The sequence below is a fragment of the Acinonyx jubatus genome, chromosome B2, assembly GCF_027475565.1.
Source record: "Acinonyx jubatus isolate Ajub_Pintada_27869175 chromosome B2, VMU_Ajub_asm_v1.0, whole genome shotgun sequence".
Lineage (NCBI taxonomy): Eukaryota > Metazoa > Chordata > Mammalia > Carnivora > Felidae > Acinonyx > Acinonyx jubatus.
In genome coordinates this window covers 16,696,460-16,803,073 of record NC_069385.1, presented here as the reverse complement: position 1 = coordinate 16,803,073, position 106,614 = coordinate 16,696,460, and the positions used below count along the sequence as shown (strand labels likewise).

Below are 106,614 nucleotides of genomic sequence, written 5' to 3'. Positions count from 1 at the left end.
GGGAAAAGGAAAGCTGCTTTCATCAATAAAAACAAAACTTGGCTGCTCTAGATTTAGAAGTAGACCAGCAATCTTGTGAAGGGTGGGTTCATGTTCTTCTGAGCCTCCAGGCTACACCAAGCCCTGCCCTAAACACAGCCCTGCCCTAACACCCCTGCACAGAACTGAGGGAAGACTGGAATATTCAAGCCAGATTTTATTAATAGCTAGGCCAACAGATACAACGTAAGATCTCAGCGCCACTACCCATAAAGCCTTAGGCTGGAGGTAGGGGTTACTTAGCTTCTTGTAGTTTCATTTCCTTATCTTTCAAATAAGCATAGTCATTAACCTTGCAGGTAGATTATCGTGCATGGTTGTGGGAAATTTAATGAGATAGGCTTTATAATAAAAAGCCTGACCCATAATAGATGTTAGTGAGGGGTAGCTTTTGGTATTATTAGATCCAAACTATTATCAGCCTGGGTCATCTACTCCAGATAAGACTAGCTCAGGACCTGCTGACCGTGTTGTGGGTTCATTCTTCCCCCGTGGAGGCTCCCAAAAGCAGAATTAGGTCTAGACATCTCCATTGTGATCACGAGGTGAAGGAAAAACCTTTTCTCCCATCTTCCTCTGCAGGACGTAAAGAATTCAAAGACCTTCCAGATCTTTCTTTCTTTCTTTCCTTTTTTTTTTTTTTTTAAAGAGAAAGGGAGCATGCGTGTGCAAGCTGGGGAGAGAGGCAGATGGGCAGAAAGGAGAGAGAGAGAGAGAGAGAGAGAGAGAGAAAGAGAGAGAGAGAAAATCTCAAGCAGGCTCCATGCCGAGAGCCAAGCCCTATGCGGGGCTCAATGAGGGGCTTGACACGGGGCTCGATCCCACAACATTGGGATCATGACCCGAGCTGAAATCAAGAGTCAGATGCTCAAACGACTGAGCCTCCCAGGCACCCCAAGGACCTTCCAGATCTTGACACAATTGACACTGGGAATGTCAAGCCCTTCATAAATGACCAGCCCCCTGCCCTCTGGGGTGGAGCTCACTGCAGCCTGATGCGACACATAATACAACATAACACAACAACCCCCACAGTCATGAGACACACACGGGAGCAGGGATGTTAATTGCTAAAGCAAGAACTCCCGCACCATCCGCTATAGCAATGATGTGCAAACAGTGTGAAGGCCACATGGCCTCATCAGGAGATGAACATCTTTCTGAGTCACTGGGATCCCTCTATTATTTTAATGCTCTATTTTAATCAACTGTTAAACAGATTCTTCCAGTGCATTTTTATCTCCCAGATTTCTTCTAAAAGTTCCATGGCCCATTAAGGAAGTTAGGTGTTGCCTAAATTCCCTAACAACATAGGACACGGTCACAAATTACTGGCCAATAGTAAATTGTTTTCTGGTAATACTCACTAATGCACTTCATTCATTCATTCATCCTTTTTACTTTTTGACCACTTTCATTCATTTCTTTCACCCCCACCCCCACCCCATGCCTACCTCTCTCTGGCAATCACAGAGCTGTTCTCTGTGTCTATGAAATTGTTTTGTTTTTTAGATTCCATATATGAGGGAGATATACAGTTTGTTTCTGTCTGTATGACTTACTTTATTTAGCATAATGCCCTGAAGTTCCACCCATGTTGTTGGAAACAGCAAGATTTCATTCTTATTTATGGCTAAATAATATTCTAGCCTATCTATCTATCTATCTATCACCTATCTCACATCACATTTTCTTTACCATTTATCCATCATCAGACACTTAGGTTGTTTTGGTATCTTGGCTATTGTAAATAATGCTGCAGTAACATGAGGGTGCAGATATTTTTGAGTTAGTTTTTTTGTTTTCGTTAAATACTCAGAAGTGAAATTTATGGATCATATGGTAGTTCTATTTTTATTTTTTGAGGAACCTCCATACCGTTTTCCATAGTGGCTACACCAATTTACATTCCCATCAACAGTGCTTGAGGGTTCCTTTTTCTCCACATCCTTGCCAATAACACTTATTATTTCTTGTCTTTTTTTTTAAATAGGCTTCACACCCAGCACAGAGCCCAACATGGGGCTCGAACTCACGACCCCGAGACCAAGACCTGCCGGAGCCAAGACTGAGCGTTGGACACTTAACTGAATAAGCCACCCAGGCACCCCTCATTTTTCTTAATTTTTATTTTTTATCTTGTCTTTCTGATACACTAATTTTGACAGGTGGGAGGTGATATCTTGCGGTTTATATTTCCCTGGATTAACAATGTTGAGCATCTTTTTAAAAAAAATTTTAATGTTTATTTATTTTTAAGAGACAGAGAGACAGAGTGTGAGTGGGGGAGGGGCAGAGAGAGAGGGAGATACAGAATCCGAAACAGGCTCCAGGCTCCGAGCTGTCAGCACAGAGCCTGATGTGGGGCTGGAACTCACAAACTGTGAGATCATGAGCTGAGCTGAAGTCGGATGCTCAACCGACTGAGCCCCCCCCAGGCACCTCTGAGCATCTTTTTATATACCTGTTGACTATCTGTACGTCTTCTTTGAAAAAAATGTCTTTTGACATCTTCTGCCCATTTAAAACAATTGGATTGTTTACTTGCTTTTGAGCTGTATGAGCTCTTTATACATTTTGGATATTAGTCCCTTATCGGTTACATGAGTCGCAAATATTTTTTCCTGTTCAGTAGGTTGCCTTTTTATTTTGTTGGTGATTTCCCTTGCTGTGCAGAAGTGCTTTAGTTTGAGTTTGAGGTGGTCCAACTTATTTATTTTTGCTTTTGCTGTCTGATAAAAAAAATAAGAAAAACATCACCAAGACCAATATCAAGAAGTTTACTGCCTATGTTTTCTTCTACGAGTTTTATGGTGCCAGGTCTTACGTTCAAGTCTTTAATCCATTTCGAGTTAATTTTCATGTATGTGAGAGAGTGGTCTAGTTTCATTCTTTTGCATGTGGCTGTCCAGTTTTCCCAATACCATTTATTGAACAGAGTATACTTTCCTTATCGTGTATTCTTGGCTATTTTGTCATAAATTAATTGGCCATATATATGTGGGTTTATTTCTGGGCTCTCTATTCTGTTCCATTGATCTATGTGTCTGCTTTGATGTCAGTACCATACTGTTTTAATTAGTTATAGCTTTGGACTCAGCTCTATTTTTATCAAAAGGTTTCCAGAAGAGGAAATAAAACCAGTGTCTCATTCTCTCAAGCTTAGAGAACAATGGCTAATTATGATTGCTATTATTATAGCTATTAAAGTTTATAAGCCGTTCATAATGACAAAATGGCACAGCGCTTTTCAGAGTGTGGCTCCTGAACCGGTGCCAGCCGGTGGACTGTTTGTTTCTGGTCCACGCTGTGGCAAGTACAGAACTCAAGAATGGGTGTTTAGAAAGTTTTTGAGACATTTGACATTGTCATAGGGCCAATGAGTGGCATAGACTGGTGTCAGCAGGGTTTAGACCGATCCTTGTGTTTTCACACTCACGTGGTGTGTTGAAGGCGGTGCAAGGTGCAGATTAGCTGTGTTGGTCAGGACCTCGCCTCCGTCCCCAGTGACCTGGGGGAAAACGAAATTGGTGCTTCCCCACAGGTGGCCTGAGGCGGTGGCCTTCACACCCATTTCTACTTTTGCGGCTGCGAAAACAACAACCGAGGGAGATTGTGACCAGCTGATGGCAGAGTCTGATAAGAGTACAGTCGGAATGACAATTGGATCTTACATTTGACTCCTCAGCCACTGGCTCATTTTAGCCTCAAACCAGCAAGACGTTTGAAAGCCGAAACCAAATGCTGGAGGAAAAGGCGAACAGAGACCCAGCTCACATGTAGGACCTTGGGAGAGCCGAGTGGCACCCGTTTCCTTTGTTTACTACGGAAACATAGTAAAAACCCGTAAAAACCCAGGCGTGTCTCCGTAGAGGGGAGAAGTGTGACTTCCTCTGAGTTAAAAGAACAGCCAGCGCCAGATTGAGCCTCTATTGAGGAGCAATGAGAGAGATCTGCGTTTGGAGAACCAAGAAAAAAATGTGTAGAGCCAGAAGCGGAGAGAGCTTCGCTCATCTACTGTCTTGGGGCACCTGCTTGCTGTAAGCGTTGCTCTTGGTCCTGAGAATACAAATTCCACTTGGTCACATACTTGTGTTCAGGGGTTTATAATCTAGTGGGGGAGGTGGGCAGATGACGCAACAGACTCCTTCTGCCATATATATGTAATACATATGTAACGTATATGTAATATATAAAATATAATATACCATTATATATAGTTTCCAAGTAGTCATAAGAGTGAGGGAGAGAAATAAAGAGAGCAAGGGGATAGAGGTACAGAGAGAAAGCCTATCTGAGAAGGTGAAACTTGAGCAAAGACTTGATCACAGAAAGGCTTGATGGGCGATGTGATGGAGAGATAGTCGGTGGCCAAGGGGTAAACAGGAGAATGACACCTTGCCAGAAACTGGGAAGAGCTTAGTCAGGGATGTGGCCAACCCCAGATGGGGGTGTGAAGAGTTAGGCTGGCTCCATGAGCAGCTAACAGATGAGGCTGTAGGCACAGGAAAGAGCAGAAAGGGAGTGCTCCGTATTTGGGGACCCCAGGCTCTGCAAGGTATTGGGAAGACTGAGGTGTGTGTCTAGGGGGGTGGGGAGGGTTTGCACAGACGCCAGAAAAGAAAGTAAGAAAAGCCCCATGTGCAGTGTGAAGTCATTCGGGCAGTAGCCCGACCCTTCCCTTGACCCGGGGAATATGGAGGGAATTTTAAGCCCGTGATATGATCACATTTGCTTCTAGAAATATCTCTGTGGGAGCTATAGAAAGAATGGGTGGAAGGCAGGGTGTGGAGACAAGCGAGGGGGCCACCGGAGAAACCCAGATAAGGGTGTGCGGGTAGAGAAGAGGGAGCAGATCTGAGACCCAGACAGGCGTGCAATCATTAGGGTTTGCTTATGGATTGGCTGGACACGGTGGATAAAAGAAAGAGTTTCTAGGCTTAACAGGGACGTGAATGGTGTTCAACAGTCCCAGCAAAAGGTAGATTGGAAGTGGAGCATGTTTGGCTTGGGCAGGTGATATTTTGGGTGGAATTTGCGGATTTGGAGTGATTGCAAGACATCCAGGTGGAGGTTCCGACTGAGTAAGTGGTTGGGTGTGTGCGTTTACCTCCATTTATTGGGATTTGCCGATGGGGACGATCACTGGATTGTGCTATATGGTGAGTTGCAGCGGGATGCCTATGGAGGTGATATCCCACCGCTCGCTTCACATCTCTGAAGTCAGGATGTGCCTGTGGCCATAATTGCTTTGGGATATTGTTGGAACAACGGTAAGTCAGTCCTCTCTGCTCTGTGTATGGCGTGTTATATTCACACATAACAGCAGGCAACGTTTAAAGTGCTTTATTTCCAGTAACCCATTTTCCCTCAGAACAGCCTGTCAGATGAGTACTACTGATCATTTTCCAGATGGAGAAAGGGTGGCACAGAGAGGTTAAGTAACCTGTCAAGATCACACAGTGCCTAAGCGGCAGAGTCCAGATTCAGTCCAGGCAGTTGGGACACCGGGCTTATGCTGGTAATCACCACAACACACTTGCCCTCAAACTGGAGGCTCTACCAATGTCTGGTGTCCTGCTGGTCTTTACCTTCTAGTCCTTCCACTATCTCCTGAGGAGGAGCATGGAGGTCCAGGAAGAGGTCTATCGTTATGTCCAGAATATTTTTCCTCTTTAGTTCTTTTGTGGCGCTTTCTAAAGGCTCACCCACATGCCTTATGTCAGCCATTCTGGGTCAAAGTTGTTTACCAGAACACTTGATAACCTAATAATGACAGAAAGAGAGTGCCAGAGAAATAAATAACCAGCCTGGAGTGTGCCATCAAGACTAAAGAGAGCCAGCATTTCTTCTCACAGGCACAGCTCTGGCTGACAGCAGCACTTTTCAAATTCTGGATTGCAACCCTTCAGTGGGTTGGGAAATCAATTGAGTAGATTGGAAACAGCATTCCTTCAAAATAATGAAACAGAGCAGGATAGAATAGGATGTGTAGCGGGTATATTATGTGTAATATGGGTACGTTATATGTGTGGATATATACTTGGGTCATGACATAAATATATTTCTTATTGTGGTTTGTGTTTAAAAAGACATTTGAAAATGCTGAGCTCGAGCACCCTTTACTGTGTGGTTCCCTGCCAACCCCCCCCCAAATATTCGCTGTACTACTCTAGCCCCCCTTATCTGTGGTTTCAGTTACCTGCGGTCAACTGTCATCCAGAAATGGATGATCCTCTTTCTGACACATCGTCAGAAGGTCAAGAGCAGCCTAGCGCTAGGTCACAATGCCTCAGTCCCTCCCCTCACTTCACCTCATCACGTGGGCATTTTATCATCTCACATCATCGCAAGGAGGGTGAGTGCCGTACGATAAGATATTTTGAGAGAGAGAGAGAGAGACAGAGAGAGACACACATGCCACATTCATATAACTTTTATTCTAGCATATTGTTATCATTGTTCTATTTCATTATTCATTATTGTTGTTAATCTCTCATTATGTCTAATTTATAAATTAAACTTTATCATAAGAATGTGCGTATCAAAACCCCCACAGTACGTATAAGGTTTGGTACTATATGCAGTTTCAGGTATCCGTGGGGGTCTTAGAATATATCCCCTGTGGATAAGGGGGGGGCTATTGTATTTTCTTCTCTAATGAACTGATATAGGTGTACATTTGTGTACTTTAAACATATTTGCATAGTATATCGGTGCTAAATACGGTACACCTGTAGATCTGAAGCTTGGACCAGAAATCTGCTCTAGCTCATGATTTGGGGGGTTGTGGCAGGTAGATGGTAGGTTGTCAAAGTGGAAGCATTAGCAGGAGACAGAATCACCTGGAAAGGATGTGTGAATGAGCAAAGAAAGAGAAGAGGGTAGAATCTGGGAAGCCGTTTACCTTTAAGGCGGGGATATTGGAAAAGGAGCTCCCAAGAGCCACTGCAATGGGACAAAGAGGTGGGAGGGAAACCTGGAGTGTGTTGGCATGGGAGCCAAGAGAGGAGAGAGTTTGAAGAGCAAGGAGAGGCTCAAGATTGTCCAACAAGGCAGGAGGTCAAGCTAGGTAAGAGCTGGAAAGCACGCACTGAATTGAGCAATGTGGTGACGTTGGTGACGTTGGTTGGTGCCTTTAGTCCAGTGGTAGCAGTTGGACTGTGGGGGACTGAATGGTGAGCATGGAAGGCAGACACACTGGGGAATGGGCAGCTCTTTTGAAATGTTTGGCCAATGAAATGGGGAGTTGGCTAGACAGGGGATAATGGGTTTGCACCAGAAACAAATTTGCCCCTAGTGTTACAGAAAGACAAAATATTCACAAGCTAGGCTTACGGGAAGGTGTAGGGACATTTCACCTCTGTTAGAGACGAGGTGAAACTATGGATTCCCACCCCCTACTCTCAACAGTTTTCATCCTCTGAACACTCGGGTAAGAATTTCTGGTAATTGCTGAGACCAAATTTTAGAATTATGATGAAATCTATTGTTGCTCTGGTTATTTATACAAGTAATGGTTAAGGTTATTTTGGAATTGTGATTCCAAAATAATTGTATGTGCACGATACAATTAAAAACCCCTAGTTAGGAGGAGGGAAAAAAAAAGTATGAAACAGTAGCCAAAAGAAAAATTACATTGATAGACCATTAACAACATTACTGCTGTCGCTGCACAAAGAATAATGAAATAATGGACTATATTTGGAAAACAGAAGATACCGTGGGTAACTGATAGAATCCAAAAGGACAGATTAAATTTCCTCTACTTTTATGATGAAAACCAGACTTGAAATTACTTTTGACTTGTCATTTTGCTTTACCAAATGTTTGAGAGAATTAGGATGTAGGCACCTTATCACTGACATTTCTTAGTCAAGATAAGAATTCTATGCTCAGATTTGTGGGCCTTGGGGCTGTAATTATCACAACCTCAAAGTAGATTACCAGGTGTTGTATAATTATTGTGATATCTAGTCTTTAAGGAGTAAGGAAATTTGCATCTGAGTATAAATATTTGTATTTGATCCTTGTTTCCCTGGGGGAGGGAAGAAAGCTGGGACCCCTGATTAAGTCACCTTATTTAACAGATTTGGGCATAAAGATCATTTTCAGAGATGAAGGAACAATCTATAATTCCTGAAAGAAACTTTCCCCAAATCAGAAAGCAAGTAAAAAAGGTCCAACTTAAGAAAATGCAAAGCTAGGAAGAAAGGATATTGACGAATCTTCCTTAGGCTGCTTTCATAGCAGTGAGTAATTGCCTTAAGGTAGAAGCTTGTGTTCTAGAAAATTCTCTTGTGTTCTAGAAAATTCTCAGACCACTCAATTCACGAAAAACCACTCATTGTTTTTGATTAACCAGCATTTGGAAAAACTTGTCTAAATGGGTTAGAAGTGAAAGTGTTTGCCTTGAACAAAAATGTATAGTGTTGAGGATGAGAAGTATTGTTAGTTTTGCTGAATTTAAACAGTCATCTATGCGAAGGGTCTCAGGACTGAGAATAATCCCCTTATTCCCAAATATTTTGAAACATGGAATGAAGTGTGTGTGTGTGTGCGTGTGCGTGTGTGCGTGTGCGCGTGTGGTGGTGGTGAGCTCACTTCAAGTGTAAATCATGTCCTGGGTGGAGCAAGTGGATTTATAGGAAGAGGAACTGTCGTGTTAGTTCAACTAATTGCAAGTCAAGGTGACTCATTTGGGCATCCGAAGGTCAATGTATGCATGGAAAAAGACTGACCCCTCCGTGGCTATTTTTCTATAAGTTAAGATGCCTAAAACCCTGAATTTCTTCTTAAATGTCTCTTAGTACCTGTCATTTTTGAAGTTGTAAGTGAATACTGAGTTTTAAGCACAAAGGAAAAAGTATCTTACACAGTGAAAAAAAATGGCACAAGAACTTCTCAGAAAGAACTTAGTGCATTTTAATAACTTCTTTGAAGTTGCTCTTGAATGACTGAATTCATTGTCCAAAGACTCAAAGGAGTTGGAATTACTTGGAATTTCCCAGTCTTCGCCATACTTCTGGATCACAGGCACAATTTTCAAAATACTGGTAGAGCCAGGTCCTAGTGCCAGAGCGAGGGAGAGATTTTGTATAGTTTCTCCTTCTATGATTAGTATAATTTTAGCTGTTTTTGTTTTGATTGAAATTTTCCTGGTTGGTTCGGTCGGTTAAAGCCAGTGCTAGCTAACCTGGACAAGCGCCAGATGTCTGGAACAAGACAAGCTTACTCTGTGCGGGGAGACTGTCCTTAACCACGTCGCCACTGCCTTCCATCATCTACCTTTTGGCCAACTAGGTGCCCACCCTCTTGGCTACGTGTTCAGGGTGTAGAACAACCTCCACGCCCCAAGCAGGCGGGGGTGGGGGTGACATGGAGAGTAGTCACCAATCTCTAGGAGCCAATCATAGTAGTTCTAGCTCCTCTGTCTGTGAAAAGTTGGGTGGGGAACTCACCTTGAGGACAGCTGGCATCTTCCATGGGGCAGACGTGTTTCAGCCTTGCCCCCTCTAACTGTGAAAGGACTCCAGCCCCATCCCATTTCACATAATCTCCCACTAGATCCTTTCCTTTCACTCCTCAGGGCCTGCCCTCTCCTGATGATGACTTTCAGGAATGGAACTCTTTGGGAAAATCCCACCTCAGGCTCTTGGCGAAAACCTTAAACGGAAGGAACAAAGCAGATGATAAATCTGGGTAGAGCAGACCCGAATGTGGGTTGACTGCAGAGCCAGAAGTCCAGGAGAAAGTTGCTGGTTACTTCTTTTACTTCCTGTGCCTTTATAGCTGTGGGTCTAGAATCCCACACAGAATCTTCTCCATCATAGAAAGTATTCAGAAGAAATTAACCTGATGACCTATTTTACTTCTGAGAAACTTTTTTTTTTTTTTAAATAATAGCTACGAGTAAACTTCACCAGCTTTTTAAAAAAGTTCAGAAAGGCTACTTACTGTGTTTGAGCATCTTTGTGATTTCTTTCAGTTGCCTCAACAGAAATGGAATGTTGTGTACAACAGACATATATTAGTGTCTCCCTATAATTTTACACACATACACACGCAGCTTTCTGTTTATAACTTCCCTCCCCATCTCTTTGCCCGAAACCTTATAATAAGCTCATTCATTTGTAACTCTACTTGGCTGCATGATGTTTTTAGAGTAGTAAAATTAGTTCAATTGCTTTCCCCGGTAAAAAGAGGTAGCTTGGAAATGGTATTGAGAGAGAGGAAAGCTGGCTAGTCAGGGAATGCAACACTAGAAATGTAGGACCAGTAAACAGCACCGAGTCCTTTAGAGAAATGTTTGCTCTATGTCCCCAGCCCCTTAGCTAAGCGATGATCAAGCCTTCTGCCCTTTAGATATAAAGACATCGCAATGCTCTGCCTATGAACGAACAGACGCTTTGTAAGGAGAGAAAAACTGGTCTGAAGAGAATTTCTCAGGCGCTCTGATTGTCTGATTGCACAAACATCGCCTCGTCAATTTTTCTCACAATCCCAGAGAGGAAGTGGCATGAATAGGAATGTGTTTGGAGCTGGAGGGTGGGGACAGGAGGGAGAGAGACGCTTCCCCGCCATCCGAAGAGGCGGGAGGGCCAAGAAACCCTTCACCAGGAACCTGCGGCGCGGTCCCTCCCCGCGTCCCTCTCCCGGCGGTCCCTTGCCCCCGGCAGCGCCCGGCCGAGGCCGCTGGAGACGGCGGGGTTCCTGCGCCCTGAGACTGCTGGAGGCGGAAAGAGCAATTCCCCGTCCCCCGGAGGAGAGAACACGGCACCCGCGCAGTAGGACAGTCTCTGGCACCGGCCCCGAGCCGGTCCTTCGGGCGTCTGCACACGGGCGCCCGCGCGTGCCGCCGCGCACACATTCCCGCCTCCGCGCGCAACTCCCACGCCCCAGCCCCTCGGCCCGCCGGGCGCCAGATCCGCCTCCCGGGGCTGGAGCGAGAGGGTCCTCCGCGGCGTCTTTAAGGCTGCGGTCCCCGCCCCTCCCTCTTCCCCGCCCTCCCCCGCCCGTCCTCCTCCCGGAGGCCGCAGCTCCTCCCGACCTCCCCGCGAGCCGGGCTGCCGGGCGTGCGCGGCGCGCGGAGCAGGTGCCGGCGAGCGCCTCGCATGCCGCTGCCCGGCCGGAGGTGGTAGCGGCGCCGGGCGCGCTCCGCCCGCCCCTCCTGCGGGCCGCACTCGGGCTCCGGCGCGCGCGGGGAAATGTCGGTGGCGACGGGCAGCAGCGAGGCGGCCGGTGGGGCCGGCGGCGGCGGCGGCGGCGGCGGCGGCGCGCGGGTTTTCTTCCAGAGTCCCCGGGGCGGCGCCGGCGGCAGCCCCGGCTCGAGCGGTGGCTCGGGCTCCTCCCGGGAGGACTCGGCGCCCGTGGCCACGGCGGCCGCTGCGGGGCAGGTTCAGCAGCAGCAGCAGCAGCAGCAGCAGCAGCAACGTCGCCACCAGCAGGGAAAAGTGACAGTGAAATACGATCGCAAGGAGCTTCGGAAACGGCTGGTGTTGGAGGAGTGGATCGTGGAGCAGCTGGGTCAGCTGTACGGCTGCGAGGTACTTGGGCGCGGGGCCGGGAGGGTTGGGGGCCTCGCTCGCCCCACTGTGCCCACACGGGGATTCTCCAGCTCCGGCTCTCGGTTGCGCACCGCCCCGACTCCTGGGGACCCGACGCTGGGAGCGAGGCGCAGGGCGTTCTCTCTCCAGGGTGCCCTCTGGCGCCGGGGCGCGACGGTTGGGAGCCCCTGTCTGGTGCCGGGTGCCGGAGAGCTGCGGGCCCTCTTCATGGCAGTGGGGAGGGTTAGGTCTGGTTAAGCGCATTGCTTTTCTCAGAGCCTTTCCAGGCTCTAGCTGCAGCCACACGAAGCGGGGGCTCAGCAGGGCTCACCCCAGATGCGCCTAACCCAGCAAGAACAGTACTCACTGCTGAGATCCTGGCAATCCCGCATTTTTTTGCGGAGAGGGAGCAGGGAAGGGACCTGAAAGCTGCTTAACGGAGAGGAGAGGTTCTGGGGATCTCAGAGACCCCCTCGGTTCCTGAAATTCCACATCAAAATCATGAGGTGAACGCTTTCTCTTTTGCAGCCAGCCCCGACGCGTGTCCCCATAATTCATCCTTGCATTTACCGAAGCTGCACACGCTGGGCTTTGTTGAAGCAGCTTGCTTCCTTCCTGGCCAAGCTTAGTTACTCCCGTTGATGGGCGCAGAATGGAGAGCCTTTGGCAACCTGGAAGGGTGCCTGGGAGAAAGGCAGGCAGCTTTGCGGACGGTGTGCGAGATGCCGGAACCCACCGGGTTCCCCTCCGCCACGACGCTGTGACTTCCCACAGTTCAGGGGCCAAGGCTTACACACAAGTCTGCCGGACGTGCATATGCTTGATGTTAGGAGAAATGGTGAGAATAAGCTGTAACAAACGTCTGCTAGAAAAACGACTGAAGCCAAAATGATTCCCGGGGAGATTCTTTAATAACAGCAATTGTGGTCGAAGTGTTGTACTTCTCTTAAGGGCGTGGGGTGTGGGAAGGGTGGGAGAATGAAGGGGGTTAGTAATTAAGGATATGGCTTCTAAGTCAAAACTAGGTTTGTGTCCATACTGTGCTTAACCCTGTTCAGCAAAAATGAAAGGCAGATGAACTCATTGGCTTGTCTCCTGGTTTGGGGTATTCTGTTTTTCACACATGTTATGGCCTATTGTGAACGCATCCTTTCCTTAAACGTTGTCATTGCACAAGGCAACAGCATTCTTATTACGGACTACTGATGAAGGATTGTGATATAATGAAGCTTGACTATATGACTAATGGGCTTGTAAAAATATATTGTTTCCAGCCTGGCTCTTATGAAAAGCCATGCTAATTGCGTAAATAAAAACTGGCCAAAATAGGAAGTGTTCCTGGGATTTTTTTTTTTTTTTTAATAGGAAGTTGGCAAAACTCTTTCAAGAAACACTATGTTTGATTTCGATGGGATTACTGTTGGGTGGATGGATGTGCTCAGTCTTGCCTCTATAGAATCCAATTAATTTTCATTTATTTCACACTCATCTTTATACTCCATTTTGGATTTGGAGAAGAGTTGAGTTAATAGAAAAACTACTGTTGAAATTAACAGTGCTTTAGCAGTGCTGCTTTTACGGAAGACTAATTAGGTGCAGTTGGAGAAACTAGAGAGTTCCAGCCCCTTGGGCAGGTTGGCGAATCAAATATTTTGAAAATTCTTCAGAATAAATGGGGGGAAATGGTGGATCGAATGTTCACTGTATTGAACATGTAAGTTAGGTACGTATTTTAAAGGGTAAACATGACCTTGAATCTTTCCCTTGTACCTCTCTTCTCCTATTTTAGACCTTCTGATGTGCAGCAAACAACTGGAGTTTTGAGAGAGAGAGAGAGAGAGAGAGAGAGCACGCTATTTGCTGCCTGTGTGTCATAATGTGACAAGTATTTCTCTTCAAGTTGTTTGCTCTGTCATTTTAGGTTGAAGGAATATTGGTCATTGAGAGGTTGTTGGCAGTTTGTAATTACTAAGCCAATGATACACCTTTTATATAATAATAAAAAGTGTGTGGACTAATCAGTAGCCATATAACGAATTGTTTTCTCCCATCTATTTCTCCACTGGTAGGACTCTATTTTTAGCTAAGGTTCTCTAGTCTGGTAGCCTTTCCTCGCTGATAGCCTCAGGTATTTCAGCCTCTGGCTTTTTAATCTAGGAGGACCTTACCCTGGCCAATAGCTCTGAATCTCATGAACATAAGGGGACGGGAATGTCCCTTTTACACTTAAAATTGGTAAGGTTTTAAATTTGGATTGCATGCAACTGACACAGGAAGCAAATTTGCCAGGCTTCAAACTGGCCAGAGGCCTGAGCTTTCTGCCAGGTCGGGGGACAGGATGAGCGTATATTTAATTTCAGAAGAACTTCTATCAGGCAGGTGGGCAGTGAGGTGACTCGTCCCTTGCGGAGTAGAAAATAGTGATCTTTTGGAGATAACGTGCGCTTTCTAAATTAGGAGTGGGAGAGAAGGAAGACACAGAATAACTTCCTGGCCGTGGCCTTCTCTAGAAGTTTGCAGTGGCCAATCAATTTTGTATGGAGAATAATATAAGGGCAGCATCTCTGGAGTCCTTATTACGTGCTAGGTGCTGTTCTCTGCACTTTGTATGGACTGATTCATTTAGTCTTTACAACAACCCTATGAAGAGGGTGCTCTTGTCCCTGTTTTACAGGTAAGGAAACTGAGACACAGAGGAAGAGGCTTCACAGCTCACAGAACTGGTGAATGGCAGGGGGTGGGGGTAGGAACACGAACCACGGCGGTGTGGCTCCTGCGGTGTGCCGGTAACTCTGCAGGGTCCGGTGTAAGAGAACCGATAGAGGCCCTCGTAGTGTATGTGTAGATATTTAAAAATAATGAGGGGCGCCTGGGTGGCTCAGTAGGTTAAGCATCCGACTTCAGCTCAGGTCACGATCTCGCGGTCCGTGAGTTCGAGCCCCGCGTCGGGCTCTGGGCTGATGGCTCAGAGCCTGGAGCCTGCTTCTGATTCTGTGTCTCCCTCTCTCTCTGCCCCCCCCCCCCCCGTTCATGCTCTGTCTCTCTCTGTCTCAAAAATAAATAAACGTTTAAAAAAATTAAAAATAAATAAAAATAATGAATTTGTAACCAGCATCTTGTAAAATGTATTCTATCCACCTACCTTGATATCTCCACAGTGGCTTGGAAGGCTAGGTTTGAATTTTGAATTCTCAGACTTCCCAAGACTCCAAGCTGGAATGTAGTTGGAGAATCCACCCGCCCAGGGCCTCCTTCCTTTTTCTTCCCACCCGTGGTATGGTCCCACCTGGTGAAGAGCATTGTGTCCACTTGCACACCCCATCTCGGTCTACACCCTCTGCCACCCCTTAATCATACCTTTAGCTCAGACCAGTGGCAGAGACCCCCTTGGGAGGACAGATCTGGGAGGAGCCTGTTTACGCCCTGAAAGTGGCTTCGTATTTGATCATGAGATTGTGCGGGGCTGCAGTGGAGCCTAAAAAGAGACGGAGGTCACCGCATGGGTGTGTGGGTCCAGTTGGTCCCAGGGATGCCACAGGAAGTTGGGTGTAGAAGGACTAGGGCCCAGGGCTGTGGCCCTTCTTATCCAGGCTATGGGTAGTATCAGCAAACACCATATCAAACAGCCTTTTGGATATAAAGATACATGGGTTTATAAATTCTAAGCTTAGTTATGTCGATAGTTATCTCCCATTTCATCATCTCGTATGGATAGTTAAATCTCAGCTAGGGATTTGGTCATAATGGACCTGTTAGGATGAATCTACATCCACATTTAAGAATTTCTGTTTTGGGGCACCTGGGTGGCTCAGTCGGTTGAGCGTCCGACTTCGGCTCAGGTCATGATCTCGCAGTTCGTGAGTTCGAGCCCCGGGTTGGGCTCTGTGCTGACAGCTCAGAGCCTGGAGCCTGCTTCAGATTCTGTGTCTCCCTCTCTCTCGGCCCCTTCCTCGCTCATGCTCTCTCTCTGTCTCTCAAAAATGAATAAACGTTAAAAAAAAAAATTTAAAAAAAATTTCTGTTTTGAGAGATTTTCCTATCTCTTCCAAACCCAGACAGTTTTTAAGAGCATTTGAAATCTGGCATAGCGTCTACTTTGACAAGTATTGCAAGATGGCTTACTGGATAAGTCATATCAATTTTTCTTATCTTGCCCAGCATCAAGATAACATCTGTACTTCCAGGTTTGCAATTTGATTTGCTCTGGAAATAAAAGCCTGTTGTTAACCTCAGATTACTGAAATGCCTGTAGCAGCCTAGCCGTAAACAGACTTGTGCGCTGAGGGCATTTTCCTGGGTTATCCTGAATGTCCATCTGGGAGGGCTTTCCCTTAGCTGCATTTTAGAAAGTGTTTTCTGGCATATTATACCTTCTCATCTTCCCTGACTCCCTGTCATGCTCATTCTGCAAATCAAGTGTTTTTCCAAATTTTTTGATGGCGACCCTGGAAAGAAATACCCTTTAGATTGCTGCCTGTCACACGGACACATGGATGTGTGAAAGACACATGGACTTACAAAGCATCATTTAACATTACTGCGTGCGCTAAAGAAAAAAATTACAAAGGTAATGTAAAATAAGACTATTCATGTTTAAATACCATATTCCGTTCTATTTCGTTTTCCAGAATTGCTGGTTTGTGACCCTCCCAATTGATTTCATAACACATTTCGGGACAGTGGCATGCAGTTTGAAAAGCCAGAATTAGCTGGCGTTTATTGAGTGCTCTTTATGCATCAGGGATGATTCATGTAATCCGAGTAACAATTTCTGATATTCTCACTTTATGGGTATAGAAACTGAGCCATGGAGATGTCGAAAAGTCGCCCCAGAGCCCATAGCTGTAACGTGGTGGGGCAGGGCTGTGTCCAGGAAATCAGTGCAATGTCACCACGGTGCCGCACTGCTTCTCAAGGCGGGATGGGGCCAGGCACCTTCTGGAAGAAAGTACTTCAACCGGTTCCCTTCGGAACAGTGGCTGGGGAAATTTGGTGTGGAGGCAGCGTTTAAGAAAGTAAATGCTCTGACGCTAGAATAGCTGGAAGTCACATTGTGGCCCCAGCCCCAGCTTTCAGTAGTAGTAGTGAGTAGGCAATTTCCTTGACATCTCTGAGCCTCACCTTCCCCTCATGTTTAAGGGAGTCACCCGGCCCTCTTTGCAGGGTCGTTAGGAGGACTGGATGGGAAAGACCTGGAACGTAGGAGCTGGGATGCTGTCGCTGTTCAGTCACTCGTGTACTTTGAACCGTAGCCACTGTCTATTGCTTATTCTCTACGATGTGGGCGGAGGACAGGAAGGAAGAGAAAACAAGGCATTCACATCTATCTGGCGGTAGAATTTGGAGAAGGATGCGTAGGTACTTGGGGTCGGGATGTTGGCATGTGTTGGAACTTGAACGTGGGCAAATACTCTCTGTATCATTCCCCTTTCTTCTAGTATCTTCCTTACTCTGGAAGTTCCTGTGGGTTTTCATGTGTATGGAGAAATTAGACGTCAGTTGAAAGGCAGGCTCTGTCTTCATTTTCTTTGTAGACGTCCTAATATGGTAGAGGACAGTTCTTCAACCGTGAAGCGTTTGTTTGATTGAATGAAAAGAGTCAATCTTCAGACAACCTTTTACAAGTCATTGGCGTTGTAGTTGAATTCGTTGGTGGCATTTCTTTATTGGAATCACAGCTAGAAAAAAATAGATTTATGGTTTGCAGCAATAATCTATATCCTACTCTTGCATTATTACTGTTTTATTTCAGCATTGTTGAAAAGCACACCCCGCCCCCCCCCCCCCCTTCATTGACTTACTTGCTCCAAATAGGAGTTTACAGATCGTGGTGACAGCGAATTGATTTTTCAGCTTCGATTGTGAGAATTCTTTTGTGAACCCGCTCTTCCTTGCATCTCCTGCCCACCCTCTTTTCCTCTGCTTCTGCTGCGCCCCCTGACACGCTAGCTCTGCCTCTGCTTCTCGCCTCTGACCCGCCTTCGCTTCTAGGGTCTTCTGCTTTTCTCCCAGCTCTAGAACTACCTGGCTGCACACGGCAAACCTGGCCTAATTGACGGCTCTCCTCAAAGGAGTCTCTCTTTCTAGATGACGGAAGAGCAAAGCCTGCATTGTTTTTTTTTTTTTTTCCCCACGCAGTGCATGCGCTGTGTGCACGATCACATTTTGTAGTTTAGTCCCTTGTCTCCTCATGCAGGACTTGGCTATTTCAAACCGTCACCGGTGTTTTCATGGCACCATTTCTGCTCTCTTCCCTCCCCTTCAGCCCAGCCTGCAGCCTCCTCCTAGGCCAGCCAGTGCAGCCACTCTGCTGTGGGGCTTCTACCCTCCCTTGCTCCCTGCGGGCCCCTGGACCCCAGCAGGTACATGAGCCCAAGTCTTTCTCCCCTGCTAGAAACAGCAACAGCAATCGCCTGCCATGAGTAACGCTTCCCTTCCTCAGTCCTGTATCCCCTCTGGTTGCTGCTTGTTCTTCTCTTACCATCCATTTTTCTGGATCTTTCTTTACCCATGACAGATGCTGTTTATCCACCACTGCTGAGGACCTTGATGTTTCTCATTCCGGGGTGGGGTTGGGGTGTTGTGTGGGTCTTTACTGACTTGGCCTTCCCCATGGAAGCCTTGGGCTTCTGAGACAGCCTCTCCAGGACCTCACGCTGTTCCCTAGCTACTTTTCCAGTCCCCTTCCGGGCTTTCTTTCTCTGCCCATCTCTCTGAAGTCTGGTGTTGCTCAGGATTTGTCTTTGGGCTCCTGCTCTGCCTTCTGGGTCCCCTCCCCGCCTCATGCTCTTTCTGCATGATACGAATATTCCTGGTGGTTTCAAGTTGCTGTCCATATGCTGACAACTCTTCAATCTGTATTTTTAGCCCAGAGTTGTTTTCCGAGGACCAGATATATTCGGAGAGTTTTGAAATGGACAACTTAGAGGCTCCACGGGAGCCTCGTGGTGAACCGGTTTGCAACTGAGTTTACCTTCCTCTGCAAACCTGCTCCTCTTCCCCTGTTCCCTCAGGGAATGGCAGGAGCCGCTGTCCACACATGTCCCGGCCAGAGGTTCTGCAGGCATCCTCTCTGTTTCCTCTGCCCTGCAGGTCACACCCCGCAGTCACAAAGTCTTTTTTTTTTTATATATATATTAAATATAATTTATTGTCAAATTGGTTCCCATCCGACACCCAGCGCTCATCCCAACAGGTGCCCTCCTCAATGCCCCCCACCCGCTTTCCCCTCCCCTCCACCCCCCCATCAACCCTCAGTTTGTTCTCAGTATTTAAGAGTCTCTTATGGTTTGGTTCCCTCCCTCTCTGTAACTCCCCCCCCCCCCCGCCCCCCGCCATGGTCTTCTGTTAAGTTTCTCAAGATCCGCCTATGAGTGAAAACATGGTATCTGTCTTTGTCTGACTTATTTCACTTAGCATAATACCCTCCAGTTCCATCCACGTTGCTACAAATGGCCAGATTTCATTCTTTCTCATTGCCACATAGTATTCTATCGCATGTATAAACCACATCTTCCGTATCCATTCGCCAGTTGATGGACATTTGGGCTCTTTCCATAAGTTGGTTATTGTAGAGAGTGCTGCTATAAACATTGGGGTACAAGGGCCCCTATGCATCAGCACTCCTGTAACCCTTGGGTAAATTCCTAGCAGTGCTATTGCTGGATCAGAGGGTAGATCTATTTTTAATTTTTTGAGGAGCCTCCACACTGTTTTCCAGAGTGGCTGCACCAGTTTGCATGTTGACCCTCGCTCCTTATGGCTCTGTAACCTGGTGCCTGGACTTCTCGCTGCCCCCCGGCCCCCCCCATTTGTGCAGCTCCTTACAATTTCTCACCAATTGACACTTCCGTCTCAGGTCTCTCAAATTACTGCCACCATCAGCAGCCCCCTGCTTTGCTGCTGCTGTTATGACCGCTTGCTTCGGCCACTGATGCAGCTCCCGGCGGAGGGCCAGGTGATCTGTACGTTTTGTCTCCCACGGTCAAACCTCATAGTAACTTTAGGGGGGGGGGTTGTGGTATCATCTGCATTTCTTCATTTTGTGGCGGAGGAGACTGAGACCAGGCGACTTGTTACGTGTCCCTGTCTCAGCTCGTCCTGACTGCAGAGTCCCTTCGCCACGATGCAGCCATTGCGCCCAGCAGCTCCATTTATTGAGTTCTTACTTCATAGGCCCATCCTCGCCGTGACTCTGCAAGGTAGGTAAAGAAACTGAGGCACTGAGAGCTTGAGCAACCCCTGGTTAGAGGCCACGTCACTCGCAAGGGGTGGAGTCCGGAACGGACACCTGTCTCTGGTTCCTGGGCTGGGGCCTCCCCCTGCGAGCCTCCCCTCCATCCACCCTTTGCTGCGGTGACTCAAAGTGTCTTCTGAAATCCAGACTGGATCCTATTATTCCAGGGCCCTCATGACAAAGCAAGAGCCCATAGGCTGCAGCAAGGGCTCTGGGGCTTGCCCTTGTATTTCCTCTACGGAGCATCTCTGATACATCCCCTCACCGGCAGGCTGGCTGCAGGCTTGCCCCGCTCTTGGCGCACCGTCTGTCATCCAGTCGCACAGCTTCGCGAGGGCAAGATCTCGTGGTCCCTGCAGCCCCAGTGTCTCTCAGGCCCCTGGCTGCACTGAGGTGTCCAGTACCTGGCTGGCAGGTGAGTGTGATAGAAACCGGCCCTCGAGACCCTGTTCCGGAACTGTGCATTTCAGAAATACACGCCCCCACTTAACTGCACTAATGCCATTTGGCTCTGCCTGTGTTCGAAGTCTCCTCTTTCATTGTTGGCTCAAAGTTTTGTTTCTTTCCCTTGGTTGTGAATTACATCCGTGCCGTCCTTTGAACCTGTGGACTGAACGGAAGTTGTGACGGCGTAAAGCATAGGTACAGGGCGATGAAAGTCTTCAAAGGGAGTAATCACAGGTTGCTGCCACTTCTGTCTGTAATTTAAATTTTTCGGTATGTACAAGAATCCTATTTTATTTGCACCATAGTTGCTCATTTCTCTGAGAGTGGAAATGCTTGCTGGGCGAGGAAGGGGTGAGTGCTTTTCCACCAGCAGATAAGATTCAGAGCGACAGGCTCACACAGGTTTTAATAGAACAAGGTATGAGAGCCAGGATTCCTGCCTCTGCTTCAAGGTTCTGGCCAATAAACTCTCCCCAGGTTTTTCTTAGTCAGCACTGGCACTTTGGAAATCTGCTCCACTGTGTAAAAGCTGAGAGAAAAAAAAAAAGAAGAAGAAACCAGAGTTGTGGATTAGTCTCCACAACGTTACTTTATGGTTGAGGAAGAAATGATCAAAGGAGGGCTTTTGCTTTTCTTAAAGAATCCTCAGGGCAAAGCGTGGAAGGAACCTTAGAGGGCAGGAGTATTCATTCATTCATTCCAACAGATATTTGCAAAGAGGAGGAAAGAGGAATAAGAAGCCTTCATCCTTTTTAATTATATAAGAGAAAAAGAAAAAGAAAGAAACCCTTTCTGTAACAAGAGAAGGAGGGAGGCATCTGTATGATTGAAAGCCCTTTGAGGGCACAGACTATGTCCTGTTCAAAGCTATGTTAGTGTGTTCAGTACATTTATTTACTGCATCCTGGCTCCGTGCGTCTTCCTTTACTCAGAGCCTGTTTTCAGGAAAGGGTGCAATAAAGTCATTCACATTATACCGTAAATGACGAGAACCACTTTAATTTTCATTTTAATAGGAAGTAAGGTCTTAAGTAAGAGAAAGTAACCTCTTATCAGCTGAACTTCAGGAATTGATAAACCAGGGCAGGATCTATTATTTGTGGGCTGTGGGACCTTGTTGGCATCTGTGAAATGGATAAAATCAAAACAGGTTGCTGGTTTCTGGGATGTCCCGGGAAGGACCCCGGCCTGTGGAACTTGATCTACTTTGAATTGCTGCTTAATTAGCTCGATGACCTTGGCAAGTGCTACTCATGATAGACTTCTGTTTTCGGGTTTTCTGTCCTTACCTGAAAAAAATGAGGGCGGTCTAGGTTTTTACGCTCTGCCCTTTAGAGCTTCTATACGAAAGGTGGCCCTACACTGCAGAAAATGAGATTTATTAAAGAGAGGGTGATATTTAAAGCAGTAACGGAAGAGTCTTTCTCAAAGCAAACGTGAGACAAGCATCAGGATGGTTCACCAAAGGATCATTTAGTTGCATAGCTAATTCTAGTAGCTAGAGTGAGAGTGTGTCCATCCTTCTCTTGGTATAATCTCTCGTGTGATGTGGCTCGGATAGGAAGAATCGGATTGAGAAGGTGTTTTTAGAACACCCTCCTCCCCTCCAGCACTTCCTAATTACTACTGATTTCTGTTAAATTTAAAATCGGACAGTGCAGATCTCCTAGGTACCCTGTTTGTTTTTATTTATGTATTAAAAAAATTTTTTTTGAATGTTTTTATTTATTTTTGAAGGAGAGAGAGAGACAGAGCATGAGCAGGGGAGGAGCAGAGAGAGAGGGAGACACAGAATCCGAAGCAGGCTCCAGGCTCTGAGCTGTCAGCACAGAGACCGATGCGGGTCTCGAACTCACAGACCGTGAATCATGACCTGAGCCGAAGTCGGACGCTAGCCGACTGAGCCACCCAGGAGCCCCTGTTTGGTCTTTTTTTTTTTTTTTTTTAATTTAATTGGGTTAACCTTTAAGAAGAACTGGAATATTTGGCTTAAAAATTTTCGGTGTATAACTTATAATACTGACTGTTGAGGGGAGGGTAGTGCTTTCCTGTTCTTATTATTTGTCCTTTATCTTGGCAGCTCATAATTAACTGATAGTGGTATTTATCTTAACTTGTGTTGAGATATAAAGTGAGCACCTGAGAGGGAAAATAGTAGTAGCCTTAGGAAATAAAATTTTTGTTTTATTTATTTTTTTGTTTGAGAGAGAGCGAGCGAGTGAGACAGCGCATGAACCAGGGAGAAGGTCAGAGGGAGAGAGCCTCAAGCAGGCTCCTGACGCAGGGCTCAAACCCATGACCCTGGGATCGTGACCTGAGCCGAAACCAGGAGTGAGATGCTTAACTGCCTGAGCCACCCAGGCGCCCCAGGAAATAAAATTTTTAAAAAGTGAAGGATACAAAGTAGCCTAAATAAAAGGCTGAATAAATCCGTATAAACAAATTAATTTTCACTGGGGAATTATTCCTGGGATGTCACTTTATAGTTAGTGTCAGAATGAGCAGGACAGAATAGAAGAAAAGAAATTAATATTTTTCATGGACAGTCCTGGTGGGAAGTGGAAAGCAGAATTTATTGCTATTTATTTATCTATTTACTTACTTATTTATTTATTTATTTCAATTTATGTCCAAGCTAGTTAGCATATAGTGCAATAATGATTTCAGGAGCAGAATCCAGTGATTCATCCCCTACATATAACACCCAGTGCTCCTCCCGACAAGTGTCCTCTAATGCCCCTTGCCCATTTAGCCCATCCCCCTACCCAAAACCCCTCCAGCAACCTTCAGTTTGTTCTCTGTATTTAAGAGTCTCTTATATTTTGTCCCCTTCCCTGTTTTTTATATTACTTTTGCTTCCCTTCCCTTATGTTCATCTGTTTTGTATCTTAAATTCAGAATTTATTGCTCTTAATATTTGTTTATTTTGTATGATGGTGGAATCCATAAAGGATCATCAGTAATCCCATTCAATCCACACAAAGGCACTGTGATGTAAGGAGCTACCTCATTTTTAAAACAACAGAACTGAGGCTCAGAAGGACTTAGTTCCAGTCCTGAGTTTAAATTACCAGCAGGACTTGGACCTGGAAACAGTGACCATCAATGTCACCCTCCCCACCCCGGTCATCTGCACCTATCCTTGTATGTTTGCCACACACGCTGGGCAAGGCTCTTCTGCTTAATTTATTTGATACATTTTCAAGTAGGCTTTATTTTAGTTGAACAGTTTATAGGATTCCACTCTTGTGTTTGTTTATAATTTATTACATGAACCAATAATGGGATTCAGCTATTTCTTTAGATAATAGTTTAGTTTCTTCATCCATCAGTTCCCGAGTATATATTGTAGGAAATGTGCTATTTATTTCTTGGATTGTCAGCTCTGCATGAATGGTTAGTATTGGAGCCCTCATGCTCTCCAGCTGTCCACATAGATGGAATTTTGAGGCTAAAAATTAGAAACACACTTTAAATAAAACATTGGTTACAGAGTGGATATTTTATCCTCCGTGTTTGAAAGCATCAGATATTACCCTTCCCATGATAGAAGTAAAGAAATAATGCTTCTAAATAAAATGTGCAGGGGTGTCTGGGTGGCTCAGTCGGTTGGGCATCCGACTTTGGCTCAGGTCACGATCTCATGGTTCATGGGTTCGAGCCCCGGGTGGGGCTCTGTGCTGACAGCTCTGAGCCTGGAGCCTGCTTCGGATTGTCTCCCTCTGTCTCTGCTCCTCCCCCTCTAATGCGCGCGCGCTCTCTCCCTCCCTCTCAAAAATGAATAAATGTTAAAAATTTTTTTTTAAATGTGCAAAGCCCTTAACAACTTCTTTTGCTTCTGATAAAGGATATATATATATTTTTTTTCCTGAGCTGCTTGGTCAATCATCTGTTAACAACTTTTATATTTTATATGTCACAAGTACAACTGACACAGATTGTTCGTTCATTTCTGCAAATGTTAATAGATTCAAATCTGTTTCAGGCCAAACAGGTAAGGTGTTGAGATTTCAGATTGGTGAAAAGATGACTTTTCTGCTCAGTTTTTATGAGCTAATACGCCACATAACAATTCTAATTAGTCAACTGGTTTTTCTTGTGTTTGTGATGGGGTGTGGCGCTCTAACAAGTCAAGAGAAAATGAGTCATTGATTTGGTGCTGAAACATGATTATGCTTGCTATCATGAAAATGGCCTACAAATATTACAACTAAAAAAAAATAACACGTACTATCTCTGGTAGACAAGTGCCTTTTGTTAAGCTAGAATATTCCATTTCTTCATCAAACCCCAGATGGTTCAGCATTCAGTACTCTTATGCCAGAAGCAGTTTCTATGGATGGATGTTTAAATAAAAACGTGTGTATTTTGGTAAACAGACCATCATCTAAACTAGCCTGAGACTTTAAAAGCATTTGGCTGCCAGTCATGTCTCAAACCTCTGGGATATTCTCATGTTAAACTTCAGGGAGGGATAGTGGGCTGTATTTTATAAGTGAGATATTCCAAGTTCGAGTTAACCCATTACTCTAAAGAAGATGAGAAACTGCTGTATTTATCAATTGACACCTTACTGTAAATTGCCCTGCACGAAGCCACTTAAGACAGTGAAGGAGGGCAGAGAATGAGATGCCGAGAACATACAAAACACTTAGTGAGGTGCAAATTCTCCACGCAGCCATCATGACGAAGACACTGGCCCACTCCGCCTCCAGGGGGGCAAGGCTGTGAGCGCTAAGCGGGCCTGGTGGGCGTGGCGTGGACCTAGCCCTTCTTCTCAAGGAATTCGGACCATCTTCTCCCCTCTGGCCCCACTGTACAAAATCAAAACAAGGGGGGAAGTTCCTACATATGGCTTCTTGCTGGTGGTGGAAAATAGGTGGTCTCATTGAAGAGATCCTTACTGGTTGCACTCATAGGGTTCTTTTTACACGCTTAATGCCCGAGTGCAGGGCGCTGCCTTATAGGATAGATGCTCCCGTCTCCCTGGGGCAGGAATGGGCTTGGTCTGCTCAGAAGTTCCAGGCGGGCTCCCCGCAGCGCCCTTTGCTCACAATGTGGTTGTGAGTCGGCATCCTCGGCTTCCTTTAATTTCCCCCTTTAAATGATAACAGCCCTTCCAGGGGCGTTTTGAGGATTGTTAATGTAAAAAAATCATCCCAAGAAAAGCCCAGGATATTTATGAAAGCACCATTAGCAACATTTATGCTCTTTTTGCCATGATCGATTCTGCCTTCTTAATAAAAATATTCAAATCGGGGCGCCTGGGTGGCGCAGTCAGTAAAGCATCCGACTTCGGCTCAGGTCACGATCTCGTGGTTCGTTGGTTCAAGCCCCACGCGGGGCTCTGTGCTGACAGTGCAGGGCCTGGAGCCTGCTTCGGATTCTGCGTCTCCCTCTCTCTGCCCCTCATCTGCTCACACACGCTCTCTCAAAGGTAAATAAACATTAAAAAAACAAAAACAGAAAACAAAAACAAATTAAAGGTACGCTCTTTGGCCAAAAAGAGAACAGAGGCTTTTGGAATTTTTTGTTTTTATTTTTATTTATCTTTTTTTGATGGGGTTTAGGCCTTTGTTGCAAAATTTGGTCACACACCAGGTTTTATGAATATAGAATAACCCAGTCCAATGTCTCAGAAAGAAAAATCTTGTTGGGCTGCTTTAAGAGAATTGCCTTTTTAGTTCAAGAGAACTATCACATTGGAGTTAAGTAATAATATATCTGTCATCATATAACATTCACTCTGGATAAAAATCGTGTCATAGGTTTCTTTCATCTGTGCCTAGAAAAAGGGTTGCAAAAATCCGCGATAAATGCTAATAGTGCTGTTTTCGTGTCATTATGGGTAATTTTTATTCATTTATGTTTTGTACAGTGAACACGTATTCCTTTTATATGAGAAATCGAAAGTTATTTTGAAAAAAAAAAAGTGGGTGTGGCTATCCCGACCATTGTCACCGGAAAGACAAGGGCTCCCCGCTCCTCAGTGACGTGTGCTCTTCTGTCACAGGGCTTTACGATATTAAGAGCAGCCTTCACTTTTTGAGGCCGCCAGGCGGTTTTTTATTTTTAATTGCAATTAATTAAGGAGAAAGTAAGCTAACAATTTTTGTCATACTCCATTCTTTACATTGCAGGATAAGCATACAGAATGCTTTTGGAAATCAGAGTGTCCTTATCTTTTTGGGTGGCTAGACTGCCGTGGGAAACAATGTTATGAACTAGACTGTGGCGCCCGTGTGCGGTTTCTTTTGCATTCGCTCTTACAGACTGCGCTCGTTTCCAGTTGCTCAGGTAAGCACCTCCTTCCTTTAGTGAGGTTGTTTCATGCATTTGTACTACAGTTAGACTGCCTTGTCAATTTCTGCATTTCCGCCTAGCATCCCCCGCGCTCCTAAGTGATTTTTTTTAACTGTACATCGTAAGATTTATTATTTTTTTAACATTCATTTTTGAGAGACAGAGAGAGACAGGGCGTGAGTGGGTGAGGGACAGACACACACACACACACACACACACACACACACACACACACAGAATCTGAAGCAAGCTCCAGGCTCTGAGCTCTCAGCACAGAGCCCAACACGGGGCTCAAACTCATGGACCGTGAGATCATGACCTGAGCCGAAGTTGGACCCTTAACCAACTGAACCACCCATAAGACTTATTCTTTGTGCCATAAAGTTCTGTGGGCTTTGACAAATGCAGAGTGTCATGTAGACTGTCTTCCAATGTCACATCAAATAGTTTCATCACTCTAAAAAATGTCCTGTGCTCCATCCATTCATCTATTTCCACTTCTCCCCAGGCCCGTTACAACCACTGATCTTTTCAGCATTGCCATCATTGTGCCTTTTCTGGAATGTTATCTAATTGGGGCCATATAGTACATAGCTTTTTCAGACTGGCTTCTTTCACTTAGCAATATGCATTTAGTATTCATGTGTGTCTTTTTGTGGCCTGGCAGCTCATCTGTTTTTATAACTGAGTAATGTTCCATTGTATAAACGTACCACAGTTTATTTGTCCATCCTGTTACTGGAGACATCTTGGTTGCTTCAGGTTTTTGGCAGTTATAAATAAACCTGATGTAAACATTGGCAGGCAGGCTCTTATGTGGGTATAAGTTTCAAATCAGTTGGGTAAATATGCCAGACGAATTTTGAGATGCTAAGGGTATGGGTGCTAGGGATACTGCGGTGAACCCAAGAAGCAAAGTCCCTGTGTTCTATAAATAAACACAGTAGGTAAACCAAAGTGGGTTCAGGTCATGAGAAGGGCATCTCTGGGGAAGTTTGTCACTTGTGAACTTGGACCTACATGATGAGAGATGACACCAGCTGTGCAGAGATCAGGGAGCATGAGCTTTCTTCCTGGGGGGCTCAGTTACTGCTAAGACCCTGAGGCAGGATGGACCTGGACGTGGTTGAGGGACTAGGGACAGAAAGAAATGAGAGATGACGTCAGGAATGAAAGTTGTTTTTTTTTTTCTTTAGAGAGAGTACACGTGTGTGTGTGTGTGTGTGTGTGTGTGTGTGTGTGTGTGTGTGTATGAGTGGGGGGAGGGGCAGAGAGAGAGAGAGAGAGAGAGAGAGGGAGAGGGAGAAGGAGAGGGAGAGTGAGAATCCTAAGCAGGCTCCATGCTGTCAATGTAGAGCCCTACGTGGAATTTGATCTCATGAACCAGGAGGTCATGACCTGAGCCAAAACCAAGAGTCGGACACTTAACTGACTGTGCCACCTGAATGAAAGTATTTAAAAAAAAAAAAATAGAGAGAGAGTGAGAGAGAGAGTGAGCACACACGAGCGGGGGAGGGGGAGACAGAGGATCCAAGCAGGCTCTGTGCTGTCAGCACAGAGCCCGGGGCTTGATCTCAAGAACTGTGAGATCATGACCTGAGTCAAAGTCAGATGCTTAACTGACTAAGCCACCCAGGCGCCCCTGAATGGAAGTATTTTTTGAAGAACCTCTCTTTTAGCGTAACGTACAAGGCACACAAATCCGGAGTGGATAGGCTGATGAATATTCTCACGTTGAACCCACCATGTAACCACTATCCAGATCAAGAAGTGGAGGAACATTGCTAACACCACAGGAGTCCCTGTTGTGCCCCCTTTCCATCATTAGCCCTCTACCCCACTGCGAGTTAATCTGGTTCACTTGTCTTTTTAAAGAACTTCTCTTATTCAGCATTAAGGACGTGAGATACACCCAGGGTGTTGCGTGCCATTGAGGCTTATTCATTTTGGTTGCCATGGAATATTCCATGTGTGAATCTGTCACACTTCTTTTTAATCTGTTCTGCTTTTGATGGGCATCTGAGAGCTTTCCAGTTTGGGACTGTGCTGAATTGAGCTGCTGGGAACATTACTGCACATGTCTTTTGGTGAACGTATGTTTGCGTTTCTGCTGGGTTCATGTACATAGTGGTGAAACTGCTGGCTTGTGGGATGTGTGTATGTTCAGCTTTCCTGGGTAATTCCAGAAGATTTTACGTGGCAGCCGAGAGCAGTTATACGGACTCACATTCCCACTGCAGTATATGAAAGTCCCATCCTTGCCAACACTTAGTATTTTCCCTCTTTCATTTTAACTGTGTGGTACACTACCACATTGTGGTTTTCATTTACGTTTACCTGAAGACTTCGAAAGTTCAGCCCCTTTTATATGCCTCTTGATACTTTGGGTATCCTCTTTGTGAAGTGCCTGTTCAAATCTTTTGTGTTGGGTTGTCTGACGTACTGATTTTTATGTATCCTGGCTACTAATCTTTATACACCCTAGCTATCAGTCCTTTGTCAGAAATATGTGTTATTTGAGTATTTCCTCCTATTTTGTGAGTTGCCTTTTTTACTCTCTTATTTTTTTTTTTTTAATTTTTTTTTAAGGTTTTATTTATTTTTGAGACAGAGAGAGACAGAGCATGAACGGGGGAGGGGCAGAGAGAGAGGGAGACACAGAATCCGAAGCAGGCTCCAGGCTCTGAGCCATCAGCCCAGAGCCCGACGCAGGGCTCGAACTCACGGACCGTGAGATCATGACCTGGCTGAAGTCGGACGCTTAACCGACTGCGCCACCCAGGCGCCCTGACTTTTTTTGCTCTTTTAATGTTAAGTGTCTTTTGATGAGAAGTTCTTAATATTGTCAATTGACCAGTTTTTTGCTCCATGGTTAGGGCATTTCACATCCTGTTTAAGAAATCTTTGTTTGCTTCAAGGTCATGAAGATGTTCTCCTCTGTTATCTTTTGGAGGCGTCATTGTTTTACCTTTTATATTTAGATTGGTAATCTAGCTGAAATTGATTTTTGTGTATGGTATAAGGTAGGGATCAGATTCATTTCTTTCCCTCCAGTTGACCCTGTACCATTCATTGGAGATGATCTTTTCCCCAGTGCACTGTAGTCACAAATCAGGGGACCTCCTCTGTGTGGCTCTACTATAGATTCTGGTGAGTGTGTTTTAATGTTGGGTTGGGCCTTCCCTTCTTGCTCACGATACTCCATTTCCATTACCTGGCACAATGGCGCATGTGCTAAAATGGTAACTGGTTAGTAAATATCAGCTATTGAAGGAGAAGGTCTCAACTTGCCTTAAGGCAGGAGTATTTAAAATCCCTGGGCTCAGGCTCAAAGAAAAGATACTCAGATTTCATTTTAGAAAAGACTTTACTTGACTAGTTAATTCTATTTCTTCACCATGCCCAAATATGGTTTTGGACCCATCCTGCTGATCAAATTCCTGAACTTCAAAGTCCTGACCTCAGACTACCTGGTCAGTAGTGCTTTATCTATTCAACCATCCATCCATCCACTGCACAAGAAGGGGAGTTTTTGGAATTTTCTTCCATTTTGGGGATGGCTTTGCTGTTCTATTATAGTTATTTAAAATTTGTGTGTGTGTGTGACAGTATGGGTAAACAGGCAATAGGCCTAAGGATTAGAACTTTTATGTTGCTATCAGAATATTTTAAAAACAAATAAAACCCTACAAAAGGAAAGAGGTTAATTTTTTTTAAGCACGCTGTTTCATCTAGTGAATTCAATGAGCAGTTAAATACTTTTCTTAGTTTCAGAATTTAGTGGCAGCCCAAAGACCACATTCAGGGAAATAGAGACATGCATTTTCAAGAGGTTGGCACTGTGCCCAGAAGGGGCCAGTCAGTGTCCTTCTATCAGGTCATACTACAAGTGGGTGGTGTGCAGGAGGCTGCTGTTGCCTTGGTACCTGTCCTTTGGGGGGCCTGTCTATCGATGGCTTCTCCCCAGCCACCATCTTGCTCAGTTATCGTCGTGTCCTGGTTCATGGCACTGGATCTCTCTGCTCCTTGCCTCCCTCCAGGGATGTGAATGAGGAACGGTGGGGTGGGCAGATGGTCTAAGGTGGGGCCAGCCCTGGGCATTAGCTGGAAGATGGGACACTGGAAGAGGCAGCCGTGGAGCTGGGCCATGGCCGGCTCTGCCCTCCGCCTCAGACAAAGGAAACAGACTGGCCACAGAACAGGGTGTCTGTGCTGTAGAGTATCACTTACATGACAGAACTTTTACTCGCCTTCATATTCATTAATGTTGTCTCTGTTTAGCTTTTAGTTTGTCTCACTCAATGTTTTATATACTTAGTGGAAATCTCAGCTATCCAGAGGTCGCTAATTCTGCAACCTTAACCATTTGGAACATAGTGACGAGCCTGTGAGCAGATGGGTAACTTCAAGAACCAGAGGAGCCACCCTAGGGTTTATGTTTTTTATTTATCGGAGAGAGCCTTAGGCTTGCGAGAGTACGTTTACTGTTAACTTTTGCCACAATTCTAAAAAGCTTGGTCTCCTGACTTCTCAGTTCACTGCGATTTAGAAGCAACATACTAACGAGGCTGCTAGATAGAAGTACTGGGAGAAAGTCTACAAGTGACAGCTGACAGCCTGACAGTAAGGGGGTTGACAGAGAATCTATAAAAAGCTCAGAAGATTGGAGCCAACTCATGGAAGACAAAAAGAGCTCTATGCGTGTCAGTGGCCTGGAAGGTCATGTAGCACAATAGAACGTCTGCTCACAGGACTGACCTGAGTCATTAAGAAAATATTAATTCTGTTGGTAGCCTCTGCTTCAGAAGGCAGGCACATGAGTAATACATTTAGAGAGATTTTCAGAAAAAGAGTCCAGATGTTGGTTATCTGAAATAATTTGCTTACGTAGAACCATTGTTTCCCCCGGGATAGTAAATATTTTTCTCTTTCCCTCCCTGTCTTCCTTCTCTCTTCCTCTCTCTCCCGCTTCCTGTCTCCCTCTTCTTGCTTTCTTTCCTGCTTTTTCTCTCTCCCCTTCCTCTCCCTACCCTTCTTTATCCCTTTCTCCCCCACCTCCCTGTCTCCCCTAACTGCTTCCCCTCCCCACCCCCAACACAGTGCAGTTTCCCGCTTATCTTTGTCTTTGAAGGGCACAGATATCTGGTGGGTTGCTGGTAAATGTTCAACAACTGGTTCTCAGGAAAACAAACAAACAAACAAACCCTGATTGATAGCATTTGAAGTTTTCCTTGCTGTGGAATCTCCGTCCATGGTTGATTTCAGGCTACCGTGGGGAAGTCACTGAGTGTGGAGCAGGGACGAGGGTTTCTTCCATCCAGAGACAATAGATGTAAGGACCCTCAAGAGGGTGGATAAGAGTGAAATGTGATAAAGTCATTAAAAGTAGTAAGTTTGCAGTATTTATTAACGTCGTTTTACTTGAAACGCTACTTGTATGCTTATACAATTAAATTTTTAATGACCCCCACTTACTAGCTGGGTCATGAAATTCCTGGATATTTAACAGCTGCCTCTCATGAGCTGTGAGCCCTTTCCAGCACATACCCAGCCCCTCACGGGCGGGGGATACTGTGCCACCGTATCTGAGCATAACTGCAATCCGAATAGCTCTCGAAGACAACCCCAGACGCTCACAGTTCAAAGAGAGCCCAGCGATCATCCATTCTGACCTCTCTCCGTGCCATTTTCATTCCGTCTATAGCCCAGTAAAAGGATAGTCCCAGGCTTTCGCTGCTCGGATTGTCTCGTGGGTGCAGAACCCACGACTGACGGACACGTTTGAAAGTGAAGGGACACGGGCTGGTCAGGCTCCAAACCAGGACTGGAATTTAATCTCTTCCTCCTGCTGCTTCTCCAAGTTCGTTCTCATGAAAATAACCTGATTCCTGATTTCATAATGTGGCACAGACATGCTGTGTTTGTAGGGATTAATTTAAAGAATGCCACGTCGTTAAGTAAAATCAGCAAATGGTTTTTAGCCCTTATTATGTGGTAGGTGTTCAGTATCTCCTAGTTAAAAAAAAATTTTTTTTTAACGTTTATTCATTTTTGAGAGACAGAGAGAGAGAGAGCATTAGCGGGTAAGGGGCAGAGAGAGAGGGAGACACAGAATCTGAAGCAGGCTCCAGGCTCTGAGCCGTCAGCACAGAGCCCGACACGGGGCTCGAACTCACGAGCTGCGAGATCGTGACCTGAGCCGAAGTCGGACGCTCAACCGACTGAGCCACCCAGGCGTCCCAGTATCTCCTGTTTTTTGATGAAGAATTTATTTTACCGATTCATCACCCATCTATAAAAGATATTTATCGTACAGGTTTTATTTAACCCATATGTGCTTATTGTATATTTATTCACAGGTATGTGTATATGTAAAACCTATATGGAGGTATGTACATACACCTATATACTCATTATGTGGTATCTCTGACATTCAGAATTAATAATTCAAGTTATGATAGATCGGAAATATGCGATTCTGTTGGGCCAGGGAGATGAGACAGGTTTTTAGAAGATCTTTCTAACCCTGGGGCATTGGTGCCTGTATGACATGGTTTTTGAGCTCTTTTGTAAAGCTGTATCTTGGTGTGTGTGTGTTAATGCGGCAGACCGTATCAGGGCTCCCGTAGGAGGCCCCGTGGTATGGTGGGAAGGACAGAGCGAGGCAGGCCTGAATCTCAAGCCCGGCTCTGCTGCTCACCAGCTGGTGATCGTTCTTCCCTTGCACTATTGGAAGTTGGTGTTATGGATATTTCGTCTTTCCTTAAGAAGACTTGGTGTGTCATGGGCCTCAAAATAGAAGCTCCTGAGTCTGAGGGTAAAGGTCTTTGGAAATGCTGACACCTTTCCTGGTGGGCACAGTTGCATAACAGGAAGCAGTGGCTGTGTGGGTGCTGTGTGTAATGGGTGGGGGGATGGGCTCCTGGCAAGGAATGTGAGCTTGGGAAGCTGAGAGGACAGTCGGGCCATTCCACATCCCTAAGGGTCCAGATTCATCTAGATTCCTCACATGGCTGGATGTGGGCACAAGGCCATGTTATCACATCCCATGCTTGGGCGTCCCCTTGGTCTCACGGCAGTCATATTGTTGTCTACATCATTCAGTCAGATCCTCTCAAGGCCAATGTGGCACTTGCTGTGGCTTTCCTCTTTTTATTGATGGTGTGATGAATCGCTCCAAAAGAGTGAAATAATTTTATTTCGTTTTGGAAATAATTTTAGATTTACAGAAGGGTTGCAAAGATAGCACTGATGGGTTTTCCCATTTCCCCGTCACCTGTCTACTTCTAATGTTAATGTCTCATGATGTACATTTATCAAAACCCAGACATCAACGTTGGTACACTACAATTAGCTAAACTACAGTCTTTATTCGGATTCCCCTGGTTTTTTTTTTGTTTTGTCTTTTCCCACTAATGTCTTTTTTCTCTGGCGGGACCTAATCCAGGATATCACATCGCATCTAGTGGAGTTTGTCTTTGACTTCTCTCACGTCCCACCGATGCTGAGCCATCTAATCCAGTCCCTTATACCTGCCCTTCTCCATTCTTGTGAAAGTGCGTGAACTTAGCCCCAGCTCCTTGCTACCCACATGTGGACCCTGTCATATTATTGGATTCCTGTCCCCAGATTCTCTGACCTTGTAAGCTGCCCAGAACTGCCAGGTGAGCCATCAGAAGACTGACTCTTATCAGGTGGCTCAAAACTCTCCCTGAATGACAGCTGCACTCTCCACGCCTTCTTTTCTAGCCTTCCAACATGACTTTGCACCACTTTCCAGGTTCAGCTCCAGCCTTCTAGAGTCCTTCGGACAGGCGGGTCTTTTGGTGGCCTCCTTGACACTGCCTCCTACCACACAATGGCCAGTCTTGAGTCCTTCCATGTGTAGAATCTGTGTCTTCCTTTCATGCTTTATCTTATTCAGTCTTTTGGACAGTACCTATGAGGGTGGCTGCTTAGGAAACTGAGGCACAAAAAGGGTAAGTAACTGGCCATGGTCACACAGCCAGTATCTTGGTGAATAAGGATTTGGACTGAGACAGTCTGTAGACCTTAGGTTTTTAAGCACTCTAGTCTCTTATCTCAAATTCAAGATGGCCCTATGAGTTTTGCTCATGCCATTCCCAATATTCCTTCCCCAAACCTTTCCTTTTTCTTGGTGAGGAGCCTACTCATCCTCCAAAGCCCAACTGAAACCTCATTTCCATGATTTTTTTTTTCATTTTAAGCTGTAACCAATCTGCTTACCCAGTGCTTCTTAGTATTTATAAATCAATTAGAATAAATTCAGTATCTCTCAGCTGGCACTTACCATATGCTGCCTGCGATGTGCTTTCTTAGGGCATGCATCTAATCTTCCCAATTTGACTGTAAGCGCCTAGAGGATATGGACTTTCCAAGTCCAGCAGATAGTCTTTGTTGAATAAATGTGTTTTAAATAAGTATGATTTCCTGGAACATCGTTTGATACTTAATAGTGAAGAGAGTCTCATTTTATTTGGAACATATTATTCATGGCTTAAACTTTGCCTCTGGAGCTGCTATGGAACTTGATTACTCTTGACCAAGTGATAACAGTCCAAATCAGCAATGATAATGGTAACTCACATAGCGGTTACTAGGTTCTGGGCTTTATTCAACGTCCTTTCCCACATGAACTCTTCATCCCCTTAACAAATCTCTGAGCTGGGTATTTTCACCAGTGTTGTTTCAAAAGGGTGGAAACCAGGCATAGAAAGATCCATTAGGGGCGCCTGGGTGGTTCAGTTGACTAAGTGTCTGACTTCGGCTCACAGTTCGTGAGTTCGAGCCCTGCGTCAGGCTCTGTGCTGACAACTCAGAGCCTGGAGTCCGCTTAAGATTTTGTGTGTGTGTGTGTGTGTGTGTGTGTGTGTTTGTGTGTCTCTGCCCCTCTCGGCTCATACTTTGTCTCCCTCTCAAAAATAAATAAACATTAAAAATATCTTTAGAAAGATCCAATACCTCACTGAGCGGCACAGACGAGTTGGTGGAGCGGGTAGGTTTGTCCCCTGTAGGCTGGGTATCGGGCATCTGCTTCAGGGGAGTCCCTTCCTCTTTTTGTGAAGTCAGAGTGGTCATTTACTTAAGGCTATAGAACTTTGATACGCTGAGTGTATTTTTTGAAAACGTGAGTTCATTACCATTGTGAACCTTTATAAGTCTTTCACTCCTTGCTCTTTATGACCGCTCGCTAATTTCCTTTGTAAAATATTACTTTACCCATTAAAAGCACAAAGGAAGGCAAGCTGCCAAGTGTAGAGCATTTCTAAATGCAAGAAAGTCGCTCTGACATTTTCTGGGTGGTGATTTGCTCCCCCCAGGACAGGGGGTAGGTAATTGCCAGAACTCTTACCTTGTGTGCTTTCCCTGTTCTAGTGCTTAATCATTTTATAGCATCTAACCGTGTGTTATTGGGTAACCATAACACATGGCTTTTTTCCCTCTGCTAGGTTTGAGGCTGCTGTTTTCTCGGTTAAAATAAAACCTGGACATCATACCCCTGGCCTGTTTTGGGAAATGCAGTTTAACCGCAAGCATACCTGTGGTATTTTTTTCACTGATGTTTGGGTTTGCTGGCCTTGATGGCCACGTTGGGTCCTGAACATGCCAAGATTCCCTGATAACAGGATCCTCAGACCTGCCACACCTAAGTCATAAGTTATTCTACTGAAGAAGAATTAAAAACTCTGCTGTGGGTATTTAGAATGCTGGCCCGACATGGCCTGTGCTTTCTTTTATTTATTTATGTTTCCTTTTCTTGTAGGTGTATCCTTTGATTGATTACCTAGTTTTCTGGAGAAGGGGTTCTCGTGATAGCAGTGAACGGGAGGGACCCTGTCGGGCTCCACTAGGTGAGGGGCTATAGGGGTTGGGGGTGGAGCCCATGCAATGAATGCTTGCAGCCAGCCCTGTTGGCCAGGCTGGACAGGACAGCCTGGATCAATTGTCATCTCTACGGGGATGCCCCTGGCCTCCGTGCGTTACCAAGCCAGGAACTGCTCCTAAAAACTAAGCTCAAGGCAGGGTACCCTTGGCACACTTTGTGTCTGGTTCACTTGCAACTACCTCAAGTCTTGTTTCCTGCGTCAAGGCTTATCACTCAGTTTAAACTGACCTTTCCCCTTGATTGTCTGTCCAAGGGGATGACGGGAGAACAAGAACAGCATCCTGTTTCTTTCTACGCAGTCTTATTGGAAATACCGAAAAAAGTCATTGGGCTCAGTAATTGTAACAACTTTCTTAGTTTGTTCGAAGGACGAGTTCTTGGTGTCACTCGCAAGCTGTTTCTTTTTTTTGTGGTGTTTTGGTGGACTCGTGGATTGGCCTCTCGGAGCCAGTGGAGTTTTTTTACGATCATCTTCAACTAGTTCACGTGCACACACACACCCTTTCGTTTCATAGAAGGGCCTCCCAGCCTGCAAAGTCGGGCCTAGCTCCCCACACATTGTTTGCGGGGTGGTTTTGCTGTAGAAGTTGCTGACATCACTTTGCCCTCCGGACACCGATAAGCCGGTCTTAACCCTCAGCAGAAAGGATGCAGGCCTTCCCCTACCCCCCCCCCCCCCCCCCACAACACACACACACCGTGTGTCGGTCAGAAGGGGAATGAGCTTCTGCTTCAAGAGATGCATCTGGCAAGTTCCAGAAAAACTAAGATGTACTCGCTTTTGTTGTTTCTGTGACGCGATCTGGGGAGAAGAGATGGGAATCGAAATGGTTGTTTGGGCCTATATATGGGTCTCGCTTAATGGCGCCTTGAGGCCAGTTTTATATTGGGAAGGGAACTATCTTGGTAGATAAGGAGTGCGAATTCCTGCCAGTGTGACTGAGGACTGGACTCTGTCTATTGACAGTAAGGAGTGTAAACACTGGGTCATATGTGGAGCGTCCCAGGGGCAATGGAGCGTTTCTGGAGATGTAGCGATTTCACGCCTAACCATGCCTTCTCTTCTCCTTTCTGTGTGCTCCCGTCCCTCTCTTCCTGGGAGAGGGGGGTAGAGAGTGGGTGGGGAGAGCTACTTTATTGGGCCAATGGGACCTGCTTCAGAACCCCAGCGGCCCGCCTGTCCAGTGACTCTCCCAGTGAGTAGATGGGGACAGACGTTACCACCAAGGCTGCATCTCCAGCCAGGAAGACGGGCTTCTCTTTGCTGTCTGTGTTTTCCCTGTTTTCTGTACAGTCAAGTTTTACCTCGCTTGGAAACATGCTCTCCCCCATGGCTGAGCGCTGTGACCATAATCTCCTAGAGGGCTTTGTGTGTGTGTCTCCTGGCACCCAAGATGGCCCCTCACCACACCAGCAGGTACTATGCGGCCTTTGGGCACAGGCTTTGTGCCCTCCTTGTCTGTCTGCAGCCTGTGATCGGGGGCTGGCCTCTCACTGGAAAGGCTTATCGTGACCTGTCTTGGGCCTACCCGGAAGCCACGTTGGGGGGCCTGGATGAAGGGTCCAGATGGTCTGCCTGGTAAGTCAGCTCATGTAGGAGGCTGGAGGAAACGCCAAGTGTGGGCAGGGGAGTGTGTTGGGGCCACAGGGTCCATGGAAGCCCTACGTGGGATGACAGAGAGGGTGGGGGACCCGCTCAGGAATCTCTGGAGACTCTGGGCTACACCTGGAAGGAAGGGGAGTTACAGCCGGCAGAGATTTGTGACTCTGCTCATATGCATGACCAGCCCTTTTAGTTCACTTCTTCAGTTTAAGTAAAGTCAGTATGATTGATTTATAGACCTACCGGAGATATCTCAACCAAAGAGATATGTCTAACCTAAGCACAGAAATGGGCGCATCACCTTGATTGCTTTGTTTCCTCTTCTGATTTGCGGGATCATTAGAGAGAAAATGATACCTGGCTTTCAAAATTATCGTGGTGGTACAAAATGCCGTGTCAGAAATTCTAAAGGGGATCTTCATGCTGTCGGTGGTTGTGTCACTGACTGGAAGTGATCATCCGAGAGGAAGACATCGCTAGCCGCGGTTTGTTTGTCTCAATGCCCTTGACCCAGCCAGAGGAGATAGGGAGGCATCTAGGCACACTCTCTGATATGTGGATTTTCAAATCTCACAGGTAACTAATTTCTTCATTCACAGAGAAGGAGAAAAAATGAGATCCGTGTGCTTCTTGGATGACTGGCTCCAAATGTGTGCGCTGCAGGCAGAGGAAGTTCTCTGGGGAAAGTCAGCCAGCTGTGCTTGTTAGCTTTCTAGAGCCTGTCTGTTATTATGAGTGTAGTCCTTTTGAAAGCTCTGTTCTACTTCCTAAAATACCCTCCCAATCCACTTCCTCCTGTGGTGTCTGCCTGTCCCGAGAGTAGGGCCAGTGTGGGGAGGCCTGGAGAGAGACCCAGGGAGGAGGGACGGCCTGCACACAGGCCTTCATCCCCACTGTGAGGGGCATGGGCTGCCCAGGGGCAGAGAGTCCCCAGACTTGGGGGCGTGGCCACAGGGACCTATTTTTTTTTTTAATTTTTTAATGTTTATTTAATTTTGAGAGAGACAGACAGAGTGTGAGCAGGGGAGGGGCAGAGAGAGAGGGAGACACAGAATCCAAAGCAGGCTCCAGGCTCTGAGCTGTCAACACAGAGCCTGACGCGGGGCTCGAACTCACAGACCAAGAGATCATGACCTGAGCCGAAGTCGGATGCTCAACCGGTCAACCGACTGAGCCACCCAGGCGCCCCTGGGACCTGTCTTTTTAAAGGGAAACTAACTGCAGATTTACCCTTTGTTAGAGTCTGAGTCCTCAAGTATTTGTCTCCTGTTAAATCTTGCGGCTTTTCAGACTGATACAAATATTCATGATGACTCTTACATTTGTGAAATGAAGCAACCTTGTTGTTATTTTTTAGTGGGTGGGATGAAACCCAAGAATAACACCATGCATGGTGTGTCAGGAAGACGAGGGTTGGAGTCACCTACTGACTGTGTGATCCTGGGGAAGTTACCGAGCCTCTCTGTTCTTTGGCTTCTTCATCTGTAGAACTGGTGGTAATGAGATGTTGTGAGAATTAACCGAGGTGATCTATGTTCTCTCTCTGTATCTATTTGTCTAGTTTTTTAAGGGAACTCAAGTAGCTGTCTTCAGAATTGCAATTTTTATTCCCTCTGTTTTCATCTGTTTGCCAAGAAGTGGCTGGCTGCTTCCGGCGAGGCTGGCATTTTAGGAAAGCTTCTTCACGAGTGCTGCCTAGCCTGCCATGGAACCCATCTCTACCTTGGCGACGGTTGTTGGGTGCTTTTTCAGGGAGGGGTGCACAGGTGGACCTTTTTCTTCCTTTCTGCTTCAGGATTCAGGTTGTCCTGAGAGGACACATTTTAATAGTATGGCAGAACTTGAAAAAAAATCTTAAATATTTAGGGGCACCTGGGTGGCTCAGTCACTTAAGCCTCCGACTTCGGCTCGGGTCATGATCTCACGGTTTGTGAGTTCGAGCCCCGCGTCAGGCTCTGTGCTGACAGCTCAGAGCCTGGAGCCTGCTTGGGATTCTGTGTCTCCCTCTCTCGCTCTGCCCCTTCCCCCCTTGCACTCTTTCTCTCTCTCTCCTTCAAAAGTGGATAAACATTTTTAAAAATTAAAAAAAAAATCGTGAATATTTAGCTGTGAATTAGCATTGTTCTTTTCTGTCACCTTTGCTCTTCCCTTTTTCCCCACTTCCTGTTTTCCCAGGTATCCCCCTTCCCAAGTATCAAAGTGGTTTCTTGCACGTAATGGTTTTCTTGCCTTTACCTTAATTAGGAAAAATGTCACATATGAGCCTAGCTGTCTGGTTTCTAGATATAATAAGATGCTTTGTCCTTCGCCTTAATTGTAGCACGCTGGAGTGCTGAGCCACTGGGGGCTGCTTGGAGTCTGTGTGAACCATCTTCCCGACAAACAGAACATGCTTTGAGTGTATTTTTGTTACCGTCTTTCATTAATGTGACTTGATTTATTTTTGATTTGGAGCTATGACAGGTTTTCTTTTTCATTGCTTCTCTAATTTGAGACTTGAAGTAAAATTACTTTGTGCAGTAAATGGTTTGCAATATGTTTACCCTTTCTTCTCCTCTTCATCCTCCCCCTCCTCCTCCTCCCCCCCTCCTCCTCTTCCTTCTTCTTCCATAGCAGTTACTAGATAAAGTGGGAAATAGGACGTGGGGGTAGAATGTGAATTAGTTTTTTGGAAATGCCAAGTCTGAAATGGGTTTTATAGCCAAATAGCCTGGGAATAAGTGATATTAAAGAAAAGAAGGGGCACCTGGGTGGCTCAGTCAGTTAAGTATCAGACTTTGGCTCAGGTCATGATCTCATGGTTTGTGAGTTCGAGCCCTGCATCGAGCTCAGTGCTGTCAGTCCAGAACCTTCTTTGGAGCCCTGGTCCTCCTCTCTCTCTCTGCCCCTCTCTGACTCACACCCTCTCTCTCAAAAATAAATATACATTAAAAAAAAAAAAAAAGAAAAGAAAAAGAAAACCTAACTTTGTTATTTGACTGAATCCAGCCACTTTCACCAAATTGGTTTCTGTGTATAGATCTTTAGGTTATGGTCAGCAAGGGGACAATTTTAGTATGGTAGTCAAGGGTGCATACTCTCTGTCCAGACCTGCTGGGTTTGAATCTGCCTCTACTAATTCCACACTGTGTACCTTGGAACAAGCTATTCAACCTCTCTATTTGCCCAACTGTGAAATGGGAATTATGCAGCTGTGTACCTATGTTACAGGGTCCTTGCGATGAGCAAATGAGACGATTATACATATACCTTCAACTGTACAGTGTGGAACCTGTCACCAAGTAAGCACGATATTATAGAAATCTATAAATACCCACTTAAAGCATAAATATTCTGCTGGTTTGTGGATTATAGCTTTCATGATTGCTGTGGTAACTTAGACATTTCGCATTTGAAAGGGAGTGATTTTTTTTTTTAATGAGTTTTCTTGGACTCTTAGCAAGCAACCGTGGCTGATGTTAGTTATAAATTTCGGTTGGATTTTCTGTAGTACAGTTAGCCCTAAAATTATAAAAAGGAAAATGAGTTGGTGAAAATGGGTATATAAATTCAACTTTATCGCTCTACCTTGGCAGAAAAGAAATAGAATGGAAAATAAAATTTTGTATTTTGTCTCAGGACTTCAGGCAAGTTCAATGTTCAGAAAAGTGCTTCCAAATGTCACGGTAGAGTCATTACAAACCTCTGTGTTTGTTTCTACTGGAGTCATCAACCTGGGGAGTTTCTTTAGATGAGTAAGTAAAGCAGAAAAGTTTCAGTGATTTATGTAAAATCTCATGTTGACGCGAACATTTATTAGCTTATTGACTTTAAGCATCTCAAAAAGCTAAAGAGATGTGCTATGGTGTAATACTCACTTTTTGACTCTTCACCCATTTCTCAAGTTTTGGGTGGTTTTGCTTGCCAACTTTAAGTGGTCCCTTCTGATCAGGTCAAAGAGATTCTTCAGGCTTTTGAAGAAGACTGGTTGTCAAAATTTGATGAGCTAACTTGGGCAGGTTAAATATAATTTTCTTCTTTGATATAGATGGACTCAGAAGTTCACAGCTGAGCTCTCCAGTAACTAACGTGCAGGTGCAGTGGTGCAGCTGTATATGCCGAACTTGGGAAACAGGTATCCCAGACAGCACGTGATGCCCAGCATTTGGCCTGTTATGATCTTGGGTTGAGGTGGCTCTTCTGTGGAGTAGGGAGGAGCCGTCTCACTCTCTGGCTCCTTCTCTGGCTCACAGGCAGGTCCGGTCACCCTCTGGTGAACATGGATGCCTGCCCCTTTGTCTCCTCCCTCACCTCATTCCCTTTATGACCACAGGGTGTGATTCGCCATAGCTTGCGTTTTGGGGACAAGCGTTGGGCTTCTTTCTGCCAAAGATGTGTATGAGGGACCCCTGTTTTGCCCGGGGGCTCTCACCCCCATGTTGGGTCTGTTTTTTCCACTGGAAAGAAAGGCTCCTTTGGGGCAGTCACGACACCAGTTTATTCATTATTGTATCTCAGAGCACACAGGTGCACATGGCAGGTGTCCCAGAGGATTTGTGAAGGAGTTAAACAGAGGAATGAATTTATGTCTTTGAGCAAACCAAAGCTGGGCACACATGGGCCAGCAGAGAGACCCGTGGTCAAGGAGTGACGGTCTTGACTCATCTACCAGAGGTGGGAACGGCTGATTCCCCTTTCATACCTTTGATCCCTTGGCTGGGCACCCAGCAACTTCCATTAGCTGATGGTACCACCCATGGCTGGGTGTCGGCCGTCACATTTTGCTGCAGGCCTTCCTTCCCCCTTTTTAATTCCAAATTCCCAGGGATGCCTGGGTGGCTCAGTCAGTTGAGTGTCCGACTCTTGATTTCAGCTCAGGTCATGATCCTAGGGTTGTGGGATCGAGCCCTGTGTCGGGCTTCATGTTGAGCATGGAGCCTGCTTAAGATTCTCTTCTCTTTCTCCCTCTTTCTCTTTCTCCTTCTGCCCCTCTCCCCTTCTCGCACTCTCTCTTTCTAAAATACAAAAAAATGCTAAAAAAAAAGAAAGAAAACCATCCCTAGCAAGTCAGATGATGGATTATGTTCCAAATGTGATGGGTTTATTTTATTTTACTCTGACGGAAGACCAAAGATTCTCCCACAGCACAGAGACCAGTATATCCAAAGGTCATGAAAAAGTGGTGTGGGGCAGGTAGGCTGTGATGTACAAGCTGGAGGCTCAGGTCATTTCCTTTGTAACAGTCACCACAGTTTCCCTGATGAGCACATTTAAAATAACACTGAGTAGAGGCACCTGGGTGGCTCAGTTCATTAAACATCTGGCTTTGGCTCAGGTCATGATCTCGCGGTTCGTGAGTTTGAGCCCCAGGTCACGCTCTGGGCTGACAGCTCGGAGCCTGGAGCCTGCTTCGGATTCTGTGTCTCCCTCGCTCTCTGCCCCTCCCCAGCTCGTGCTCTGTCTCTCAAAAATAAATAAACATTAAAAAAATTCAAATAGAAATAAAAATAAAATAAATAAAATAAAATAACACAGTGGAAATCACCTGCAACGCAGCACAAGTATGACAACCTTCGGGCACGCCTTCAAGTTCCTTCCTTACAACGCACTTGCGATCTTTACACTTCAGTGTGGGGAGGATTGCAATTCTTTGGAAGAATGAGAAGTTCACACTTTTGAAATTTCACGGAAGAATTTTAAGGCCAAAACATAGTGGGTTCTCTTCACCTCCAAGGACACATCAGATGCTTTCCTCAAAACCACATTAGGCTTCTCGTTCAAATCCCAGCCCAACCTCGTGGCCTCCTGCATTGACGTTCTTTCTGTCCGTGAAAGCTGGTAGGGTCAGTTTGACTCCTGGTCCAAGGGTCTGAGTATAACCCAGTCCGGTCGGGCTCGTCTTATTTCCTGTAGCAGATAGAGAAGTTCTACAGCCTGGATATTGTTACTGCCAGCCATCCAAGCAACGTTTATTGATGTTCCAATCTTCCCATTAACCTCCTGGTAGACAGACTCTCCAAATTCAGGGCCATCACTCACATGCATGTGCAGCTGGAAGTCGGCAGCTGTGTAACCCAGGGCGACACCATTCTGTGGCAGTTTGGATCTGGCTGTGTCAAAACTCGTCTGAGAGCCAGCAAGCCAACCTCCAAAGCCAAAGATGGTCGGTCCAGAAAAATCTGCATCAACATTACTGCCGAGACTGAAACAATCCCATTTGTAGGAGGCCTTCAATTTCCCACTCTTCTTTCCTGGGTTCGGTGCAAATACGGTATCGAGAGTATGTTTCGACCCTTCAGCCAACTTACTCTGTGAAGCGATTTCTGTTCCAAGAGTATCGTCTATGTTCCATTTCTGGGTGAAGGCAAGTCCGTAGCTACAGACCTTATACTTGGTCTCTAGGTTGCCTGCCGCTTTCTCTGTGTCAGTGTAAGCATGACCAGAAGTAGAAAATTCCACTCCCCTACATGACTTAGTTCTCAGACGTACTTTGACCGAGCCAAATCCGTAGCCTTTGTTGAAGTCATCTTTGGCAGCCTTCCGTAGGTCACAGTAAGTCGGTGTGTTACATATACCTCCAACCAGAGGGCTGGTCTCCACTCCGCCAAGGCAACACTCTACCATTCCTAATTTCTAACGTATGTGTTCTTTTTTTAAAAAGTTGTTTTCATGTTTATTTATTTTGGAGAGAGAGAGAGAGAGAGAGAAAGAGCATGAGTGGGGAGGGGCAGAGAGAGAGGGAGACACAGAATCCGAAGCAGACTCTAGGTTCTGAGCTGTCAGCACAGAGCCCGACAAAGGGCTCGAACCATGGTTTCAGGAACCATGACATCATGACCTGAGCCAAAGTCGGATGCTTAACTGACTGAGACACCCAGGCACCCCTCTAATGTGTGTGTTCTTAACTTTCCTGCCTTTCAGTTTAGCTGGGGTGCTAGTTAACTTCTTTCCCCTTTCTCTCTGTCTCTCTCTTTTTTTCCTTCCTTCCTTCTTTTCTTTCTTTCTTTCTTTCTTTCTTTCTTTCTTTCTTTCTTTCTTTCTTTCTTTTCCTTCCTTCCTTCCTTCCTTCCTTCCTTCCTTCCTTCCTTCCTTCCTTCCTTCCTTCCTTCCTTCCTTCCAATTTCCTGCCACTTTCCTTGCTTATGAAATGACAGCAATGGTGTGGCCTGTCTTTTAGGGCGCTGTGAGGACACAGGGTGTGACCGCACAGGAAGCACTTGGGAGAGTGCCTGCAGGAGTCGGTCTGATCGCTGAGTCACCCGTACTGTCCTGTCCACATGCAGAGCTGCTCCTCCTGAGGCCCAGGCCATCTCTCCTTTACTCTCTGCCTTGCAGGCTACCTCGCTGCTTTCCTGACTTTGTTCAGCTTGCCAGGGGGCCCTTCCTCACGGCGTCCATAGGAATTTTCTAGCAACAGTCTGCCGTATCCCTAGCATTTAGCTCAGTGTCTGACAAATAATGCATATCCATGAGTAACTTTTGGTTGGAAGATGCTGAGAGTCTGGCCTCACCTCCTCATGGGTGTGGGGCTCCAGCCTCCACCGTCTGAGGGCCTGTAGCCTCCTGTCTGTGATAGGAGCCTAACGACCATTTACAATTCCAGCTGCCAGTGACAGGTCAGCTCACGGTGTCAGTCCAGAATGGCTGGATTACGTCGCGGTCAGGAGCGATCAAAAATTTCAGTGGCTAAAAATAATGTCTTATTTCCCACTAATGCTATGTATCCAGTGTTAACTGATGGGGGGTTCTGCTCTTTACTGTCACTCAGGGACCCAGACCCATGAGGCTCTGCCTAGAAACATGCTTCTATAACCAGCAGGGCAGGGCGAGGGCCCTGGGAGGCACCCGTGGGTTCCTAAAGCTTCCACCAGAAAGGGCACACCTCACATCCGCCTCCTAGCCCACTGGCACAGCAAGCCTCACTCCACGTCTTGCTTTTGAGGGAGCAGCACAGCACAGACCTACCTGGGACCTGGAAGGAACCACGAGAACACTTGTGAGATTTTGCAGATAAAGGGAGTGCTGCCTGATTGTTACTGTCACTCTCTGAAAGGGTTGTTCCATGCCGCCCTCCATCCTCAGTTAATATAATTATTTTATTTAGTTAGGGACAAAAGGCATTAATCCCAGGGAGCTTAACAACTGGAGTTTTCCTTCATGACGATCTTCCAAAGCTCTCAGGAACAATTTCCTCATCCACTTTGAAGGAAATAACCATCTGTCTGAAGAGAAAATGTCCCAGATAATCTAGAGCTGGGTTTCCAAGGGGGAGTGATTTACACGAAAAGCCCCTCAGTTAATCAGTTGTTCTATTGAGACCCTTCATGTGTTCAGGGTTTATGGGGCCTTTAATCTTGGCTCATATGTGGACTGTCATTGTGCGGATAAGCTCCTGTTTTGATAATCTTTGTGGGAAGCCTAAATAAGCCTCTGGGGACTAGCCCTTCTGGGCTCAGCACTGAGCTAGGAGCTGGGGTTCCCTGGTTATATGGCAGAGTCACTCATAAACAAAAGGATGGCAGCTTGAGAGAAGGAGAAGTAAAGGGGAGTGTTGTGCCTGAGAATGAGAGGAGGAGATAGCAGGTTTGGGTGGGGGGCTCCTCCAGAAGATTCTGGAAGGCTGAGAAATCAGCTAGCCTGAGGTAAAGAGGAGGATGTGGTCCAGGAGATGGTTACAGGCCCTGTGGCCGCAGGGGCTGGAGCCACGGAGGGGTCCTACTGTGAGCACTTAGTGGGCCAAGTCGGGGAGTCAGAATTTTGAGATTAGTTGGAAGCCATTGAAGCAGAGGAATTGCGGTGGTCAGGTTTGAATTTTATTTTATTTTTTTTTTACTGTTATAAAAGTTTATTTCACAAAGAAGTTCAATAGGAAAATGCACACAAGCTGATTTTTATATGATAATAAAACAGGTGCTGTGGAAGGGAGCACTCTCTCTGGTGAACCCAGCCATTGTCTCTGCTCTAGCCAACGCTTCTGTCATGGCGATGCTCTTTCCTCTCTTTATCACCCTTCCCACATTGTTCTGTTGCCTACTGGTTGCTGTCCCCATGCGTTCATCCATCAAAAGACTCATAAAGGGACCAAATCCCCCTTGGCCTTGTCCGCCACCATTTAATTGTGACCGTAACTTCTTGCCCATAAATTTTTCCATCCCAGGAGGGGAGTTTTGCTTCTAGTGTCTACTCGGCGAGCTCAAAGATGCCTCAAAACAAAATGCCTTGGATTTTTAAATTTAACTTGTGCTCAATTTGTTCGTTCTTTTCTACATGCCTTACTTTTTGGTATGATTTACATTGCCACAACTAATTACTCTCTGTAGTGTTTCTGTTTTAAACCGCAAGTCCTATTTCATACTGGATAACCACGTTTAAATCTGATCATTTCCAGTATTTTTTTTTTACCTACACAGAAAATTCAGCAATGTGGAAAACCTGAAGTAGAATATTATACTCTATCGTAGATCCAGTCACAGTGGAGAGATCTATTTATTGTCAGGATTTATTTATTTCCTGAGGTGGTTGCTACAATTTGTTGTCCTGTCAACATTTAACTTTGTGTGTGTGGATTTAAAGCGCTAAGGGTTTCTGATTTTTTTTTTTTTAATTTTTTTTTTCAACGTTTATTTATTTTTGGGACAGAGAGAGACAGAGCATGAACGGGGGAGGGGCAGAGAGAGAGGCAGACACAGAATCGGAAACAGGCTCCAGGCTCCGAGCCATCCGCCCAGAGCCCGGCGCGGGGCTCGAACCCACGGACCGCGAGATCGTGACCTGGCTGAAGTCGCTTAACCGACTGCGCCACCCAGGCGCCCCAAGGGTTTCTGATTTCGAACAGATGAGTCTACTTCTGGTTTTGCCGGTTTTATGGTGAGATGATCTGGTTTTTTTGAATCTTCTTTCGTTGAGAGCTTAATCAGATGGTCAGACAAATGTTTATACCATTTCTGAAACTATGAGTCTTGTTCCTAAACGATTGAAGGCAGATTGGGATTTTGAGAAGACCCATGTGGCTGCTGTGTGGGCCACGCCGGCAGTGTTAAAGGTCAAGAGAGAGTGACATGGCAGGAGGGAGCCACATGGCCTGGGCCAAGGTGGTGGGGGTGGGGATGGGGGTGGGGTGGGCAGATACAGCGCCCTTTGAAGGTGGGATTGACGGGATTGCCTGTGGATGGGTGCGACGTCTCACGGGAAGGCACATTTGCTCAGAGCCTGCTGTCCTGGTAGGCGGTGCACCTGGGAACCAAGAACGGAGATCAGAAGCCTGATGGGCGGTGAACAGAACAAAAGGAGCTACCTTCTTCCGCGACGTTTCAGTTACCCTTTATTTCCTTGCTAAATTCCTATTCCTTGGAGTTAGTTTTTCTGGATGTAACCGAAATCGGTCCTCGAGGGTCCGTGCAGTCCCTTTTCCTCAAAAGGGCCTGGTGAAGAATGGCGCATTTAAAATGTTTTGTGTTCACTCCCCACCCCCCTGGATTTCTTTCCGTTGACACAGTGCCCACTCAGATAGTGGTCATAATGCAATAGAGAAGATTTGCAGTGTTCTTTGATGACTTAATTGACATCCTCATGCCATTTTTCACGGTCACTGTTATTGAATTTGAGGGGGACTCTGGTCTCTTGATTGGATAAGGAAGACACCTGGGTGTCCCTGATTGAATTTGGCAACAGTTCTAGTCTCCTTGCCCAAGTCTCATCTGCAATATATTATCAAAACATCTTTTATGTTGGAGGGATTTCTGGTGATGGCTGAGCTCATCGTGTCGATATTGATTGTTTTAGCTTCCCTTTCCGTGGGGACGTTTTCTGACTCCACATTCTAGGCTACTCTCATTTGGAACCTATAAAACCTTCCTTCAGACCAATATGGAAGGTTTTATTTTCCAGCATGCCTCTGGATAGAGTTTGAAAGCCACGGACACCGTAACATCAACAACCACAGCTTGAAATCTTAATTGTGGCTGATGCTATACTGAATCTAACGGCTGCCACCTCACCTCATCCTAGTTCACTGAATTGAATCACACAGATAGATCTGTTCTGCGTTGTAATCCCTGACTCTCCTCCACACGGAGCACCTGCAGGAAAAAGCTGCAGGAAGCAGAAGGCCAAGAGGGTCACTGTTCAGCAAGGCCTTCCAGGCTCTTAGCCAGACCTTGGTTGCCCATTTCACTTGCAGGTTCAAGAGGGAAGAAAGACGGTTTTGGTTCAAACCACTGTCAGGTCAAGCTGCCCGACCCAGGACAAGGCCTATGACCTCTTGAAGTCTTCATTTCCTCAGTTGTAATAATGGCACCTGCTACGAGGGTTGAGATGAGAAGTAATTAAACTCTTTTTAAGTTTATTTATTTATTTTTGAGAGAGAGAAAGAGTGCACAAGCAGGGGAGGGGCAGAGAGAGAGAGAGAGAGAGAGAGAGAGAGAGAGAGAGAATCCCTAGCAGGCTTTGCACCCGATGCAGGGCCTGATCTCACAAACTGTTAGATCATGACCTGAGCTGAAGTCAAGAGTTGGTTAAGCAACTGAACCACCCAGGCGTCCCTATTAAATTCTTGGTTATAAAAGTTATTGGCATCGTGCCTGGTACCGTGGTACTAATAAATATTAACTACTATTATCTTGAAGAAAAGAGGAATGTCTTACTCGAATTTGTACTTCTTGCCCAGACCTAGGACTGTACTCTGTGATAATTTGTGTTTTAGACAGGTGTCTTAAAGAAAATAAACACATTGGCTCGAAGTCACTCTTTCATTGGAGATTCATGGTTCAAGACTTTGTCTTTTTATTGTTAATCAATGGACATAATAGTCCCTGCTCTGGAACTGATTTACTGATTCTTAGAGGGTGTAGATCAGGTGGTTACAGAAGCAATCTTCTGGACAGAGGCCAGTAACCATTAACAACTGCACAATAACACTTACATTTTAAGCTCTGAAAACAAAGGCATCACTCAGGTATGATAAGGAATTTGGATCATGACTAATCTTTTCGCTGGCCTGGGTCTGTTGTTGACTTCCTCAGACTTACAGTAGCTTTTGTTGGTGAAGCGCTGACCATAAGGCAGACACTGTGTTAGGCAAAGGACATGCTATTGAATCCTTAGGACAGCCCAGTGAGGAAAGTTCTATTATTATTTTTTCCCATTTTACGGATGAGGAAATCGAGGTACAGAGAGGTTGAGCTCACACAGCTAGTGATTGGCAGAGCTGGGACCAAAACTCTGGGCTGCTTGGCTTAATGTCTGTGTTCTTGACATACTCTTACTGCTCAAAGGTAAGAATGATGTTGGATTTGAATATTCCCTTGAGAGCAACTATTTAGTGGGGCGATAACCATGGGCAAGGTGGTGCCTGGGGCCCAGCGGAAAGGAGCCTGCTTTCAGTGTCCAGCTACACGTCTCCAGCATTGCTGTCGTTTGTTGTGGAGGAAAAGAGAGAGCTAGCCGAACTTTCTTTTGTGTGGCTTCTGGTCTGTTGATCTCTTCTGAGAGATTTATTCATTCCCTCGTCCGTTCTTACCACTCTGCCTGGACGCGCTGTAAACTCATGACGACCAATGACAGGCAGGCCCAGCACGTGCACGACGGCTGTCCCGTCTGTCCGCTCTGCCATTCTCCTAGATGGCAAATACATTCCCCCACACCTTCTCCACTGGCCTCACCTCAGCTGATGACCTTCCTTTCTGGTTTCTCACCGAGAAAATGGAGACAATTGGAGGGAACTTCCATGGGCTCCCAGTGCCCCGCACCCCCACCCCCCTGCCCCAGAAGCACCTGTGCCCACACACATCACTCATCTAGTGTGACAGACAAGCTGGCTGCGGCCCAAGAAAGGGACCGTCCCTGATGCAGTGGACTCTACCCTCTTGCCTACTCAGGGATATCATTCTGGTGATTCCTCCTCACTTTCCTGCATTATACATCCCCATCAGAGTATAAATGTGCTATTATTTCTTCATCCTTAAAAACAATCTGAAATCCTTTCTTGACCCCTCTTCCCCCTCTAGTTACAGCCCTTTCCCTTTCTTCAAAACTCCTTGAAAACGTTTCCTCTACAGTGCCTACCCCCCTTCTGCAGGGGATACATCCCGACACGTCTAGTGGATGCCTGGAGTTGTATGTCGTTCCAAACCCTGTAGGTACTACTTTTTTTCCTATACACACATGCCTGCGATACAGTTTAATTTACAAATTAGACATAGTAACGGGTCAACCACAACAACTCACAATGCAATAGGACAGTTGTAACAACACGCTGGAATAAAAAGTCTGTGAAGGTGGTCGCTTTCTCTCACGGTATCTTATTGTACTGCGCTCTCCCTTCTTCTGGCGATGGGGTGAGATGATAACACGCCCGTGTGACGAGATGAAACAAAGGGAACGACGTAAGCATTGTGAAATGGTGTTAGGTTGCTGTTGACCTGCTGCTGCTGGCTCAGAGACTCATCTGCTTCCAGACTGCGGTGGAACACAGGTATTTGAAACTGCAGGTGGTGGGTGGGACGGCCGCATTCCTGAACACCAAATCCAGCCCCAGTCTCCCTTTGTGTCTTGAACGGACTCTGGGTTTCCGCCCCAGCACTGCTCCAAAGATGCTTTGTTAGGTAACCGTGACTCCCGTGTTGCTCAATCCAGTGGCCCAGTCTCAGTCGTTGTCCTACTTCTAGGGTTCAACGCAGTTGATCGTTCCCTCCTCCTTAAGTCATGTTCTCCTGGCTTCCCAGGCACCAAACTCTTCCCATTCCCTTTGCTGGCTCTCCCACATCTTATTTCTACCCATTGGAGGGCTCAGGGATTAGCCCTCAGACTGCTGTGCTTATTGTAGCATTATTTACAGTAGCCAATATATGGAAGCAACCTAAGTGCCCATTGACAGATCAATGGATAAAGACGATGTGGTATGTATGTATGTGTGTGTGTGTGTGTATTTATAAATCTGTATCTATGTATCTATATCAATATCTGTATCTATATCCATAATGGAATATTACCCAGCCACGAACCAGAATGAAATCTTGCCATTTGCCATCGACCCAGAGGGTATCGTGCTAAGTGAATTAAGCCAGAGAAAGACCGATACCAAAAACAAAACAAATGAACAGTAATGAAAAACAAAAACGGACTCATAGATACAGAGAACAATGCAGTGGTTGCCAGAGCTCGGTGGAGGGTGAGGTGAGGGGGAGATGGGCAAAAAGAAGGGGAATAGAAGGTACAGACTTCCCGTTATAAAATAAATACCTAAGGTGTAGGGATACAATGTATGGCATATAGGAATATAGTCAGTAATAAGTAACAACTTTGTATGGTGACAAATGATAGCTGCACTTACCATGGTGATCACTTTGTAACGTATATAAATGTGGAGTCACTGTGTTGTACACCAGAAACAACATAATATTGTATGTCGACCTCACTTTAGTAAAAAAAAATAAAATAAACAAATTGCTCGGTGGTAGAAATTTGCTGTTCCCCGGCATCTCACTGCGTAAAGGGGCAAGTGTGCTTGTTTAAGTACTCACGCACGTTGAATACGATTATTGACAAGCAATTTAAAGGTGAGATTGAGCCAGTTCATAAATATAATAATTGATCCAAGAGACTCTGTCTCACTGTCTCTTGATCGATGACGGCAAGAGTTATAAGAGGAATTTACGTCTGCTTTCCGTGTGCGTTTTCTTTGCTTCCACACCTCGGGCAGTTGCTGTTTATAGCCCTTCTTACAGATAGCCCTGCACAACCATCTTGTCTCCAATTCTGGGTCAATTTCAAGAGGAAATTAAGTATTCATGCAATTGTAGGAGTCCCTCTTGTTCTTAACCTCAGTATTCTAGAAAAAGGTGCCTAATGGTGGCAGTAGGCCTACGCATTTTGTTTTGGTGAGAGTTTTGGTTTATTCGCTTAATAAAAATTCACTGTGCATGTCTGTGGTCTGGATAGCCTGCTGTGTGTGGAGGTCACAAAAATAAACAAAACACCGTCCCCACCCTCAAGGAGCTCTTTGTGCGCTAGCCAAGGCCAACAGATACACATCTTGATGGGCTTTAATGTGCTAGTGATCATGATGACATTGAATGTGCCAGTGACTGCAGGGTTGTGCGAGGCCAGAGGACAGGACATCCAGGTACTAATGCAGCATCTGGTCATGGGCAGTGGTCAGCCCGAATGACCTTCACCTCATCTCCTCATCTCCTGACACGCGCTGATTACGGAGTACAGGAGATGTGAGGTGCTTCAGCTTGGTCCCTGTCTGGGCTGCAGAACCTGGCTCCGTGAGTGGAGAAATGGGATTCTCCTATTCTGGGCTATAGAGACCGAGAACTATAGTTCTGGTAGACCTCCGCTTTCTAAATAAGAGTACCGCCAAGGCCTTCAAGAGGGAATCGTCGCAATATGCCGTCATTACACGTGCTGAGCAGCTTGGAACAGCCTAGAGGCTGGCAAGGATTTATGGTGAATCGGGGTAATTGGGCAATCATAAATCTTCAACCCTGCTTGCCTTTATAACAACTGAATTAGCTCTAGCTAGCGCAAAGAGCCGTGGGGACTCAAAATAAATCATTTAGTCGGTCACTCAGCAGACAATTATGGAGTGCCCACTACGTGTGAGGCATTCTGCGTCCTCTCTCATTTATGTCCGTAGTTAACAGAGTAGCAGGGCATCAGATTCTTGAATCTAATTTCTGTTCCAAGGACTTATTTTGGTTTTTGTTTTTTTAACTTGCAAGGCTGTTTTGAGTAAGTCATCCTGGATCCAGATTATTCCCTGCCCAGAAGAAACTAAATAAAGATTTTGGGAAAGATTTGACCGAGCAACACCTCTTTCCGGGAATAAAAAGGCATCAGGGATTTGCACCCTTGTTATTTACGACCATTTTTTTTTTTCCTTTGAAAAATGTATCCGTAGTTCAATCCATTCGTTTGTGGAAATTACAGATGGGGCCTGGGATCCCTTTCTTTCTGTGCATCTGCCGTGACTCGTGATCTAAGATGGGTGTCGATTCCAGCAGCAAAAGGGACAGATGTAGGTGGGTCCTTGCTGTCTTCCTAGTTGAAGCGATTTTGTGACGGAGTCAGAATAACAGAACTGGGGTTTTCAGAATGCCTGGAATCGGATTGTGGGCTACTTGCCTGGAGTCGAAGGTGAAACTCTTCATGATGAGGGTCCACAGCATTCTGGAAGGTGAGAGTTTTCTCGGTTTGAGGAAGGTCTGGTTGCCGTCTCTTTCCCTCCCCACCCCCTCCCCATAAACAGAACTGCCCACCCACCACGGATGGAGGCCTGAGCTTCTGTGACTCGCTTTACCCTTTTACTTCCCAGACACATAAACTTAGTGGTAGGGGCGGGGGACTCAAATCTCAGTCCAGGAAGGACCGTAGCCACGTTGGCAAGGATTACCTCCTGCACTTGCTTTCCCTGGGCCTCAGAGAGGTGGGGGACGGGGGAGCATGTTCTTGGGGAGGAAGAGGTCAGAAGAGCCCAGTGTAAGAGGCTCGGATGTGCCCTGTTGAGTTCAAGCGGGACCTGCCTTGGATCCAGTTCAAGTGAAGACTGACCTTCTAGTTCCTGGTGTTTGTCTAGGAAGTGATGCCGTGGGCCTCACTCCCAGAAGACGTGCCCGCGGATCGGTGGCTCCAGAGGGCCTTTGGCTTGCGTGTGGAAGGCACTGCATGTTTGAGTTGCATTGAATGTTTACTGCTTGCCTGGGATCTGTGAGACTGGGGAGATGGTTGTGGGCAGCCCCAAAGTTCAAGGGTTGTTTTCTTGGTTGGCAGGCTGCCCACTGCCAGACTGTTAAGGGATGTGCGGCCGTGGGTACCCAAGTGGCCAAAGCACAGCTCTCCGTCGTGGAGACAATCTGGTTATGACAACCGTCCCCTGTGCCACTGTCTGTGAGGACGAGGACTGGCTTTAGGGTTCTGTGTGCCCTGCTCTGGCGACACCATGGCAGAAAACCTCCCTCCGCAGGGAAAGAAGGGCTGCTCCTTGGTGAGAGGCGGTGAATAGCTCAGTTCCCCTGCCAGAACTTTGTATTTCCTTGGCATTCCCGCTGGTCTTGCCTCATCCTGTGTTTTAAGACCTGTACGATTACAAACGCTGTGGACATTTTTTTTTCATTCGTCTTGAAAATGGAGGCCCCAGCAGGAGCTGAGGAACCCTCAGGTGAGCCCAGCAGTGCTGTCTGTTCACAAAGGGTCTAGGAGGAGCAGAGATGAGCAGGGGCCCAGCAACGATGGCCTTGGGCCGGGACTGGTCCTCGCGTGGCCCTCGTTTGAGTCAGGATGGAGCAGCCGGCTCTCGCTCGTGTGGCTGAGCTCTGCTTCCACGGCGAGCCGTGTCCCACAGTGTTCCTTTGGGTGGCCACCATTTACCTTTGTCATGTTCCCCCACTGCGGGTGGGGGTCTCGGGTCTGGTTGACGGTGGAGTCCTCAGCACCTAGCCCGTGACCGTAGAATGAAGGTTCTACGAGGGGTGTGGGAATCTACGTGAGGAGTGGTTCTTCCTTTTTGTTGTCACCGTCTGTCATGGAAGGTCTCCCCTTTCTGCAAAGACATTCGAAACGGGAGCCATGGTTTGCAAACTCTAATTGGTTTGTGAATCCTCTGTGGTGCCTGTTACCTATGGAGACTCTGAGCCGCTCCTCACGTGTCGGTGTCCAATGGTTGGGGGGGGGCAGTGCCCAGGGATCTGCACTTTCACAGGGGGCCGCTGGGCAGGTATTCTGTGAGTCACGACTTGAGAAACAGCACTTCGTGCTGCCTGCTGTGGAGAGCTCTGGAAACAGGCTCTCCAAGTGGGGAGTCAACGGTCAAAGAAGGAACTCTGGATCATTCCTGCTGCTTTGATCACACACCCACAATTTTCCACATCTTTGATTTCTTTTGTACCTCCCCGTCGAGTCCCGTGGGTACACTTACCATTCTCCTTGAGTACACTCTAAATATTCAGTGGCATGGTTGAAACCGGTTGACATTTGAAAAACGGAGCACTTCCATAGGAAAACAGCAACCAAAAAATTACTAGACGTACATTTAAAGATCAGTTAAGTCTCCAAGGTATCGGCTCTTAAGTAAACCCTGCTTGAGCCCCAGGCACTGTATCACAGCCGCTTCTCAAGGTGTCAGGCTCCTGATTACTGGCTTCTGTGGAACAATTGGCCTTTTTTCCCTCCCCTGTAATTTTGAATCCTTCCCTATCCAAGACCCAGGTTTATCCTTGGCACCCGAGGGTAGATCTGCCCCATTCCTGTTCCCGGTCCGGGGAGCGCTCCCTTTCCCCTGCCGACTGGCAGGTAGTGTGTAGACGAGTACAGACAGTGGTCTCCTGCCCAGACCCTGGCTGCCTGTCCCTTTGAATCACATCCTCAGGTGTGGACACGGGCTCGTCTGTGAGACGCCCAGAGACTCGCGGTATCTGAACCAACCATCTCTGCAGCTCAGGCCTCCAGCTAGGGGTTTAGCATGTTCTCTGGAAATGGTTAGTCATTTCCCAAACTTGCCCTAAAACCCCGAGTCCATTCATGGGTATTCCACAGAGGGTGTGTTCGATGGAAAGTTGGACTCACCTCCTGGGTTCGAGATTGGTGGGTGCCTTGGCTACTCTTTGATTTTTCATTTCTTATTTGAGAGAGAGAGCGAGCAAGCAAGCGCATGCAAGTGGGGAGGGTGGCAGAGGGTAAGTGAGAGAGGATCTTAAATCATGACCTGCGCCGAAACCAAGAGTCCGATGCTCCACCGACTGAGCCACCCGGGTACCCCTTGGAGGCCGTGGAGCCGTGGCGGAAGGCTCTCTGGCTGAGGTCCAACACTACTCAAAGGGTCCAAGTCCTCTGGCTGCTCCCAAAGTCACTGCAATCAGCAGGGACAGACGTCTCGCTCAGCACCGCTGCCTCTTGGAAGGAAGGCATGGAACACACGTTGGCATCAAGCCGTAGGTATTGGGGTCAGGTGGTCTGAGTTCGAAACTAAGCCCTCAGCCCCCCAGTCCGGGTGCTCAATCAAACACTTCTGTGAAGTGGCGGTGATGGTAATACCTACCTCTGTGAATTGCTCCTTTTTTAATTCCAAAAAAAACGATGATTAAGGGCTTACTGTGTGCTGGGCACTGTGAAAGGCACGACGCAATGGACTTCCAGTTTAGGGAGGGAGACCGACAAATGTAAGACGGTGCCCGCGTGGTACACGCACCCAAGAAGTGCATGGTATTAGGAGTGCAGTTTCAGGGGTTGGGAGGTTGACCTTGGCACAGGTGGGAGCACGAAGTTTTCCCTCAGGAAGTGATTGCTGACTTCAGATCATGGGAAGACCACCCTGCGTACGTGCAGGTGCAAAGGCCCCGTGGAGGCCTAAGTGGGGAGCATGTTGATGGATCGGGGCTGGGGGTGGTCAGGGAACGTTGGTTTTAAGAGGGATGGGAAGCCACGGAAGGTCCTCAGCAGGGCAGTGACACCTTTGTGTTCTTGAAGCTGCTACAGAGTAGAGACTGGACTGAGGGATAAGAATGAGTGTGTGGCAATGCTTGGAAGAAACCTGTAATAATTGAGGCAAAAGGTGACCTAGTGCAGACTGGAGGGTGGTGGAGGACGTAAAAGTGCAGATTCAAGAGGCATTTAAGCCAGAGGACTGATAGACTTGGTGATGGATTGGATGAGGGGGGCAGAGGGAGAAGAAGGGTCCGGGGCCAGGCGTTCTAGAATGGTCACACCACCTATGCAGAGCAGCACCCCTTACACGTAAATGCTTATGGCAACTGTTGTTAACTAAGACTGGAATCTGACCCAAGTCACTTGGGCCCATGTGCCCTGGGCCCTGCCCTCTGACCCCAGCGTGGCCCTTGGACCAAGAGTTCCCCTCTCCCATCCCCTCTCTACTGTGTGACGGAAGTAATGAAAGGAACTTCTGGCACCTTCTCCTCCTCAGGCAGAGTGTCTCGGTGGGTGGCCCTGATCGCTCACCTGTTCCCCAGAAGGTACCTGAATGGCAAGTACCCCCATACACCCCCTCGGCTTCCCCTCCCCTCCCGCCTCCCCTGTTGTTAAATCTAGTCTTAGTCCGGTGTGTTTATTATGACTGATGAGCCAGCACTGACACGTTTTTGATAGGTGAGCTCCATAGTTTCCATTAGGGTTCACTCTTCGTGTTGTACGTTCCGGGGCACGTGTCTGCCATTACAATGTCATACGGTTTCACGGCCCATAAATGCCCTGAGCTCTGCCTTTTCATCCCTCCCCTCCCCCCGCCCCTGGAAACCACTGATCTTTCCACTGACTCCATAGTTTTGCCTTTTCCAAAATGTCCTGTGGTTGGAACCATGCCATATATAGGCCTCTTCAGATTGGGATTCTTTCACTTTGCAAAATGTGTACAAGGTTCCCCCATGGCGTTTTGAGTCTTGAGAGCTCATTGCAACAACAGTCTCGGTCTGTCTGCACCTGGAGGCCTCCGTATGGCAATTCCAACGTCTTTTCGGTGCCTGGCATCTCTTCCAAATGGCCGCTCCTCGTCTTCTCAGTCTTACTCTTCGGTGCACCTGTCGGCCCTGACCACATGTGGCCATAGCAGATTTAGGAGCCTGCCCAAGATAGGAGATGGGAACACGTCCAGATGCAGTATTCTGCGCTCTGGAAACCCTACACCATGGTCACCCAGATTCCCATTGGCACGATTCGGTCGTGAGTCATGTGGTATGAGAGAGCTGCCTTGTGAGAGCTGAGCTATCATAGGCACTTGCCTTTGTGGCACCCCGGGTCTGAGTGTTTCCAGCCGAAAGAGTTCTGCTTGGCCCCTGAGCAGTTTTCCTAAAAAAGTGGCTGTGGATCATCTTCTATCAAAGACAGTCTGCGCCATGTTACTAAATAGATGGGAAGCAGGAGATAGCCGAGGGTGACCTCTTAGAGAGAGGCTGCACGGCCATTGCCTCTTGCTCTCTTTGGGGGACACCAGCCCTCTCTTGGAACACCCTTTTATTCTCTCTCAGTGTCCTCATTGGCTGCCTGCAGCCCAGTAGCAATTTGAGCTCATTGCTGGGCCACCTCGTGCACGTCCTTGACCTGCCTGATCCCTCCTACCTTTTGTTTTAATGTACCTCTGAACATGTGTGTCCACCAGCTCCCCCAGTACTGCCTGGGGAGCTTACAAGTGGTGTTCCCTGTGATGTGGGCGCTGCTGTGGGGCAGCTGGAGGTCTAGAGGGATCACACTGCTGTGAGTCAGCACAGGGAGCAGGAGGACGGCGGCCGTCTGTCCACGGAAGCCAGAACCTTTAAGGCATCTGTTATGACGAAGCCGAGAAGCTGGTCCTTGCCATCTTACGATCTGCCCCAGCTCTCACTTATTTTCAAATACCTTGTTAGGATAACAACTTCTGATTTTCTTGTCACTTTGGCATTGTTCATGACCAGCTGTGCACGTTTAGTGTTCATACGCAGAAATGCAGAGCAAAGTGTTATTGTTTCCAGAAAGCTCTGCCTCTGGAGATTTTTGCTTATGTTTCTTTTATTTTTTTTTTCTCTCCCCCTTTAATCCTTGTGGTTTTGAACAAGCTGGTGATGCGTTAGGTCTTCGCATGCAATTTTTAGGCATAAGGAGTGAACGATTCCCTGGAAGAGACATTTACATTCAATTTTTTTAAAGAGGGATCACCTGATCAACCGTGCTCAAAAACCTTAGCCATGTCTGAGGTCATGTTACTGATCCCTGAGTTTTGTGTGACATGCCCAGCCCAGGCACCAGCGTGCTGGCTTTTTCTATTTGGACTCATTTTACAGGCATAGGAAATAAGGGTTTGGAGGGTGACAGCTCACAAAGGTTTTAAGTGGAAGGAATTCTACCGAACCGGAGTCTGTCTCTTGCCAACCTCCATGCACCAACGGGTCTCATTTGGGCTGAGAAGCAGGGAAGATGGAGGTTTGTATCACTGGATTCCCACTCTCTGCTCAGTTCACCTAAACTCCCCGGGGTCCTTTCATCACAGAAAGACGTGGCTTCATGAGCCATTGAGACCAAGGGTGGGATATGTAACATTTTTCTTCCCTGACGTTGAGCCCCCCCCCCCCCGCTTTTTTAAAATAAATAAATAAACATGTCTGGAGACCTATGACTGTCTCTCCAGAGATGTTCATTTGAAAATGAATTGCCACATGTCAGGTTTTAGGAAGGGCAGAGATTTGGGGGTGGCGGATGAGGAACAATTTACATGGGGGGGTGGGCTGGGAGGCGGGGTTCAGATTTGGGACAGCACCTCCCTGGCTTGGCTCTGTGCTGTCCTGATGCTTTCCCACACAGCTCTGCCCCTAGCATCTCAGTGGCCTCCCCCAACTTCTCAGCCCAGGCAGCCCCTCACCCAGATGCTGGTCCTCAGCAGCCGAGTCTGCGCCCCAGCGGCCCCCGCCCACCACCCTACCCACCTGCTGTTCCTGTATAATAGGTGTCGCACTGGACGCCTGCACCTTGCGGGAGGCCCCAGCTCAGCCAGCCTCAGCAGCCGCTGTAGCTGCATGAACGTGTCCATTTGCTCTTTCAGATCTAGGTTCGCGGTGACACAAATAAGAAGAGAATGTCTATGGTGCTACAGCTGCCTGGTCTAAGGCAGCGTTGTCTCGGACCAGGTGATCTCTGTCGCCGCCTACGTGGACTCTTCACGCCCTCACCTCCCACAGCCCAGGGTGATCCTTTTTTTGTTTGTTTGTTTTGTTTTAAATTTTTTTAATGTTTATTTTTGAAAGAGAGAGAGAGAGAGAAAGAGAGCATGAGTAGGGGAGGGGCAGAGAGAGAGGGAGACGCAGAATCTGAAGCAGGCTCCAGGCTCCGAGCCTTCAGCACAGAGCCCGATGCAGGGCTCGAACCCGCTGACCACAAGATCATGACCCGAGCCGAAGTTGGACGCTCAACCGACTGAGCCACCCACGCGCCCCTGATCCTTTTTAAAAGGTAGATCAGATCACGCCATCACTCGGCTCAAACTCTCTGTGGCTTTTCTCTCGCTTAGGGGACAAATCGGAGTGTTGACAGGGGCCCCTTACAGGAGTTCAGGCTCCTAGCAGGTTCTCAGATGCGCCTGGGCCCTTGCTTCTTCCCCTGATGACTTCCTCCAGACATCGACATGGCTCTCCTCACTTTCTTCAAGTCTTTATTCGGGTTTTTTTCTCACCCCACATAACATGCTAGCCTTCCTATTCCCTGTCCCTCCCCTCTGCTTATTTTCTTTTTGCCTCCTAAGTATTTATCACCGTTTGCTATGCTGTATATTGTACATCTGTGTTTATGGTCTGTCTTCCAAAATCAGGGTTTGATGTCCACAAGAACAGTATTTTTGTCAGTTCTTTCTCTCTGACATCCAGAAAGTGCTTGGCAGGTAGCAGGTATTCGGCAAATAGATGCTGCACGGAGTTCTAGAATAATCTCACGAGACCAGTAAAGTGACTCTTTCTCTCTATGCCTTGCTATTCAATGTAGTATATCGTTGATTGTTAGGGCGGTAGCTCTCCCCTGGGCTGCTGTGACATGAGGCTGTGTCACAAGAAATTTGCTCAATGACGATAGTCAAAAGTACCACATAAAGCAAGGGAACTATCAAAAACCCGAAACATATTTTCGTGGTGTGTGTTAAATCATGTCCTTACTGCTCACTCATATTGCATCGTGTTGTCTTGACCCAGAGGAAAGGGGTGGCGCTCTGGGTGGGGTGCTAGGTGAATGTGGGTGGTAACAGTGGATGTCCTGTGCTTTTCCCCCTTCTCTCCCACAGCTGGCGTCTGCGCTCTGAGTGCTTCAGAAATGAACTTTAGCTGTGAGATGTGTGGGATAAAGGGAGGTACGGACTTGCTCTTCTGGGTGGCCAAAAATAGCATCCTCTGTGGGTATTATCTAAAATATCTCTTCCCTTAGCTACAGGACAAAGTTTGGTTTAGGCTATTGCATTTTTTTTAAAGGAAGATTTTGGGGAGATAGTGCCATTTGGCTCTGAGCAAGCTTCCACCGTTGAAGCTTATTTAAATTTCAAAATAAGTGGGTATTAGGGAAATACTAGTGATATGGGATCATACCCTTCACCAAGGGTGTTGGAGCCGGGTTGACCTACACTTACATCCGCCATTTTGGTTCCATACTATTCCAGCCCCTCTGGATGTCCAGCCGCCCAGGCAGGGGTATGCCGGACCCCATGCCTGTTTTAAACATTAGGCTCTTCTCCATTCCTTCTGCTCAGCTTCCCAGCCTTTGAGTCTCCATTTGCTTTGTTCTTCACCTCTTGGCCTCCCGGGTACCCTCCTCGGTCTTGATTCTCGTGTGTGCCCTCTGGTCTGCACAATAGACAACTGCAGATGACTTTCCTAGTTTCTTTGTTTTGCTGGAGCACTGCTTCTCCAAATGGGAGGCAGATCGTGAAGACCTAAGACCTGACAAGTCTTGAAATGTCCGTGGTGTTTCTCTGACTCTTAGTTGGCAGGTTGTTTTTTTTCTCCGTTTTTTTAAAGAAGGCTCTGAGCCCAGTACAGAGCCCAACGTGGGGCTTGAACTCACGACCCTGAGAGCAACACCTGAGCTGAGATCAAGAGTCAGACGCTTAACGGACTGAGCCACCCAGGCGCCCCCTTAGCTGGCATCCAGTTTGGAAATTGTTTCCCCTGAGGATTTTAAAGTGACTGCCCCCTTGCCTGATGCTGCCTGTGTGTGACCTGTGTCTCCTTCTGAAACCTTCCAGGATCTCCTCTCCATCCCCGACGTCTTGAAATTCCACAACGATGCGCTGTAGGGTAGGCTAGGCTTCTCTTTAGGTAGAAAAAAACTTCTTGCATTTTCCAGGGCCAATTCAAACATTTTAATATTATAATATTTAAAAATGTACGACTTAAAACCAAGTATAACTCTTTATACTTATGGTTCTTCCAATTATAATACCAAATCAAAATTGCAAATCATTCGTAAGGCATAGAACGTGAATTTAGCGTGAAAGCTAATGTCATTCCTTTTGCTGTTGGGAAGGAGGCACAGCCCTGCCCCTCAGTGTCCTGTGGCAGATGCCTTCTGGCTTCACCTGGCGTTCATAAGTCACTGAGGTTTAAATCGAACAGTTATTAAATCTTTGGCCTTTTTCTCACTAGCCCACGACAATGAACGTAATTCTGCTCGATGCCAGTGTGTAAACACAGAGTTGGGTTGGTTAAAGCATGGTCATCTGGACAATTCTTAGAAGAAATACGCTTGCTTTTACAGAAGTTTTGGGGACTGTCATTAAAATGGCAGCATGAAATGTAACTATCTTCATGGGGAACTCACAGAATCCCTCAGATTCAGCGGGCCTCTGTTCTTTGCAGCTTTTTCCTAGGCCAGTTTCCCTGTGCGCTTGCAGCAGGGGTGTGTGCTCAGAAGCGCCGGCCATTCCCAGCCTCACCCCTGCCGCCCCGCGTGTCCCAGGCTCTAATCCCATGGGACTGCACATCCCTACTGGAGGTGGAGACCGCTGAGGACCGTGAGCCTCTGGCACTCTCAGGGAGCCGTCTGGCCGTGTGTCACAGAGCTTGACAACCAGAATCCATGTTCAAGCTGTTTTAGCCTGAGCTTCCCTGCCCCCTTCACTGCTGTGCAGGGAAGTGAGCATTTGTATTTTTTAAGAATACAAATGTTCGTGACACGGCTCTTGACAGGGTTCGGGGTGTCAATTTCCTGGCCCGTTAGAAGTGTGTGCATGTGGTATGTGAGTGTGTGTGTGCACACATGCGAGAGTGTGTGAGTGTGTGTGCGCATACCAGAGTATGTGTGTGCACATGGGAGAGTGTGTGCGTGAGTGTGTGTGCACGTGAGAGTGTGTGCCTGTGACAGTGTATGCATGTGAGTGTGTGAGTGCCTGTGACTGTGTGTGCTTGTCAGTGTGTATGCACCTGTGACTGTGCACATGTGAGAGTGTGTATGCATGTATGGGTGTGTACATGCACATGTGAGAGTGTGTGCTAGTGTGTGCACGTGGAAGTGTATGTGCAAGCGTGTGTATACATGTGGGAATGTGGCAGTTGTGCATAAATGTGTGTGAGCGTATATGTGTGACTGTATGCACGTGACAACGTATGCACATGTGAGAGTGTGTGCAAGTGTGCATTTGACAGTGCATATGTAAGTGTGTGCATATGCATATGTAAGAGTGAGTGCATAAGTGTATGTGCGTGGGTGTGCGTGTGTGCATATGGGTGTGTATGAGAGCATGTGAGTGTGTGCATATGTGAGTGTGTGTGTGCATGAGTGCGTGAGTGTGCACGTGCGTGCATATATGGGTGTGTGTGAGTGTGCACATGAAAGTGTGTGCATGTGTGTGTATGCATGTGGGAATGTGTGCAGGTGAGAGTTGTGCATAAGTGTGTGTGAGTGTATATGTGTGGGAATGTATGCATGTGAGAATGCACATGTGAGAGTGTGTGCAAGTGTGTGCATGTGTGCATATGACAGTGTATGCATATGTAAGAGTGATCGCATGAGTGTATGTGTGTGGGTGTGTGTGAGAGAGCCCGTGAGCATGTGAGAGTGTGTGTGTGCATGAGAATGTGTGCACATGTGAAGGAGTGAGCATACCTGAGTGTGTGCGCACATGAGAGGTGTGCGTGAGAGTGTGCACACATGTAGCAGTGTGTGCGTGTATGCAGGAGAGCGTGTGTGTTCACCTCAGGCCGGCGGCGCGTCGGGAACCTGCGTGGGTTGCATGAGCGCGTCCTCGTGCCTGGGCCCGTCGGGAGCACGCGGCCACTGCTGCTGCCACCCGCTGCAGATTCTGCCCGCACCGGGCTGTGCCTCCTCCGCTCAGCACAGCAGTGCGTCCCTTTGTGGTGGCGGCGTGGGGGTCCCGCGTCTGCTCACAAGCTGGCGGGGGACAGGGTCCTGGGGACGGCTTACCTCCGAGCTGCTTGTTGGTGCAATGCGTTCGAGGCCCCGGATGTGCTCCTTCCGATTGCATCTTTCTCCAGAACCTGGCTGGCTCAAAACCTGGAGGGTCTCTTACCTTTTCCTTCTCCCTCATCCACCCAGTTCATTTCCAAATTCCATCTGTTTTCCCCCCGTTAGTCACGGTTTATGATCTTTCCATTCTCGCCACACTGGCACTCAAGCCCTGTTACTCACACTGGGATGAGCTCGTGCTTCTCACCGGCCTCCTCGTCTCCTCCCTTCCACCCTCCCCAGGGCCCTACAGCCGGGCTGGCTCCCCTTCTGGCATTTCCCACCCTTGCCCGGGAGCCCTCCGGGGCTCGTCTCTGCAGGCTGAGGAAAAACTGCAGCCTCCAGGGTGAGGGATTTTGTTTGTCCGTTTCAGTGTTTTAAGGAATTGTTAACCAACCTTGAAAATGCCGTGATATCTTTACATTAAAAATCTGGATTTTCAGCTTTTCCTGAAAAGCTAGAAAATGTGGCAGCACTAGGCACGTGTTCCTAAAAGGCAGGTCACGCTAGGCGGGAATGGAATGTTCTTTGCATGTTTTCTCCAGTTGTGGCTGTTGTTTGTCCCCCTCCAAACCTGTCCAAATCCTGCTATTTGGCGAAACCCTCCCAGGCAGCCCAGGGTGGGAATGTTCCCTCCCCTTAATTACTAAAGCACACGGGGTTTGCCTTTCTCTTTTGGTGCCATTGCCTGTTGTTTTGCTTTGAGCTTAGGCGGACAGTCCCTCCTGGGTGCGTGTGACAGCGCCCGAGGCGCGATGCCTCGCATGTCGTGGATTCTCAGCAGACGTTGCGACCAGAAAGATGCACAGAAGTGATCCAGGGGCGTGGTCTGTGGGTAACAGGAAGGCCTCTGACTCAGTGAGGGATATGTTAGCTGATGACTCAGCCCAGGGACCTTGAAGAGATTGGTTCACTCTTTGTCACCATAACCACTGTTTGGGGACTGATTTTTAACGCGGGGAGATCCGCGAACACAACTAAACTCTGGTAGGAGAGTCAGCTGAGGCTGTGGTTACTTCCTTGTGAATGAGGTAATCTGTCCCTAAAGTTATCTATTCCGTGATGCTGCTCAATACATCAAATAGAGCTAAAGAGAACTTCAATCAGTATTCAAGAATATTCCTGCACTCCTCATTGAAAGTTTGAAATACCGCATATACACAGAATTCTATCCTTGAGGGCGTTTTCTTTACTCCTGTCAAGTTCCTTTGAGAGGGAAGGAGGCTTTGCTTCCGGATGTCTGGGCCGGGGGTGGGGGTGGGGGGTAGCTAAGTGGTTCTAGGACAGTCCTGTCCAATGGACCGCAAAGTTCTGCATCTCAGGAGCCACTCACCGCTTGCCACATGCGGCCGTCGGGCACTGGATTGTGGCTAATGCGACCGAGGAACTGAAGTTTTAACTGTATTTCATTTTAGTGAATTTAAATTAAAATAACCACATGCGGCCACCATACTGGACAGGCCAGATCTCCAGGGTTGGAGAAAATGGGTCAAATGCAGTGCCTGGGGGAGAGCGGTGTGCAATCCTAATGAGAGGATGCCTTATTGCGGATGCGTCCCGTAGGGGCGGGACTCTGTGTTGCTGCACAAGTAAAAAAAAGCCCATTCGACCAAACCCAGCAAGGCATCAGAGCTGAATAGTGTTTGCAGGGAAACCCACTGCTGTACTCTTCTCAGGACAGCATTATTTCCACTAAGAACAGCAGACACTGAGGGGCACCCTGGCGGCTCAGTCGGTGAAGTGGCTGACTTTGGCTCAGGTCATGATCACGTGGCTCGTGAGTTCGAGCCCCGCGTCAGGCTCCGTCTGATAGCTCAGAGCCTGCTTAGAATTCAGTGTCTCCCTCTCTCTCTGCCCTCCTCCACTCGCTCTCTGTCTCTCCCTCTCTAAAATAAATAAACATTAAAAAAAAACTTACAAAAAATAGCATAGCAGACGCTGGGTTTCCCTTGGCTGTGACTCCTTGAGCAGGTTCTATATCTGTTTCCTGTGCTTGACTACATCGAACCATGACTTAAAATACATACTCTGCGTCCACACCAGATACATGCTGTGTGTCCACACCAAATATAAATGCCAAACCCAAAGGACTGTTTTGGGGGAGGAGTGGAGAAACTTAGGGCAATTCTGTGTAGATCGTTAGATAGAAACTTGTGGGTTTATCTTTTTTTGCTTGGCTTTTCTTGAGGGGAGTCAGCCGAAGCTGGCTGTGGGTACTTTGCCCTTATATGGTGGTGTTGAAAGCCACCCAGTGCTGAGGATGTAATTGAATTAATCTTTAGCCACATTTTCCGGAACACAACCCAGTGTGTGCTGAGATCTTCTCCAGGGGACCGTGGCCATCACTTTGGTGTTCATTGGCCGGGGCGGGGGGTAGCCCCACGGGCTCTGACCACACTGTGGCTCCCCAGCTGTGGTCTGTGTTTGTGGGCTGCTGACTGTTTTATAATATAGTGAGTTCCGTTGTTGGCGTTTCAGTCCCCATCCGTCCTTTCAGTGTGGAAAGTCTGGTAGACCCTTGAGATCTGTTCCGCCATCTATTTGTGGCCTCCTAAATGACTCCTTTCAGCCTGGATTTCACATATACGCAAAAATAGGAAGTGGGGCACAGGCAGCATAGAGTGACAGAGTGCCAGCATGGTGGAGGGGAAGTGGTGGTGGCCAGGGAGGCTGGTACTCGCGGAGGGAGGGAGGCGGCATGCACATCCCGTGTGGTCTTTCCCAGAGTCCTGACTACAAGTACAGCTTCGGGATCCTCCCGGCATCCTCAGCCTGGATAGAGGCCACATCCGTACCCACATCCATTTCCAGCTCCTCTCCCCTTCCAGAAGGACGGGTAATGGGAATGGTGGAAAGTTCCAATCTTCTACTCATGGTTTGGTCTTCCTTGTGACCAGCCTCCATCCAAGAGCCCACAAGAGTTACCTCGTTAGAACTAAAGATGAACCTACCAGCCAGAAAATTCTGTGTCAGGAATGGGGGGGGGTCCAAAGACTAACTGTTAGAACAAAAGATTCTCCTGGCACCCCCATTCACACGTGCTTTAGGAGCTCTGGGCCAGGAGCCAGGGGTAGAGACCAATATATACATTTCTTATTATTTCACAGCACTACATAATATTCCTCAGTTTCCTCCAAAAGCTTGGATCCTCTTTTGTGTTGGAATAGAAAGAAAAAAAAAAGGACTCTTTTTGAAAGCACTATTAGTAAATGCGTTTTACTAGGGAGGAAATAGGAAGTCAGCCTTGCCCCTGAAGACCAGGTGATGCAACCCACAGAGTGGCTAAGCCCAGGTGTCCCCCACACAGCTCTGCTTCTCGCTTCTGCAGACCCTCCTTGGCCATCACTATGGCGGAGAGGCACCGGAGAGGAGGTGACTCATAATGGGAAGGTGAAATACAAAATCGCAGCACTTTCCTAAATACAATTTTATGTCGATGTTCTCAGAATGGGGAAGGTGAGATAACAGAAGGGCGAGGTAGCAAAGATCTACTTTGCTGTAGAAGTACGGAATCCAAATTGGTGACATCTTTCACCACATTCCAGCTGGACTTTCTGCCCTCTCTTCTGGATTGGATGTCTTTGGTTTCCGGGATATTGAACTTGACTCACATTGGCTGAAACAGGAATAGGCATTTACTCAAAGGTGGGGGGGGGGGGGGCTTCAGAGGTGGTTCGACTCAGTGACTCAGTGACTTGTCCAGAACCCTGGTTTTTCTTATTTCCCCTTACTCTGCCCACCGTGAGTCAGGCTCACTCCCTTCTTGGTTCAGTGATGGCTGCCAATAATTTCTGGCTAAGTTTCCTCTTTCCACTCGCAGTTTAGAAGGAGTGAACAGGGTGGGTTGCTTCTTGTGGAAAGAGGATCTTTTCCCAGTCCTCCCATCAGTCTCAGTTGGATCTCCCATCCCCTCCTGAGCCGATAATTGGAGCTGGGGTGGTCCTGACCCAAGTACCATGTGTCAGAAATCTTCAGAATCAGGTTCCCCAGACCCAGAGCTGTGAAGGGAGATGTGGACCCTGAATAAAGATCAGGCAGGGACACCTGGGTGGCTCAGTCGGTTAAGCGTCAGACTTCAGCTCAGGTCATGATCTCGCGGCTCATGAGTTCGAGCCCTGCATCCAGCTCCATGCTGACGGCTCAGAGCCTGGAGTCTGCTTCGGATTCTGTGTCTCCCTCTCTCTCTGCCCCTCCCCCACGTGTGCTCTGTCTCTGTCTCTCGAAACTAAATAAGCATTAAAAAAAAAGACCCGGTAGCCACCAAGCAAAGAGTAGATGTTGGATAGGAAACTGCAACTCTCACTGCTCTGTCATCTGGTGAGCCCCAATGATTGTCACAATCGCAGTTTTCTGCCAGAAAGTAGGAAATTGTTATCTTTGAAATGTTACATTCGACTGCTTTGGAACTCTTAAATCTTCTTTGCTCCCTCTCCCCCCTCCCTTCCTTTTCCCCTCCTTGTTTTGTCTTACCTCTTCCCTTTTCTTCTTCCTTTTTCTTCCGGTTTCCCGTTTCTCCCTTCTTTCTCTTCCTCCTACTCTACCTCTTCTCCTTTCCCTCCTCTTCCAGTCTCTCTTTCCCCCCAACTGTTGATTCCCCCTCCCTTAATTGATGATCTGCTCATTTAAGTTAACTAAATTGGTTTGGTACAATGGAGTTTCTCACTAAATAGAATGCCTTCCCATTTGTCTCCCCCCTCCCCCCAGGAAGAAGAAATGCCAGAAGTAGAAATTGACATTGATGACCTTCTTGATGCAGACAGTGAAGAAGAGAGAGCTTTAAAGTTACGGGTAAGCAGCTTTCAAAATCTAGAGCTTGCCGGTCACGGATGCTTGAATGCACTCGGATCTCCAGGGCATGTGCTGATCCCACCCTACGGCAGGGCTGGCACCAGGACTTGAGCACTGACAGTTTGCAGAGAGGAAAGCGATGGAGTGCTAGTTGTTCACTGTCACGAACTGCATCTCTGATGGTAAAGCAGCTCTTGACTACAGTCGGTTCTCAAACCACCTAATGGGTGTGAGCTTCCGTAGCCAACATCTTCTTGGAACAAAAGCTGGTTCTATCTCCAGAGGTCCATTTGCCGGGGAAGGGGGCGACGCCCCACAATTGTGTGAGAAGGGGGAGGTGCTGAGCCAGACCTGGAGTATCCAAGCCCAGGACTCTGGTCTCACGGTGATGGATTATATCACCCATGAAATGAGAGTTCTAGAAAAGATCGTTTACAACATAATTCTCTTTAATAACAGGTCTTTTATTAGAGGATATTCACCTGTTAGCATTCTAGTACAACAATGGATACTGAGATGTCCCATGTTTCCTTAGTCCAGAGCAATACAACATTATTTCCCTTCCCCAGGAGGTCAAATCTATCATTTTAAAATCTGCATTTGGGAGTTTCTAAAGCCAATTAACTTTTGGCTTGTCATTGCTCTTAATGTTCACTGATAATTACTGTTAATGGCTGTTGGTTATCACCAATGGCAGATGATCTCTAAAGGCAATTAAAGGGCATATTTTAATGTATTAATGTGTTCAATGTGTTAATAATTACCAGTCCCTTGAGTGGTGAAAAGTCTCAGTTTAATGATTATTTGTTGTTGGTAAATTTAGCTGGGAAATGATAGCATCTAGTTATGAAAATTAAAAGAATACAGAACAGGCACCAGTTCTATAGAAAATATAGTGACATAAAAAAGGTGTTTTTTTTTAAACTGAGAACTTGGGGTGCCTGGGTGGCTCAGTCGGTTGAGTATCCAACTCTTGATTTCAGCTCAGGTCATGATCTCATGGTGCGTGAGTTTGAGACCTACATCGGGCTTTGCTCTAACTGCACAGAGCCTGCCTGGGATTCTCTTCCCCCTCTGCTCCCCCACTCAAGCTCGTTCTCTCTCTGTCTCAAAATAAATAAACTGAAAACAATAAAATAGAGGACTTGAAAGGGGCTTTAGCTACCGTCAGGCCATCCGCTTTGGTTTCCAGGCAAGGACACTGAGACCTGCAGAGGTGTGACAAGGTGGGTTGTGGTTGAATCACAGCCGGGTGCCCGGCTTTCCATGTCCAGGGTGATTCTTACCATTTCCCACAGGCTGTCTCAACTTCAGTATACACAGTTTATTATTAACCAAGTTGGTAGCCCAGAGGAGAGGTGTGCGTTTGTGTTCTGACGGGTGCCAGGCAGTCCTGCGCAGGAAGGTACACCTTTTGATATCTTCAAGATGAGCAACAGCTGCTGAAATGAAGTGTGATTCTAGATTGTCGCTATGAAATCTGGGTTGCCCATGTTTAGAAGAATACCGTACAAATAAAGGACTTTTAATTTCACTTTTTTAAAAATGTTTTTATTTATTTATTTGTTTTGAGACAGAGAGAGACAGAGCATGAACAGGGGAGGGTCGGAGAGAGAGGGAGACACAGAATCCGAAGTAGGCTCCGGGCTCTGAGCTGTCAGCACAGAGCCCGACGTGGAGCTCGAACTCATGGAGTGTGAGATCATGGCTTGAGCTGAAGTCGGCCGCTTAACCGACTGAGCCACCCAGGCTCCCCTAATTTCACTTTTTAAATGATACTGAATTTTAAGATAATCAAACTTACCTTCTGTGTGTTTTCTTCTAGGAAGCTCTTGTAGACTGCTACAAACCAACAGAGGTAAACGAGTCACTTTTCCTAAATGCCGTGTTTGAAATCGTTGTTATGAAATCAGTCTGTGTATTTTTAAAGCTAAACAGCACTTCATGGGTTTGGTTATGTGTATACTAAGCAGAAGTTACTATCCGCAAGTGGAGTGCAGTATTAAACTTCCTTAAGTGTGTGTTGAAGCATGTCTGGTTCAGGAAGGCTCAAAACAAATGGAATTGGGTGTGTTGCTTGTTTTTATATAAAAACCAAATTCAAAGGTACTCGTGAGAGGGTTTGGAATCATTTTAGCAAAAGCCTCAGATTTATAACTGGAGAATACATTCTTTTAATGTATAGATATGCAGTTTTGAGATGCTAAAAGCAAATTCTGTCATTCAAAAGAATTACTTTTATTGGAAGAAGAAATTTTTTGCCTTGTTTGTATATTTATCATCAAGTGTATAAATATTAGCGTAAAGAACAATGGATATTAGTTTGATTAGACCAAAGCATTTCATATATACTCTAAAGAGCGAAGGTACAAACAGTATAGAAATTGAGGATTTGATCAGTTATGAAAAAGATTGGTAATTGAAGTCCTTTTCATTTGTTCCTGTGATCAATCCGAAAAATTAGGAGATTCATTAGATGTTTTTTTCACAAAAGTGTGTAAGATTTAAATGACTAGGGTGTTTTGTGATCATTTGGCTTGAGGCCAAGTGCTTATTGGAGCTTCAGTCTTACAATTTCTGTTTCCTTTACGTTGATTGCATCTCACACTCAGAGATTTTTAATGTTAATTTTAAAAATTAAAGTTATTAAATATATTTTTTAATTAATGCAATATATATTAATAGTTTTGAAAGCCAAAGATACAATTAGGCTTATAAAGAAAAAATAACATTGCCTTTCCCATCCCTGAGTTCCTCTTCCTAAAGGTATATATTTTATATTTATATATTCGTATATCTATGTATTACAGGATTTATATATTTGTATATATATATGTTACAGGATGTATATGTGTATACATATATATATGTATATACAAATATATATATATTTGTATAGGCTGTTTTCCTATTATTTATTCTTATATCCCCAAATATTCATTTACTATTTTTTTTTCATTTAGTGGCTTAAGGGGAAATATGGTAGTTCTTTCACTATCTGCAAAATTTATTTTCTCCCATCCCCTTAATAAAGTTATTGACCAGTATTTTGTTGAATCAGTGGTCAAGGTTTATACTATTATGATTTAAAGAAATATTTTTCAGGGCTAAGCCAAACAGTGAGATATGACCATGGCTCCTTTGTGGTATAACCCTTTGTTTTTCCTGGAATTGATAACTATATTGTCTTTTATCTTGTCTGGTACCTATTGCTATTTTTTGTTGAACTCTCCAAGATCTTTGTCAAACATGTAGTATATTTTCTGTATGCTCAAACCCATCATTACTATGCCCCCACCCCAGACTTTCCTCTTGACACTCCTATGAAACAATCTGGAGGAGTTATTCTCTGGATCTACTGAGTAGCTAACCGTACTGAGATTTCTGTTCACTGCTGTTCTGTTTGTTAGATGCTTTGTTTCTTAAATCTCAGTGTTACTCATTTTTGTGGGAGTACATCATCTAGTAGCTTTTTGGGAAAGGATGAATAGAAGGTAAATTTTTTGAATCTTTACATGTATGAAAATGCATCTTGATGAATAGTTTGGATGGCATAGAATTCTGGGATAAAAGTCATTATTAAAACTCAATTTTAAGGGGCACCTGGGTGGCTTAGTCGGTTAAGTGTCCAACTCCTGATCTTGGCTCAGGTCATGATTGCATGGTTCATGGGATTGAGTCCCATGTAGGGCTCTGTGCTGACAGTGTAGAACCTGCTAGGGATTCTTTCTTTCCTTCTCTGTCTGCCCCTCCCCTACTCGCTTTCTGTCTCTCTTTCTCTCTCTCTCTCTCTCAAAATAAATAAACTTAAGAAAACAAACAAAAAACCCCTCAAATTTAAGGCATCACCTTAATACTAGAAATTTTGTCATTTCTAGTATTAAAAAGTCTGATATCACTTCCATTCTCAGACCTTTGTATGTGACCTGTATTTCCCCCCTCAATTAACTTTTAGGATTATCTCCTTACCTTGAAATTTTACAGTGATATGCTTTAGTGCGGGTCCTCTTTTTTTTTTTTTTTTTTTTTTAATGCTTATTTATTTTTGAGAGAGAAAGAGAGACAGAACACGAGAGGGGAAGGGGCAGAGAAAGAGTGAAACACAGAATCCTAAGCAGGCTCTAGGCTCCGAGCCATCAGCACAGAGCCCAACGTGGGGCTTGAGCTCAGAAACTGTGAGATCGCGACCTGAGCCCAAGTTGGGTACTTAACTGACTGAGCCACCCAGGTGCCCCAGTGTAGGTCCATTTTTAATTCATGGCTGGGTACTTTGCAAGCTCTTTTAGTCTGAAGACCTATGTCTTTCAGCTCTTAAAAAATTATTATTTATTATTTATTTATTATGATTTTTATTAATTTCTTCCTTAGTATCCTATAATACTGTCTCTCCTGTTATATAGATATTACATCTCCTGGATGGAGCCTCTAATTTCTTATCTTTTTCCTTTTGTTGTCCCATCTCCTTGATTTTTTGTTCTACTTTCTGGAAGATATCTCTGACTTTATCTTCCAGTCTTTTTACTGATATTTTAAAATTTCAGCTGTGTTATTTTTAATATTCAAGAGCACGTTCTTGATCTCTGTTCACTATTTTGTTTCCATATTTCTTGTTTTGTGAGTGCATTTTCTGTTTGCATATTTCTTGTCTTGTGGATGCATTTCTTTTCTCTTTGGGAATATTAACCAAATGTTTGATTTCTTTGTTTTTACTTTTAAGATTTTTCGGTTCTCTGCATTGTCTCTGTCTTCTCTGAATCTCACCTTTTTTCTTTCTGTTTTTATTTGTCTTTGCTGACTTTTGGCAGTGTGTCCACGTTTGAGTGTTAGGAGCCAGTAAGCTGATTGAATCTGTTGTAGTGTGAGCACAGCTTGTCCATTGGCGGGTCTCACTGTGGAGTGACCAGGTTGCAAACCAGACTTTTTTTCGGCGATATGTGTGTGTACGGAACAAGGGGGCTACTCAAAATGTCACTATTTGGACAGCTTTCTACTGGAGAGATTTTTTTTTTTTTTTTTTAAGAGTTTGACTTTCTAAATTCCTTGAAGAGTTGATACTTTGATTAGAGGCCTTCTGGAAGCAAGGACAGGATGGAGGCAAGCAACCTCACCATGAACTCTTTTGGGAAAAGAGCTTCTTGATTTATAATTACTTTGGGAATTAACATAAGGGTTAAAATAAGAAGCTATTTGGAAACTTACATTAAATTGTTGTGAAAGGTTAGACGAGAATAGTAGGATTTAGTCATTAGGTCATTAGGATTTAGTCATCAGAAAGGTGACGGATTGTGTCACTGAATTAACGTGTTAGTTGGGAGTCGTAGGGTAGCTGCCAAGAGTGGTTATAGACTGTCTGGTGTCGACATGTCAGTTACTCACTGAATCATTAACCTTCTTTACTTCTTGTCCCAGGGGGACAGTTCAGGTTCTGGTAGTTAGGTAAGAAAGGTTGCACTTTCATGGGCCCTATTCGCCTCCAGTTGTTGGAATATCTGGGAAGCAAAATGTTCACACTTGTGAACAGCCAGGCAGTTAAGTGAAGACGGTGAGTCTTGCTTCCCCCAGAACAAAAGTATTCCTCATCTGGTTTTTATAAGGAGGTTTAAGAGGTGAAAGCATGTAATATTTGGATGTTCTTTGGCGTTCTAAAGGAAGAAAGTAGGAAAGGCAGTGGAGTTGACAAGCGAACATCTGTGTGTTCTCTAGCTCATGGTTTCTGGAGATGGAAATGGTGTGAAATGGTAAGGAACTGCAGATAAGTTCACTCATCCATTAAAGGGTCATTTCAGAAAAGGTTGGCACCTGCCTTGTGACGATAAAAGCCACAGCTTATTATTTTTCCAAAGCTCTGGAGTTCGCGTTGCAGTAACAAGCGTTATCTTATCTAACCCTCACAAGCACTTGAAGAAGGAAGTTGGGTTATCTTGTCTGTGAGTTCACAGCAGTGAGTAAAGGGAGGATTCAACCCCGAGTTTCTGACACCCGATCTTGTGCTCTTTCTTCCCCCCCGTCTGGCTTCCTAAACTACGTGACAACACATTTAGGACATTAAAGGACTTTGTCCTATCTCAACTAAGTGCCTACCAGTTAATGATGTTCTTTTTAAAATAGTCCCCTCTGGAGGTGCTATTTTTTGATCACAGGATTTTACCTACAATTCTATGTCACTTTGAAGTTAGAAATGTAAGGAAGACGTCGTTGCTGATTCGGGGATATTTATTTATAGCCTCTTTGCAGAGGTGGGGTGGGTGGTGGGAAGACTGGACTTCAAGACCAGAGTGTTATGTCAACACCAGCACTACGTGTGTGTGACTTTAAGCAATTCTCTCAACTTGTCTGAGCCTCCGTTTCCTCCTCTCTGATGGTTTTGCACTGATAATATTTTTAGCGCTAACAATAATAATAGCTGAATAATTAAGCATATGCGAGGGACTGATCTAAATAGATTACATGTATTAACTTATTTCTTCTTCCCAACAAAGCTGTGAGGTTGAGGAATTGTTATCGGGTAAGGAATTTGAGACATAGAAGGGCTTTGTCACTTGCCCGAGGTAATATAGTTAATAATTGGAGAAGTCAGGGTAAGCATGCCAGGTGAGTCTGGTTCTTTATAAGGTAATACTTCTCCATTACATATTAAACATGCAAAATGCCCCAGTTCATCAAGGATGATATTCTTGAATTATTCAATTTGAAGAGTACACCTTACAGAATGTGCTAATTTCATGTCGCATGCTTTGGGCCCACGGTTTCATTTTATGTGGGAGCCTGGCTAATCAGAAAAGAACTTGTATTTTCCCAATTTCGGTTCACATTCCCAGCTGTGGACCCTTGATGCGCACATCTTTTCTGACTCGGACCCTTCAAAACATAGCAACATAATTGTCGCCACCACACTGTTTGTGGTGTTTGTGATTGATTGGTAAGAATGGTGTTTTAATTTTTTCCCCTTGAGTAAGTGCCATTTCTGATGTGGCTGCCATTCAAATAGAGCCGATTCAAATGTAGAAAAATAAGGTTTCTATAGAATGCAAGAAGAGAAGGAGTAATTTAATTTTGGTTCTTACGTGGGTTTGAGTGATCAGTAGTGACAGCCGGGTGGGCATCATAGAACTCTGAGGTAAGGTGTTGGGGCCAGTTAGCCGGGCCAGAAAAGAGCTTCTTTTCTTATTTCTCACTCTTACACTGCATGGGTTTCAAATCTTAGGGTCACATAGGAGCACTTCCCTTGTACTGATATGGTGGACAGAAAATGTATTTAATACGGGCTCGAGGGCTCTGTCTTACCATCTGTTAGGGGACTTGTCAGTCCAGTCAGTGTACTTCTAAACATCCCTTTTTATAGTTGACAGTGGCTGTGCCATTGCTCTCTGATAAACATCATATTTTTTTCCTGTGCATTTATTTCATTATTTGAAAGAGAGGTTACGATGTTACATATGATTTCGGCAATCAGAGTCCGTAGGTCGATATGCGTCAGGGTTTCATGCAGGATGACTAAGTCTGTGAGTAGGTGGTGAGAGGCATCTCATTGGGTTCCGGTAATCGTCTGGGTCATGGAAATGTCATGGAACCAGGATAGTGCAGGAAATGGATGTGTAATCATGGTTCGCAAATAGAAATTGACCGGCGTTTCTCAAAAGTCGGGCCTGCTTGGTTGTTCTCCCCGTGTCAATGGGAAGAAGGCGGGATCTCCTTTCTCTGTGGTATCATGGTGACTCCATCTTGCTTTTCTGACCAACTTCTGTGGGCACCATTGTTAACTTATCCTGCTCACATCAGCTCTGTCTCCATTTAGCATTTCAACCTGTCCTGCAAAACATGGTTCAGTTATGTGTACATGGAGGTGCATGGAAGCCCTCGGAGCTCCTGTTCTGAGCTGATTGCAGTGGAGACAAAATATAAACTGGGTATTTACAACACAGGCTATGTGCGACTAGAGGACACACACCTTGGCATTTTCGTTTGCTCAGCAAATGTTTGTTGAACATCTATGTGCCTGTAACTAATCTAGGGACTTCAATAAAGCGGTGAACCTGTGTGCCCATTTAAAAAATAGTCTCTCGGGGCAGCTGAGTGGCTCAGTCGGTGAAGCATCTGACTCTTGATTTCAGCTCAGGTCATGATCTCAAGGTCATGAGATGGAGCCCCGTGTTGGGCTCTGTGCTGATATCGCGGAGCCTGCTTGGGATTCTTTTTCTCCCTCTCTGTCTCTCTGCCCCTCCCTCACTCATGCGCTCTCTCTCTCTCTCTCTCTCTCAAAATAAATAAACATTTAAAAAATAAAAAAAAAAGCCTCTCTTAAGTTCACAGTTAACTATGGTGAGAATTAAGTGCTTAAAGGGTATTAAAATCAGAATAAAAGGACAGAATTGCCAGGGTGTCTGCTTATCCCATGGTTTTCTAAGTGAGTTACCAAATTGCCAAATGGAATGTGATTTCAGGGGATCCATACGTGATAAATCCAAGGAAGTGGCCGTTTCACTCTGTTTAAATGGGTCATAGTGCCCACCTGCAGAGGAACCTTTTCTTCCGGGCTCTCATGGGGTTTCCTCCAAAAAGACTGCAGTTTGGAGCTGGGATGAGGAAGAGAGCTTGAATGCTGGATGAATGAGTTGAAATACGCCCTTTGGAAGCTGTCACATTGAGAACAATGTTTCTGAACAGTGAGAGAACTGGGAGCTTTCGAAGTAAGCCTGAAATCAATGCAAATGACATTCTAGTGGTTGTAGCCATTGGCTAGCAGAGCCTTACTATGTTTTAGCGTAATTAGGCAGGTGAGTAATAAAGGATTGGGGTTTACTAATCAGAAAGAAGAATAACTTTTCCAAGTAGCCAAAAGGATTTTGATCCCAGTATGCCAGTTGATCGCATACTTTCACGAGGGCTTTTTATGCACCGGGACCCCTCTGCCCAGGGACAAGAAGCCAGGTTGTGCTGGACCTAGCATTTGGACCCATATTTGAGTCTATACCCTGTGCTCTATTTCTCACTGTCTTTTTGTGAATTCTCACTAGGTCAGCACAAGCTCCTCTCTGGAATATTTTCAAATCTGATTAAGATGGTCTTCATGGAGGGGCACCTGGGTGGCCCAGCCAGTTAAGCGTCCGACTTCAACTCAGGTCATGATCTCATGGTTTGTGAGTTCGAGCCCCACATTGGGTTCTGTGCTGACAGCTCAGAGCCTGGAGCCTGCTTCAGATTCTGTGTCTCCCTCTCTCTTGAACCCTCCCCCCCCAACTCAAAAATAAACATTAAAAAAAAAAAAGAGAGATTGTCTTCATGGAGGAAAATCAACCCAGAAGGGTTAGGTAAACTTTCCAAAGGCATGCAGTCATAGAGCAAACCTCTGCATTTCTTTTTTGGTCTTTATTCAGCACTCTGCAAAGTTAGGGAGCAGTCTATAAGCCCATCCTCACTTCTGACACCAATGGTAAGTTTAGGGGTCACTAAGACCATACTAATGTTTGATAATTTTCCGGAAGGACCCATGGCACTCACTGAGAGTTTCTATACCCATAATTTCATTTTTGTACAGTCAATGGTTACAGATGAAAATCAGCCAAGGGAAGGGTATGTGGGGCACAGTCCAGCAAAGTTCCAAACACAGAGTCTCCAGCTGTCCTTTTTTGGCAGAGTCCTGGAGAGTATTGATTCTCTCAGCTCTGATGTGTGACAATGTGTTCAGAGTATTGGCAACCAGGGAAACTCACCTGAGCCTTGACGCCCAGAGGTTTTATTGGGACTTGGTCACAGAGACACAGTAGACTGCCCACGTGGCTGACTTCAGTCTCCAGTCCCTTGGTATAATGAGCTGACATCAGATGACCCAAAGCCCCCACCCTAAGTCACCTTGTTAGACTCTCCAGCATGGCGCAAGGCCCCCAGGTAAACAAAGACACTTTTATCAAGCAGACATTCTAAGAGCTTAGAACCCTCCAGGAGCTGAGGGCAGAAACTAGCCCTCTTTCTGGGCAAGTGAAATTCTTTACTGCACGCTCTTAGACGCAGAATAACCGTGAAAATAGTGAAAATGATGATGACAGCAATAATTGTGACCCAAGGAAAGAAGGAGCTGCTATTATAGAAAGAGCCCCATGGGTCTTGCTTTGGATGCTTTTCCCCCAGTAATTAATGGTTGTTGTTTTTTAAAAACACATGATGGAGGACATACAGGCTTTAAAGGACAGTGGACCTTTAAGTGGTTGGCATTTTCAGGGCTCCTGGGTGGTTCAATCGGTTGGGTGTCCGACTTCGGCTCAGGTCACGGTCTCGCAGTTCATGGGTTCGAGCCCTGCGCCGGGCTCTGTGCTGAGAGCTCAGAGCCTGGAGCCTGCTTCAGATTCTGTGTCTCCTTCTCTCTCTGCCCCTCCCCCACTCTCTCTCTCTCTCTCTCTCTCTCTCTCTCTCTCTCTCAAAAATGAATAAATGTTAAAAAAAATTAAATGGTTGGCATTTTCGAATGTCTGATTGTGATTTTATGACCTTTTCTTTTTTCATTACATTCAGAATGAATGATCATGTTTGAAAAGCTGATCAACCCCAGTTATAAATAGTGCCACATTCTCTTCTTGTGTTTAGACTTATCTGGACGGAAGAAAGAACACGAATTAAAGGCAATTTGACACTTGGCTTTTGGACTTCTGTATCTTTAGCAAAGGGAGTCACAATTAAAAAACAAACCTCACAGTTTGTAAATTCAGTAAGATTTCATCTTAACAAGATTCAGGTGTTTGTAGCAAATACTATTCTCCCTCATTGCTAATGGGACCCTCGATCAAGTTAGCTTTCCTAGTGATTATAAAGTAAGAGATTATAATTGTGCTGGATTTCCTCCACTGATTATTTACTGTGGTGGGATTATTTATGTGGACTTTAGTTGACATTTCTGAGTAGCAAGTGTACAAGTTCTAAGAGGCCTGTTAGTAAATGAAGGAAGAATTAAAGGCCGGTACGGTTGAATACGGTGAGGGCCAACGAACTGTTCTGCCGTGTACAAATAAAGGTGAGGATTTGGGTACAAAATAATTAGTCCAAGAGCAGTGGTCCGAGTCTCTAAAATAGATTAATGGGGCTGCTTTCACCAGCACAATAAATTAATCTCTAAAGGCAGATAGTCAAGAAAATAAATGGACAAGATAGTGTCAGGTGGTTTTAAGTTAAAGGAAGGGAAAAAAAGACAACCAGGATGCAGGTAAGACCTTCAGGAATTTATGTTGGCAGGAGTGATTATAACAACAGCAGGCCCTAACCCTTACCCGTAACAGATTCACAAACCTCTTTTCATATCACGATAAACAGGATCAGTTCTGGTGTGCACTGTGAGCAAATGAACCTCTCTAAAGATAAGCAACGTTCTTGGGGCGCCTGGGGGCTCAGTCGGTGGAGTGTCCGACTTCGGCTCAGGTCATGATCTCGCGGCTTGGGAGTTCGAGCCCCGCGTCGCGCTCTGTGCTGACATCTCAGGGGCTGGAGCAGCTTCCGATTCTGCGTCTCCCTCCCTCTCTGCCCCTAACCCACTTGCATTCTGTCTCTTTCTCCAAAATAAGTAAACATTAAAAAAAATTTAAAAAAAGATAAGCAACGTTCTCCCCACCCAAAGCTGTTTGTCAGTGCTGACTCACTGCCTGCCTGTCTGGCCTCCTGTGGGACCTGGATATGCAAGCCGATAAAGATTCACAGGGTGATCTTTAAATGCTTAGCTGGTTGTCTGGGTGAGGACATTTTGCCATTTGGGACGATTCTCAGGTGTTGCCGTTGCTTTTAAAAGAGGCAAGTACTACCCTTCCGTTGCCCTCACCTATGGCAAGCTCGGTGGATTTGGAAATTCTTCCTTCCCTCTCCCTGATCACACTTTGCCTGATCCCCATGTCCTCTGCTGGATGTCGGACTTTTGGGAAGGAGTGTCAGGTAGCTCCGTAAAACTTGTGTAGGTTGACTGGGCTCTGCCGTCACTGGGCAGTGAGACTCAGGATCTGGAGCGGATGCCCCCCCCCCCCCCACCGTGAATGTGCGTGTTCAAGGGAGGGACCGGTGCATCGACTGGGGTGACAGAGAGGGGGTGGTACCCGGGGGAGTCACTGACCCACGCAGATCCCAACTTTCAGGATCTTCACCTGCTGTTTCTCTCTTCACTCTGCCCTGGACTCGTGTCAGGGGTGGGTGATGTTTTTTGGGAAAGCAGGTTGAGCACCCGGAGTTCGGCTGGGCGTCCTCTCTGGGAGCTTGAATGATCCACACAATTATGGGGATTGGTGACAGCACTCACTGAGCAGCAGTGTTAGGTGTATCTTCCAAAAATCCTTTTGTGGGGAAGCCCTTCTAATTAGAGGGCTACCGCGTGGTATCCATTTGTCTTTCGAAATGACTCGAAGGGCTTGAAAGAATGACAGAAGTGTAGTTCAATTATGCACGAAGCGGTGATTTGCAGCGATGCTGTGGTTTCTCCTTTTCCGACTTTCTGATGGGCCTGTCTTGGACCGAGCGGCGCAGGATCATCAATGAGCATCACAGATGAATCACTGGGTGACGAGGGAAAGGTCCCAGACGCCTGGCCATGGTGATAATTACAGAATGGGTGTCCACCTGCCGCCTCTGGCACAGACCAGAGCTGGCAGGAGGGGGTGGAAGCTAAAAGCCACAGGGCCCAGGAGGGACGGGGGGGACGCGAGAGCTCTGAGCAGAGCGTGGCACTGGGATGCCATGCCCCATGACAGCGCCGCACGGCAGACACTCCAGGGGGAGGAGGGACCTTCTGCTTTCACGGCTGCTGCCAGGCCAGCCCCACAGAAACATGCTTTGGCTGTTTTCTTTCTTACAAGTCTCTCATGAATCAGGTGGCTGCGTGTTATATAAAGTCGGGTTTACCGGGGCACTGGATATGTTGCTTTTCTTTCTATTGCTTCTTTGATCTTTCGTGTGTGCACACAAGCATGCTAGGCTCCACCCTTCTCCAAATGCTTCTCACCTTCCCCAGCTCCCCCAGGTTGTGTAGATTTCCAGCGCCTAAAGGAGAACCTTTAGAATCTTCCTCCATAGTAGCTGGGGCCAGCCGATACTTTCTACAATCCCCGCCTCTCACACACACACACACACACACACACACACACACGTAATTAGTGCACAAAGATTCCAGTGTCTCCTCTCTCTGCTCCTTCACTTGACGGCCACGGTTGTGTGATTAAAGTTATTTCGTGCATGTATTCCTTTACTTTGTAAACCTTCGCCAGACACCTCCTGTGTATTGAACACCGTGCCAGGGAAACAGAGGGATAGGGCTCCTGCGACTAAGTAGGAGTCACAAATCTGCACGTAGATGGTCTTGCATGCTTTGTAACTGTGTAAGTCATGTTTTGCAGATTTTCTGCAGCTTGCTTATTTGCCCAACGGTAGATTTCTGAGATTTGCCCGTGTTGACGCAGAAGGCTCTGGTTCATTCATTTTTGCTGCTGTGGAGCGTCCCTGTGTATTACTGTAACATATCCATTCTTCTGGTGATACTCACGTAGGCTGTGTCCAGTTTTTTATTATTATGAATAATGACGCATAAAATAACTCTGGATCTGTTGACTCATGTACACAGTGTGTCCAAAGAATATGCCAAGAAATGGAATTGCGTGGAAATATGTGCGCCAGCTTGCATGCCCACCAGCAGGATTTGAGAATTCTCTTTTAACCTCATCACCCCCATGTCCGGCGTTGCCAAACTGTACAATTTTTGCCAATCTGACGATATCTCGTTGTTTTAACACACCTTGTCCTGACTGCTAGCTAGTGAGGTTGAACACATTTTTCTTGCATGTGCTCATGTTTCCATCTTTGGGAATTTCTGTTTCAAATCCTTTGTCCACCTTCCTTTGACTTGTGTTTTTCTTGTTGATTTTGAAGAGTTATTTATATATTGTGGATGGCCATCCTCTGACCTTTATGTAGGTTGCAAATATATTTCACAAACTGTGGCCCTTATTCTGTTTGTGTTGTCTTTTGTGCACAGAAGCTTTACCTTTTAGTTGAAATCAGATTTATCAATGACATCCTTCGTGCCTTGTGCTTTTTAAAGATTTGTGCCTAAGAAATCTTGTGCTACTCTAGTGTCTGAAAGATAGTCTTCCTATATTTTGTTCTAAAACTTTTCTCTTTTACTTTTTACCCCCAGGTATTCAAACCATCTTGAATTTGTTTTTGTGTACGGTGTGAAATAGGGATCTAATTTTACATTTGCCATGTTGTCCCAGTACCATTTAGTGAGCAGTCAGTCTGTCCTTACCCCGATGGATATGTAATCAGCTTGTATATCAAATTTTTCTAATACATGGGACTGACTTCTGGCTCTTTGTCTATCACTGCACACTGTGACATTTGTGTTACAATCAGTTCGTAGGAAGGGCCTGGCGACCCCATAATTTTCTTATTCAAACTGTCTTAACTATTCTTGAATATTGATATTTTTCTCAGAATTTCATTAAGCTTATAGATTAATTTGGAGGCAAATGTAAGATCTATATGGTGGGTTGTTCAGGACACAATAATGGAAACTGTGAATTCCTCAGGGTGAGGGACAGGTTTGAGGAAGGGATAGGTAACAGTATGTTTACTTTTGGTCATTTTGAGATGGATGTGCCCATGTGACGTCCCTGTGGTGACATCTGGGGGCCACAGGAAATGCAGGCCTGGATCTCAGGGGTAAAGGCAGAGAGGAGATCTGAGAATATGAGGGAAATGGCTGGCCAAGAGATCATGCCTTGAGGAGGCTGGGACCCAAGCTTTGGAGAATACCAGCGTCCCATCTGCAGGTCACGGGGTAGAAGTAGGTGGCCAGCAAAGGGGAGCGAGGGGAGAAAGTCAAAGACTTGCTAAGACAATGTGGAGGAGAGTGGGCAAGCCCCTAAAGAAAAGGAAAGGAAAGAAGAGAAAAGAAGAGCAAAGGAAAGGAAAGGAAAGGAAAAGAAAAGAGAAAAGAAGAGAAAAGGGAAAGGAAAGAAAAGGAAAAGAAGAGAAAAGGAAAGGAAAAGAAAAGAGAAGAGAAAAAGGAGAATCTTATCACTCCACACTCACTAGAATGGCTAAAAACTGAAAAGACTGAGAACACGAGGTGTTAGCGAGGCTGTGAAACAAATAGAACTCTCGTACTCCTGCCGGCAGGAGTGTGAAATGGTACAACCACTTTCAAAAACTGTTTGGGTGTTCCTAAAAAGTTAAATGTGCATTATACACCTCTGCCATGGTACTGCTAACATTTACCCAAAGGAAAGAAAAAAACATGACCCCACAAATACTTGTACATGTATATTCGTAGTAGCTTTACTCACCATGGTCAAAGACTTGAAACAAACCGGAATACCCATCAGCAGGTGAATGGACGAACACATTGTGTTACATCCATGCAATGGAGTACTAGTCAACAATATAAAAGACTGAACGACTGATACACACAACACTATAAGTGAATCAGAAACATTATGTTGAGTGAAACAAGCCAGGCAAAAAGGGTACATAATTAATATTCCAGTTACATAAAATGCAAACTGTAGATAGAAAATAGGGCTTGGGCGGAGGGGGGATGAGCTATAGAGGGAGATGAGAAACTTTAGAGTAATGGCAGTGATCTGTTATCTATCTATCTATCTATATCTATCTATCTATTTATTTAATGTTTATTTTGAGAAGGAGAGTGCTAGAGTGAGTGGGGGAGGGGCAAAGAGAGTTGGAGAGAGTATCTCAAGCAGGCTCCATGCTGTCAGTGCAGAGCCCAACACAGGGCTCGAACTCATGAGCTGTGAAATCATGACCTGAGCCCAAATCAAGAGTCAGATGCTTAAACGACTGAGCCACGTGGGCGCCCTGATCTGACCTTTAAATAGGTATAATTTTATAGTATTGTGACTTGTAAGACAGATATATATTTGGTCATTCAGATGACCAAAATATATTGCTTATTTACAGTTCCTGACTCAGCTCCCCAAACCCTCAGAATTTCCCGAGCCATAAAGCAATGGGGACATCTTCTGCTATAATACTTGGTTGGGCTCTTGTCCTCAGTTCCTGAAAAGCGTCAGAGCCACAAAGGTGAAATGGGTGTCTTGTTATTTATAACAAGCCCCTTTCTACCATAACTGGGTTTATGTGGATGAGGAGATTTTTGTAAAGCACCTAAGGATGGGGGCTGGTTGCCGGAGGAACCAACCATGCCCGTGAGGCTGGAACTTTCAATTCTACTCCCTGGTTTCCAGGATGGAAGAGAGGCTGGAGGTTGAACCAATGGCCAGTGCATTTATCATTCATGCCTAGTGATGAAGCCTGCCTAAAAACTTTGCAAGGATAGGGTTTGGAGATGCTTCCCTGTGCTACTGTGCTGGGCTCCAGGCTCCACGAGGACAGAAGTGCCGTTGCTCATGACCTTACCCTCTGGATTTCTTTATCTGGCTGTTGATTTGTATCCTATAATATATTGGTAATCTAGTGAGTAAATGGGTTTTCCTGAGTTCTGTGAACAGTTCTAACACATTAATCAAATCCAAGGAAGGGGTCATGGGAACCCCTGATTTATAGCCAGTTTGTCAGAAGCACAGGTAACAACCTGGACTTGGGATTGACATCTGAAGTGGCATCTGTGGGACTGAAACTTTTGTCACCAGGTAGATAGTGTCACAGTTGAGTTGAGTTCTTGGACACCCTGCTGGTGTCAGAATTGCTTGTTGATGTGGGGAAGTCTTCACATGCATGTGCACACACACACACACACACAGGAAGTGGGTCCAAGAACTCTTTCACATTTATTGTTCATAAGTTATTTCTCAATAAAGTTGATAACCAAAAGCAAGCAGAAAGGAGGGAAGGAAGGAAGGAAGGAAGGAAGGAAGGAAGGAAGGAAGGAAAGAGAGAGAAAGAAAAAGAAAGAAAAGGAAAGAAAGAGTGAGAGAGGAAAGAGAAAGAAAGAAAGAGAAAAAGAAAGAAAGAAAATAAGGAAGGAAGGAAGAGAGTAAAGAAGGAAGGAAGGAAAGAAGTTGTCCTTAGCATTGTCAAACGAAGAGACGGCATATGGCCGTGAGGAGCGCTGGCCGGACAGAGTCTGGATTTCAGTGGGCAGAAAGGTCAACACTCTAGCTTCCCTCTCTTCTCCCTTTTCTCCTTCTCTCTTTCTCCCCCTTTAGCTCCCTCCTCCTCCTCTTTTTGTTCCTTTCTAATTTATAAGTTAGCTATGAGAGAAGGCAGCTATTTAGGGCTTTTGAGCTATTTATGTGCTGGGAAGAGGCTATGATCATTCATGGTCTGGGGGAACCAGAGCTTACCTGGGAAACAGTCCTTTATATACCTGGTCAGCCCTTCCCCCATATGTAAAAATTAAAAGATTGCTGTGTCTATCACACACACACTTCAAGTCATTCTAGTTTAGTTTGGAATTAGACTAAAATTACCTATGCTGGTTGCTTAGTAAAAAAAGATCCCCCCCCAACCCCCACCGCCGCCCCACCCTGGGCACCATGGTACAGAGTGAGGGAATTGTACCACCTGTTCCCAGGAGCTGAGTCCGGGTTTCTCATGGCTTTATTTAAATGTAGGGTTTGAATCCTGGTCTGACCACTCAGTAGCTGTGTGACCTGGGGAAAGCCTCTCCACCTCTCTGAGCCTATGTCATCAGACGCTTATAATGATTAAGTGAGACGGTACATGAAACTGCCCAGAGTGCTTGTCACATAAAAGGTGCCCAGTAAGGATGAGTTGTGTCTGAACCCCAGCCAGGCCTTCAGTGCCCGGGAGAGCCTGGCACTATGCTAAACGAAGTAAGAGGTGCACACTGTGGGAAAGAGTCGTCCCCAGGTGAGTTCGTGACTAAGGAGGTGAACGCAGGGCATTCTAAGATACAAAAATGGTGCCCAGGACTGAGGTGGGGGGAGGGGCCCAGGGTCACTTAGAAAGGTGTTTATTAAGAGACAAAACTTTCCATTGTTTTAAGGGAGGAGAGTTAGGTGGAGGGAGGGTAAGGATTGCCCCTGCAGCGGGACAGAGGCCCTGTTCAAAGATCCAGAGGAGTTAGGAGAGGGAGGAGCTCAAGGAGGGTGGGAGGCGGCATGTTTGCTGCTGTGTGTGTGTGTGTGTGTGTGTGTGTGTGTGTGTGTGTGTATGTGCGCGCGCGCAAGTACGTGCCTCTCTGAGTGTGTGTGTGCCTGAGTGTGTGCCTGAGTGTGTGCGTGTGCACAGTCAAGGGCAGGAGTCCCTGAGGCAGGTGCTGTGGGAACCGAGACCCCAGACCAGGCGGGATGAGGGAGGCCAGCGTGGATTTTGTCACAGCACTTGCGGCCTTGCTGCCTGTGGTCCAAGCGCCTTCCCGTCTCACCTCTGTTCATTCATCAAATCCTTAAATACTTCCACCAACCTTGAGGGGGCATTTTATTATCGTCGCTTTCAGTTTGCCGTGAGGAAAACTGAGCCACAGAGAAAATAGTTAGCCCTGCAGTGGTGCACAAGGATTTGAACCCAGCCCCCGTCCTCCCCCACTCCGTTACAGAGTCCCCCTCTTAACCACGTGGCCACCCTGCTTCCTGCTGTGTGTGCAGAGGGCAACTCTCTCTCTGTAGGAAGGGACCCATCTGAGATCTTTTTAGTATTTGTTTCAAAGGACCCTCCTGTGTCTGTAATCCAAGATCTTTGTTTCTCTTCTCTTTCCTTGCTCCTTGCGTCACCAAGGCATTCACGGCCCCGGGGACACAGGGCCCCAGCCTCTTGTTAAAGGCCAGTGTGTGACACAGTTCGTCCAGCTGCAGTTCAGGGCCTGGCCCTCAGCAGCCCACAGGAGCCCTGCCGCTGGGGGATGCTCTCAGGTCGAAGACTCAGGATGCCAGGGAGCATTTTGAAGAGCATTTGGACCAAAGCTGCTGAGGTAGCCTAAAAAACAGATGCCACTTGTCTCGAATGATGGGTCAGGGCAATGTCTGTTTGCCTTTGAAAACTTCTGGCGGTTAGCTGAAATCCTGTTTCCCACATTAGAAAACCAGAATGACCAGGTCTTAAAAACTGGTAGAGAGGTGTTTGGCTAATGAACGGTGTTCCTTTAAGGAGGGGGAGGGAGAGGAGAAGGACGGAGAGGAAGCCGGGCCATGGCTCCAGAGCACTGATTCTGGATTCTAGATTCCTTGTATTGACACAGGGCTTCTCATCTTTCAAAGTGTCTTGGAATTATGACCTTTCAGCCTGTCATCCACTGGGAGAGGCAAGAGCGGTCCCAGGCCTGGACTGGGCAAGGGCAGCGTGCACTGACCATCTGCCCTCCAGGAGACCCTGCGTGCACACTTAGCGATGTCTCACGTTGACAGAGCCTATTTCCATGTCTGCTTGCCTCGCTGGCCTGGGGGCCCCTGTCAGGCAGAGCCTCTCCGTTTCTCTGCGCCCCAGCACGGAGGGTAGAGTCTGGCACGTGGCGGGGACTTGGTGCCTCTGTATTGAGCTCAATTGGCTTCAAGAGACCTGGGTTCAAATATTTTCTTTGTGAGCTTGGACAAGTACTTAGAATGAACTAGAACATCCATTTTCCCCACCTATAAAATGGAAATGATAAAACTTACTACGTTAGATTCAACATAGTAAAATGGCAATAGGCTACACAGAGAAGGCCTCCAATAACTGTTCATTCCCTTCCTTTTCTTTAGATTGAGCCCAGCCCATGCCAGACCTAGTGCAGAACCCACATCCACCAGGGACTTTCTGTCCACCCTTTTAGCGGGGGATGAAAAGGTCAAAAAGGAGTCAGGAATGCCCTTTTTTGAGTGTCACAAAAGAGCATGTCCTTTGTGGTTAGAGAATCGTTTTCTTGTGGAAATATTGCATCTGGGGAACCACTTTGTTCATCCTTTTTATCGGCATGTTCTGCCGGCATCCGATCGGCATCCTTTTTATCTGCATGTGTACAAGTCGTGTGGTTAAGAGGCCTGCTCGAAGTTAGCCTTCTTCTTTATAAGTGCACACAGAACATTCACCACCACAGACGCATCCTGGGCCATAAAGCAGGTCTCAAATTTTAAGAGATTCAAGTTATACGAAGTACATTCTTTAAATAATATAATGAAATTAGAAATTGGTAGCAGAAAGTTGTCTGAAAAATCCCCAGATATTTGGAAACTAAATGATATATTTCTAAATAACTCCTGGGCCAAAGGAGGAATCACATATGAAATTAGAAACTATTTTGAAATGAAGGAAGTGAAAACCAATTATATCAAAAACCTGTGAGATGCAGCCAAAGCAGTGCTTAGAGGTGAGCATAGGATACGAAATGTCTGTATTAGGGAAGCTTTCCAATAAATGACTTTAGAATTTACCTTAGGAACTAGGAAGCGAAGAGCAAATTCAACTCAAAATAAGGTGAAGAAAGGAAATAATGAAGATGAAAGCAGAAATCAGTGAAATATAAGCCAGAAAATCAATAAAGAAAATCAGTGAAGCAAAAGCTTATTCTCAGAAAAGAGCAATACAATTGATAATCTTCTAGTCTAAGTGGAAATAAAGATAGGAGACAAATTACCAATATCAAGAATGAGAGAGGTGACATCACTCTAGAGTCTACAGATGTTATGAACCTCATGCCAATAAATTCAGCAACTTACATGAAATAGACGAATGTCTGTAAAGACATAACCCACCAATACATACAAAGCAAAGCAAAACAAAACAAAAAACTCGAGACCCAGGGGAATTTTCATCAGACATTTATGGAAGAAATTATACCAACTCTGTAAAAACTCTTTCCAAAACTTGAAAAGGAAGAATACTTCTCAACTCATTATACAGGGCAAGCAGTACTCTGCTACTAAAACCAAAGACATAATAAGAAATGTAGGCAAGTATTCCACATGAGCATAGCTGCAAAATTTCTAAAGAAAATTTTGTCAAATTGAATTCAACATTATATGTCTATATCTATATCTATATCTATATCTATATCTATATCTAGACACACACACACACATCAAAAATCAATCAGGGTAAGTCACCATGTTAAGAAACCAGGAGGAAAAGGCCCTTTCTATAATTATGTCAACTGATGCAGAAAAAGCATTTGGCAAAATCCAATCTCTATTCCTGGTAAAAAAAACAAAAAAAAAACAAAAAAAAACTCTCAGCAAACTAGGAATAGAAGGGAAATTCTTAAGCTCTATAAAGAACATCTGCAAAAGGTAAAAGTCTGCAAAAAGCTGCTGTAACTAACAAGTGAGTTCAACAAGCTTGCAGGATATGAGGTAAATGTATGAAAACCTATGGCTGGTAACAATTGGAAATTGAAATAAAACTATACCCCTTATAAAAAATATCAACAATATTAAACACTTAGAAATATATCTGACAAAAGATGTGCAGTATCTGTACACAGAGAACTATAAAACGTTGCTGAGAACAGGCATTGTTGATGTTCACAAATTGATTTATAGATTGAATGCAGTCTCAACCAAAACCCCAGCACGAGTTTGGTTTTGGTTTTGGTTTTGGTTTTTTTTGGTAGAAATTTACAAGTTGATTCTAAAATTCTTAAGGAAATTTAAAAGACCTAGAATAGTCAAAACAATTTTATTTTAAAAGATCATCAAAGGTGGCAGACTAACATTACCTGATTTTAGAACTTATAAACCTATCCTTAGAAGACAGTGCGGTATTGGCATAAACAAAACAAAAAACTCCCAACTGACTTCACAGGGGAATTTTGATCAGACATTTATGGAAGAAATTATGCCAAATCTGTACAAACTCTTTTCGAAACTTGAAAAGGAAGGAATACTTCCCCACCTCATTCTATGAGGTAAGCAATACTCTGCTACTAAAACCAGACAGAGACATAATAAAACAAACAAATAGATCAGCAATTCAGCCATTCCAGTCTTAGGTATTTACCCCAAAGAAATGGAAGTATATTCCATACAAAGACTTTTATATGAATGTTTTAAGCAACTTTGTTTATAATAGCCCCATACTAAAAACAACCCAAATTCCCATCACCTGCTGAATGGATAAATAAACTGTGGTATTCCTATACAACAAAATGCTACCCAGTGCTTAAAAAAATAAAGAAATGAGTTATTAATAAATCCAACAGTGTGGCTGAATCTCAAAATAATTATGTTGAATGAAAGAAACCAAAAAAGTAGAAGACTAAAAAGTACATAGTGTCATGGTTCCTTTTGTATAAAACTCTAGAAAATGCAAATTAATCTAATAGTGACAGCGTATTCCCCGGGAATGAGAGGAACAGGGGGAGGAGAGAGGGATTGCAAAGGAGCATAAGGAAACTCGTGGAGGAATTGAATGTGTCCATTATGTTGACTGCACAGATGGTGGACTTGTGCTGGTCGTCTGCAGTTTATGGCCTGCCAATTATACCTTAATAAAGCTGTTTATCCAAAGAAAGTCATTGTGAACCTTTTAGTGGCAGGAGTTTCCGTCCCCAGCCATTCTACTGAAACTTCTCCCAGCCAGAACACAATGGTCCCTTTCTTGCCAACCCTGGCTTTGAATCTGTCTTGACTTTCTTAACCTCTCATTGGCACTTGGCTTGATTGAATGTCTCTTCTTTCTAGAAAAGTGTTCTTTTCTTGACTGCTGAACAGCATATTCTTGGGTTTTCCCGCCTTCTCATTGGTTTCTCCTTTTCAGTCTCCTTTGCTGGTCCCAAAACTTCCCCGAGAACTCACTTGTTAGGGGGCCTCTGGCCTTGGTCTTCAGCCGCCTTTTATTGTTTACGCTTTCCTCTACGTTTATCTCATCAAGCTTTGTGATTCAAAGTGTTGTCACCTGCGATGTCCAACAGAATTTTCTGAGATGACAAATATTCTATAGGCCCAATGACCAGTATGGTGGCCGCTGGCCACATCTGGCTACTGACTATTTGAAATGGGACCATAGTGTGAATAAGGAACAGAATTTTAAGGTGTATTTATTTCCATTCATTTACATTTAAATAGCTACACTATATCATTTCTATTATAGAATATAGAAATATAGGTTGCATATAAATATACTATAAATATCTATATTTATATTATTTATATTTATACCACTTGTATATGTGGTTGGGGGCTACTGCAGCAATCAACTTTAGTCTAGATCATTGTGTTTATAAACTGTGGGCGGTAACCCATGAGCTGGTCTTGACCTTTATTTTTTTTCAAAATAAAGTATCAAGGGGCATCACATATAGTAAGAGTTATATTTTTTTCAAGACACTTTTATTTTGGTCCTGTGTCTCTGGGGACGAGGTTCCTCTAACTATGTGTGTGGATCACATGTGGTTTTGTGGGGGGGGGGGGGTTGTTTTTTAGTTGCAAGCCACCGTTTTAAATGCTAGTGATGCTTGTTGCTTATGTCGTCAGCCGGGAGCTGAGACGCCAAGTCATGTTTATCTGTCTTCCTAAGATCCCCCTCAGTTATCCCTCATCTCAGCACCGCAAGTCTGTAAACCTGCTTTTTCCCCCCTCCAGTTATCCCTCATCTCAGCATAATGGCACCACCTATCTTCCAGTTGATGAGGGTCAGAGACCTTCATCCCCCTTTTCCCTGTCTCCTTCCTGTTTTACTGGGGCCCCACATTCAGTCTAGCAAGGTCTTTTGGCTCTGCTTCTGGAATGGATCCACTTAATTTCCGTTTCGATTTCCATAAACTTTAAGGCCCTGGCATCCCTAGCCTGGATCTCTGTAACAGGTCCAAACTGGCCTCTCTTTCATTCTTTTTTTTTTTTTTTTAATGTTTTAAATGTTTATTTATATCTGAAGGAGAGAGAGACAGAGCATGAATGGGGAGGGGCAGAGAGAGAGGGAGACTCAGAATCTGAAGCAGGCTCCAGGCTCCGAGCTGTCAGCACAGAGCCCGATGCAGGGCTTGAACTCACAAACCATGAGATCATGACCTGAGCTGCAGTCGGATGCCCAACTGACTGAGCCACCCAGGCGCCCCGTCTTGCATTCTTATCTTTATAAAATCCACTCTCCACGTGGCAGTCAAAGGGATCTTTTAAAAACCGAAATCAGATGATGTTGCTTCCCTACTTGAAAGTCTCCAGTGGCTTTCCATTGCATCAAGAATATTCTCTCAACACCTTACACGGCCAGTAAGGCCCTGGTAAGCTGACCCTAGCACCCCACTCATCTTGGCCTTTCCATACCAGGAACACCCACTCCCTTGCTTGTTTCTCTGCAGGGCCTTTGCACATGTGTGATGACCCAGGCCCCCAGACTTCCCCTGAGCTGGCCTCTCTATTAATTTAGATCTCACATCAGATATCATTTCCTCAATGGGCAGCCTTTCTCTGACTAAATTAGTGTCCCCAACCCAAGTCTGAGTGATCTGTTTCGGAAGTAAATGAGATATATTGTTACTTACGCAGAGAGTTTTTCAGTAATATGAACAAGAGACATCAAAGTATTTTTGATTACAGATTCTTGAATCTTCTTTGAGAATTATCTGTAATCAGTAAAATCCTTCAGTGCAGGTTTCTGTATGGAGAATAAATATTGGTCTTGCTGTTTTTTTTAACTTAGCTGAGCACCTCATTATGCAAATTTAACGAACACTTTAAAAATATGTATAATACGGTCTATTAAGTTACAGGCGTAAATTACACTAGTATAAAATTTCAGAGATTTGTTGATGTTAATATATTATAAATACAAATTATTTGTTGAAATTTTTAATCAGTAAGATTACTGCACATCATGATAGATTTTTTGAGAAAATTTGAATGCGATTTAAATTACCAAATTGCTTTTGTCTTGAAGAAGAAAGGTCGGTAGCTTAGGGTATATTATTCCTTATGATATTTAATCTTTATTTTTATAATGAACTTTATGAAAAATATGTTATAGAAATAGTGTAGGATAAATGATAGGATTTGTAATTCTGACCTTGGCAATAAAAGAAAAAGAAAAAGGAAATCTACACTGAAATGTTAAAGTTCATACAGCAGTCATTTGAGTAACACTTTCCAAAAACAATGAAACTGAAACTGTGTGTTTCACATTACACTGTCTAAACCACATAGCAGGGGGCGAAATAGATGCCCACTTCATTAACAAAATGAAAATTGAAAATAAGTGTGAAAACTTGGCATTATTTTTTTAAAATTTTTAAAATGTTTTTATTTATTTTTGAGACAGAGAGAGACAGAGCATGAGCAGGGGAGGGGCAGAGAGAGAGGGAGACACAGAATCCGAAGCAGGCTCCAGGCTCCGAGCTGTCAGCACAGAGCCTGACGCAGGGCTTGAACTCATGGACTGTGAGATCATGACCTGAGTTGAAGTCGGACGCTTAACCGACTGAGCCACCCAGGCGCCCCCAAAACTTGGCATTATTTTAGAAAACTCTTTAGATTAGATACAATAGTGCTCGCAAAGTTAAAATAGGGCCTCATTTTACTTCTTATGTGTTCCATTCTGCCCAAGGTCAGAAGTGGCAGGGATGAAAATGTTTTTATCCTTTGACCCCTTTCTGGGTAGCTCTCCAAAGAGGATAATCTAAATTGCAGATTCATGCACCGAGATGTTAGTTGTGGCTTTGTTTATAATTCTGGAAAGTCAGGGACCAACCAAACATCCAGGGATGGAGAAATTAAGCGGAGTGTAGAATATCCATATAATAAAGGATCATATAACCACTGAAGTTAGTTGTTAGGAAGACTAATGTTGTGGGAGAAAGCTGACATAATGACATAATGCTAAATTGAATAAAAGGACATATTTATACGGTGTGATCTCAATTAGGTAAAACACAGTTTTCATAGGAGAAAATGTATTAGTGGTTCATTCTGAGGAGTAATTGTTGCTGGCTTATATTCTCTAAGTTGTTTAGGAAAATCATATAACTTTATAATAGCAAAAACATTACCAAAAAAAAAAAAAAAAAGAAATTTGGTGGCTAACAAAATCCTAAATGTTTAAGCTTCTTGTGTTTTAGAGCTGGAGAGTGGTTGCAGAGATCATTTGGCCTGGGAGGCCGTGACTAAGCGTTGTGGTTGGTAGGAGAATTTAAGAGTGGTTCCTCACAAGGCCAAGTGGAGACGAAGATTTCTCAGTGGTTTTTCTCTTGGTAAATTCCCAACGTACTCGGTTCTGTCATTCACTGACTGCTACTGGCTGGTCAGAAAGTTTGGCTGTCCGCTTCTTCTGTGACAAATATAAAATGGAAAGACAAGGTAATTATTACCTAATAAATGGGATTTTTGGAGTAGCCAAAAATTTTAAGTCATAAGGCAACAATGAAAGATTCCTGAAGGCCTCAAGTGGGAACTGTTCTACATTGTTCTTTGATCTTTGGGTGTCCATCTATGACTTTTAAATGGGCTTTTAAATGAAATTAGAATAGAATAGAAAAGGGGCGACTGGGTGGCTCGGTCAGTTAAGCGTCCGACTTCGGCTCAGGTCACGATCTCACGGTATGTGAGTTCGAGCCCTGCGTGATCTCCCGGTATGTGAGTTCGAGCCCTGCGTGATCTCACGTTATGTGAGTTAGAGCCCCGTGTCGAGCCCTGTGCCGACAGTTCGCAGCCTGGGGCCTGCTTGGGGTTCTGTGTCTCCCTCTGTCTCTGCCCCTCCCCTGCTCACACTTTCTCTCTCTCTCTCTCTCTCTCTCTCTCTGTCTCTCTCTCAAAATAACAAGTAAACATTAAAAAAATGTTTAAAGAAAAGAATAGAAAATATAGAGTGTATTATGTACATTAAGTATTTGTTCTTTAGATTTTTATTTCAGGTATGTGTCTATGTACTGGATTGTAAATATAAAATGTGTGTGGCTTTCAAAGAAAACTGATCTGTAGTCAAAAAGTCAAAAGACTCTTCTTTCTGAGATGTAGATCAGTGGTTCTCAGTGTGGAACCAGCAGCAGGTTACCTGGGAGCCTGTCAGAGATGCACATCCTCACCCCCCACCCAGAACTACTGAGTCAGAAATTCTTGGGCCCCGCACTCTGTGGTTTAATAAGTCCCCTGGTGATTCTGATGAGGACTTACATCCGAGAACCGCTATTCAAGCCTTGCTGTTCCGGGGGTGGTCCAGAGACTGACACTGGCATCAGCTGGCAGCCAGTGAGAGATACAGACTTTCAGACCCCAACCTGGGCCTACTAAGTCAGAACCCACAAGCTCTCTGGGTGATTCATATGCTCATAGTAAAGGTTGATTCAAGGTTGAGAAAGCTGATCTAAACCACATGTGCCTTTGGAGGCCAAATCAATAATGTCGGTGACTGAGAGCAGCCTGTGTTTTTCTCCCCCAAAGAGAGCAGCGGCGAGAAGGCATCACGATGTGAGGTTTAATTATGCTTCATTGGTTTAAAAATGTCCTGTAGCAGGGGCGCCTGGGTGGCGCAGTCGGTTAAGCGTCTGACTTCAGCCGGGTCACGATCTCGCGGTCCGTGAGTTCGAGCCCCGTGTCGGGCTCTGGGCTGATGGCTCAGAGCCTGGAGCCTGTTTCCGATTCTGTGTCTCCCTCTCTCTCTGCCCCTCCCCCGTTCATGCTCTGTCTCTCTCTGTCCCCAAAAATAAATAAACGTTGGAAAAAAAAAAAAATGTCCTGTAGCGAACCAGCGAGGGTTAGCCCATCCAACCAGACTCATCACCTACAGTTAACTGCAGTTGACCTCAGTGACTTCAAGCAGATTTGAACCCCACATTTTGGTAGAGCAAGCCTGCCAGATTAATTTCTTCTGCTCTCTTTTAGGAATTTATCCAGGAGCTGCTCTGTCGGATAAGAGGCATGAGAAAACTGAGTCCTCCGCAGAAGAAGACTGTATAATTCTAGCACAGGGTGGACCGTCCCAGAGACGAAGAAGGGGTCCTGGGATTTGGGCTTCATGAAGACATTTATTAAAGACTAGTTGCCCTGATGAGAACCTTTTTTTGGGGGGAGGGGGTGTCTATTAGACATTTATTCAAGAGTGTTCCTTTTTTGTTTTAAAAGGTTTTGCTAGTGTAATATTTTAATAGCAAGGATATCACGACTCTGGTTTCAGCCCAACCAGGGATATCAAACCAGGCAGACATGGAAGAATGGGCTGGGCCAGGCACCGTTTTCTTTGAGAAATCAGAGGTTTAGGACGTAACTATACAGGGATGATGGTTTTCTTACAGCTAGTTTGGTAATACTTTTTCCTAGGTTGTACAACTGTCTCAGATGTTGAATTTCTTGTATATATCTCCACACGACTAAGTTAAAATGTAGATGTGAGTTTTATTTCACACCGACGGAATAAACTTGTGGTTTTCCTTTCACTGGAGGTCACAGTACCTGTGTGTTCAAGAGGTCACGAGACAGTCTTCGCGTGACCTGCTGCTGACCTTCAACATTCACTTTATGCACCAAAGTGAACGAAGTCAGTGTATCCGTTATTTTCATGAGCTACGCCACAAAAAGTCGAGTTGGTCAAGGGCTTAATTCATGGACTTTATATTATTTCATTATTTGGGATGCTTTGCCAGGTCACGTCCTTATTGCCTCGTTTGTGGTCTTTTAAAGTTTTATGAACCCTTAATTTGAAGAACTATTCAGATGTCTAGAGAAATGCCCATGCTGAGTGGTGTTTTGCAGTGGGAAAAGGAAGCACCGTGTAGCAATCAATTCTCTGCTTTCAACCAAATACTGTGTATTATTCTCTCCCCACGAAAGCAGGTCGTAAGGAAACTTAGCAAATTGGGTATCATCCTCCCTAGAAGTAGATCTGGTCCCTTCCGTCCCTGGACAGCATTAGACCAGAGCAGGTGAACCGAGTGTTGAATACCATAGAGGTGAGAAAGCTTCACCTTCTCTCAAGAGAGTTGATCCAGGGGCATTTGCTTGTGTGGAAGGGGGGCGGAGATTGTGTTTTTGGTTGTCTCGTTGGCATGTGGTGAGGATTCCGGCTCCGGGCCCTAGTCATGCACCCCGGGCTCCTTGCTTGGAGCTAGGTGTGGGGCACCAGCCCTGCCCCTCTCTGTTATATATCAGCTCCCTGGAGAAGGGTCAACATTCAAATGGATGTGGGCTGGGTAAAAGGTCAGAGTAGAAACTCTTCCTTCCCCCCAGGAGGCCTCCACCGCCTCCCCACAGAAACCCCACTTACTGTAAGACGTCTCTAGGTGGCCCTGTCCGAGGACAAGGGTTAAACATTTTCTATCAAGGGTGCTCTGAACATATTTTATTTTTTAAAAGAACTATGTTTGTGAATTTTATGTATACTGGCAAGCTTTCGAAAATGTATTTAATTTTGTAATGTTTACCAATGATTTATTTACAAGCTATTTACTCAAATAAATGGAGCTGCTTACAACTCTGCGTGCACATTTCATTGCAAAACATGTTAAAATGATCACTTGACTCTGTGAGGTGTTCTGCGGACAGGGGTACCAAGCACTTCCATCTGGCTTTTCGTTTTCGAGGTGTTTTCGGGCATCTGATCCTGGCTCTCTCCTGATGGAAGCAGAGTTGCTGGAAAACACTCCTGGGCCGGGAAGGAAACCGATGAACTCTGTGTATTTGGTCCTGCCTGGACTCCATGCCAGCCCTCTCTCAGGCTATGTGCTTTGCATTTAACTATAATTCCCTTTTCTCCATCTGATAGAAAGTCTCAAGAAAATTAGAAATCAATCAGATATTCCAATTATTGTTAGAATGCCGTGGACCCTATAAACGGAAAAATACCGAATTTGCAGGGTTTCCATTAGGCCAGCCTGAGTGATGGGCTGGCTGGTTTAGATCTCCTCCTAAGTATGTCCAGAGCTTCTAGTATTTACCCCATCACAGAGTGTACCCACGGTATTATTACTGTCTATTCACCTCTTTGTCTCTTCCGTTAGACTCTAGGATCCTTGAGATTGGGACTGAGTCTTAGAAATCAAGCACCCGCTCCTGAACTTGGCCCATCAAAGAGATCAATACGTGTTTGCTCACTGAATACATATGATACAAGATTCTTCAAGAAAACTCAACTGTTTCTCTCCTGGCTGGGAGAGTGGTTCTTAGGCCTGAATGTGCATTTGGATCACCTGGGAAGCTTTAAAAAGTTCTGACCAATGTCATCAGAATTTGAAGGAGCAGACCTTATGCGGTTTTTTGTTTGTTTGTTTGTTTGTTTGTTTTTTATACCCCAAACTCCTAGCTTGAGCACCAGCTGGCCCATTGGATCATTCTTGTGTAGACGAGCTTGACCTTACTGAGCTCAGCCAGCCATGTTTATGCTGTCACAGCATAAACTATTTCTCATTCTGTCTTCTGCTGGAGAGGAATTACAGCCCAGCACTAAGGGGAATGACTCCAAAGTATCCAGCTTCTAGTTTAGTACTCACCCGAGCATTGAGAAATCTGTTTATTTATCACTGTGCTAAGCACTTACATGCCTTATCTCAGTCCTGATATTTAGCTTTTTTTATTAAAAAACTTTTAATATTTATTTTTGAGAAAGACAGAGAGAGAGAGAGCACAAGTAGGGGAGGGGCAGAGAGAGAGAGACACAGAATCGGAAGCAGGCTCCAGGTTCCGAGCTGTCAGCACAGAGCCCGGCGCGGGGCTCGAACCCATGAGCCGTGAGATCATGACCGGAGCCGAAGTCATATGCTTAACTGACTGAGCCCCCTGGGTGCCCGGCCCTGATATTCATCTTATGAGATAGGTTGCATTATCCTCATTTTACAGAAGAGAAAATAAAAGGCACGTTGAACAGTTTACCGGAGGTCACATGTTTACCGGAGGGCTGCTGTCTGACTCTACACCCCTCAACCATTAGGCTTTCCTGCCCCTTGCAGGGGGTTGCTCTCCGGTGCCCCGCAGGAGCGAAAGCCGGGAGCTGCATGTAAAGCGAGCTGAGCCCCTGAGCTGAGGGGTGGGGAGTGGGAAACTGTGGTGGGAGCAGGTCCTCGGCCACGTTCGGGTTCTCCCTCCCTCCTGAGGACAAGGCCTTCCGGCTCCTGAGGGTCGGTCAGTGCAGCCAGACTCCGTGCTGCGCCTCTATTTCCAGGCTCCCCGGCCTTCTCCCCTGACAAAAATCTCCTGGACTTGGCCTTGGCAGCTCAGCACGGAGTACTTCCCATCAGTTCCCAGAGGAGGCCAAATCGGGAGAAAGAACAGTTTGAGGACAGTGCTTTTCCATTCCTGTAACACACAGATACCTGAGTTCCATTTACTATCTAAAGTCCCCATAAAAGACGATGTGCTGTGCAGAATCACTACCAACAGTCGACGGGCACGTGATGACATCGGCTCTTTCTAGGAAGGGGCACAGTGGTTGGAAACATGAGCTGATTTTGAGCCATGACTACCATGTCCGCAAGGACACTGACCAAAGGGGCAACCGCCGAGAGCAGCCAGGCTGGCCCAGGCACTTGGGCCACCGCTCGGGGAAGCAGGTAGGAGAGCCTCGGAGATGGCCCCTTCCCCTTTCATGCCACAGGCAAGACTGCCGGTGGGGGCCAGAAATTCGCCCCATGGCTCAGTGCTTAGTTCGGCTCCCACCCAGCCCGCTGAGATGGTGTTTGCCACTCTTCCTGCTGTCCCTCCAGTGTCGTTCAGCAAGACACCTGGGCCCTGGGCCAGCCTCCAATGTGACAGACAGCTTGGGGAAAGGCAGGCCCCACAGCTGAGGGGACACATCTCTATTCTCACATCGTTTTTGCTTCTGAGTCAAAGGCCTGGGGATTCCCTCTTCTTCTCAGGGAAATTTCCGTGAGTGACGCCGCTTTGAAGGTGCTGTCTCCCCACCCCCACCCTCATTGTCTCCTCCATTTCCCCTGTCTTTGGTCACTAGACTCAGGGCCCTCTAATGGCCTAAATGGCCTAAGGGGGCCTGTAGATGTAGTACTAAGTAGACGCCGCCCCAGGAACAAGGTGTCAGGGAGGCGGGAACCCCTGGTCTGTGGTCGATCTAAAAAAAGAAAAAAAGAATTCAATGTATTTGGCGATTAGAACTTTGTGAAAGCCATTTTCAAACTGGACACAGCTAGGAATACCAGTAGTTTCCCTCCACTGTTTTCCTCTTCTTGAATTTACTACCCCCAACGATCCTGCAGAGTTACTACCAAGAACGAGTGCCGTTTCCTTTGGGAGTTGGGATATCACTGTGTGTTTGTAATTTGCCTGTGAAAAAATGGGTTGCTTCTCACAGTTCTCTCTGAGCGAGACCTGTCCAGACTTCACGAAGTTCCTTCTACCCCTATTCAGACACAACTGTCGGAAATGTTTCACTTTCTCAGTGTTCTCACGCCACCGTGGTGTCTCTTGACTGGGGATGAATTGTTTGTATAAGACTGGATCGCTCACCCCTTTTCTTGGCTCTGCGGGTGTTCCCACACAACATGGCGGACAGGCATTTCAGTAGAATACTGGTATCAAACCAACTACAGAGTAGGTTCTGGAAATCTGGTGTTTTGGTGCTTTCATTGGATCCATTGGATAAATACGACCAGATTTATCTCTGGTACAGTTTCCCTTCGGCTTGCGGCTCTTTAATTAGAGTGTTAAGTGACTCTGCTGGATGGCCTTCTTTGGGCCGACCTTGTTCTGATAGATTCTAGGGGTAGGTAGTCCTAACAAGGATACGAGGGTAAATTAAAGTGCACTTTTCACACCACGGCTGTATAGACTTGATCTCATTTATATGCATATTTTTAATTCAGTGTTACCGTTGTTGGAAGACAGTTCTACGCAGGTCTCTTATGTTCCTGCAGGTCTTAATTAACATCAGGACTGGAAGATAGAGATAAAGTTCCTCCCCCTAGAGCAAAGAGCAGGCAGGCTTCTGCCTGTTATAAAGGATGTTTCAGTGCGGAGTTTTCTCCTACGATGCCACCCACTGCATGTACAATGTCATCTAGTCTTCTTTACAAACCCCTGGGGGAATTGGCTCTGGAGAAATTGACACCAAAAAGTGTTGCTCCTCTGGCTACTGCTCTTGCTGTGAGTAACAAACCATCTCTTCTCTCTGACCCCGCAGTGTTATGTCTGGTGCATTCATGAAACTGTGGCAGGCCAACCTGCCAGCCACAGGAGGGTCAAACCTGAGACCCTACGCGAGTGTAGACGATGGCCATTCTTCTCGGTCTCTTTCAGTATGACTTGTATCATTTTTATAACTAGTAGATACCTTCCTAGGTTTAGACCCTAATTTGAGGAATCATTTTCAACTAGGTAGGGTCAGAAGTTTCTTTTAAAGAGATTTCATGCCTGCAAATGGCTGTTCTGTGGATAGAGTTTACTTTCCCAAGAGCCACTTTCTCTCTTCCTCCTTGTTAGCAACAAAAAAGGGAACGCTGTCTGGTGGAGGGCAGGGAAAACGGGCCGACGGAAGAGAGGGGCACACCTGCTTCCCAGCAAAAGGGCACTGTGGAGTGAAATGGAGAAGGCCAGCAAATGGCAGTCCTTGCCTCAAATCTCTCTCTTAAATATGAGCCTAAATAATCTGAGCAGCACATTATTGCTGGCTATTTTGAAGTTCCCAAATTAAACTCCCAAAGCAATTTTGTGACCATAATTTATTTGTGTATCACAGTCCACCCAGTCGTCTATGAAACTAAAAATAGAAAATGAGCTCATGGAGTATCTGGTGCTACCAGATTGGCTCTTGTCAGTTCGCAGGGTGGTTCATAGAAAGTGCGATCCAACACACCCTTCTGGGTCACGAGTTGCTTGAGAGGAAGTGATTTACTATTGGGTGTTTCTATTGTTAGTAGCAGGAAAATGTTCCCTTGCTGTCAATTAGATTCGTAAAAGGGGACATTACTGACAAAGCCCCCTTTCTGATCGCTTGTGGATACAGAGAGAGATAGGAACATTCATCTTTTAAAAAAAATTTTTAATGTTTTATTTATTTTTTGAGAGAGAGAAAGACAGAGTGTGAGTGAGGGAGGGGCAGAGAGAGGGAGACAAAGAATCCGAAGCAGGTTCCAGGCTCCGAGCTGTCAGCACAGAGCCCGACGCGGGGCTCAAACCCACGAACTGTGAGATCATGACCTGAGCCAAAGTCGGACGCTTAACCGACTGAGCCACCCAGGCACCCCAGATCATTAATCTTTAAAAAATATTTTTATGGCACTTAACACGGAACCTCACTCTTTTTAGCGGCAATCCCAACAGGGGGACCCAAAAAGTACAATCTATAGTGTAGGTTTGCATCATTTCAAAAGCATACCCCAAAGCCCTAGAGAATTACCTCTTTCTGAAATTGGTGATGGGTGAGAAGTTAAATAAAACCTCCCAAACTTGGAGGGGAAAAAAGCATAGTTTTTTTTTTTTTTCACTCTTGAATCTTATTTTCTGTTCCAAACATGTGTGCAGAGAACTCCCTGCCAATGTCTTTAAGCTAAGAGTTCCTATTGCTACAGCTCATGTAGGCTTAGGAGGTCCTCAAGACCTCCGAAACTTTGCAGGAGAGAGAGAGAGCCACACACAGAGCAACAAAGAGAGATCATGTGCCAGAGAGAGTGCCAGAAACTGGAAGGACACGGAAAGTGGCAGAGAGGCATGAACAGTTTGGAGACAAGAAGGTCTGTGCTATCACTGGGTTCTCAAAATGTCCATACCTAGAACTGGTGAAGAACCTGGAAGTCTGGAGGCCACAGCCACACAGGAAGCCGGTGTCCCAGAATAGCCGGTGGCAAGCCCAGCCTCCCCTCCTTGGCCTCGTTTCCCGATCTCCTGGATGGGGATCCAATCCAATCTCCTTCCTGGATTCCCCTGCCTGGATTTCCCAATCCCTTTCCTCCCCCTCATGCTCAGATGCTCCACTTTGCTGAATTCCTTCATGGATGATAGAATCTCCCAGAGATGATAGAATCTCCCAGCCCGCCTGGCAGAGACGCCTTGAAGGGGGCTGGTCCCGTACCCCCTCGTGCGCATGCACCGGCTTGTTCAGGAGGTAGATTCCAGGTGTCTTTCCTCCTCTGCTTTCCGGGATTGGTTCCGTGCATGGGTTCCCTTGATCACAAGGCTTTCGAGTAGATTCACCTCCAACATGCCCAGCTTCACAGTCTATTTCTCTTCTCTTCTCTCTCTCTCTTTTTTTTTTTTTTTGGCAATTTTATTTTCTATGGTAAAATATATGTAACACAAAATGTAACATTTTAGCCATTTTCAAGCGTCAGTAGCATTAAGCGTCTGTAGCATTAAGTACATTCACATTATTATGCAACCATCAGTTACCATCCGTCTCCATAACTTTTTCAACTTCTCCAACTGAAACTCTCTGCCCATTAAATGGTAACTCCCCATTCACCCTCCCCTCAACCCAAGGTCACCACCAAAGTAGTTTCTGTCGCTCTGAGACTGACCACTCCAGGTCCAACCTGTAAGTGGAATCTCATATTTGTCCTTCTCCGTCTGGCTTATTTCACTGGGCATAATAGCTTCAAGATTCACCCATGCTGTGGGGTGCACGGGTGGCTCAGTAGGTTAAGCACCCTGCTCTTGATTTCGGCTCAGGTCACGATCTCACGGTTTGTGAGTTCGAGCCCCCACGTCGGGCTCTGCGCTATGTCAGCATGGAGCCTGCTTGGAATTCTCTCTCCCTCTCTCTCTGCCTCTGCCCCACTCGTGCTCTCTCTTTCTCTCTCTCTCTCTCAAAATAAAGAAATAAGCAAAAAAATTCATGCGTATAAAAAAAGATTCATCCACGTTGTCGGAATTTTTTTCCCCTCTTTCAGGTTCAGTCTATTTCAACTGACGATGCCATTGCCTAAGCAGCACACCCTGTGTTGTGAAAGGGCACCTGCAGGAAAATCTTTCCACACCTTAACCCCTACTCCCACTCACGTCTGCAATCTTGTTTAGGTGATCAAGCAAATTGAGACAAGCCTGTGAATACTGGTAAACAGTCCCGGGGGGGGGGGGAGGGGGGAGGAAAAGAAGGTAAGAACAGTGACTTGCCCCTTGACAAACCACTTCTATTGTGCATTGTTTTGTTGTTTCATAGGTGTGCGAAGGAAGAAAGCTCTTGTGTTATATTTGGGCCGGGAATTTAAATTCTATAAAATATTTGATACCTTCTAAGAGGAAGTAAGCTCTTAACTGTTTTTGCTCATGTATTATGAGTCTCATTTAATCCAAAGCACTGCTCCATCATTTATGATCCTAATATGGCAGAAATACTAAAGGTACTTCTTTTTAAACTTGTTTTTTAAAGTTTATTTATTATTGAGAAAGAGAGAGAGCACCCAAGCTGGGGAGAGGCGCAGAGAGAGGGAGACACAGAATCCGAAGCAGGGTCCAGGCTCTGAGCCGTCAGCACAGGGCCCGATGCGGGGCTCGAACTCATGAACTGTGAGATCATGACCTGGGCCGAAGTCAGACACTTAACTGACTGAGCCACCCAGGTGCCCCAAGGTACTTCTTAATGCCACTACACAGATCAGTTGCATATGTAACGTTAGCAGCAGAAATTGCCCCGTCTAAGTGCTTGCTCACCCTTCTACCGCCTGTGATTCAGAATGCCTCATCCACCCATATTATGAACCAGAAAAAGCTGTGTGTCTAATGAGCCCCAGAGCCTGAAGGCAGAGGCCCTGAAAGAGCTGGAACTCCCCCTGTGACCAACAGTAAGTATCAAACTTCATGTTCATTCAGTGATGACTGTCCAGGGAAAAACAAGCGGAAATAAAGGGGCTTTCAAATCATAACCAGTAATCAACCCAATATCTCCCTCAGGTACTAACTTCATTACAAGGGAGTCATAATTTTTGTGTTGTCAGTTTTTGCAAAAGTCCTTGGAGGTTATTCATTGACAATCAGCAAAGTCTATGTTAATGTCTGCTGTGGATTAGGGAAGGATGTTTTGTGACCAACTTTTCAGACGCTTCTATTGAATTGGCCGAGATTGCAGCTTTCATTGGGTTCCACTCAAGGCTCCATAAAAGCTTTTAAATTACCTG

The 106,614-nt window shown here is 45.7% G+C and overlaps 3 protein-coding genes and 1 long non-coding RNA gene across 4 annotated transcripts; 1 reads left to right on the top strand and 3 right to left on the bottom strand.

Annotated features, from left to right (window-relative positions):
- Positions 1–8,630: 8,630 nt before the first annotated feature.
- On the bottom strand, positions 8,631–11,023 carry LOC113598630 (uncharacterized). The gene is made up of 3 exons (XR_003419262.2): positions 9,997–11,023; positions 9,501–9,705; positions 8,631–9,108 (listed from the first exon to the last, which is right to left on the bottom strand). It is a non-coding gene; the product is annotated as an uncharacterized LOC113598630 (long non-coding RNA).
- Positions 10,918–99,032, top strand: PPP1R14C (protein phosphatase 1 regulatory inhibitor subunit 14C). Its single transcript, XM_027056643.2, has 4 exons — positions 10,918–11,585; positions 69,681–69,764; positions 71,590–71,622; positions 97,448–99,032. The coding sequence occupies exons 1-4, from the start codon at positions 11,247–11,249 to the stop codon at positions 97,520–97,522; spliced, it is 531 nt and encodes a 176-aa protein (XP_026912444.2). The 5' UTR covers positions 10,918–11,246; the 3' UTR covers positions 97,523–99,032.
- On the bottom strand, positions 43,871–44,758 carry LOC106976249 (voltage-dependent anion-selective channel protein 3-like). The gene has a single exon (XM_053222109.1). The coding sequence runs from the start codon at positions 44,682–44,684 to the stop codon at positions 43,905–43,907; it is 780 nt and encodes a 259-aa protein (XP_053078084.1). The 5' UTR covers positions 44,685–44,758; the 3' UTR covers positions 43,871–43,904.
- On the bottom strand, positions 46,895–47,203 carry LOC128315476 (small nuclear ribonucleoprotein G-like). Its single transcript, XM_053222110.1, has one exon. The coding sequence runs from the start codon at positions 47,198–47,200 to the stop codon at positions 46,952–46,954; it is 249 nt and encodes an 82-aa protein (XP_053078085.1). The 5' UTR covers positions 47,201–47,203; the 3' UTR covers positions 46,895–46,951.
- Positions 99,033–106,614: the final 7,582 nt, after the last annotated feature.

Excerpts from the sequence above, each read along its gene's own strand:
- LOC128315476 (XM_053222110.1), bottom strand. The coding sequence starts at position 47,200 with ATGGGCAAGAAGTTACGGTCACAATTAAATGGTGGCGGACAAGGCCAA.
- LOC106976249 (XM_053222109.1), bottom strand. The coding sequence starts at position 44,684 with ATGGTAGAGTGTTGCCTTGGCGGAGTGGAGACCAGCCCTCTGGTTGGA.
- PPP1R14C (XM_027056643.2), top strand. The coding sequence starts at position 11,247 with ATGTCGGTGGCGACGGGCAGCAGCGAGGCGGCCGGTGGGGCCGGCGGC. Across the intron at positions 11,586-69,680 it reads GTCAGCTGTACGGCTGCGAG|GAAGAAGAAATGCCAGAAGT; the intron begins GTACTTGGGCGC and ends CCCTCCCCCCAG. Across the intron at positions 71,623-97,447 it reads ACTGCTACAAACCAACAGAG|GAATTTATCCAGGAGCTGCT; the intron begins GTAAACGAGTCA and ends GCTCTCTTTTAG.